Source organism: Diadema setosum, chromosome 2 (assembly GCF_964275005.1).
Source record: "Diadema setosum chromosome 2, eeDiaSeto1, whole genome shotgun sequence".
Taxonomy (NCBI): Eukaryota; Metazoa; Echinodermata; class Echinoidea; order Diadematoida; family Diadematidae; genus Diadema; species Diadema setosum.
The window spans coordinates 22,186,182-22,307,365 of NC_092686.1; the positions used below are offsets into that span (position 1 = coordinate 22,186,182).

The 121,184-nt window shown below is 39.3% G+C and overlaps 1 protein-coding gene across 1 annotated transcript; it reads right to left on the reverse strand.

The window, feature by feature from the left end:
* Nucleotides 1-5,904: 5,904 nt before the first annotated feature.
* Nucleotides 5,905-113,244, reverse strand: LOC140243261 (uncharacterized). Its single transcript, XM_072322933.1, has 20 exons — nucleotides 111,529-113,244; nucleotides 96,168-96,346; nucleotides 95,307-95,527; nucleotides 93,572-93,729; nucleotides 88,993-89,081; nucleotides 61,717-61,930; nucleotides 51,204-51,354; nucleotides 49,086-49,387; nucleotides 48,831-48,971; nucleotides 45,972-46,229; nucleotides 38,079-38,165; nucleotides 31,565-31,882; nucleotides 30,954-31,067; nucleotides 30,334-30,561; nucleotides 19,130-19,236; nucleotides 17,860-18,061; nucleotides 16,827-17,066; nucleotides 12,763-15,201; nucleotides 10,888-10,961; nucleotides 5,905-10,156 (listed from the first exon to the last, which is right to left on the reverse strand). Exons 1-20 carry the CDS (start codon nucleotides 112,381-112,383, stop codon nucleotides 8,827-8,829), a joined length of 7,707 nt encoding a protein of 2,568 aa, XP_072179034.1. The 5' UTR covers nucleotides 112,384-113,244; the 3' UTR covers nucleotides 5,905-8,826.
* Nucleotides 113,245-121,184: the final 7,940 nt, after the last annotated feature.

Consider the following 121,184-nt stretch of genomic DNA (forward strand, 5'->3'; position numbering starts at 1 on the left):
GGCTTGTACAGGATTCTAAAGAAACATTGCTACGAAAAAAGGGGTATCTGAATGGTAACGTAACAGCACCTGAAAAACTGGGGTCAGACTGCCATGGGAAGGGTCCCATGTGAGAGAAAGAAGAGAAAAGAGAAGAAAAGAACGAGAATGAGCATCGGAGTGCATAACCAAGATTGTTTGTATTTACATGCCTTTGGGAAGGAGTGATGCAGATTTATATACAGCACCTGGACATTACCATTCTCATACTTGTCTAGCACTACTCAGAGGAATAAACACCTGTGTCACTCTGGGGACGTTTCCATACTGACAGCCAACTTCAAAACGTAAGTTCCTTTGTAATGTTACCACCTCATCTCGCCTTCGCACTTTGTGCGCATGTATTGCTAACAAAATATCACGACAGTTTCAATGTGTACACCACACTCAATTCGTCATGTGCTTTCATACTTGTGGTATAAAAGGAGTACATGTATAGCCCACCTACTGATCAGTGACTCCACCCGTCCAAGTCTCTTCAGATTCCACCACTTCCCCTCCTAAAACCCATCGATCCCCTGCAGTGCTTCAGACTACCCCGTCAATCCTGGCTCTCCCATAGCTAACTACCTGACATACAGCTGCTACCATAAGATTTTATTCCACATAGAATTCCCAACTGGTACCCGGAAGGGCTAACTGGTAATTACAAAGCTCTTCCCATACGGGCTTATAAAAGTAACTGAACTGCAATGTAATTTTATTAAAGTTGCATGAGAAATTTATGCATGGTTTACCAAAATACTGATGGTTTGCAATGAACCAGGAATCATCTTTAAAGGCTTCAATATAATTTGACTTCGATGTATCAACTCACATGAGGCTCAAAATGAATAAAAACAAAACAATGCACTCAATTAGCATTTAAAAAACCCAAAAAACTCCATTGTGATGAAGTGCAAAATATCTTAGTGGGATTGATATAGCTCAGAAATACCTCCTCTTCCATTAACTTCAAGACCAACTCCATTTGATTTCATGTACACCTTGCAAAGAATATCCAGGATGATTCTAATCAATATGAAATTTGAATACTTGGTGCACCACGGCATTAACATTTCCCACACTTCAGATGACAATGTAGACATAATGTTCATCAAGATTATTGAGCCAGTCGAGTACATATAGATTATGTGTATGTATTACGCGAGTACAATATACTAATAGTCAGGAGTATGCTTACTTGAACCCTTGTTTACTTTTTTTTTTTTTTGCATTACATCACTTCTGTTTCTTAATGTATATTAAGCACTGCATTTCACCAAGTGAAAAAAATGAATAAAAAGATCAATGGCAGCAGCTATTCACAAGCATGTGCTCATAACTAGATGAATGAAACTAGCATCACAAGGTGGAAAGTAGTTTCCTAACCATCCAGTTCAAATCATATTTGAAAATCTTTCATTTGTGTCTGTAGCTCTGTTATATTTTTAAATCTGATGATCAAGCCAATACACAGCAATCCTCAAATGATTCCTTACACCCATGATTCCTTGATTTTGTTTAGTTAGGGCTGAGCAGTATCCACACCCGTCTTGAATCATCCCACTGTTTCCAGAATACTGCACTTTTCAATCATCACCAAAATTATTTCTCAAATGCAAGGTGAATGGTGAGGTCAAGTAAGATCTTTCGTCACTCAGAAACTCACATTGTAGGGTACGAGTGTGACTGATCAACACCCCTGGAATATCTGCCAAAGCCAAACTGGAAGAAAATGTTCTTCAAGCCGCTTGGTACATTGTAGTTATTTGCTATGGCAGAAATGGTAATTGTGATGGTGCATTGCGACCAAGAGATATGCTTCCGACTTTCAAGACCTGTTGATTTGCTAACGTAAGACTGGTCGACACGTCACCACAGGTTATAAAGACCTCACCTAGGTACATATACATGTGTATGCTCTGATTTACTCTATTTTAAGCCACTAGGAACAAAACGTTAGCTCATCTGTTACAAGCTGAGTGAAGAGTTAAAGATATATACCACTGTTTTTGAGCTCGTTACACACATTTTGCCAAGAATGGCCAAACACTAACAAGAGGCTTGAACACTGCCTAAATTGAACATGATGCATCTCTTATTCTCTCACAAGATTTCGAGCATCCACAGAATGTCTGTATTATTCTATTCTCTTTGTTTTGATGCAAAATATGGCTTAAGAGTATCAATATTTTCAATAAAATGTCATACAAGGAGAAAGGTAGGGACTGATTCTTTCTACTGTCATAATTATGTTGTTTACACGTTCACACTGTATCTGGAGATTAAGACATGGTATTAACACTGCATGAAGAGCCATTCCAATGAGATTCTTAGTTAAATGTATGCCACTCTACTATCATACTGTTGGATTATGTGTGTTACGCACTACACTCTTATCATAGAGGGATAACTGCCATGTTACACATTACAGTAATGATGGAAACAAGATAAATACAAACGCATTATGTACATCCCACTTACATCAACAACGAGAGCCTGGGAAGGTACACCACAGAAGGGACTGTAGTACTGCACAAAAAAATAATCTTGTTTTCCTTCTCTTGCAGTAGGCAGATAAAAGAAATCAAACAAACTAGCAACAAGGTACTCATGTACTTGATAATGACAAATGCATTATACAATAATTATCATGTAGCAGAAAATATATCATCAGTAAATTGCAATGTCAAGAAACAACACAATCAGATTTGTCATCAATTTATACTCTATGAACTGTGTTATTTTTACAATGAAAAAAATATATGCCCATAAATACATGTACATGTGTGTAAAGGAAACATAAACATGGTAAATCATAAATAAATACAAGTAGTGCAGGAGGTACGCAAGATAACATAAAAATAAGGAATTGACATATGTAAACTAAGTGATCAGCATAAAGTAGAAAGCGCCTGTGAACTCTTCTCCCCTATGACAGCACTTACATATTGTGACTATTGACTGCTTTTTATTCATACTATTTACTAGCTACACTGCAGTCAAGACGGGTTTCTACGAAAACATGAATACCAGTGATTCCTAAGCAGGGCATTCCTACTGCGCAGCAATCCATAGACAGTAGGCACGTGTGAATGTCAAAACAGAGACTATGCTATACACAGGTGAGGGTAATTCTCAGTTGAAGGAAAGCGGATCCCAATCCATTCCAGAATGGAAAGAAAAGCACGCTCTATGCCGAGGCAAGCTTCACTGTAGAAGTCACACTCTCTGCCAACAACAGTATAATTCTGGGAGAGCAAGTAACCCTCACAGAGTTTTGGTTCTATGATTGTGGTAATGCAGCATCTAAAGTTCAGAATAGGCATCTCACAGCTGATGCGTGTTCCAAACAGGTTCAATTTGCCTGAAACTTGCATCATTTTCCATCTGTGCTCGTCTGTACAAAAAACAGATCTCAGAGTTTTACTTTATGTATCTATTTATTCATCTGAAATGCAATAAATATGGTAAGTGTGCACGTCTCTGCGTCAGGGGAGAAAGATGATCAACAAACGCAATTCAAGCATTGGCATGAGACATGGTTTCCAAGGTTTCATCTCTTTTTCTTCACAAACATCTGACCTGTTAACAATTTGTAAAAATTTGCTTTCATATTCACTGGCATAAGCTTGAGCGAAAGTATTTTTTAAACCGCAATAAAGAGGAAAGAAGACAAAAATATGTTTTAGCTGCATGAAAAGTGGCAAGATACTTCAGTTATTTCCCACATTTTCTTTTCTACTGTGTGATAATGGTAATGGATTGCCACAGAAAAAAAAAACAAGATGACATCAATTTATGCCCTCAACATTATTTCTGTGTGGTGACTGACATTGAACAAATAAACTCCTAAACCCAAGATTGTCTTAAGTAAATGATCACAATGAAATCAAGAATAAATCTATGGGTAGGTTGCTCACGGCAGGATTTCCATTTCAGTCAAAATTTTCTCATGGGGGGGGGGGGGGGGGGTGACCAACACACATTACTTGCTCAGTAGCTAGTTTCAATCTTTCTAAACATGCATAATGCTTTGTCATAATTTTTGAAAGTGAAATAAGTTTCTCACAGCACAAGCATATAAGTCAATGTTGCACACGCTGTATCTATGCAAAACTGTAACCCAAACTCAGCTGCAATGTACTGTCCTGTAAATACTCCTTGAATATAGACTTAGAGGCTCATACTTCATCCTAAAACAAGGGCAAAATATTTTTGATGGGGTTATTCAGCAAAATTTAAGTCGTCGCATAACACAACGGGTTGACTGCAACTTCTTTATGATCGGTGAATGCATATTTTGATGACATCTGACGGAGGGATGACATGACCCTACTAAATTCAAAGTGAAACAACCTAGTACCTGGTTTGGAACCAAACTTTAGCCAGCCTCCCACTGGTCCTGTCCCTTACCAACAAAGTCACAGCTGTATGAAAGGTTGTCTTGTAATGAAGGGTTTCTGTTTGTATTTTTCTTCTCCTCACTCCCTTACCAGTAGACAGAAAGTCATGGTCGCTATCATGCGGGTAGAGCTTTCTGATGATAGTAGCCTATTCACACAGTATCCCACCCTGCAATTATGTCTGATTCCATTGTCTCAAAGTTGACTTCAGTGGCAGAAATCCATTTTCTTTGTCATGCCTGCTGCTGGTTTTGAATCAACCCCCCCCCCCCCCAAAAAAAAAAGGAAAAAAAAAAAGAAGAAAAACTTCAACCTGCATAACATCATCTCGTTTGTGGAAAACTTTGGCAATGCCTTTGGGCCTAAAAAATTAAAAATTAGAATAGTGCAAGGACACCACTCATTTTGCCAGCAGTGATTAGAAACACAATGCTTGGAACAGGGTTGCTGCAACATTACGGTACATCTTTCACGTTGATGGGATTTTCTTTGATTACATTCCGAGTGTACTTAACATTTTTTTCATCTTCTTCTTCTTCTTTTCACATGGACGGGTCAAAGGAAATATAATAACAACAACAGTGATTAAAAATTGTAACTGTCATTGAACAAGTGTATTCCAACAATAAAACCTTTGAAGTATGTTTTTGATACAACACTGTACACCAAGAGAACATCACATGCTTACCATTCGGTATGTGCATTAATGGGTGTGAAAAGATACTGTAAAAATAAATAATGATAACAACAACAGCAGGCACCTTTTACTTTTCTTTATCAATAACAAGGCGTATCATGGAAAATATGAAAAAAAAAAGACGACTTGAAGGATGGTAAAGTATGTGATGTCTGGACACTTGCTGCATGCATAAAATGTAGGCAGAAAAAATGAACAGGTATCGACCATATGCAAGTGTGCATTGGGAAAAGATGTTCTGACATTAAAGCAGACATTTGTGAGCATAATGTGGTGAACAAGCCATTATACACTCACTCCAATCTTAAACGATTGCGTAAAGACCGACTGGAATTACCCCAGACTCGTGTCTTACTTATTTCCAATATACATGCTTTATCTGCATATGGTATGTGCCTTTATCTCATACCGATATTCCTGGTAAAATATATACATAATTGGTGGAAGCGAAGAGAGGAAAAAAAAACAACAACAACAACAACACACACACACACACACAGCATTGCATTACAATATTTGTGAGATTTGTTTGTATTTTCTTTATGCCGGTAATTTGTGTTTCCTACTTGAGTTGGTGACATCCGAGTGCAGGCTACACCTATCCTACTATTCCTTCGACAAGAAACAACCTTTTGGACATATTTTGGACGTATTTGCTGAATATAAACACCTCCTTTACATAAAAATTCTAAATGTTAGAATATTATGAAGGACAGGCAAACAAAACACAAAGCATCTGGCCACTTATCAATGTACCAAGCAGTTACTCAGTTACACACACACACACACACACACACGCACACACACTCTCTCTCTTTCTATATATATCTCTCACTCTCTCTCAAGTCACATAACTTGGACATGCGCAAAGCACACTCGCCAACAGCTGCAAGGCAGCATTTATTCTGCAATTTCCCCTTCCTCACGATAATTGATTTCTTAAGTTGCTAATATCAAGTCTCATCAAACATCACAAAACTATATATAATATGGGTCATACAATTGTTACTATTTACAGAAATGTACAATTGATATTTTGTATCCCCTATGCAAGATGGCTACAGCAAAAAGCATATATTACATGACCGTGACCAGTTTCTTACTGGTCGTGCCAGGGAAGTGGAATGACAGAATCCTACATGGACACATGAATGAAAGGGTATTTTAAACACTTGTCATAGATTCAAGAGATATTTTTTTTTTGTGTGTGTATCATTTTGTTTGCTTCCTAACTGCATTTTGCACACCATGAGTCATATAGAGTACAGTGGACTGGATTATCAATCATGAAATGTGGGAGATAAGTTGACTGTCTAGGACCTAGAGGTATAGAGAAAATGGTAGCTGGTTCTTTCACATTTCAGCTTTAGATTGCAACAGACATGTGGCAATGCCCAGGAACTAGAAGAAAAATCACCTGTATGCTTGAAAAGCTGGTTCATAACCACTACTTGATAGAAATGATTCAAAATATCCTGCTTGTCAACATTATATGCAAGTGCATCATCAGATATGCATGTGTAGAAATATTTGTTGATTTCATAGTTCAATTGAATGTTTTAATCACTGGTCATCCTGACATGTACTGGGTTTTCTAGTGCTTTTCAAAATGAAATCTGCCAGTAGCTGTTTCATATTGTTCTGATATTCGAGTTTTGAAGAAAAGAAAATTTTAGGATATCAATAACCATTAAATATATCTTTATCACATGTCCCATGTTATAAAAGTCCATGCAGGAACAACCAGGGTAGCGGTGTACCACAAAGGGAAGTGAACCTTACAGAGTTTACTGCTTGTGGGGCCAGCAATGAGCTGTGTATCCATAGAATCTCACTTGCCAACCCTACACTATTAAATCCCACTAGCTGGGTTCATGCTCTCCTTAACTGCAACACTACATCAGAGCTTATTGTAGAGTGCCAGTGTGCTAGCGATTACACGTCAGTATGGCAATGACCAACCTTTCAAGAATATAGGCGTATCTAAGAAGTATGTATGAAATCACAGCGATTCATGACAAGTGTAATTCAACTGCAGATAATTTGATTTGACAGTGCCAGAATACATTTCATGTCATATCAAAATGTTTTCCTGTATGATTTTTCATTGTTTTTATGACTAATATGAAAAATGATATGCAAACTTTAATGATTCTTGTGTTTGTTTGTTTTTTTTTCTTTTAAACAACTAGTAACAGAGTACAGCTTTTCTTCTTTCCATTTTTTTTTTCGTTGTTGGGACAATGGGCACATTACGATTGAACACCACGCTTAAATCTAGCTGCAAAATACACTCCAAAGACACTTGCATTCAAAATATTTACAAATCTTGGGGATAGGTGGAACACATTTCTATGCCTGTACTTTTGATTTTCTTCTCGCACTACAACTGTCACAGAGGTGCCAGTGAAGACTCAACTCATCAAATCCGATGCTTGCTGAAAACAGAAGCACCTCGGAAGGTTGTACAGAACAATGGAAGCTACATCCATTTCCTTTTCTCTTCCTCAGTTGCATGCTCTTCCGAATGCGCGATGTTGCAGTCCCCCAAATAAGGCAGTTTCTTTGTTTCAAAATCAAACACACAAACAAAAACGAACAACACCACTCATCTACTGAGTTCTCTTCCAACTCGGCCTAACTCATGCAGCACTAGAACCCTTCGCTATCTGTAGAGAAACTTAGCTACTCACACACATAAGCAGTTCATGTAAATTAGTTCCAACAACACACCTGCACATTTTAGCTTCAAGGAATGCAAAAGAAACTGTGACATAATTCCAGCGGGACACTGCAATTTCCTGCATGGCAGAAAACAACATCTTATAATTACAACAGTAATATAATTCTTTGTTATACTAAGCCATGGGCATCATGTAATAATAATTATGTGCTGCTCCTATAATACCAACAACCACAGAGCAGATTTCTATTAGACCTTCCTCCCAACCAATATTTTTTAAATTGACTTTGCAATTACAGAATTGAGATTACCCTTATATTTCTCCTAAATTACTCCATATGCTGTGCATGTTATTATCATAACTGGCTATGTGTATTCATGCACTGCATCTGCATGCTTTCCTTGCAAGGCATAATAACGCCATTACACTGGTCATTAGCTGGAGAATTCCTAATATGGCCTGCCAAATATTGCCTGTTTCAAGTTCATGAAAACGTGTGTTGCCAAACATATACCAAAGTAACTTGCCATGCTCTTACCTGCATGCTCTATGCAGCAATATACAACCCTGTTAAGGAGATGCTATTCTTTTTGCCGCTCCCATTAGCATATTATACTCATGTGAGGCAGCAGCTCTCACGTTGTGTTCCAAATACTGGCCTTACACACAAAGACCAATAAAGCCCTTTGCTATGCAGCGACACGTGAAAGCACTATGCAGTAATTGATATCAATATTACATTTTCCTTTTACAACAGTACGTTGTCATCACCACAGAAAAGTGAGTAAATTTTTTTTTTTTTTTTCTGACTGACTTCTGCACGATCAGTAATTACATTACCCAGACATGCCACTTGGATGTCACAATTTCTGATGCATATTATCAATCTGCTTTCAAGAATTCGTTGTTTTTTGTTGCTGTTGTTGTTGTTGTTGTTGTTTTTTTCCATTTGTCTTCTGTTGTTTTCCATCACAGCAAGTTCCAACAGCCCCCAACTTTCTATGCACCATCTGACGGACTACTGGGTCCCTAGCCCCTGCAGATCTTGCTGCTGCTTGGCACGCTTCAAGTCATTCAGGCTGACCTTCTTCTCCTCCAAGCCTGGCCTTACAGGCGCCTTCTTGCTCAGGTCCGCGAGGTTCTTGAACTTGTCGTCAGCAAAGGTGCCCTTGCGCTTGGCGACTGGTTGGCCCACGGCGATGTGCGGGTGCTGCTGGGTCATTTGGTCTGCCGACATCATATAAACACTGCTGTCAGGTCCTTTGGCTTCACTTACAATCTGCTGGGCATCTACCATACCCCTACTGTCTCTCTGTACATACATTTCTGCGGGCTCAGTCGGTAGAGCACCTTGGTTTAGACCACCTGGTCTAGCTTCTTCCAGTCTCCTCTCGACAAGTCCTGTGTCCATCTGGGCCTGATAACCTTTTGATGCTATACTCTCAGCAACACGGTCATCCACACCCATATGTACAGGAGTCTTTGAGTAATCGATTTTCTCTGTCCCTGACCGTGTCCTCACGTGTGATGGCTGCCAGGGCTGCTGCTGCTGCTGTGCAGGGAACTGCACTCCCGTCTTGTCGATCCCTGACGGCAGCTGCTCGGGGGACCTGTTCATGCTGACCATGACTGGCTGATCCACGGCTTCTGTGGGTATCATGGTAGATATTGGGTTCATCCTTGCTGTGCTGACTACCGGCGTTGCCATCGGCTGGCTGGATGGGGGGTAGAAAGTTGGCTGTGCGCTAGGTTGAATGGGATACATTCCTCCTGTAGACTGGGGCATCACAGACTGGTAGCTCACGCTCCGCTTCAATCCCTGCCCAGAAACATAAGCTTGTTGGGTGATCATGTCGCTGCTGCTAGAGTAATGGGGGTGCATGGAGGTAGGCACTTGATACTGGGGAGCACTCATTGCAGGTGCCCCCGAGACCGGCCCTTGGCTGGGCAAGTCCGATGAAGCCATCTCCAAGTTGACGTGTCGGTACGCTACCATACCCCCATGACCTGGGACAGGAACCATGGATCCAATGGAAGACATGCCTTGTACGGTAGGTGGGCTGGCCCTCCGAAAACCTCCAAAGGCAGAGCCTGGTCCATGGGTGAACGTTGGCACCCCTTGCTGGTAGTGATTGAAGGGAAGCGGAAGGCCACCCGCATGCCACATGCCTTGGGCAGGAAAGTTCTCTTGCACTGGGTAGCCCATCATGCCGTACATGTTTGGCTGATATAGCAGATTTATATGGGGGCTTTGGGGCGGTGTTGTCTGGGGATGTTTCCGAGCAGCTAGGAACTCTCGAACTTCATTCTTATGTTTCTGAAGCATCTTATGCCTCTCCTCCTCATGCCTGATGATAAAGAAAACAAATAAAATCAATCGGACTTCAACCACACGGTTATAAAACAAAACAGTTCTATTAAACATTATAGACAAGACAATTGCTAACTTAGGATCCACAATATTCGACATGAAAATGTGATCAATCTTCTAAAATGCTTCTCTAGACAAACCTCAGCTTTCGTGCTTGGGAGCTTTGACTGTACCAATATTCATATTGACTTCCACATGTACACCGAGCAACACCATTAGGAGCACAGTTGACTAAAATGCTCACACCTTCAACGTTATACATTTGATACAATCATTTTTTTTTTTTTTTGGACATATGACTCACATCTGCCAAATACACACAAAGATAAAGAAGATAATTTCCAAACAGCTACTGAGTACAGAGTGCAATGATTTTGACCTCAAAGGAATGTCTCCCTCTTGTCACTTCACCTTTTATTCAGCATTATACTTTATCAAATTCAGCAAAGGCATCAGCTGAACCTGACCCATGTGGCCACTAGACATTCACTAAAGACCAAGTTATGGATTAATGGAAGTGCAACAACGTAATATCTAATACCAGGCATCGTAAAATCTTTGACTCTCAAACTTCCTGTCACGACACGAATGCCAACTGAGTCATATTCACTCTTTGTACGACACTATTCTACTAACATTTAGAGATTCGAATACTAACTTTTATGATCAAGACTGTATGTATATATTAAATGATGGATGATCAATTACCTTTGTAGAAGTTCAAGTAACTCCATATCCTTGCCAGAAGCGTACAGCTGAAATTGTGCCATTTCATTTTGATACTGCAGAAACAAATGTGATGATTGGAGACAAATATTATCTGATAGAACACATCAATATTCAGGAGTATCCAAGAGATCCAAGGACATACATTTGCTAGCATTTCCACTTTTCATTTTTCCTTGTTTTTATCTTCTGCTCTTTGCACTGTGCAAAGATAATAACGATAATCCCATTTCAGACTTTTTCAGGATTATTATGAAGAGCACAGAGAGGATCACTTGAACACTTTTGTTTATGTCATACCTGTAAAATTAGACTAAAAAGAGAATAGTTGTGTGACATAAGTTGAAGACTAGCTCCTGCATGATCACGACATGCAAATAGTTTTCAATAGAAACTAGAATTATCAATGAAGGTGATTAATACCCCCGCCCCTAGTGTTGCTTTATAGTATGTGATGTCATGAGGGCAATGACATTAATACCAAGTTTGTGCACTTGTCAAATTGGAAACAGAATAATTTTAGTTTACTGTACAATTACAGAGCTGACACTGAGTTCCACAAGGTTTGGGTAAAAAGTGTGGTTACCATGGCAATGCATTGTCTGATACAAACACAAGGGACATTTTGCATAACTACACTTAAAGACCATCATACACACCAAATTTGACCTTCATAGCTTGAATGGTTTATTTTGATACAAAAATGAGTGGTTACCATGGCAATACATTTTCCTCAAACTAACACATTGGTGTCTTGCAAAACTACACTTCTAGATCATGATACATACTAAATTTGACTTTAATTGCTTGAATGATGGAAAAGTTATTCGATCTGCAAGGTTTTGGTAAAATTGTGGTTACCATGGCAACGGTTTGTGTGACATACACAAAAATTATGTGTTCCACATCTATTCCTCAGGGCCATAATGCCTACCAAATTTGGTTTCAATTGCTTGAAAACAGTGGAAGAAGTTCACTCCACAGGATTAAAAAATACAAAAACATGCGGTTACCATGGCAAAGCATTGTCCGATACTAATACAAAGGACATTTTGCAAAACTACACTTAAAGAGCATCATAAACTGTACACACCAAATTTCACCTTCATAGATTAAATGGTTCAATTTGATACAAAAATGAGTGGTTACCATGGCAACACATTTTTCTTATATTAACACATTGGTGTCTTGCATAACTACACCTCCCAACCATCATACATACTAAATTTGACCGTAATTGCTTGAATGATGAGGAAGTTATTCAATCCACAAGGTTTTGGTAAAATTATGGTTACCATGGCAACGCTTTGTCCAACACAAAAATTATGTGTTCCACATCTATGCCTCAAGGCCATAATGCCTACCAAATTTGATTTCAATTGCTTCAAAACCGTGGAAGTTGTTCACTCCACAAGATTTCGAAGAAAACATGCGATTACCATTGCAACGCTTTGTCAAGTACAAACACAAAGAGTGTCTTGCATAACTACACCTATAGATTATCATAGATACCAATTTTGAAATTGATTGCTTAAATACTATGGAAGTTATTCAATTCACAAGGTTTTGGTAAAATTATTGTTACCATGGCAACGCATTGTCCGACAAACACAAAAAACATGTCTTGCACATCTATACCTCTATATCATCATTTACCCTAAGTTTCATTTAAATTGCTTCAAAACTGTAGGAGGAGTTCGCGACGCAAGATTTTGCAACAGATCGACCGACCGCCCGACCAACATCACGGTGATTCCTATATACCCCCTTCACACTACGTGTGGCAGGGGTATAATTACACACAGATACCTCACACATCACTCAGACCAAAGCACTTCAACCATACAATGTACTTACATTGGCAGAGGGCCCAGGAGATCCTGACCCAACGTCTGACAGTGGTGGTGTACTGTGTGCCTCAGGCTGCGTAAACGCATTGTGACTTGCTCCGGAATGAAAGGCTGCACCGCTCTCAGGTGGCGGAAGAGCGGGTCCGTCGGGCGGCAGTGAGTAGTGAGAGCTTCCATCCGATGCGATGCTGTCGGGTGTTCCCCTCCCACTGCCACTTACCATGCTGCTCTTTCGCTCTGGCTTGACCACCTGTCCAACCGACTGCCAGTCTGTCCGCTGAGGAGGTGGCATTTCTCGCTCGGCCGCTTCCTTGTGCGCCAAGGACATTGTCGCAGAATATGTCTGCTTCTGCCTGTCCATCTTGTCGATGGCAGCCCTTGTTTGATCCTCCCAGCTTGGTAGCCTCGGTGACATATCTGGCTCAGGTGGTGGAGTGTCGATGACTGGCTCGGCTTGATCTACAACCTTGTCGACATGGAAACGTCCTCGCATTGCGGGGGAAGGTTTGACGGGCTCTGGTGCCTCGTGACTACCGCGGCCAACATTCTTTTCGGTTTGTGTGACCAACTCTGAAATCACATCCTTAACATCCTGTGCCTGCGAAGACTGGCTGACCTGCATATTGTCTCTGGTGGAACTTTCTTTTACAGTTGCTGATGCAGGTGCAATGGTAAAACGTCCTTGCTTTTTCTCTGCCTGTTGCTGAGGCTGCTGATCTACACTAGAATTCACACTAGGCTGACTGGAAGACTTTTCTGTTAGGACTTGACTACCTTCTACATTCTCTATCTCAGGTCCTATTGCTTTCACCGCCTCCTCCATCTTCTTCTGTGTTGCACTATCACTTGTACTTCCTTCTTTCTGTATGGCTTTTTCAGGCACTGGGTTCACATTGAAGCGTGACTTCTTTACAGGACTCAAGGTGGCCTTTGGTGAGTGAGGTGGGATGGGCTGTTCTGTCTGTAATTGCTTTTCCTCCATCTTCTCTCCACTGGCCTTTGTGAAGGGATCATCAACAGGCTCCACACTAGGGGTAGAGGGCTGCAAGCCAGGGGTGGCAGAGCCCGGTATGTGTACTTCCGGGGCAGGCTCACTTAGCGGACGGGGCAGGTAGTTGTTGATAGGGAAATTTTGAACGTCCATTGATAATTTTCTCTCATCCTGAATGGGGACAAAGTCTGGTGCCAGCATTCCACCAGATGGGTGTGCTGCAGTGACTATGGTGGCAGATGAACTCTGGGCATTCACAGACATCGTTGGAGCAATGCTCACACTGACTTGGCTATGAAGTGGCACCGGTGCAGCCGATGACCCAGGGAAGCTTGCATTTGATGCTGCCTGCCCCAAATGCTGAGTTGTTTGGACTGTCTGGTGAAGGGATCCTTGTTGTTGGGCAGGAGGCACCTTGGTTGGCACTTGCTGCTGGTGGGGGGTAGGCTGTTTCTTGTGAAGCTGTGATAATTTTGCATCAAGATCTGCCAAGCGGGCTACTCCAGATGTGGCCTGGTTTGACTTAGCTGAAGGCTGCTGCCCCTGTGTGGATGGTGGGGCAGTTGGGTTTTGCCCAGAGGCAGCGGACACTTGAGGCGGCTGTGCTTGCACTGCTTGCACTGGTTGTGGCTGCTGAGGTGGCAGCTGTTTCTGCTGCACTGATTGTTGAGTTGACACAGGAGGTGGCTGCTGTTGAGATAAAACTTGCTGAGGCTGCTGCTGCTGCTGGGGCTGCTGCGGAGGCTGCTGCTGTGACTGTGACTGGGGGATTTGCTGCTGTGTTGGAGCTTGAGTCTGCAACTGCTGAATCTGTGCTGGAGATGGCCCCTGAGTATGGACCTGTACAGGGGGCTGTGATTGAGGGAGTTGGTTCTGAGGATGCCTCATCTGAGACTGGGCCTGCTGCAGCTGCTGCTGGCTGATTTGCTCCTGCATCTGCTGATGGGGCTGGTTTGCAACGTGCTGGATACCGTACAGCTGAGTGGCTTGCTGGTTCAGGTAAACTTGGGGTGCACCTGCCTGCGAGACAACGGGCATGTAGTAAACATTGCCTGGGGGATAAATGGGCATGGGCAGATAAGTGGGAGCACTCATCACTGGCACACCAGGCATGACCCCATGGACTGCATCTCCCACTTGACTTGGGTACACAGGCTGGGGCGTCACCACATCCATTGGCATGGGCTGGCTGGATGGGACCAGGGCCGGATTGGGTAAGCTATCGGCCATCACAGGAGGGGACTGCATAGGCTTGGGATACCCCTGCTCCACGTACAGTCCATCTGCAGACGACATCTGAATCTGGCCGCCGCCTCCGCCTCCTCCTCCTCCTCCTCCCACTGTCAGTGGGCTGCTGGCTTTCCTGGATAGAGGCTGATGCTGGTTCTCCTGAGGCCGCAACTGCTGGTCAGCTTGAGATGCAACAGCCATCTCAAAGCTCTGTCTCGGGGCATTCTGCAAGACATAATGATGCACAATATAATCACAAAGCCGATCGGCAAATGTCTTGAGTCACCATATAAGAAATCAATGAACATTCATGGCAAAGTTCATGCAGTTACCACAAATCATCATTAATGGCACTGTATCTACTCAAAGGCATCTGAGAAAGAAACTCTTCACACACGCAGCTATCCAATTATTCAGCTGCAAAAACACTTCAAACAACCATCACACTCAAAAGAATATACACAATCATGCTATTAGTCAAATTCACTACATTATCATTTCTAATCCATTCTATGTTGTCTCAAGGGAAAACTGATTGCAAGCATTTTGTCATCCTTCTAAAAAATCATACTAAATCAAAGTTGCTCTAAATAAATCAAGGTGTGATGGTTGGTTTAATCTTCATGACAAAGCATTATCCGGCATTCAGTCTTCTGAAGGATCATCACAACAATGGAAATGTCATCAACAAAGTCTAACTGAGATGAAAAGTCTTATGATAGAAGTGGGAGAGAAAGAACTAAGATATGAGTATTCATGATTTACAGCGTCAAGTGATAAGTCACTCAATTTTCTCTCAAATATATCAGATTAGGAAGCAGAGGAGCAAGTATTTAGGATTAGTCAGTTTAAAGCAAATTAGTACTGAGATGGGAGAATTTCCAAAACTGACCATTACATCAGATATGCACACATTTTTTTAATAAAGACCACAAAAAAGGAAGAAAACCACATATCACTTTATCATATTCATATAAGGGGTAAATACAAAGGGGAGAATAAATCTTCTCAAGTGAATAAATTGCATGTGTTGTTAATGAGAACCAATTTGGATGCTGCAAACAAATGATTATACCTGTAAAAGATACCCGAAAAGGCTTCTATCCCCCTCCCCCACCACCACTCTAAACATTTCATTCATTCAGGCTTCTATCCCCCTCCCCCATCACCACTCTAAACATTTCATTCATTCATTCATTTCTCTATCAGTCTACTTTCATGTCTTCGTGGATTTTTTTGATTTTTTTTTTTTTTTTGTGGTGGCTATACAACACACGGGGAAGTGCTCTTTTGGAAGGATAAGTGTATTGCCCACTCATCCAATTGCAGCAAGCAGTTAACACTTTATCATACAAAGCACAATGGCAAGACTATGTGTGAGCCCTGCCTCATGAGCATGCACCATGAAATGTCATGGAAAGACCACGGACAGGTTATCAACCCATGGAAACAAGGTGCATTTTGGTATAAAGTGAGTTTGGGACCAGGATTGTGACTGGCTGCATGTAAGAATGGCCTGAGGCCACCAAACACTCTACTGCACACAGAGGAAACAGAGGTTGGGTGGGATGGCTTTACAGTGAGGTTTAGAAGGGAATAATCAAGCCACAGACTTCAGGCTAGCGAGTCATTCCATCACAACATATGGATATTAAAAAGTATATGTGGGATATGAGCCACACCAAGGCTTGATTCACGGCAGTCTGTTTTGCAAAATCTAGCAAATAAAGAGAGTAAGGAGAGCGGGCCAGTCCCAACCAACCCACCACAGAGGGCCAATAAAGGGGGCTGAGCCTTGGGCTTGTAGGTTCAGAGATGGGTGAGACAGGTGAGTTCAGAGGGGACCATACCAATTGCTGCTGGGATTCGTCCCCACTCGGCGGGGAGGCGTCCGACGAGGGGGCCGTCTTGGTGGGGCTGGACAGCATGTCGTCCCGCAGCTGAGGGCCGGGGGCTCCGCCCTCGCCAGCCGCTGTTTGCATCTGCTCTGGGCCGGAGACCGGACCGCGGCGCCTGGCCTCCTCTGTCACCCGCAGCAACTGCTCCTTGAAGAGAGCAGCATGCTGCTCCGGCAGATGCTTGGTTTCCACCTGGTCAGAGAAATGAAAATCAATTCACTCTTTCACAATTCCACGGGCAGACTTACCTTTCCCTTGTTACGAGAATTTTGCACCCAGCAAATAAGATGAAAATGGCAATGCTACTAAGCAATGGAATCAATGAAAATTTTGAAAACTTTTAAACTCACAATATTGTACCTGTCCCTTCAATGCACAACTGCATAAGAAATTTACCTCAGTGGTTGATTCTCATTTTCAAATTTTGGCACAAGCAATGTTTCCAACAAAAAGGAAAAATATTGCTCTACTTGGAATTTAGAAGATGGATGATTCATGTAACCTAGAAAAATGTAATGGAGGAGTTCTCTCCAGGGTATAAGTCTTCTTTAGAAATTCTGATTTTGCATGCATCAAGCACAGCACATGTCTGCGTTTAATCATGGAGCGGGACACTGAAGGAAGATTTTAACCTACAGACAAGCAATGCACAGGGTGAACTAGAATGTATGAAACCTTTTTCATAGAGGTTATCTTGATATTGCATAGTTGCATTACATTGGCTTTGGTTCTCATATTTCATAAATCAAGTTGGTATAATGCTATGCTGTTAATACTGCAGGGTAAATGGAGGTAACTATGTCCCATTCACATGTAGATTCCTTCATGTGCTTTCATTCATTGCAGAGAATTTATTTGCTTGAAAATTGTCGGGTCTGTGTGTCTGTAGCCATGTCCAAGTTTGACAAGAAAATCTATTGCTACACATCCCTCTGGCACGCAGGCCACAGCATGCAGATTCAAACAAGCTCAGTGTGTCACTCACAAATTTGGCCACAATGCCCTCATGCTGGTCATCTTCGCTGAACTTGAAGATGACCGTGTCACCCCGGTGAGTCTCCAGCGAGCACTCGATCACTTGATCCTCGCTCACGGACAGCATGCTCAGCTTGGGCCGCTTCTTGCCGGACTTGCTGGACTTCTTCTTCTCGCGCCGCCTCTCCACATTCTGGCTCCCCTCCGTCCCACTGCAGGAACAAAAAGCCAGCCCCATGATAAAAATCTAAACTACTAGGCTCCCCCTGTCACGCATCTCTAAGAGACTTACAAAATCGTGTCTCTTGAATTACATGAGCTGAAAGTATGGGTAAATACATCTGACAAGCATAAAAAGCATAAAGGTCCACAGAACCTTTGAACAATATTGACACCTGAATGAAAAAAGTGTTTATTTGGCAGTCTATCCTTTTCCCTTCAAGTCTTCCTTACTGAATTGAAACAAAAATATAAAATGATAAATGAGAGTCATGCATCCAGTTTTCTAGAAGCTGGCAGCATTTGAATTTCCTTCCTTTTTTCTTTCTTTCTTTCTTTCATTCTTCCCTGAGAATGGCTACAATTACTGGGTCACATTCATTGGCAGAGAAATAAGGGGAGAAACTAATGCAATGGGTTCATCATTGCATAAAGGATTTAGTGACTTTTTTTTTTTCATGTACTTATAAGAAGTTGAATCACTTGCCCCTTATCTTTTCTGAACATTCCAATAGATTCCTGTGTGAGGAAGTGTTGTGTGTACTATTCAGAACAGGACCAGGAACATACGCACAATTTTTGCAATCTTTGGAGCTCTCAGTTTTGTTTTGTTTTTTTCTGAAACAAGGAAGCATTGCAACATCCGATACAGTGGAAACCTAGCCACAATATTACGGAGGTTAGGAAATAAAACAATGTCAATCAATTGCTCCTCAAAACTGTTCAATCAGAATGAATTAAGAGGTTTTCACAGGATAAATAGAGATGATCAGCCCCCACCTGCTAAGTTTTACATTGTATGTTACATTCTTTGTGATATTTGCCTTGATTCATTGTTTTTAACCCTTTGAGGACAAGTCCTCAGTATCCTCAGGCAAGTGTCTGTGGGAAATGCATGTTGTAGCAAAATCAAACCGTCTTCAACGGGTTAAGAAATGTTTACATCTACTGCTATGGAAGAAGAAGGAGAAGAAGAAGGAGGAGGAGGAGGAGGAGAAGGAGGAGGAGAAAAAAGGTGAAAGGAGGTTGATGTTCTCTTCATGTTTATCCTACAAATGTACCTCTCCTCTCCAGTGCCAGCTGTCCCAGACACGGAGTCCCCTCCTGTAGCATCCTTCCTTTCCAGGGCTGGAGATCCCCGGGACTTGGACGACCCTTCGCCTGTTGCCTATTAGAGGGTAAGGGAGAGATCATTTGGGTACACGTTAGACACAAACAGAGCATGAATGCTCCAAACAATTCTCTAACCATCTAAAGAGACAAAAATAATAATGATAATGATGATACTTGTAAGGGTAGGAAGAAGTGGGAATGCACATATGAAGCAGGAGATGCTCGGACAAGATATTTTATCCTGCAGGCAATTCAGTTTTCAGGAGTAATGTCATGTTCTTGATTGTCCACAAGCATGCACTACCTTTCATCTTGTGTGTGTGTGTGTGTGTGTGTGTGTGTTTTACTTTGTATTTTTATTCAATTGATGAAAGAGACCATGAAACTTTTACTGTATGCCCCAAGCATATCTTGTCTGCAACAACATCTAAATGAGTTCTTATTTTTCCTTGATTTGTTTTGCTCTTGATTTGTGATATTTCAGAGGTTAGGGTTAGGTCAAATGCATACGTACAGACGATTGGTTGATTACAATAATTCACTTTGTTTTACACAAATCTGATAGGATGCACAGCTTGGTACACATGCTAGGGGCAGAATGGGAGGGGGTGGATTTTCCCTTCCCGCCTCTTTACACTTTCAGTGTAAATATGGTCTGAGGAATGATCGATATAACCTTGTTCTTACTTTCTCATCCAGAGCAAGTCAAATTTACAACACCTGACAGGGGTAACACATCTGGTAACTGGGATACTACAGAGCTACAAACAGATATAGAGATGGAAAAGAGAGACAAGAGAGGAGGGACAGAAGGAAGGAAAGACAGAAAGGAAAACACAGGGAAGCAAAGTTGGTTGCTTATACATGCATGTCATTTGAGTGTCCAAATAAAAAAACAAAATATACATCGGTATTATGTGTACAGCACACACTCTCATCTGAGACCATTTCATACTTCACAGCCGTAAGTCAATCAATCATTTAAAAAAAAAAAGAGGAACATTCTAACATGGTCTTTTCTTTGTCAATGCTACACTCATAGGCACTTTGAGCTTTACTGGTAACTTCGTAATCACTTTTTTGTGTTTTTAAATCCTAAATACAATTTAATCTGACGGGACACTGGAATGACAGGGCTTCAGAAGGAAGCAATGACATATTATGGCTAGGTGGAAAGCATTTCAGTCACAGGAGAAACAGAAGAATGCAGATGGATGGTGACATATAAAAAGAGGGAAAACTAACCAAAAGTTGAGCAGGTGACTGCACACCTGATTTGGCATACAAGGTAATGTAAACAGAATGAGTCATCCAGCATTCCACAGATGTCTATTAACTTCAATGCACATGTGACCACTTCGCAGAAAGTCAGATTATTTGAAGGCTGCACCATGAAACTTTCCGGCTTAATACTGAGTAATAAATGACAGGTGCCCTTGAGGGCCCATAACAGAGGAACCACATCACACTTGAGAGGCCAATGGTCATTGGCTTAAAAAAAAACAGCATTTGGTTTTTTAATGTGTGGATTCTTTAACAACATATGACATGTGTTCAATGGGTTTATCTCACCCCCCTGCACAATGGTTTGACTTATCAGCACCATTTATCTCTATATGACATAATAACTAGATGCAATTTGAGTCATCGATAGCAAGCTATCCCTAGAACTGAAATGACTATCACAGTTCCCAATTCCAATTTGAATGTTATCGGTTGTTTTGGTTGTTTGTTTGGTTGATTCTTTTTCTTTTTTTCTTTTTTTTTTTTGGGGGGGGGGGTGGGTTAAATCAGGTGTACTGAGTAATACATTAATGCCTGTAGCAATCTAGCACATTTGGCCACAGAAGAGGCAGCTGTGAATTCCACAACCACAAAGTCTTGATTCTGAAAAGGGCAATGATTATCAGGTGTATGGGCTGCGGCACCCCATTGACGATTCTTGGAAACACGGCATGTAGGACTGTCTACTACTAACAAAGTTTGGAGAAGGGGCATCTGTTGCGGTTCATTTGCAGGTGTGAAAGAGTAAGACTGTGCGACAACTTCCTAGAAACATTTCACTGAGAATTGACTACATCCCATGGCATCTCATGCATGATGGCTCCCAACGTGGTTTCTAACAATGAGAACTGGCAGCATTGCATCGCACATGGAAAGACCTACACTAACTTTGTCATGTATCAAAGAAATGGACATGATATTCATAATGATTATAACCCATTGAGAAAATTGAAGTAATTTGTGATCAAGATCTCAACTATGCATACAGAGAGAAAAAAAAAAGAGGGAAAAAAAAGAAAGGATGCCAGGATTATTTGTAAGCACTGCCTCTACTGTTGAATGCTCCAAGCACTGCGCAGCACTCAACATTGTATGGAAAAATTTCTATTACCCGGGAGAACTCTCAAAGAACACTCATACCTCACCTCTGGACAAAGCAGCGTGAAAATAGCCACTGAATTATTAATAGCAAAATGTTCACGCTGCGAAGCTGTCATTAAAGACACTCTTACACATACTGATGCACAGTACAGACCACTTTGAAAGCTGAAACCATATCACTGTCAATAGATTGCACATTCTTAGCATATTACATCATATTTACACAATATATTGCACTTCAGAAAGATATGTAGCTTAAATTTCTGATGAAGGGAACACACAGGAAATGGCAGCTCTGTGTCAAATATTGTGTTGCTTCAAGTTTAAATGCTACCACAAATTGCTGAGTTGTGAAGTGATGTGAACAGGATGAAGAAACACTCAAGCATACGAAAAATTACATTGTCACTATCAGAATGTACAGAGAAACATCATCATTCTAGTAAACTCTTTCCATATTTTGACAACTATTGCCCACTACTATCTATGGGAGAAAACTGATCATGGTATAAATAATGTTGCTCACAGATTTTCATTACTCATCTTAAGGCCTTTAGCAATCATTTTCAACTGCAAGGTTTTCATACCATCATTTTTACACAACATCAGAGACAAGAGTGGCCATGGAGGACCATATGCCCTGTTTTGCTTTGTTTTCTTTTTTGTTTTTCAAAGTACAATTATTGTCAGACAATGCGTGTAAAATGGGGCAGGAGGAGGGGCGAAAAGACAGAAATATTTCACGGGCAGGCAAATTTCTGCTTCAATGCCTTGACACTGCAGCACTTCTGCCCACCCGTAACCCCCCACCCCTCCCTCCCCCATCCCTGTATATCTGCCTCTGAATCATTAGAGGAGAGATCCCATGTGGGACAAGGACCATTGTTGACAAATTCTCTCACACTTTGTATATCCACAGCTCCCTACCTGTGACGGCACAGAGGGAAGCTGCTACGCGCTAGAGACCGCTTTAGGGGCAAGGGGCTAGGCGGGATTTACAACAGGAAAATTAGAATTAATTAAACTGCTGGGTGTTTGTAACCTTACTTCCTATACCTCTCCTTCCTTGATATCCCCCCTCCCCCCTCCCCCTCCCCCCCCCCCCCCTCTCTCTCTTCTCTCTCTGACACAGGAGGTATGTGCTTAATGCTGCAATAAGATACACCCATAGTTCCTAAGGGTGTATCCTACTATAAACAAAAGATGAATATTGTGCATCCTCCACAAATATCCAAAAGAAGAGATACACAGGACAGTTTTTGAAACCATTCTAGGGTTCAAACGTACCAATCATTGTAATTGATAGTCTCATACATGGCCTGCATGAGATCCGCTTGCCACTATATTCAAACACAAACACCACTGACTGCAAGCTCTTAATGCAATCCACTAATTAGTGAATATGACACAGGATATTCCGCATGGGACGAATTGCAATTGGCAAAAATCCAAGGACAAATATTGTCACATCCTTCTGCATGCACTTACGTTGAGACGACAACGAATGCCTACCAGTAAGAATGGCACCTAACGAATCTGGTCAGGGTTAGTTTGTTAGTCTATACGGCTGTAATTTGATAATGCCATGACAAATACGTTTCTGTCAGCAAACGCCTGACACTTAACAAATGAAGGGGGGTTGGGAAAACAGCCATGTGCATTTTGACGTTTTGACACACATAAACTAATGAACAACGATTGCTACAAAGTGCAGCTCTGGTCCGTGAAACAATGTAAAATGACTTTGATATTTCTCTTAAAAGACAATTTCTATCTTGCTCTTACATTTGAAACAGAGGAGATGTGAAAAGAGACAATCAAGGAAAGAAAACATTAACTCTCTGACATCATCCCATAAAATTTTTAGTACAAAGATATATATTTAGTCTCCAGATATCCACCCATTCCTTGAATTATCAAGGGATAGCATTTCATCAAATTTGCAGCATTGAGGGGCAGGTGAAAACACCAAGCAATACACACTAGCCTTTCTTCTGAATTCAAAGAGTTTTATAAACTGGTCAGAAAGACAAATACTGGAGCTTGGATAATACATGAGAAATATATTAATTCTCTCCCATGATGAGCGGGGATTAAAAGGTCACCATATTTTATGCATTCAACCCGGTGAGTCTCAGAAAACAACATTTCTTTCGTTTGATGCTACAAATGTTTCAAACTATTTTATCATTCATTGCTATTACTCCAAAAGGGAGAAAAACAAATTCTCTATTTCATCTGCACCTTACTTTGGTTATATACTCTTGTGTTCATTTCAGTGACAAAACTATCAATAGCCTTTAAATGCCTAAATCTGTTTCTGGTTCCTAAATTGGCAACATATTGTCAAAAATTAAAATCAATATCTGTCTGAAATTGGCAAATTTTGTCATCTCTTATAGTGATTCTATGCAGCTACCTTATGAATTGAACAGTGCCAGCTAATCTTTCTGTAAAATATGAAATATATAAAATTCAGAGTTGCCAATTCAATAAGTACTAAATGCATATTTCTGCAGAAATATTACCCCAGTGCATAACAGTGTAAAACAGTCATGATGGGTATGACTTATAATCTTGAAGCCCCTTCCTTTCTAATGGATTGTGTCTTTCTGAATGCCACAGAATTGCTTTGTACACTTCACTGGCAAAGGCACACACAGATTCTGGGCCGTTTCTGACTCTTTGAACCCAACAAAAATCTCACTGGTAAATCCTCACTATTTTAGGGATCTTACTGCCAAAAAACAGTTAACGATGCAAAATATGATTATTTTTGCTGTGTCATCAATGATTCAGTCATCCCACTCCTCCCTGCAATAAATGTGTCTTGAAGCCTTTTCAGTTGAGATTTATGTAATGCATGTTTAACAAAGATAACGGGAGATCAGAGCGAGAATTTACTGAAGCTGCCTCACTAGTAGCATGAGCTTTAAAAATTTACTTCTCACACTCCTTACCTTTTGTTTCTTTTGTTTGGGGGGGTTTATTAATCTCATTTTCTCAACAGCTCTTTCACATCGGTGTTTCCAATGTTCTATTGAAATCCCAACCCATCCCGCTGCCTTCACCGGTGCATGATCATCAGATTATCGAGGCTTCACGGCCAGACAGTCTTCTCTAATCATTCAATTGACAGGATGGCTTGGCTGGTGTGTAGCTGGCCTCTAGTACTGATGTCTACACTCTCTGATCACCACTTCTTTGGGAAGCTAGAGCAATGCAACCGCAGCCTGCAAGTCAACTGGGATGCCGCTGCCTTCACACGCAATCACTATTAAAGGCCCCCTTCATTTAAAATTTGATAAAATCATATATCTTGAACATTAACTGTTGGTATGAACCTTTATCACTGATACTGGGTATGACATGCGAAAGTCAGGGCCAGAAATAACTTTTCTGGCTATTTTATACCTGCGAGCATGACCTTTTACTTGATATAACAAGCAAAGGTTATGGCCAGAAAATGACTTTTCTTGCTAATTTTTGGATACTTTTTGAGCATGACCTCAAACATTCAGCTGCTTTTCTTCTAATATTTTTTATTCTTTTTAGCGAGAAATATTACCACTGGACATTCCTAGTGTGAACTGATAACTGGAAAATGGCGATTCATCCAAATACAGCCAACCTTTGACCTTTGTTGATTCACAGCTATCATTCCGAGCAATCGACTGTCTTATCCCCATCCTTGCTATCAGTATACTACCACTGCACATTTACAGCTAAAGTTAGACCTAAGCAAATGACATTTGTAGTCCTGGCAACCTTGACTTTGACCTTTACCAGTCATTCACACGAACAATTTGCTGCATATATCCAACCGTTCTCCTAAATTACATACATCATCACTGGACATTCTGAGCTGAAGTCAGAAAATCAAGATTCCAACCAGTCCCCAAACCCTTGGGACTTTGCCCAAAAGATATTCCATGTTGTATACGAAGTTCTCTAACATTGTCACTGTGCCTATGCATTTCTACTTGGCTACTGGATACATTTTTTTCTACATGAAAAACTGATTAACATAAACTCTTTTCAAGTAATGAATAGGATCACCCATAACTGCTTATTTTCACAATATTTTGTTCCTTTTATGCATGAAAACATGAACTTCACCTAATGGCTTCAACTGTCTGTACTAATATCTATTAGATTTTTTTCCTTCACTTTTTTTTTTTTTTGGGGGGGGGGGGAGGGAATTCTTCCTTTAATTGGAAGACAGCTATTGTGGTGATGATTGCAGGAAATGATACAGTTATAAAAGTCCTTATGTTTTTCTCTTCCACTTCGACTGAATGTGATTCATAACCCAATGTGATATTTAAAGAACTCCGTAATACCTGCTGCTAAATAGACATGTGCTATGTATGTTTAAAAAACAAAACAAAACCTGAAAGCATTACTGGCCCACGAATTGGCTATGAAGTCCAATCACTTGCTTGTCACTTTCTTGTCTCCCTGAAATTTTGGAAATACATCTTTTTAGAGCCAAGTTTCCCTAAACTACACCTTTAGCGATGTTTTAGTGTCTCACCAGCAAACTATAAATCCAGGGTGAGCGTATGACTCATTCACGAGAGCCCAGATCTAGTCTCCAAAGAAAAGTCCTAGTTCATACTTTCCTGCCCGCGCACACCATAAACACGAGGAAATACAGCAAATGAAATCTGGTCACGCTATCCTGCCAGCCAAATCCCTTTTCGCAGCATTCATAACATTCCCTTGCAGCCTTGCAAGTCTCCTATCACATCTCTCCTCTGATGATAATCTCTGCAAACCATTCCTCAATTAAACAACATGTCAAACAAAAAAAAATATGTATTTTTTTTTTCATTTTTAACTTAATCACAACCAGTCACCGCAACCCAAACTAATATTTCTTTCATTTCTTCCTTTTTCTTTCAGGGGGTTGGGGGGAGAGGAGAGGAATAATGTCTTTTTCAATTTTGCATGTTTCTTTGAGGCGGGCTCATTAAACATGACATTGTGTACTTAGGCCGAGAGGGAAGACATGAGATTGTGGGTAATGTCAGGCTTCCTTCCCGACCGCTGCGGAGCGCTCAAGCCCCTAACAAGGTCAAGGAGAGGGCAGCTAGGGGGTCCAAACGGCTCTCAGATGTTGGCAAGTTGTTGCCGGCGGAATTACTCGCATAATTGGACGTAGCACATGGAACACTGGTGAGCAAACATGCTAACGAACGTGGCCACACCTGTCTGAGCCCCACATGTGGCCTGCTGGCAATCCCTTGCTGCCACTTTGTTGACTGCTTGCACACAGGAGATATACCTACCACCCCTCCCCACCCTGATCCCCCACCCAAAATGTTGTCCAAACATGTTGGTTTTCACTCCCAGCATTAAATAATCATTTTTTTTTTTTTTTTTTCGGCACGGAAATCACGAGCGAGTGCAACTCTGCTGGGCGTGACTGCCGGAGAGATAAGGGGACAACCATCAAGAACATCGAAAACCAGAACGGGGCTGTCTGGCACCTCTATTACACTTTGCATTCACTTTGGAGAGAAAACAAGAAAAGAACAAAAAGCTTCCATAACAAGAGGGAAACACTTGCAGTAATATGCTACATGCATCGAGCATAAAAGAAGTCACATTACAGTGTAGTTTACCTCTGCGAGACATGAACACAAGCTACAGCAAAATTTGCCACATCCTGTTCTTGACATTGATATCATTTTGGCACGAAAGACTATCTGGTGAGAACGACGCGATTTCGCACCCATTTTTTTTTTTCTTTCAAATAATGGTTGATATAAATGTGCGATCTTCTCATCTCTCCACGTCTGTGTATTTGGCGGATCACCATAAGTGATATGAAGATGGGGACATTGACCAGTGTGGGCTGACAGTGGTGCAAACACATTTTTGGCTGCCTGTCTACGATGTCACATTGCCATGATTCACGCTTCCTGCCTGAGGCGGGGGGCAAAACTATCCCCTATCCCAATGGAAGTTTCCATTCTGGTTTGCCTTGCTCCTACGATTCGAGCGTCGCCCCGCATTACCTCACCGCATTAGCTGGCAGAACAAGACAAGAAACTTCATATACGACCTTCTGCCCATCACACTTAGTGTATGTTGGCACATTTCTTTGAAAACATAAATGTACAGATTAAGACCGTGTCCCCGAGGAATTCATTTAGGGAAGATGAAAGGGTTGCACAGCACAAATCTTGGCAGCTTATGTTTCCTTTTCACTAACAGCTTGGGTTATCATTAATTCTCACTGTCACATCAGATCAAACAAATATCTCAATGAAGGATTGGAGACAGATGCATTAAGTTATAGGGAGAGGGTGTGAAATACAAATTTGGATGTTCCCTGAAGCAATTTCCTTCTAGAAATACACTTAGAGAGAGTTGTTCATGGTAATGAACTTGCTGTCTCCAGACTCCCGCTGATTTTAAGCTCGTATGAATTACATGTCCCCGCATATACAGACTCCATATGTAGATGGAATCAGGATCTGCATGCAATCTTCAAAATATTGTAGGCATCAATGATTACATTGTACACAACCACTTCACAGCAGCCCAATGCCAGAGTTACTCACACAAGCTATAAAGACATGGGTAAAAGTGAGTTTGACTTTTTGACATGCAAGAGGGTTACAGTTCTAATGTGAACAGGGAATAAGACTGAAGTGTTCAAGCCAGGCACAATGCTGTTTGTGTGCTTGCTTTTATTGCCAGTGACAACCACTAGATGGGGAGATCTCTTTTTTTAGGAGGCCTCGTGTTTGTCCCACATCCCACAGGAAAACAAAAAAGCACACGCAAAGGGCGACACCGTGACGAGATATTGAGTCCAATGGCAGTCTAATCTACTGACATGCACCGGCATATGCAGGACCGGGTCTACACCATAGTCAACATCTATAAATAGAGCTTGGAAAATATCGCAACAAGAGATGAGTTGTCCTGGGACAAAGAGAGGTCATGCTATGAACATGACTGATGCTTGCCATCGACTCCCAAAAGAACATATTCTGATACTTGTCAGAACAAAAGATGTCTAGCTAGTATGTTGCTGGATCTTCACAGGATATTTTACTTTCTCTTCATTGTTAACCATTTTTGTTTAATGTTTCAGATACTGCAGAATATGGCTAAAACTGCCATTATTTTTTTTTTCTTTTCTGGGTCAGAAAAATGATTGCATTTGGGGTAATTAGTGGTTTTATAAGTATCACAGGGAAATTCTCACTGCTATGAGACAATTCCATTCCACCCATTCATTTTTTGTGACAATGTGTGATATGATAAAAGACTAGAGATAAGTAACTGAAGCTATGTTCAGACCTTACACTAGTATCTGCTCCCTACTAACCTCAAGTTTAAAGTTTTCATGACAACAGCAAAAAAAAAAAAAAAAAAAATGTACACTTCTAGCCTTGGTGAAGGGATAAAACTGTCTTCATCTTCCATGCACTGTGTGAATACTGACATGCTGCACTGTAACTGGTGTCGCTGCACTGTCATTAGTGTAGCTGCACTTACAGCTGGGCCTCTGAGGCAAGAGTCTCTCACCCCACACTGGTGCAATATGCTAGCATTTGTTTCAAGATTGTTGTAATCATACCATTCACTTACAAATGTAGTCTGGATTTCCAGTAACTCAAAAGTTGACTATATGAACAATTATAAGGATGGCCTCTGTCAATCCAAATTCCCCATCTCAAATTGCCAAGAAACTGTGACTGTCATGCCTATTTAACATGCTTGAATTCATATACGTACACTTGAACTATATCGCAGGCAACTGTGAAACTGAAAATCGGAGGTTACATAGTTAAGTGCTAGAAAGTGAAACAAAGAAATCAATCAATGTACAGTAAAATAAAGGGTAGAAAATCTATTTCATTTTCTGCTTTTTGTTTTTGTAGTCAGAACATTGATGGCTCTTGTTTCTTCTACCACTTGGTACACATACACACTGCTTCATTACTGTCAGTCTGCTTACGGTGCCAGTATATTCCAAAGACAGAATTGCTTCATAAAGGGTTTGAGATGGGGCTCAAAACATGGTATTGAGGAATGGATAAGTGTGGAATCATACTGAATTATTGCCACAGTGCTTTGGTAGAGAGGAGTTTAGGAATTCGTCCAGGCTCTCTTACGACTTATACACAGTTTGTTTTGTTTGTTTACTTTCAGTCTATATATGGGACTTTATTACACTATTTGCCTTCTAATCCTGTGCTATGAGTTACTTCATGGTCACTTACCGTATCTTGTGGAGGCTACAATATCACACAATGACAACTCATGCATGACATGCATATTAATCTAATGCACTAAATCAGTTGAAGGAGATGAAACAAGCTGCAGATGAAGAAGTGTTTGATCTTATGTCACCCTTTGGGAGAAAAAAAAATAAACAAAATCAGGATGCAGTTTTGATGGGCTTTATATATAGCTCATCATACATAGACCCAATAGATGTGGCTTCACTGATATCACTACCCATGCTACAGGGCACTACGCATGCAGGGAAGAGTTACGGTCTCACATCCCAGCTTGAGCGGGTCGAGAATCATTTATCAGGCCAGCTAGGCAGGCCGGTGTACAGTACATGTATTGCTAACTAGCTAGAGGCTAGGCGCTTTGCACACGTTTTGCTTGTACCTCTTGGGCAGCATGTTGGGTGATGTCACAGAACCTAGTCTACAACGAGACCATTTCAGATATTATTCGACAGAGACTAATCTAACAATGACATTAGTGTTCTCGTATGACCAAGTACCTTGGCGGCATCAGTAGGTTGGGGCCTGCCCTCTTGGCTGAGCTGCTGCGTTATGGGGACGGACGGGGTCGGGGTGGAGGAAGGACCTGGCACAAGGGGCTGCTGCTGGACTGGACCTGTTCCCACTGCTGCCGATGCCGGTGTTGCAACGGGTGCTGCCTGGGATTGTATCAAGGGCTGGCTGGGAGCTGCTGACTGTTGTACTGGTGGCTGTTGGGGTGGGGGCATCTGAGAGTGGAGAGAGATATGTTTTGGGGGAAAAGAAAAGAAAGAAAGAACTTTTTTTTTTCTTTAAAGATAAAATGAAACACATCTGATATCATTTTGAAGTCTTCTCTACTCTTTTAATGATCTACTGGTCCAGAATTGGTCATCATTGCATGTTCATCAAAGTGTCCATTAAGTAGTAGAGCTATAATGTTCTCAAGCTCATGAGACTGGAAAACACAAGACAGTAGTATTAGATTCCGAATCTTGTAAGAAAAGCAGTTTTTGAACTTTCAACATAGAAATTTCAGCAACCACCAAACTTCTGAGGTAAAATATCTTGTGTACAACTGGTCATCCACCACAGATATTATCCACTGCATTTGTCATGCCACGACTAAAGTCAAACCCACCTGGTGAGTCTGTTGTTGAGAAAGGGCCTGGTTTGCTTGCTGGGCTGCAACAGACTGTTGCGACGTTGGCTGCTGGGTTGCAGCTTGGCTAATCTGCTGCTGTGAGGTTGAAGACTGCAGGGAACACATAACAATGGGAAGGCGTCTCTGTCAGTACATTTACTGTGCCATTTACAGTACTTCATACACAACATATTTAGCTAGTCTAGTGTTCTGCAAATAGAGACTTCCTGACGATTTTGCGAGCAGTTAAATTCGCGATCGTGGAGTACAGCAATGGACAGAAAAATTGGTATCATTCGCTCCTTTCCAACATTTTCGAAAAAAAACAAGCCACTCGAGAAGATAAATACATGGCAACTTGTGACAAGAAACAAACACAACTTAATGCCTGCTGAGATATGGGGTTGTGATTACACATAGATCATATTTCATATATGAAATTGCAGACAACAGTTTCAGAATTACAACTTTTCAGTTGACCTTAATAGTAAGTTAAAAGAAAAAGGTAATCATAACAATGATAATACTTCATAAAAATCAAATGGATATCACTTGGACTAACACACAGCATGGGAAAAAAATGTTTGTGAGCAAAAATTCTCTCTCACCTGTAGGCTCCCTGCAACACTCTGTTGTGGGATGGCGGAGGGTTGTGACACCGGCATCTGTTGTTGCTGTGGAGGCTGTTGCTGTGGTGGTTGCTGCTGCTGAGGGACCGGCGGTTGCGGCTGTTGCGGGCCACCTGAGATGGTCCTGTGGAGCGCCTGCTTGGCCTGCTGGTCCGGCACCGTCCGCAGGGGAGTTCCCGGGCATTGTTGCTGCTGCTGCTGCTGCTGCGGCTGTTGTTGCTGGAGTTGCGGCGGAGCTGGTTGCTGGAAGGTCTGTCCTTGGGAAAACTGGGCGTAGGTACTCGCCTGTGGCATGTACTACGGGAGAAATAGAGATCATTTGTAATGTCAGTACCTCTTATGGCAAATCAACTTGGTAAAAAAAAAAAAAGTTGTAATAGCGTAAGGTCGGCAATGCACACTGCTTCAGGGTCCAAATATATGAGCCCACATAGCAGTCCTAAGATATGAAAATGCTTCTTTGGCACATTTCTCATTTTTCCACTTTGTTTCACCCTTTATCTGAGAAACAAATAACTTACACTTCTGCGCTACTGAGTGAATTTCATATTCACTACCTATAATAAACTTTTTGGCAGTTCCACTGACATGCTAGCACTGTTTGTAGAATTCACATTGCATACATACATGTATCATCACAAAGAAATATGACCATGCATTATTTATTTCTTTTTTTTCTTTTTTGCTGCACTAACTGCAAAGTACACAAGCAAGCCCACAAATTGTACTCTTTTTTTTTCGAAATGGGGCAAGTCACGGACACAAAACACCTACTGAAGAACATTTTGTGTACACATGTCTTAAAATATCAAGGACATTTTGCACTTGAGATATTAAACATGACACACATCAATGTTAATGTGCCCCTTGAAGGTGCAAGAGTGGTCACGTCACAACTGTGTGATGGCCCCTAGTCTATACATAGGGACATTTCAGGAGAGGCAGATGTCTTTAGGGGAATTCACTTAAAAAAAAAAAAAAAAAAAAAAAAAAAAAAAATGTTTGGAATGAACTCAGTGAAACAAAGCAACAGATCTGGCACACATTCCGTTGAAATTTGATACATATTACATATTGATGTTTTCTGAATGTCTCTAAAGTCATCTAATGAACATGGTATCATCTCCATCCCCTGAATGGCTGCACTCATCAAGTGACTGTGTTGTCACTTGTATTGCACATCTGCATCTATCCATACAGCAAATGATCAAAATATGATTATCTTGCATGACCATGCACTCATCAGCACAGAAAATATGTGCAATTTGCAATTTTTTCATGCACAAAACTGAACGGACAATAGTCACATACATGACACCACAGTCAATTGACCGACAAACTAGCTGGAAAACAACAACTGAATATTTTGAATTGTAAGTCACTGACATTAACATGACCATTTCTGTAACTGAGTCAGTATTTGTCCAATTTTGATCAAATTTGAGATGATCTGTTGCCTTAAAATCACTGTATTTACAGGTCTTTCTTTTTCCTTTTAAATGGTAAATTCTCTAGCAAATAATGATACAATATGTCAGAATCTCAACTGAAGCATATCACAGCATATGTATGAAAACTGCATAATGATCTTAAAGCACAATTTCACTTACTTAAACATGAACTGAGATCGGGTGAAATGACTCTATGTATTATGTATAGGGTTAATTTGTACACCATGTTGCATACAGTGTAGGTAAGTGCGAAATGTATCATGCCCCTGGATAACCGAGTGTTAAATATATCACAGATTGCCCGGTATCTATTTTCTGTTCATCTATCCAAGCACTATCATACTGAGTATATGGGTAATAGCAAAATCAGTACAGAATACTGTATATCTTAATCCTCAACGCACTGTAGCCCTGTGAAATCAGCCAATCAGAATGTTATGAGTACACTCTGTGCTATAAATGGTTACGAGTCAGGTCATGACACAAAACCTGAGACAGTTTACCAGCAGTATGGGTGTTTACATGTACATGTAAGTGCATTACAAATAAGGCTAATTATCATAGAGCAGGCCTCAGTGCACATATTTGAAATGCACAGATATATGATTAACATTAATGTGACATGTACAGTGAATAGTTTCAACATGAAATGTTAGTTTATACATGGAATGAAGTTGTAAAACAGATTGATTACATTATTCCCTTGAAGTTGCTGTATTTAATAATATCCATTAATGCTTCCAAGCACTCTTTAAAATTTTGGAAAAGCGTGTTTTAATAACAGCATTAAATGTACATAACTGTAGAAAAGATGTTACAAATATGACTTTTCAAACAAAATAAACAAATTGCATAGGATGCCTCTAGAGGTGATTCCCAGTGGCAGGGTCCTCCTGCTGCTTGATACAGCCCTGGATAACTCAAAGACTTCAAAATCAAGAAGGAGGTGAGCGTTCTGTTTCCTTTCAAGCTCTGGCTGTGCCAGTTTCATGACTTGAGGAACAAGAAACCTTGGCTGCACCTCATTCATTCTCATCTTACTGGTCTCCCCCCCCCCCCCCCATCCCCATTCTACCCCCAACTTTCCATTGTTATTGTTTTTGTTTTGAATCTTTTAAACGAACTAGGGTTACCTGGCCTGTGACTCTCACTTCTGTCTGCACAGAATAAAGGGGAAGAGAGGGTGGGGGTGGGGGGTTAAACAAGCATCTAATCACCCACCTATCTGGTGCAGCGATGATGAACTTAACCCCCCCTAAAAATCACTTTCCTGATTCAAAGCTTGGCATCTGTCATCTCCCCCTCCAGTGACAAACCAAGCACGTGGCTGTGGGTTGGCCCAACACCTCCAGGGGCTTTGTCATGTTTCACCAGTCATCACAGACCCCCCAAAAATAAAAGAACTACATGATGACATTAGTCAGAAGATACGTAAGGAGTAGAATGATGTTGCACTGTTAATGTCTTTGCATAAATGTTGTTGTTGTTTTTCCCCCCTATTGCTGTTTTTAACATGATATGCAATCTAAAACACTTTGAGAACTCAGAGTGGTAAGGAGTATTACAAATACAAATTGTTACTATAATTATTATCATCATCATCATCACCATTATCATTATCATTATAATTACTATTATCATTATTATCATTATGTAAATACAATCGATGACTTTGTCAAAGGTCTGTTTTTTGATGAGGGCACGATATCAAGTAAAGTAAGTATCAACTTTGAAGACAGAAATTATTCAGTTGGAATACTGAATGTTCATTACTCATCATTTTCATATACAGCTGTGTAAAAATCAATTTGCTTATGCTATATAACATTCCACTACATACTACACTACTTTTGAATCAGCCCTTTCCAAAAATCAAAACAGTATTACATTTAATACTATATATATCAGTTGTAAAGAAAAATGCTAAAACCTTAATAATTGTGTCTATGCCAGAAAGTTTATTCTAGACTTGTTTGCTGTCACATAATAGCTAACATCAGTTTGAAGAACTGATTCTTAGGGGGAGAAATAAAAATCACTTTTCCAATGTCTATGCCAGAAAGTTTATACTAGACTTGTTTGCTGTCACATAATAGTTAACATCAGTTTGAAGAACTGATTCTTAGGGGGAGAAATAAAAATCACTTTTCCAATGTCTATGCCAGAAAGTTTATACTAGACTTGTTTGCTGTCACATAATAGTTAACATCAGTTTGAAGAACTGATTCTTAGGGGGAGAAATAAAAATCACTTTTCCAATGTCTATGCCAGAAAGTTTATACTAGACTTGTTTGCTGTCACATAATAGTTAACATCAGTTTGAAGAACTGATTCTTAGGGGGAGAAATAAAAATCACTTTTCCAATGTCTATGCCAGAAAGTTTATACTAGACTTGTTTGCTGTCACATAATAGTTAACATCAGTTTGAAGAACTGATTCTTAGGGGGAGAAATAAAAATCACTTTTCCAATGTCTATGCCAGAAAGTTTATACTAGACTTGTTTGCTGTCACATAATAGTTAACATCAGTTTGAAGAACTGATTCTTAGGGGGAGAAATAAAAATCACTTTTCCAATGTCTATGCCAGAAAGTTTATACTAGACTTGTTTGCTGTCACATAATAGTTAACATCAGTTTGAAGAACTGATTCTTAGGGGGAGAAATAAAAATCACTTTTCCAATGTCTATGCCAGAAAGTTTATACTAGACTTGTTTGCTGTCACATAATAGTTAACATCAGTTTGAAGAACTGATTCTCAGGGGGAGAAATAAAAATCACTTTTCCTCCTGAATGAAATTTGCTTCTTCCTGTCTAAGCAGCCATAGAAAACCAACATGACTACTGTCTCAGTGGAAAAACAAGAAATATGCCAGTTTTCTATTTTAGGAAACATTTGTAAGGGGGTATCTTGCTCTTTCTTGTTGCCCCCTCCCCCATAACCCCTTATCTCTTTAGCCTTTCCTTCACTGCCCACACAAAATCTGCAAAGGTGTGCCAGAGCAGCAGCATTCTAAATGCCAAACCACAGGACAGCATGCAAACTGCATGTTAACTCATGTGCATGCATTATTGAGCAAATAATCATGTCGAGAGGGGGGCTGGGGGGTGGCAGGGGGGGCCATATCGTCCACAGACTCGAGACTGAAATGCTTCGGCTCAGACTCAGTCAACACTTGTCCATGTTGAGCGCAAGGAGGCGCTATGTGTCGTTCAGTCCTGTGTGAGTGGGAGGAAAACCTTCATCATTCTGCACAAACAGGGGTCCCTGGATACATGTCATGTCACCCTACATGTACAGCATACAGCCAATTGTGTCCTATTTCTCAACTGTTCTGTGCCCCTCCCCAATTACGACCCCCCCCCCCCCACGTCAGTCCTTGCAACACCTTCTACAACCCACTGAGAAACCATGATTGAGGTTCAAGAATATTTTGCTAATACAGACAGAAAGATTGTTCTATCACACTGCCATAACCACTAATAGCCAAATGTTCTGTTTGTTGTGTTCTGCTTAAATGACTCTTTACATTGTATGTTTAATCCTCTTAGAAAACATTCCCCACCTCTTTCTCACTCTTTGCATTTTATTCACGGCATAAGTAATTACATCTATTATATCCTAAGAAGACGAAAGCTGTATTTGACTTAAAATGGCGGAATACAAATCACTGAGCAAGATGGTAGAGTTTTAACACAAAAGTTTAAGAGTTAAAGAATGAATGAAAGTGTTTGATAGATTTTCAAGCAAGCAGAACTTCACTCAGATGCTAGTTACTGAAACGGAATTGCTCTTATTATACCTAAACATCATCAGAACAGAGTCAAAGCAAGATATCAGGCACCTGGCATAGGGCATGCACAATGAAGGGTTACATGCGATGCAAAGAGTAGGCTCGCATTCACTACTCAGAAAATGCCACAGTTGCCAATAAGACATTCCTGTTAAGAAGACTAACACATCCCTTCACACATGCGAAGGAAGAAACTTTATTTGTAGTTAGTCTCCGATTTAAAAAAAAAAAAAAAATCATCTTCTATACATTTAAATTCTTTCTGAAGGCTGAAATCACACAATTTTGTTGAGGAGTAATCATGGGGGGGGGGGGGGGAACCATCTAGATTACTCAATTCTGGAGCAACAGTTGCTCAAAGTGTATGAAATTGGCAATTCAATTCAATTTAAAAATCACTTTGCGTCTCAACCAGCCATCAGATCAAGTGATAGAATATCCAGATGAGCCCCCTTCTTTGTCATCAAAATCATTTGGTAAAAAAAAGAAAAGGAAATATATCTTCCCACTAATACAAGTTTGTAATTCTGTATGTTCGGTTTTTCTTTTCTTTTTAATCTGTTCTATAGTTTTGTAGGAACAATAGGCATATGGCATGATAAAATGTTACTATAATGTTGCATGAACAGGAGTTAGTAAAGTGATCTTATAATTCGTTCATGCACAGACATAACCCGTTGTCAACAATACACTTTTGGCATGCATTTCATCCAAATGTAGACATGAAAGGTATCTTAAGTCCAGTAAAAATGATGTGCTGTAACAATTGTACTGACTGACAAATATGTCCTGAAATTGGCATGACATGGAAGTATAGTAAATGATTCTAACATGAACATGTTAAGCTATTAATTTCAAAGCTACAATGTTTACAATTGTATATATGTAGAAAAAGTTACTGAAATAAATAAAGGGGTAGAATTTGCATTAAATCATATTCATGAAACAGAAAAATCGTGAACTTTGCATCTTAAGACAAAGTTCTAATTTGGGGTGGGGCTTTTTTTCCTGTTTGAAAAAAAAAAAAATATCATTGGAATGGATTACGAAAAATAATAATTGTTCAACTTCTGGCTAAGATTAATTGAAACCAAAGGAAGAGTATGAGGTGTGCAACATCTAGAGCTTGCTTCACCAGATTAGGGTTTAATGATTGATTAGTCTGGCTACTACAGAGGGGATATAGGCATGTTGTGAAGAATGTCTCTTGGCTCTTGTTTAATACAAAGACTTTAAAGAGAGCAAAACCTGTGGTCGATGATAAATCACAGGAGGTGACATCGGAATAAACCACGACATGGGAACATGGTGACCATTCATGGAGTTGGTTGGACTCTGAAAATACATACAAACATTGACAGGTCTTAAGCAACATCAACTTTGGTACAGAAATTCCTGTAAATAATGTATATATGCCTATGAGATAAAACAAATAAAGACAAGCAACTACAAACAGTCTTACAAAACACTAAGATTACCATGCAGGCTGTCACATTTGACAGATTTCTATGTTAGTATCCAATAAATTGTGACAATCATACAGGCATCTAAACCAACACTACATCAACGAAAAAATCAGTCTAGTGTATCTGTACATGTCATGCACACTCTGCACAGGGCACAAAACACAACAACTTATGAACATCAAAGAGGTATCATGATTATAAATGGATCCCTCCCCCATGTTGAAAAAAAGAAAAAGAAAGATTGGACACAGAATGGGAGAATGACTTCTTATCAAAATATTTTTCTATATGATGAGACTTAAAACATGCCGTGTAACCTTTGGGATGTTAAAAAAAAATAGGAACAAAATATCAGTTTTAAAGAAAGTGTACTGACTGTCTTGTTTGGGCACAGAACTGATTTAGATTTTTTCTTGTCTTTCTAAAGTGCATGTCATAACACGGATTGTCACTTGCTCAGAGCCAGTGGGCAACAAGACAATATCGAAAGCTTTATGACCCTCCGGGGAAACTAATTCATATTCCTTCGCTACCTTTGCCTAGGTTCTAAGTGGGCTTGAGTGTCTCTCCACCTCATCCAAGTGTCTGTTGCCGCACATTGCATTACCATAAACCACCAAGCGAGCATTCTGTCTACGGATTGAGTGGCATCCAAGAGTCAAGATTGTGACGGCATATTTTTTCAGAGTAGAAATATGGATCAGAAAAACGATACTTACGTAGAGCTACAACTTGTAGCTGTTTCTTTGCCTGACTACGGCTAGTGCCCTACCCATACTGATTGGCAAAGGTGCAGTGAGCTAAAATGTTGCAAATGGTGCGTAGAGTCACAATCCTCTGGATGTCTTTTATGATAACAGCAGCAACGCCAGGTTGCCCACTACTACACCTATGACCTCTGTCAGTATTCAAGTGAACAACTCCAGCGTAAAACAGAAATCACTCCATAATTGTGATTGCTCACAAATTTGTCGCTGCTCTTTGGCAGTCTGCAGATCTACACAGTAGGCCTATACCATTTATATGGTATAGTTTTAGCATGTAAAGTATTCAAGTAATTAACACTACAATATGACCTACATGTATGCTTGTTGTTTTTCAAAAAGGAGTTTTCCCCCCAGTCTATGAGCAGTACCATTTGGTCAGAAACTGAAAGCATTCTAATCTTAATACTGTAAAAGTGGATATTTTCGCGCGACTAATTTTTTGCACTTGCCGGATAAGAAGAGTTTCACATGTTTTTAATCAAGACATCCAACACAGGAACATATGGCAAGCAAAATATTTGTGTGCTTTTATTTTTGCGCTAGTTTCTGGTTGTGTGAAATGCGCGAAAATTTCAGCACCGCGAAAATTTCCACTACTGACAAAGTGTCACATACAGAACTTTTGTAGTGCTACTTAAAATAAACAAAAAACAATAAAGACAAAAGAAAAAAAAATGATTTTGCACAGCACTATCATTGCCAACCTCCTGGCTCTGTGGCGAACTACCATTAGCAATAACAGAGCTAATTAGTCACAGCAAAGTTGGCATTGGCCAGGTATGCAAAACTGTCATTTTGGTACCCCCTTTTGCCAATCCAGCAAAATGGTTGACCCACTTTTGGGGGCACCTACTGCATGATGTGCATGTCTCCTACAAACAGGGCATAAAGACTTATGCCCACAAATATCTAAAGAAATAAATACTGTACGGGTTGCCAGAGCATTCATTTTCATCATCGAAACTAGTCTTTAAAAACATAGAAATCTAGTTGATTGGGCTCTTTATTCCCTCTGGTAAACATAACATGGAAGGTAAAATTCATTCCACTGCACATTCAGGTGAGGACATGTCAATACAACAGCTGTTCAAGAATGGGCAAATGTGTCTCATTAAAAAAAAAAGGAATAGAATTCAAAGATATGACTGAATATATTTTTCCTCCTATAATTCTGTGTTTGTGTCTTTGCCATATCATCACTGCATGTGCAAAATAACAAAAAAACAAACAAACAAAGAAACAAAGAAAGCAATGTCTGCGGAAAAAGGCAACATTGAACCATAATCACTCTGTTTTCCAAAGACCTAATTGGTGCCACCTCTAGCTATGTGCCCTCGCTGATGAGGGACAGAACCCACTGAAAAGTAAGAGCACCCAAACTTTTGTGTGCGTCATTCCAATTAGCCAACATGGATGCTTGCCAGCTGAGGTGCAGCGCAGAATTATTTCCTTTCCATCTCAAGTGAGAAGCCTTTCAAGTTTTGTCTCGCACACGTACATATATTTCTACAAATTACTGCTGATGTGCACCGATACTCTTCTTTTCTCTAACGATGCACAGTGGCAAGAAGTAGGAGATTACACTCTGGCTGTGCAAGGTATTCAAATGTGGATATGATCTCTTCCAAACATACGGGACAGAGTCTAGACAGTGATGCAAAGACATTTTTCTCCACTTATTTCAAGTCGCCTATGGTTTCCAGTACTGAGAGTGTGATCTAGAAGCCAACTGCTCAAATTTGACTTTAAAGCACTACTTTAGTTTCCAAGCATCAAAGCACAAAACCCAAACCACATAGCATTCCTGATAATGTCTATGGACAGAATATTGTATTTGAAAAGGCAGGGGCGTCCCAGACAGAGCTGAACAACTGAATGAATGGCAATGTTTTGCACAAGTTAATGATTAATTACTATTTCACTTTGAGCATACCAGAATGATCATATCATCATAACTGATGCATGCACAATACACTTAACCTCATGGAGGATGAATAAATCAGGAATTGGAGGGGCACCAGTGGGTGAAAACTGTGAGGTATATGGAAATGATTACTGAAGATGTCCTCAACCATAACCACAAGTCTGCGTGACCTTCTCGTTCTCATCTTGCAAGTTTGAGTACACAAACTTATTGACTTTAAATCCTTTGTCTGCATTGTATGCCAAGATTTCACACTCTCATCCTAAGTTGACATTTCTAGATACAAAGTGTCAGACATGTGACCTGAAACAAGGGATTCTGACTTTAGGGGACTGTACACCACCACAACTATGAATTCCACTTCAATTCATATTTACAGTGAGAGTCAATTCTTTCTGTTACCACAATGTGGGGAAAAAATGACATGACACAGCATGAATATAATTGTTCAGGAAAATGAAACAATTCTCCACACCTCAAAAGTGTTCCCGAGTCTAGAAAGTTTGCCTAAATCACTTTCAGACATCAAAGTCATCTAATGATCTAAGAGCACGTAGTAGTCAAGACCTACTTCATGTTTACACTCCTTTAAATTTCTGTTTGCTGATATTTTACTTCAATGACAGTACGGGACACTTGTGAAAGCTTACAAGAGTGAAATGCAATTTGTTTTGGTTTTTGGTTTGCTTTAAAAGTTTCAAATGCCACTTTCCAACCCTGCAGAGAACATTAATACTGAAAAAAAAAAAAAAAACCAACCCACCAACAACCCAAATCTGAGATTTCTGTCACCTCTACATGTATAACTACAGAACTGCAGAAAGCATAGTGAACCCAAATTTTCATCCTGCCACACAGCCCCTTTCATTGTTGTTTCTTCAGGGGTCATTTCACGATAAGTTATGCCAACTACCCTTTTGAGTCAGAGCTGTAAAAGTGGCAGGAGGAATGGGCAAAATTCCAGCAATAGCCATTAAAACTCTGCAATTCAATTGGGGACTGTTTGTTTGTGTCTGAGTGTCCCTTCAACAAAATTAGGTGCCTACACAACAAAGCTACACTCACCTTCCATGGGTCACTACACACAACACAGGTGTACAATTCCATGAAATAGAACATCATGTCTATAAATCCACCATGACCATCATTCAAATCCAAGTTTTGCGGAGCAGTACTAACTCCCCTTTTCTTGACTGGAAGACGGGGAGGTTACCCCAGGTGTGCACTGGCCCACATGGTGAAGGATAGCTTAATTCTAAGTGTCCCAATACGTCTAGTTTGAGCACTGGGGCCCCAGGTGACCTATCCCAACTTTGATTAAAAAACAAGATCTGTTAAAACTATCATAGCGTCATCACTTCCACCAGAGAAAATCTGTCCTGGCTGATATGGTGGTGAGGTGTGCAGGGGCAACCAGTACCTTTTTTGTTCCTTTTTTTTTAATTCTGACAGATAACATCCGAAGGGGTTTCCACTTCACTTCTGTTTATCAATGGAACAGGGATTGTGGAGGACACTACACAATCTGGATTCAACCATTGGAAGAAATATTTGGAAAGGGATGTACGGCCCAGCCTTGGCTTCTCTTGATAACTGTTTCACCATTTCCTCCCGGCATCCGTCATTACAGAGCTAAAGTTCTTGGGCTGGTTCAATACGTCTATGCTTTAAACTTGGAGGTTGCTAACTCCTAATATGGAAGATTTAACAGTGACACTTTTTATCGCTTTGTTGTTGTTGTTTTTCTTGGCAAGAATCTCACCGCTGTATCCTTAATTGCTTGATGCAAAATCATGCTGCTTCACTTTCATCTTACTGACATTTGCAATAATTATCCATTTGTTTACAAAATTACAGACTTTTCTCACATGTTTCCTTTTTAGACCTGTCTTATTTTAGAAATATCAAGTCCTCTGCTAGCATATACTGTATATGCCATATACAAGTATATAGCAAGTCTAATTTTTCATGAATCTGGACTTTTCAACATTTTAGAAAGTGGTTAAATTTGGCAGAACAGCAATGGACAAAGAAATAAACAGTGAGCACATTCAATTCACGTTGGGAACAAAGTTAGAATATTTGCCTGTATCAACTACATTCGCCGATAGCACCAACTTGTGAAATTTGTAAAAATAAAAACCTCAAAAAATGAATGATGCAAACAGTAAACTGGAATGAACGACTTTGCAAGGATCATAGGTATTCACAGCCACTCCAACAAAATCTTGTTTTATGACCTGAATAAGTGAATAATGCAGAACAAGCTTGTACTTTTTTTTTTGTAGCATGCAAATCCACGCATAACAACCAGATTCAATGAAGGGTGTGTGTATCTATTCAATTGAACTAACAGCGAAATGCAAGCTTGTACCACAAACATTCACATTACTTATGCCTTCCAGGTTGAAATGGACCCCTCTCCTTTGCCAAGTCTACTAGATCACAAAAGAACCAGCAAGGCCAATGGACCTGAAATTTTGATACTGGATAGCTGAAGAAAACATAACTGGCAGTGTATTCCAGACTGCCTATCAACGTTCCTCACAAAAGTACACCAACCTCCCCGCCCCCCTGGGTTCACAAAAAGGTTTCACACGGGGGACTACACAGTGTAGTTGGATGATGTAATAGAATTCATGGACATTCCTGGCCTTGTTGCATTGTAAAAAGAAATGATACTGACAATGTTAAGCTGAAACTCTTCAGATGTTCTAATTTATTTCATGAAGAAAGCAAATTGCATCATCCGTAGGCATAGCAGTCAAATGGGTGAGGAAACAGTAAGGGCAATCCTTCATGACTGATGTAATGAGTATAATTTTGACTCTAATAATGACAGTCCCATTATGCATTGGTGGCTCCTCTGAATTTTGAATGTTCCCCATTCTGCCTTTCCATCACAATAGCTAACTTTTATATGTGTCATTAATCCCTCCCATCCTTGATTCCTTATCTCCCAAATCCGCAACTTAAAAAAAAAAAAAGAAGAAAAAAAAATCCAATCACATGATCATTAGAAAATCATTTTATTCTATTTCAGTTTTCTGCATTTCCTTGACTGTCTTAACAGGAGTTATCCATTTACGTAAGAACTTTGCAAAATCAGCCAGAATAGAGTTTATGTAGAGTTTATCATCCAAGCAAGACAAACAAGATTTGCATCATGCTAACGTACTTTTTCTCTCAAACGTGTAATCATGCGATAGCATGAATGAGTTCCCTGGACATCCGCTTTGGCAGTGGCATTGTGCTCCATATTTTATCTGCTATGACAAGTTAAAATATCACCATAAAGTTCACACTTTCAACCCAAATGACAGGAACCCATCTGTGATGACAGCGTATCCCTTTTACATTACAACCACAGTTCAAACCATTCAAAGCACTAATTACAACAACAACCAAAAAGTGCGAGTCAAGTCGTCCTCACGTGGCTGCCCTTCTGTCCTCTGGATTTTAGAATTTTTATAAGCAATCTAGAAACAGTGATATCACTTTCTGACACTTTTTGCTTCTCCTCCCTCTCCCCCCCCCCCCACATCTGTCTGTCTGTCTGTCTGTTTCTCTCTCTCTCTCTCTCTCTCCTCTTTCCTAGCTACTTATCAATCTAGCTAGCCATATTCTCATGTCTTTAAACTTGTCATTGATGAAAAAGATACTTTCCTATCTCGTTTCATATGCTTCTATGTACTGCCTACCATCACAAATTGAAAAATAAATATAAAAAATTTTATCGTTTCTGCAGGTAATTTAAAGTTACAGGTGAGAGGTACCTGCCACTCTGTTTTGATATTCCTTTCATGGAGAGGCCTGAATCAGTTGTAAGTTTAATGAATTACACCAAATTCACAAATTTCTTCCATACTGTATATGTGACCGCCCAGCTCAAAACCCATAGATTGTGGGCCAAAATGAATTTCTACTTTTCCACACTGTTTAAAAAGGTAAGCTCTAAGCTTTAAAATGATCTGTAACTTGTTAGAATTAGACCATCCTAGCCTATTTAAAAGTGATAGAAATAAGAGAGAGGTGGGATGTGCCGTTTCATAGAAAAAGGGAGAAAAGAGGATTTAAAGATTAGGGTCACTTAAGCATGCTGTGCACAGGTTTCAATTTCCCAGTGAAGCAGAGCCTGTCCCCCAAAATATGGTCCAGAAAAACTGTCAATATCTCAATTTCAGCTTTGTTCTAAGTCGCCAAATTTTGATACTACGTAGAGAAAAGATCACTTTCCCAGGTAAGATTGACTTCAAAAATCTAAGTCCGTCAACCCAAATTACATACTTGGTCCATTACATAGAATCCTCATCTGTGACTGTGGGTTTTGAGCTGGGCAGTCACATAAGTCCTTCTACCCTTATTCTTTACCACAGCACTAAAACTGCAAGCGTGACTGTTCGTCTTGTTGGCAGACTAGACTTAAATGACAAATCATGACACAAAAATAGTACCCAGAGTACCCAGAAAAAAAAATAATAATACAAGCATTGACTATCTTTCCCAATTGGATCAAAGCTAACAAATATAATTTCAGATATTTTCAACAAAACAATCATACATTAATCGATGAGTTTTCTACTGATATCCCACCAAAAGGACCATTTCGGCCCATTAATAGGGATATCTGATCTGAGAAACAATAAGCTGATTCTGAGCACTCAAAACATCTAACTTTGAGCCCTTCAATGGGGCTCAGCTATTTTGTGATAATTTATACCAGCTCAACTATTGTGCTCAGAAAAAATGCTCTGATAGGTGATATGTGTACAATTCCATATTCAGGTATACATCAAATAGCTCAGGAGCTGACTGTTCCATACTCACACTACAGCAATGATAACGTGAAAGAAATGTGAAGAGAGAGGAGGATCTATGTGTGCTTGGGTTTTGTTTTTTGTCTGTTTGTCTTTGAAATGCTTTTAATGGGCATAGGGGGTCATTGGGAGGAAGACAAGTTAACTCTTTTTTTTTCAAGGCATACCTGTTGTGTCTGATTCTGTTGTTGCTGTTGCTGCTGGGGAGGTGGTAATGAGAGTGGAAGCTGGGGTGCTTGCTGGCCCTGCACTTGTGTCTGTGCGGCCGACGTTGGTTGTTGGGGCTGTTGCTGCTGTTGCTGGTGTGGTTGGAGTTGTTGCTGGGGTGGTACATGGGATGGCTGCTGCTGCTGTTGCGGCTGCTGTTGCTGTGGTTGCTGCTGTGGTGGCTGCTGTTGCTGCTGAAGTTGGGTGGATGACTGGGTCTATTTGACGAGATGAGAATTGAATTGGCTACATTACAAGATATGCTATGTTTTTCTTATATTCCATGACTTAATTTTTTTTTTTTTTTTTTTTTTGGTACTGTACTGTTTGGCAGATATTACAACTACAAAAGCAGATCAAATGAGAAATATCAACACATCAAACTCACATCAGAGCATAAATACAGCCAAGTATGGAGCTATGCTATGTGAACATTTCTTGAGTCTTGCAAAAGTACATATTGTACTTAACACATGGAAAAATTGCCTCATTAATACAAAATTGGCTCTAAGTATCATGACCTATTGGCATAAACCCAGGAATTCATTTCCTTCTTTGGTTTACCATGATATGTTTCAATAAATGATTGACAGTATTAACATTGTTGCAGATCATATTGACCTAGACTGTATAAAATATTCTGAAGGACCACATTCCTTTCCCTTTTCATTTCTTTTTCCTTTTGTCTGTTGACAAAAAAACAAAAAACAAATAGACAAATTGGGATTAGTACCTTTAAAAAGCAGGTACAATATAAGTGTGTACAGTGTCAATGTAGTATCATAATGTGCAGACATTGTGGAAAATATTGAAACATGTACACATAATTTGGATGTCAGAGATCTAAGCCCATGAATTTGGGTAGGTACTGGCCTTACTCAAGATACTTGGTAAAAGAGAAATTAATGACAAAGAAACACACATGAAAATCCGTACATACAAACAAGTGCATCTCCTTATTTTAAATGGAAGTTATGACACTTCTTATCAACATGGCGAGTTACAGAAGTGGTTTACGCTTAACTTTGGCTTCCACCATACTTACATCATCATGCAGAAGTAAGTACAAATTTGGATAAAAGGCAATGTTGTCTTAGTATGCCCTGTCACGCCGAACAATATATGGAGATCCTGCACATGTTCATGAGAGGCATGTTTTATTGGCACATGTAAATTTGTTTTTAGACCTTCCAGACAGAGTTCCATCACGAACACTGGGAACGCTGGCCCCCCATTGGATCGAGGGTGGCTGATCTCCCCTTTGGCAAACGTGTCATGTGATCACATTTAGGGGATGTAAAAGCTATCATGTTCCCCTCCTAGGGGAAGTCAATGTTACATCTACGAATATTAATCATCTGAACCACATCCCAAACAAATTATACAGAGATAAGTGACTTAGGGGATCAACATGGCTTCCTCTTTAGACCAATGATCCGGAGTTCTGCCAGGAAATGCTGATTTACCAAAACCAAACTCCCCCCACCCCACCCATTCCACAGAACACACATGCACAGAGAGAGAGGGAGAGAGAGAGAGAGAGAGAGAAGGGGGGAGGAGAGAACACACACATGTTCACACAAACCAATTTAGCACAGTTGAAGGCTGCACTATCAATTTCTTTTCATTACATATTCAACTTTGAACAAACATCTTTGAAACTGCATGCGAAATCAAGCTCATATTTTTTTTTTCTCATTCTGCACACTTCGCAACCCAACACTTTTTGATTGACCAAATTGTTAAGTAGACGATGAAATTGGGTTCTAAATTACTTTGTCGCAGTGACAGTCGGGAGAAAACGCATTTTTCTGTGTGAAACCTGCACACTGAAGCCGTTATATTTGTAGCCCTAACTGGATGAGTCACTGTGCAAATATGCACGACACAAACATGCACAGACATCACTGTCTTGTGTGTATACATTGTGCAGCTAGATGCAGTCTTAACTCTGCTTGGGAGCAGCTGTTTGTAAGCTGCATGTCTACCAATTATTCACAATAGAATAAGAGGAAAACTGAAATCATTTAGCAGGGATGCTGCTGCTCTCCCTGAACTGCACACCTACAATGCACCCACTTCGCTTGCCACTCGCAGCAAACATGCCCCGTCCTCCCACACACGTAGCAGCCCACAAGACAATTTGGATGTGCCACGATTTGCTCTTCAGGGCATATTCCTGCCAGCGTGCAATATCGTAGACAATACAGGTAAAAGACTGTTTACCCAAGTGAATTCTGAAAGTGGGTCAGAGCTGGGGAGAGCATACAATAGGCGCGCAGACACGCGCCCATTTCAGTGCTGATTAATGATATGGGCATAATGAATGCAAGTAGGTGGGGATGTGTTCAGGCATGGTGGCAAAATGGAAAAACATTTATTACATGTTTTGATGCATCCATTATTTTTGGAAAACAAATCAACATAATTGTATCGGTTGCCTTGCCCATTGTTATGCTGATGATATCCAGGTATACATATTTTTATATTTCATAATTCACTTTTCCTACTGCGCCTTGAGCACATTAGTCATGTGGAATTGGCTCATTATAAGTACCCTGCATTATTATTATTACAATTATTATTATTATTATTACACTACTACTACTATTACTATTATTATTATCATTATTATTATTATCATCATCATCGTTATAATTATTATGTTCGTGTTACCAGTAATCTGATAATTTCTGCATTTCTCTTGCAACAAATCTGGTGTTTGCTTGACAACAACAACAACACATACACGCACACACACACACACACACACACACACACACACACATGCACACACATGCACACACAAATTTAATTACCTGTTGAGATGGAGGGATAGTGGGCTGTGGCTGCTGCCCTGCCACGTGGGCTTGTTGCTGCAGTATGGACTGTTGAGGTTGTTGCTGCGACTGATCTCGTTGTGGCAACGTGTCAGCTACTGGTTGTTGGTTCTCCTGTGACTGCATCACAGTTTGAGATGATGGCATGACTGGCTGTGGCTGGACTTGTTGTTGCTGCTGCTGCTGCTGCTGTTGCTGCGGCTGTTGCTGTTGCTGCTGCTGTTGCTGCTGAGCTGGAGCTTGCTGCATCTGGGGCTGCTGGCCCTGCGTGGTGGGTGCAGACTGCTGGGAGGTGGGTGCATGGCCCTGCTGGGGCAGCTGGGAGACAGCAGAGAGGACCTGTTGAACCTGGGCTTGGCTCTGTGATGGAGCTTGAGGTTGTTGCTGCTGTTGGCCCATTGATGGCTGCGACATAGGCCCTGTACTCTGCACCTGACTAGAAGCGGTTTTTATCGTGGCATCTGATTGGTACGATGCACCTGACATCCCAACTCCACTGTCTGCAGTCATGGTCATGGTCATGGTCCCAGGATCTCCTTCACAAAAAAAGAAGAAGAAGAAGAAGAAGAACGAATAAGAATCAATCTTTTCAACATTAAAATCTTTCACTGCATAACACCTACCTCTTGGACTATCCATCAACATATCATATTCTTCAGACATTTAAAGCTCTCACTTTCTACAAAGGAATTGGCTCTACAAGTACTGAATTGAAGGAAGCAGTAAAGTGACTGGCATGGAATATATTTTCTCTTCAAAAATATGATTAATCAAAAGTATAGTTCAAAGTTACCTTTAATCAACAACACAAGGAAGGGGGGGGGGGGGGCAGGCAATACCACTACATGGACTCAATTTTTGATAGCTTGGGTAAATTGTGATTATTTGTTTTTTGTAGGGCTTTCATTTAGATGAGAGTTAGAACTGTGAAAGCAATAACTCCTGCTCCATGCTACCTATACAGGTCAGTTGAGAAGGGCTGCCACTCAGAAACTGAAATAAGTTTACACTCAATGTCTTTCAAAAACGTATCAACTTTGCTTTGACAAACACTTATCTTGTATGAATATTCATTCATGCATACAATTCGTACACCGTCTTCATCATAAGGAAGGTGCACTGTTGAAATGAAACGCAATCATCTTTGCGATTACTTCATATCAAGAAATAATAATGCCTCTGGCCTCCTTCAGGACACAGCCATACAAATAGGCAATTTGCTCAATTGACCTACAAATCACTGTTAACAATACCAAGACATGAGCAACTGAATAAATAATTCATTCAATACTGCTGGAGGCCCTTGGAGTATTGCACAAGGTTTAATCATCATGTCTACAAAGAAAATGCATAATTCATAAATTTCCTATCATGAAATTGCTATCATTTCATTGGCTAAAAAAAACATAAATACAATCGGAGCACACATAGACTATAACAACACGGCATGATGTATGTGTTTCCATATGCATGTCTCTGAAAGTGCATGGGTGGTTGTAATTTCATACATGTATAAACGGGTGGTGTTGTGCATTGTGTATGACTCTGACAAAATACAGGTAAGAAAAGTTCATATCACGTTCCTTGTTCTATGAAGAGGGGATTGCACTATTGAAGAGCTATTTTAGGTGAAATCTGGTATCACTACATTAAAAATACACTCTAGTATCACTAGTCTAGATAGTAGGACAGGTTGCGGGCCTACAGAATATTATCATACCCTTTTGCCATGCCTAAAGTCCTTCCTTCTCATTTTTTTTTTTTTTTTTTTTTGGGGGGGGGGTGTATAGTTTAGAAATTACTACAGAATAATTATTTTCATCAGGGAATCAAGCTGCTGCAATGCACAGAATTATTTATCATACTGCAATGGAAGCACTTATCATACTGCAATGTGTATCAATGGGAAGATACAGAATGTGTCAGCACAAAAGGAAAAAAAAAAAAAAAAGAGGGGTGGCAGCCCCTTACCAATGACAGAGACATGGGCTGTTGTCTGGGGAAATATGGGTTGAACCTTTCAGGGGAGAGTCAGGAAGCCTAAACACTAATCCGTACAATCACGAAGGGGTGACACCTAGGAGTGCTACAACATCGCCACCGACATCAACCTCAAAGAAGATCCAGAAAAACAACTATTTACCAGCCCCTACCCTCAAAGTCATTTTTTCTTAATCCAGAAAACAAAGAGATGGATCAAAACAGAGATTAAGACTGTTTTCATTTCAGTGGCAGGACAACTTTCTGAGATGTTTCACTCAAAAAAGAAAGAAAGAAAGAAAACAGAAGAAGAAATAAAAGAAAGAGACTCACAGCAGAGACGGAGACAAAAGGTTGAGTGATCATGCTTACCTTTGTCCTCCTCCTGTTTGCCTTCCTGTTTCTCCTTCTCCTGCCTCTCCTTCATCCGCTTCTCCCGGTTCTTCACCACGGCAGCCATGCGGTCCCTGATCACCTTGGTAACAGCCTTCAGGTCCTCTTCGTTCACAAAGCCCATCCGTACCTGGGATGAGGTGGTGGAGACAAAAAAAAAAAAAGGCGAAATGAAGAAAACGTAATGAAACCTGCGTAATGCCACTGCCGAAGGCAAGATACATTTGTCCTTTTTTCTTCTAAACACTTTATTGTGTGGAGAAAGGTGCTTATTTTCGTCTGTTTCAAAAGGTTTTTTTTTGTCTGCTTTTAACTAAAGAACTGGGAGAAATAAAGCTTTGAGTTTGATGAAGTTTGATGTAATATTTTTCTGACAACCTCATAGCAAAAGTTCCATATTACATGTATCAGTCTTTTCACTTCACTTTACTATGCATATAAGCATTGTTTTTTAAATTCCTGTTACTCCTTTTCATTGATTTATTCCATATCTATCAATCTATCTATCTTTTCATTCATTCACCATTACCCTTCTTTATTCATCAATTTATCTGTTGTTGTTTTTTTCAACAGTATTGTAATCACCAACACAAGCGTAAAACAGTTACTTAGGCACTGTGATTACTCACTGAAGAAATGCACACCCCAGCCTATCTCAACAATGTGTTAGTCAATAGTTTGACAACAAAAAGAAACAAGACAGCACTGATGTTTGCACTGATTCAAAAGTGGGTGAACCAAATTTGCCAACTTAAATGCACATGTTCTGCTTCACATCTTAGTCTTGCTTAGCAAAGAATAAATGAAGATTTTACTGCCCATACTGAAACTAATTATATGAACTGATGATATAAGACACAACATGAATGTTCCATCAGTCATGTTTAGTACCTGCACTGGTATATTGATTGGCTTTTGTTCCTAATCAAATACATGTACATTGTAAATCTTGACAACTGATTTTCTCTACAAAACATTGCTCTCATCTTTTTAATCAACAAAGGTCTATATAATAGAGAGGAGACATTTGATAAAATAGTCAAATGCCAAAGGATTTGTCTCCATTATGACCATCACTGTACTATAAAACTGAAAAAAAAATAAAAAAACAACAACAACAAAACAGAATTAGGAAGACAGGACTCTCTTTCCCAACATTTATTCAATGTGCTGTACAGCTGTAAATCATTACTATTACTTTTTTTATTAATTGGGTGAGGAAATTCTGCAAGCAGTCTGACATTCTCCTGTTTACATGCAGACTGTTTCTTCATTCTTTTGCTGTTGAGTTAATAACGTCAACAAAAACTATTGCAGAATCACAGAATTGTCTGTGATAACAATACTTTTTTTTCTGAAATAAGTGTAGTTGTGTGAGATATTTCCGACACTGAGTGACTACAGTGAAATATTGAAAACAATGTTGAAGAAATATTTATAGTGCTAAGTATATGTATCACTCCTGGTAGTATATCAAACAAATAACCCTACAATACACTTGCTACATTTGAAAGAAAAAAACAAACAAACACAATTGATGATTTGGGAGGAACAGAGATGCCAAGTTCAAAAAACTTTTATGAGTGAGATTTTCATGACTCGGCGTTTCGGCGCTCGCGCGCATGCGCGCGCGAACGAGGAGGGTGTCACCCCTCCAATGGTAGGGAGTTTTTTTTTAAATTATTAGCTCTTAATGATGCGATCTGGTGCATACTTAATTGACTTATTTTGAAAGACAAAAGGGAAATATACTTTCAATTGCAACTATCACTTGAATCCTTTGAGCTATACTCCTTATTTTTGGCACAAATTGCAGACTTCACCCGATGCGTGAGAAAAATGGGTGCCCTGCGTGAGATCGTGAGACAGACCCTAAATGCTTGAGTCTCACGCAGAATGCGTGAGACTTGGTAGCTCTGGAGGAACTGCTTGATAATTACAGATGATTTCAAAGGACATATGATGAGAGCATTACTGATGATATACATCTTTGCAAGGGGTGGGGAGGAATACATGTACATATTGCACATTGGCACACTGCAATCTGTGAGATCTCTAATATCTGTGTAAAGTTTATAGCTATTCCTCTTTCGGGACAAACCAAGACTGACATCATGTTAGGCATGGCGTAATCTATGCGATCATGTCTCAAATGTTAGCCTTCACTCCATTCTCCACCTCTCCAATACCCCTGACATTAGCATGGAAGATAGTCTCCCTTGCAGAGAAAATTATCAAAGTGTGCCCCCCCCCCCCCAAAAAAAAAAAAAAAAAGAAAAAAAAGAAAAAGAAAAAGAAATCTTTCTGAGGTTTGATTTTACAATTTTGAGAGTCAGGTTCCCATAGTTTGCCCTAATACTTCCAGTAATGTTGATATTAAGTTTTGAGAAATCTATTTTAAGCAAATGATGCTCACTGAAACATTTCTATAAATTCTTGAGGAGGTAGCTGATTCTTACATGCTGCATAGTGATGACAAAGCATCACTGTAACTACATTAATAGTAGACTTACTGTTTGTTTGCTTGTTTGTTTGTTTGTTTGTTTGCTTGCTTTTTCATACAGTATAGAACAGGAGAAATCACTCATTTGGGTTTGGTTTTTTTATTTGGGGGAGATGGCTAGCATGACTTAAAAGCAAGGTAGTATCAGGACATTTGTACGTAGGTGTAAATCAGAATTCAGATCTACAATTATGAGGGACATGGCTTTGGCATGTAATTCTGAAGTGTGCAAATTCTTATTCACATCCAACACTTGTACTATTCTTCCTCATTCAAATCTCTTTATGTTACCAATGCCTTACGAAAAAGGGGGAAAAAAAGAAACCATACGATATCATGTTTCAGAAATTTAATTATACTACATCCAACTTAAAACATCCTTGACATATGAAGGCTGGCTTAATACCAGTCATCCATGCTCAGCACAAAATATAGTACATCAAACAAGTAGCAGTCATCATTACACATCAAATCAGAATGAACAGCTGGATAGGAGACTACGTCACTAAGTAATAAAGACTGCACATGCAGTAGAGAGGGTACAAAAAAGGGGAACAGATTTTATGTCCACACTGCACGCTCTTGTTTAGAGCCTGGCACTTCGCAAGTTATTTTCAGATTATTCGCTCAGTCATTACACAGCACTTAATACTGTTTTCGAGGTGCACTGCCTACAAGATCAGAAGGGATGCATAAATAACTCTCACACTGCAAAAGAATGAACTTTACGAATCTAAATTCCAAAGGGGAGAAAAGCACAAAAAAAGTCATTCACTTTTAATAATTTCCTCTAAACACTACAAAATAATGCTGATCAGACAGTAAGGACACTAAAGTGAAAATGCCTGCTCATCGCTGGACTTCAGCATACATAATATACAATTTCAACAAAGAGCCTGCCCTGCTGGACACCATTTAAATGAAGACACTATCACAAAAGAAAGAAGGAGGACATACGCAACTTTGATGGCTTGAAGAAAACTGAACGAGTACACCAATGCATGGAGACGGGATGAAAACAAACTCTTCAACGAGGCATCTGGCATTCATATTTTGTCCTGTATATTCTTACTTCCTCTGGTATACAGCATCTAGCATCAAAGACTGTGAATACTTTTTTTTTGTGAGGTCTCGCGCTCATCAAACGCTCACCTTCAGAGCAAAGTGATAATAGGCACTTCTCTGCAGGCATGTATGTGAAGGGTCTGCTGCCCTGTTTGCTGTACTCCTCCGTACATTTTAGGAAATTAGAATCGAAGTTGGGAGATTAACCGCTGAAATTTGAGCTGTAGGCAATGTTTCCCCACTAATTCACTTTTCTCAGTACTCCCCTCTCCGCTGATCATTTACGTGATGTGGTTCATCAAACTAAGTTGCTTTTTCTAAAGCTCCTTTGCAAACCACAAAAAAAGAAAGAAATGATGCAAGAAATGACTCAAAAGTGTATACTTTGTCAAATCAACATGAAAGGAATGACTGTGATAGAATGTAGAACGATTTAGTAATGAGAGAGAAGAGCTACAACAAGTATTGATATTAAAAAAAAAAAAAATCAGCTGCATGAAGTTCACTATACATTTATTTAAAAAAAGAAAGAAAGACACTCAGCATGAAGAGATGTGTTAATGCTGATTTACAAAATATTCCTTTGGTTCCAGTAACAATTTCTCTGTCATTCCATTTTGTGTTTGGTGCCCAATGTACAAAGAGTAATTGAAATTTGATACAAGTCAAAAGATGAGTAGCTACTGTCGGTAATATTAAGTTGATATGACCAATTTTCTTCTCCACAGTGCAAAGTTCTGCACTTTTTTTCTGTTCTGTTGTTCTTTCTCTATTAAACGACCATACAAGCACTCACATCCAGCCCATTGAAAACTCAACAGCATCTACAGAATGGCAAAACCATACAAGCATGTAAAGAAGGGACCGTCATGACTAGACAAGCAGAATAACAAGCTTGTTTGACAGCTATGGGAAATGAAAACACAAACATCGTGAACAACATAAACACCTCGTGACCATGATTTGATATACCGACCTGCAATTAACCCTGCCCCAAACTGATATCCACCCTGTCTGCCTGCTGAGGTTTTACCAGGGAACTACAACTGCACTTATCACATCTCCCTGCATTCTTCCCCTCCTCTTGAGTGTTACATCAAAATGTATCCCTGGATTTATGGCCGGGATATCCTTACATGGACCATAGAGCTGAGATCAAATTCATGCATCCCCCTTCTTTTTTTCTCCCTTTCCTGTAAACAAAATCTAGCCGGCACTGTGATATCAAATCCCCACATAAACTATACCTTCACATTTCTGCAAATCCATCATATCAACTATGCTATAAATACAAAATGCCGAATGCTTCAGTGTCATGAAAGACTCTTTACCTCTTTGAAAATCTACTTTAATCATAGACACTCTAGGCTTTTCAATGAGATCTACCCAATACAGAACATATTTCTGATCAAATTAGTAAGCTACAAGTCAGTGAAAACTTGATAATATGCAAGAAATCATCCGTGTGTCATACATGTATGAGCACCTGAAGAAACCTGCTGTTGGTAAAACTTCTGTACATATTTTTTTTTTTTTTTTTCACTGCAGTGGGATAGTTTACCTATCTTAAAAATACAGAAGCTTCTGGCAGGACACAAAGTGTTTCATGGAAATGTAATGCATTGATAGGTTTTGTGCAAAAACTACCACTCAAGTTCCATCAAATTCAAATGATGAATGCAAAGTTCCGCGATACAATGGTAGGATGCTGAATAATATATCCTGACAGTCAAAAGTAAGCATCTGAAACAGTCTCATTATTTGTCTACTTTGCCTCTGAAATACTTTCAGTGGCCCACTGTTACATCTCTACTGTTTTCACCCAATACCATTGCCCACTGGAGAACCAGTTTTCCATAAACGCAACATGAAACAGGAAGACTCGAGGGCAATGTGGATCATTGCATCAGGCCCAGCTATGACTTGCTCCCATCTGGAGTATTGTGTTTGGCAAAGGGTGCTTCAGTCACTTTCAGTCTCTAAAGTTCATTCAAAATCTGATGGTGTGTCACTGCTTAGTTTCTCATTCCAGTTCTAAGGAGACATGAAGTGTATCTGGAGTTGTCCTGCCTAGTCTTATCTCTAAACATGGATGTTTCAATCTCATCACTGAAACCTGTGGTGCCCACATGTATCATGTCACAAATGGAAGTCTTGGGAGATAAAATGTAGTGGGAATGGTTCCAGGACAATTATCCCCTGGACAACTACCCCAGACCCTTCCCTTGACCTGAACTCCAACCTTAATCCAAATCCTGAACCTAACCCTAACCCACCTCTTTACTCTTACCCTATCACTAACCAATACTGAGTATAGGGGTAATTGTCTTGATATGAGTGGGACTGTATGGGCCACCTCCTATACATGGGCATATGGGAAAGAGATTTAATAGACTTTATGACGTGATTTTGGATGGCATTATCTTTTTTCCCTAATATGAGTCACCAAATTGGCAGTGATTTGAACTAATACTTGCATGATGTCTGATCTGAACTGAAGCTGCAGAAAATGGCAACCATGTAAGAAAAAACTAAAACCTTTGTTTGTTTGTTTTTGTATAAAAAAAATTCATGGCACGTTTGTCTCTGGCAAAGACGGCACATTTTTAATATAAAACTTGGCTTTGCTCTGGAACCCAACCAAACGCGTATCTTTAATAGTCATCATATGGCTGTATATATCACATGAGCAGTGTATGTGGACAAAGGCCCCTATAAAGGCCAAGGTGACTTAGAATGTTCCTACATGTTTACCAGTACACTACTATGTATCTATGTCTACACTCGTGTCAGCAGAATGAGCCTTGTGCAATCATATCTGAAGTGTGTAAGTGTGTGTAGAGCTGTACAATGATATAACCAGGCACACCCTGTGCAGCGGTTGGCTTGGACAAGCCCATTGATGTGATAGATGTTCGTTCGGCTGTCGCAAAAAAAAAAAAATATGAGAATGGCTTAAACTCCCGGCAGAAATTCTATTTCGGGGAGTGTAATAAATCACTCAGCCGCATCTCAGGACTTGGGAGCATCCTTCATCAACATTCCAAACCCTTCAGCATGAACATTCTCTTGACATTCCCTCCCCTGAAAGTCAGCACGCACCTGGCTGCTGATACCCCCACCCCCCCTTCCTTCCTTCCCCCTCCTTCCATCACTTTAATCTTCTCATTGGAAATGCACTCTACAGACAAGCCCCTGTAATTTGAAACAGCTCTACAAATCTAGCTTGACATTCATGTACCAGCAAACTGCATGTTCCTCCACCAGGCCAACTAAAGCGCAATGTGCGTGATTATTCCCCATGAAATCATTTCCCATATTTAGATTTAGCCGAGGTAACAGATTTCCCTTACTTCCACCACTATCTTCCCCTCCCCCTCATTTCTTTGCCACTTTTTTTTTTTTTTAAATCTTTGAGACTCTATGAAAATACTGTAAGGGTGACGAAAGCTACCTCATCATAGTCCAGGAAGTGACACAAGGATGCTGTTATTCCTTACTTGAAAGAGCGAGAGAGGCGAGGGAGGAGGGTTGTCTCCAGCTCATCAGTCGTCGCTATTGGCAGCAGGATCTAAATTGGGCTATTGTCCTCTTCCTACAGCGCATTAATTGAACACCTTAGCAGATGCTACCCACGGAATTCGTGCCGGGGAGGGGAAGGATTTCTCGTGCATGCATGCGTGGGGGCTGTCGAGCAACGGACATTTCCAGCTCGTGATCAAAACTGATCTGTGAAACTGATTTCAGAAGAACAACCATTTGCTACACATGAACATGCCATGGGTGTGCGACTTTAAGAATCAGACACAGCACTTGACCTACATGTGTAGCCCAAGAGTATTGACCGAAAAGTGACCTCGGTCCGGAGGACAAACACACTCCTGCCCTCCTTCTCTTCTCCATCCCTCCAGCCAACATTTCACTTGCAAATCAGGTCACCTTTAGACCAGAAGGTCTCTTTCAGACCCCTAATACCCCCATTCCTCTGCAGGTGTTTATCCATGATGCCCTGTGCAATGGATGGAAGTTGTCAATACAATCTATGAGATTCCAATTTAGGAGTGCCTAGTGTAGGTCATATACACGAAGTTTTGGGGAATTATAATCACAGTCTTCCTAAGTTGTTGGTTTTTTTTTGTGGCTTTAATACATAATTCAATGAAAGGCGAAAAGGTACATCAGATCGTGTGAAAGGACGGAGATGCAAACTGCAAGTCAGGTGTGCTTCAGGCGACTCCTGTTATAACGAAGTCCTCAAGACCAGCAGTTTTCTATCAAAAGTTACCTTGCTAGCCTGATGTAGTACGTATACTGATAACAGAGAGAGTATAGCATTATTTTTCCGCTGAAACAAACACTTGATCTACTGTGATACAGCATTCTCACAATATTGTTTGTGTTTATTATACTAAAATCTTATAAAAAAACTGCTTTTCTAGAGCATTTTGTACCATTACACTGCCCCACACCATAGAATTAAAAAAGAGAGGAATATTCATTTGACTTTGATGAATACCACGAATGTATGCTGCGCTTTTGCTGAAGAACTAAACCATTCAACATGAAACCAATATGGCTGGCTAATCTTGCTATACCCCATACTGAAGTACATTTGTAAGCAATGTTTTCTATTTTTACAACACAAGGTTGCAGAGCTTTGAGCAGTGAGTAAGGGCTTGCTCATCAAAACAGATGTCCCTTTACACAAAACAATAAATACACACAGGGACAGTGCATTGTGACCTGAGCAAAGATCACATGACCAAACACACTTTCAGCAGAGCATCTGTCCCGCTATAACAAGATACATGAGTGGAAAAAAAAAAGAGAAATGAAATAAACAAAACAAAAACTGATAGCCAGGATCATGATGCATGATTCTTTTGTCTGGCCCGAGGATTAGCTGTAGTGCCTATTCCCTTCCACACACTCATGGCCATCAGTCAATCAGGGGACTTTCAATTAGAAGATTGATTCGGTAATCTATAGCTTCGCACTACCCCCCTCTCTTAATTAGAGGAAATCCAGAGACTGGGTGCATACACGGCGATCAGATCTCGAGTTTGATGCTCCTATTTGCCATATATCACTTTCACCACAGTGCTGCTGCGAAAATATCAATGAGGAAGAGTGTCTGTGTCCATATAGTTTGAATTGACACTAATCAGTTATTTTTAAACATATCCAGATAAACACATGACACTCTGATATCTGACTGCAAAAATGAAAAAGTTTGAAAGCCGGCAGAAATGTTTTCCGCAAGGTTTGCCTGGCCCACATCTGCACCCACTGATCCAAGGAAATATTTCCAAAGTGATGAAAGGCAGCCAATATTTCAAACTCAAACATTAAATGATGAACTAAAATGCTGAAATGTCAATTTTTGGCATGGCACTTGCTTCTTGATGGGGGGGGGGGGGGCATATGATAATGGTGTATGCTTGCTCGCATTAGCTGGTATGGGTCTGGATTCAAGACTACAGACTGCATTGAGCAGTTAGGCATCAGTTTAGTAAGGGTATTACAGTCTGGCTATACCTTCACTCGGCCAAAAACTCTCCCAGGAACGCTTAAATGGGTCAGATTGCTTTTAACACCACAGTCCCTGTGATTTCGTAAAGGCTCTGTCGGGGGTCCAAATTGTTCTTGCATCCCCTAGCTTCCCAAATAGGAAGGCTGTGTCATTCAGGAGCTATACCAGAGCTCACTCTCACACATCACAGCCTCTCCACATGGTTTCAGGTTGCTCCAGCTCTTGCACCTATAGTAAAGCCCCAGAGCCTGGCATCTCTTTTTTCCAGAGTGTGCGGCATACATTCCGTGACACATCCAAGCCCCCAACAACGTTGCACTTTGGTGGCATGATGTCTAGAAATGTATACACACACTTCTCCCACATCATCTTGCAGCCTCCATAAATCATGTTTTACACCCAGAATTCGGATTCCTGCCATTCCTAGGGTTTCATCCATTCTTGACCTTTCCATACCCACTGCATTTCACATTCCCTCCCTTTCTCTCAAAACTCTGCATTCTCACTCACCCTTCAATCACTGTAATCTTCAGTACTCTACTTCTACTCTCACTACTATTCAATGTCAGAATCAACTTCATGATCATCATCACTATGTTCATAGCAAATACATTTTCATTTATACCAATTTTTACAATTTCTACAACTTAAAAAGAAAAAAAAAATCTTACATAGTTGAGCTATGATTTCTCTTCAATGGCCACTAGTGAGGTAGGCCTAATCTAATGCTCATTAGCAAGGGACTGGACACAGCAGCTTTAGTCCTCTGCAGAGGACCAGGCAATGAAAGTTATCATAGGGTGCAATGCCAAAACAGGAAACTAATGTCACTATTTGTGTGAATAACAATGCAACTTTAAATCTAATAATTTTTTTAGGCTTGATTATGCTGTAACCTCCACCATTTTGTTTATTTGAATTTACTCCATTCATTAAAGACAACTTGATCATGATGCAGAAATGCTCCCTCTTACATTCATGAGTAATCAGTCCATCAACCCATGATGCATCTTTGATTAACATGTACTGCATTCCCATTCAAACAGCTTTTTGTACGGGCTGGTGTTCTAAAGTGGCAACTCTTCAAAAATTGATCTCTATTTACTCCATCTCTATCTCCGTTTTATTACGACAGACAAGGTTTCTCATCAGCACCACGACTGCCGTGGCCAATTTTTGGACAGTTTAAAAATCTGACAGGGCATCCACAGCAATCATGGCCTGTCACTTTGCCCGTATTGTCTCACATTCATCCCGTTTTGTCCACAGCGGTCTGAAAAGTGACTGCTGTGGGCACGGAGAACATGGTATTAACGTAGCAAAAGGTGGCCAAGACCACACAAATGTGAACACTTGGACAGCAAAGCATACAATTTGACAACAATACGTACTATCTCCTTGGCCACTTGCTCCGGGTCATCCTTCTGCAAGTCGATGTCAAACTGCAGCGCCTCATTGTCTCGATGCTTGTCCCTCCTCTTTTTGGGGTCCTCCACACGCATGATGAATTGGATTTGGTCTGTGCCATCGTCATCGTGTACGATCTCCACCCGAAAGGCGGTGTCTTCGAAGAACTCATGCTTCAGCAGCTCCTGGATCAAATACCTACAGAAAAGATAGAAAGATGACAAGAGTAAGATTTTGGCATGTTTCCAGGAATAGGCACACTTCAAGGCTTTTTCAGAAAGATTTCAAGTCTTCATTTAGTGTTTACAACAATGTTTTCATTTTATCTATTCTGTAAAATGGAAGCCAGACAAAACTGGCATATCCAAGCAACAGCAAACAGTTTCAAAAGCAAAAATAATGCTGTTAATTGATTTACTTGGATTGCTTGATATTTGCATTTACGTGTGTGTTGTGTAAGTGTGTGTGCTTGTGTTGAGGAATATTGGACAAACTTTTCAAAATTTTTCAAACATTTCAAATCTGTAAAGCTTTGGTGCCGCAATCGCTGTATGAGAAGACTATGACATTTCATGGCATCACACATGGGAAACAATATAAAGAAAATACAAAGAGAATTCCAACACAATTTCCTTTTCTAGGAAAAGTACCAGCACACATTACCATAACTTGTTACTGACAGATGCTAAGGGTAATCTTATTCCCCCTGCCTTCTGAAAGGGGAGGTAAAGTACTCTTCAATTGTGCTAGGAAAAGAAAATATGTTGAATTTTCTTCATATTTTCTTTTTATCATTTTCCGTATGTGATGTCACAAACTGCAGTGGTCTTCTCATCCAGGGATGGGGTTACCAACACTTTAAAAATGCATAACTTTTGATGGGATCGGCCAATTTTCCTCGAACTTTCTCTAATGTGTTTTACTAATAATACTGCTGCATTCACCCAATCCACATGTATATTTGGGTTTCATTTCCCTTGCATTGGGAAGCTTGCATTGGAAAGCCATGCATGGGGAATTACAGAACTACTCTGATGATTATGGAGCTTCACGACTTCGATCCACAGAACTGCAATGACGAGAAATGAGCTTCAAGACTACGATTCACACCCACTTAACTGAGCCATACTTTAGTACTCTATCAGGGCCCTACATCATGCAATACACTTGGACCATTACATTCACCCATACATGTGAGCTTGCCCTGGGGCACTTGTGTCTAATGTTGGTGCCTCCACCTCCCACTTTCCCACATTTAAAGGCTGTATCCCACGTAGCAGCATCGACAAACACTTGCTGCTTGTCATCACAGATTCCAACAGAAAAATGACGAGGGATGAAATAGCAGTGAAACATGGCAGAGATAATATAAATGCTTGTAGTTTGTTTTGTTTTGTGTTTTGTTTTGTGTTTTGTTTTGTTTTGTTTTTGCTTTGTTGCACTTTTTAGGTGGGATATTTATTTGCTTGATTTGTTTTGAGTTAATAGTAACTTATAATGGATAATATCTGTTGCCATCAGTCCAACTTGGGGTTCACCTGAAATGAGTTAACACTTACAAACTGTAAGTTGGGAAAAGGTCATTCATGTGTAGGAGGTACGCTGTATTAACCCCTTCCACATCCCCTTCCCAAATACTCTCATATTACGAGAGGATGCAGCACTGGAGGGTGATGGAAAAGTTCAAACATGCTGTGCCGGCGTCGGGAATTAGTTTATCAGGATTTTCCACCGGCTTTCCACAGCAGCAAATAATGAGCCAAAGATCCTCATTCTGCAACTTTTCACTGCACTATTTCTGGTGCACCAGAAGTTATCAGGAGTGGGCTATGTGCACACAGGAAAAGGGGGAAAAATCCAGGGGATTGCCGCTCACTTCCTGAAAGTGAGCACACACTCCATCAGTGGCTACAGGCCAATGTTGCCTCGTTCCTGAAATCTCTCCCAACATCAGTGCACTCATGGGTACTAATAACTGCAACTTATAAATGAGGCGAATGATACAAATCATGTCTCATTCTGGACAGGCAACATTCGAAAAAGGAATGACAAATTTAATTTCACGTAATTGGTGCCATATTAGCATTTGTCAGGTCCAATACAGCAATTATGTTTAAGATTACATCGTCTTTATTTCAAACTTGCACAGACAAGATAAAAAAAGAAAGCACTGTTAGTGAGTACCAGTCACATCATTAACGAACCCTACAGACGTGTAATGTGATATCAATACCAGATCAAAACTTCAAGGGCAACTCATAACCGAAACTGAGGGAAAGATATTAATCTCTATCAATTATGTCTGACCGAGTCCTACAGTGTCATCAAAAGTTTGTCTGAACTGGTAACTGCACTATTCTGGCACAACTTTCAAATCTACAGTCTACCAATCTACTGCAAAACCAGAAACTATTGCATGCATGAAACTTCTGTGAATTCGCAAGGAGCCAAGATTCGCAATAGGGAAATGCAGGCAAAAGTTTTCATCTACACAATCCAGTAAATGCAATATATTCGTACTGTTTTTCACAATATTGGCAATTTGTGAAAGTTTCATGTCGCAAATGTTTCTGGTTTTACAGTATATCACGGTGTAAGACAACCACTCAGGGAGATAAAAAAAAAAAGCTGAGGGTGAGGCCTCTGCAGGCAGGTGGCCACTGTTGACAGATGCTAACAAAAAGAATGTAAAACGCTTACAACATGTTACAGATCATGTCTATCTCAAGAAAAAAAAAGAAAGAAAAGAAAAATATGTGGAAACAAAATGATTCGTTCTTGTTTTTGTTTTTTTAACTGGAGTCATGACAGCCTTCAAAAAACTGTATATTAATGTGTGATAAGTAGATAAATGAGAGAAATAATAGAATCTGCATACTGGACAGATATGGTTCACCCTGGAACCTCAAGCGACTGCCAGCATTTCAGACCAGTGGGCAATGTACACAAGGTCTGTACGTTTTCAGCAAGGAGTTTGCAGCAGCCTCACATGGCCACTAGACACAGGTGGCCACTAATACAAGATTGACTCTACATGATTCTTAGAGTGTCATCACATTTCCCAGCTGTCCAAAGGCAAACTACAGTGTGGACAACTACATGTCTACTCTTTCTGTTTGTTCAGGATGCAGACTGCATACAGTGTTACAGTCAGGCTTGATACGAACTCCATAGCTATGTCATATTTGTCTGACAGGGTATTAATTTGCTTGACAGAGGAATGCATGCCACCTCTGGTGCCTGGATAATTGCTGATGGTAGGCAGGAGAAAAAATGAAAAGAACAAAGATCATATTACCAAATTATGATGAACACTAAAAATGAAAATAGCATGAAGATAAACCGTGGGAAGTCAATCAATGCAGAAGAAAAGCATTCTCCTCACATTCAGATTTCAGGCCTTTCTGCCAATTATACAGTGTACACGTAGGCATGTTTCTGACCAATCTTACATGCTATAAATTAAATGTGCAAATAATACCTGACGGATAACAACATACAGTGATGACATTAGTCCTACTTATTCATAACCTTAAGCCTCATGTGGCCAGCTACAATTACAACCATCAAATACAGTGTGCAGGTCATGATTTTATTTCATTACACTGTAGCGCCATTTCCATGGCACTAAAATCTCACTTGCTTTTCCTCTAAAAACTAGCGCACACAGCAGGTACAGTATTATTACAATGTACTTCTTTGTTTTCTTGGGGGAGGGTATTGTAAAATAGATATTCAGTCATCAAGGTAAAGCCCAAGGTTGAGGATAATACAAATTAAATATCACACATACCACAAATAATTCACAAATTCATATTAGTGCAGTTGCCGTGCTAAATGCTGCAAAAAAGTGCTCAAAGATTTCTTTCCAGATATCCACTGCTTGTATCAATCTCTGCAAGTCAAAACTCTTCAGTAAAATTTCTGCAAGAAATGGCGACAAGCATGGTTACATAACAATAATAAATTCTAGTGTGACTGTCTTTTACAAAAATCTGGAACACCTTCATAGAAAAATGTTTCTTATCAAAAAAGTTTTTTTTTTTTTTTAAATGAATCAATGCAAGAAATGTTTTCCCAATGAACATTTTACTCCACACCTTTAACTATCAAAATGCATCATGCATGCATGTAAGCCATCCTGACTAAGAACTTTTCACAGAGCTGGTCTTTGACAGAGCATTTAGTTGTAATTTATTCAACTGGTGCCCTTTATAAAATGGCCTCATGCTGTGACATTATGTGTAGGGAAAGAGCTCTTGCACGCACCAATTTCAGCTACAGACCGATCATCGTAATGATAACAGCGGCGGAGGAGTAAAAAAAAAAAAATTCCAAGGCATCAGGGATAACCTTGTTCTCCTTATGAATATATAGTATGTGCATCACTGATTACCATGGTGATGTGATCATTTTCGGCTTCATTGCCATTTCTCTCCACATTCGCTTTTGGGTTCTGTTTTTCTGCTGTCTTCAATGAAACGATTATGGCATCCAAATAGCTTCTCACAAGGAGCAACATTGCACTTCAGAATTAGTCATGTGAAAGAATGGCTAGAACATTTTTGGCTGATTTCCTTCTTTTTTAATTCTATATCATGCATTTGTAATTGAATGTGCTAAGATTTCTTCTTTTTTTTTCCACAAACTGCTTTCATACATCAGCAATGAGCACTGTTAATAGTAATCAAATGGAATCGTTGAATCAAATTAATTCTGGAAAATGTACGTCGTCACATGAGAAATTCACAGCCGATTGCCAAATCAGGGAGTAATTATCTCCATCCTCAAGTATATTCATCATCTACAGGCATTAATGAGATAACCTTCCCTCCCTTGAGAATACTATGTGGACTGGGTAATACATTATCAAGACACATTCCATCAACATGCAGGTTAGGAAGTAATGAGGCACAGCAGACTGTGTCTGTAAAGACAGCTGAGTGGCTGAGCGTGGCAAGAGCAGTTGAGAAAAATCAGCAATCTAAAAAACACAAAGTGTTAGAGTAGAGGCTCATCTGTATTGGAAATATGCAACTAAAATTGGAGGTAAATATTTTGTATTGAGATCCAAAGTTTAGCTTCAATTTCAACACAAAGTGTGTTTCTTTCCACTGGTTGCCATCAGTCATTACAGTGACGGCTTACTGTTCTACAAATAAAATCCACCCAGCAAATGTTCAGTGGCATATGTAAACTTGAATATCGTCACACAAGGCAATTGCTACAAACAAAAAACAAACCAGGCCTGCATATCAAGGAATCATAATAATTTTGCCTCAACTGTGTTCAAGTGTTCAACTCTTTCTGTGCTTAGAGTCAAATGTGCACAAATTTAACAGACAAACCTACGGACAGGGAATTACTATGGCGCACAGTGTTTCTTTTGCACAGTTTTTGTTAGACGATGCTCTCCCAGATCCCTCCTTTCTCTCTCTCTCCTTTGTTATTTTAAACATCATTTCAATAACTTAATCTGCCTTTTCACCCAATACTTTCTCATGTGTGTATACACACACATGTATGGTCATCACTCCCAACACCTGACGGGGATAAAAAATACACACTTTGGACCAAAATAGTGGAAACGTAATATCTTAATCCCTGTCCACTGTATAGCTTTGACTAATATCCTGCCCGGGCTGGCTTGTTTGAGTGTGCATGACGGCCCGGTGCACAGGAGCCGTGTGGCCTGGACTGAATACGAGAAGTGAGGAATGTGCGCAAGACATACAAGCCTTCATGCATTTGCAACAGAGTTGGCAGGGTGAGAAGATAGGGAGGTTTGCCTCTTGGGGGCGGCCATGAGTGCTCTGGGGGGCAGGCGGGAGAAAACCAACGAGGAGGGGAATTGGATCTGGCATCTGATGGAGAGGGGCTAACAGGACCCCAAATTTGCAACCAGTCCGTGCTGCCAGCGCCACAAGCTTGCATTTGATGTGCGAGAGCGCACAGAGCGCAGCAAAAGGCATTATGCAGGAGGAAGGCTGCCTCGACAGTGGAGCATTTGGCCGAGACAGTCTGCTGATGACACTGGGCCCGCGCACAATTTCAAGGCCACGAGTATGACGAAAGCAACCACCCTGGACTGAAAAATTTGATTCTGATAAGAGCTATATATCCAATTGAAGTATAATAAATCACCTTGACTTTGCTGTATACCTAAAATGGTAACACGCTCACTCACCCCCCCCCCCCCCCACTCCTATACTGGCATGCTCTCTTGCTAGACAATACAGTAGCATGGTGATGATAACTGTATTGTCTGACACTGAATACCTACATACAATTCGCTGGGGGAGGGGGATATGTCATATAAAATACACATATTACATGGGGCCAATGTATCAGAAAGACTGCGCAAAAGTGTGATTTGTTATTAATGTCTGAACATATAAAGGCCTACGTCACAATCATGGGCATTGATTGCGAAGCGGTTTCAACTCTTTTCAAAACAATGTCTTTAATATGGGAATTGTTACCTACACTGTAGCCCTCTGAAACAAACGCATGAAAGGTATGATGGTGATTATAGTCATACATGCAACAAACAGATAGTGTCCAAACATATTTTTACATTAACACACACATACTTGTGTACCCAAACACATGTACATGTACCACATCTGTATCCAGACTAGAATCTGCTCGGGTGTCATGTTATTGTTTTTTAGACATGCTTTCCCAGAAGAGAGTAGCCCTAAAGGTCTGTGATGGAATGGGGACACACTGAAAGTAAAATTACATAATCTCATATTCTATACACAGTGGATAAATATCTCATCAGCTGACTTCACTGTTTTTCCTCAGTGGAGACAGCCACAGAGTCTGCACCTGGAGGCTAAAGAGACTAACGCAGGGGACAGACTTATTGCAGTGGGAGCTGTATAATGATGAGCACAGGACGGCCGCACATCCCCACACAGAAATAATGAACAGACTGCCAGACTGCATTGATTGCCTAAATGTATGTGACCTGCATCCCCAAAAATACAACGCTGCATCAATACCCTAGCCAACGCCCCCACCCCTTCCCCTCCCCCCCCCCCTCACCCCATCCACCTCTGTCTTGATTTGCCCAATGCCAGCTGCTTATTGAATACACTCTGCCCGCACTGAAATCATGTATAACCCACTCTAAAGCTGTCGGACAATTCTATTTTCACCATTCTCACAACCACTGAATTTGCCAAAGAGCAAAAGGACATCGACATGACTAGCAAGATGAGGAAAACCTACAAAGAAAAAGGCCTTCAAATGTAGAAATGACTGGAATGCTGGTTTTGAATTCTTTGGCATGCTTACTGACACACACATGGATTGATCAGTATTCTAGCATGTCCTCATGTGTGACCTAAGCTGTAGGCATCCATGTCGTTTGCTTTTTTTTTTTTCTTCTTCTTCTTCTTGAGGCCGCACTGAAGCAGGCTGAGCTGGTGATTTATTCAGTACCTTCTTCGATGAAACCATAGATATTCCTTCCTGTGCACACAAACGAAGCACAGTACGCTGACAGACATCTAGCATTCCTTTCATACACCCTTTAATCTAAAATGACTCATCATTGTAATTTCTACAGAGTACACAATTCCTACATGAATGAAAGATTATTCAAGTAGTAGTCCACAGAGCTATCACTATACTCACAGCATAAAGATTTTCAGATGCTCACTCATTAGGATAACACCTATACATCTGAGAATAGGTAAATGATATAATTTTACATAAAGCTTTCAAATATGACACTAAATGAAAACTTTACAAGCTACATTGTATTAGCACATAGCCAACAGCCATCAATAAAGCTTTGTATCATATAAAGGCAGATACGGCCGACCCATTCCACAAATCCAAGTGGTTGCAATGTTGGGAGACTGGAGAATTCATTATGCAAAAAAAAAAAAAGGGGGAAAAATTCCATTAAAATTTCACAAGCAGACCCATGTGATAAATCAAAAACAAGCACAGCATCCCTCCTGTCCCTCCCCTCCTCATCTCAAATGCTCCTCCATCCCCCCCCCCCCCCCTCCCCAACCAATCTTCTTGGAACTGTAGGGCTCATCATGCCAACAGTACTGTCAGTGGTGTTTCAGGTCATGGCACACCCCTTCACTCAACGGCTTTGGAATTGGCTTCTCAGTTGTGCTCATCCTCCACTGGAGTGATACACAGAGCCTGGCTCCTGAGGGGAGAGAGAGGGGATGATATACAGCGAACGAGCAGCAGCGGCTTTTAAAGCTCCACTGCATGTATTAGCTGTGTGGGTATTTTAATCAATGAAGGGCAAATCATTTTGGTAAAACTAATGTACGTTATTAGCTTCCAACACCAGCAAAAGAAGGCTCCGGAAACAGCACTCTGAGATGGTTTGGAGTATAGTTTAAATCATTGGGGCATTCTAGAATGTGGACCATGTGTTCAGTTTATCAAGTAAACCCAAACTGATTCAGTGCAAGAACAATGCTACACAAATTTCATGTAAGATTATTTGCTTGATTACATGGGGTAAAATTGATGCCGACAGTAGTGGAAACTTGAGCAAAATCTTTCGTGTTAAAAAATGTACAGGATATGTACCTATGAGTATTATGAGATATAAAACTGCCAGCTCTGTCCACTAAATATCACTTCGTTTTGCATTCACATAGAATGCATGATTAAGATGGGGGTTTCTTAGTGCATTTATACATTATCATAACATTATAAAACTCCTTATATGCATATAGCTGATATCTTGAATGATCATTAAAATTAGGTATTTTGCTTTTTCAAAAGGCTTTTGGAAATCGATGTCAAACCTTTTTCAGATCAAAAAATTCTTCCTGTGGGACAAGTTGGACTACAGATAATTTTATTATTTGTTTTTCTACGTCATACAGTACATGATTTTAAACGTTTGTTGAAAACATATCTCTTTAACATGTCCGTGGACCAGGTTTAAAACTAAGCAATGTTTATCACAGCTCTGTCACTTTTCATCTTGTTTTGCCTCCTCTCTCTCTCACACATGTCTATTTTCCTTATTTCTATTTATTAGTTCCTTTTTCCTTCAATGCGCATAGAGACATTAATCTATTTTTGTGATATGCGCCATATAAATATGGTTTATTATTATTATTATTATACCCACTTCACAGAGCTCCATTTACTTACTGCACTGAACTATATACGGGGGTGGGATAAGATGGGTCAGGATTACTTTACAAACCAAGGTGACAACACGGACTATTCAAATATCAAAGTGGTCCAGTGGGTATTAGTTGACCCATGAAAAGAATACCAACAGCACACAGAGGATGGGTCTTTGAGATCATCGGGGAGTCTTTTACACATCATGCGGTTGACCTACCAATCCAAATCTGATAGCTCTCTCCTGGACCAGGGGAAGAGCAGGACAATAGTCTTTCACTTTTCACGCTCCACATAAACCACTGATCCTGCAAACTGATGATGTACTCAGCCGCACAGACAAAGGGACCCTCTCCAGTATGTATGCATCACACCTAGCGGTGAGACGCAACTGGAATGTTCATGGATGGCTTGCTTACGACCACAAGGGGTGACAGACAATGTGAATCAGACACTGCCTGTGAATCTCGCTTGTCCCGCACTGTTGTCCAGTTGTGTGTGCAGTCCACGAAAACTCCCCCTCTTCTTCCCCTCCGTCCGCACGCTCCAGTGGAAGGGTTAATAATGGACCAATTACTACTGCCCTATGTCATCTGCAGTAGGGAGGGAGATCTATTAAATATGATCTAATCAGTAGCCATTGGCAATAACCTTCATTAACTGCAGAGAGATGCCAACCCATCCCATCCTATCCCAACTTCCACTAAATAGGAGAAAAGGAAACCTCTATCTATTATCTCAATTGCCTGCTTCCACATCAACGTGCTGGACTTATCAAACTTCTTTTATTAAAATGTTATCAAAGCAGCATAATGGATTCATATACTAATGATTAACTCCTCTATAAGACTAAATTGGTCCTTAAATCTTGCAGTGACAGTGATAGCATTTGTACCTTTCTAAACACTACACAGTCAGACAAATGCCCAAAATCAGTGCTCAGTAATTAGTCCAGCAATGTTGCAAGATATCACCACAGACATGATGTGAAATTTAGATTTTACTTCATGTGAAATTTGCCTCCACAATTAATCTCCATTTTTTTTTTTTTTTTTTTTTGGGTCTAAATGTTAGATTTTCCGGCGTTATTATACCCTTGCACTGAAATCATATAAACATTCAGTGGAAAATCTGAACAAATACTGGAGTAAAGCTGACTGACACCTAAAACTTGCAGGACTTGTAGAATAAAGTGTATAAAAATAATTCAAAGGAGGGCATTACAGTATTGGCAAGTAATGATTTTATCTACTGAAATTGCAAAGTAAACAGGAGTGGCTTTTCTTTCATAAAAAAATTATATTATCCTCACACAGATACTGTACTCACAACCCTCCCCCCCCCCCCCAAAAAAAAAAGGTCACCTGTATCATTTGTGTACGATCATCACAGCCTTGCAGGCAATTAGCAAATAATCTATGAGCAAATGAGTCTCTTAACCATGCAATATATCACAAATTAAAAAGAGGGGAGCACACAGCAGACCGGAAGACCTCAAGTACTTATACTCTCAGGCAATATATCTTACCCAAACGGCCAACCAAAGAATGGCCATTTACTGTTGAGACCAGGTGATATCTAACTAGATGGACCAACTTCGGTGTGATAAGGAACTTTAATATTCCATATGAGTGGGTGGCAGCTAGATTATGAGAGAGATTATTTTGTAAGTGGACAGTTCTACATGTATCCATGATGAACATCCATGGGTCCGGGTTCTGGCTAAACCTCTCATACTAACAACCTGACCTACTGGCTAAAAACATACTTTAATCTGATTTTCTGTTGGCCTGCTTTACGGCCAGCTATGTGTCAATCAGCATTCAAATATTCTTCCCTGTCCAGTTATTCTATGTCTGGACAGAACACTGACAGAAACAAATATTCAGTCATGATAAAACATGTAACAATTTGCTGAAATGAATGTTTTACCACTTTCATAATCCATGATGAAACAGAAAACCACCATCTTTGTTGTGAACATGGGGGGGGGGGAGTGTAAACACACACATTCTACTCTTCATACTGCCTTGGAAAGTGAGTGACAATTTTGTCCATTGCTTTGTTGAGACATCATTGAAGATTCCATAAAAAAAAATTAAAGATGATAACAATCTTGGACAGTCCTACTTGAAGTTTCATTTACCAACATTTCAATTGGCATATGATGGAGCTAAAGCCCTCTCATAACAGCACATCTCCTTTCATTACCTTTACACAAATCTGCCCACTTATAGAGTTATAACAATAAATGAAAAAAAAAATACATATATGTATATGTATATGTATATATTTCTTTATTGGCTATTTAATGTTCATATCTTTTCATGTATCCACGTACGCATGACTACTTTGGCTTACATGCCAAAGTGAAATGCCTCAAAGGTTCTCTAAATATCTGAGGCATTTTAGTTGTGTGTCTACATACATATTGTAGTTCATACAGTTCTGAGAGGACAAAAGAAAAAATGACCTCATTATTGTTTGACAAGGATAGTTTGTCAAGGATACTATTTACACATAATTGCAAAATATAATTCCTTATTGCCTTTGTATTGTAAGAAGCAAGGTAAGCAAAGCTCTTCAGGGAGAGGACATATCAATGGGAAAATAGCAATTCTACAAAAACTGGGGAATATACATCATGAGGCTGTCAAAATCAAACAGGCAAGAATAGATTATTTTTCATAACATATTTTATCATCGGTTTGTTCTGTCTTGGCAGCCATGGCCTGCTCACACTTGTGTCATCCAAGTAATCAAGACTTGCTGAATACACTCATTCTTGATAATTAAACACAGTTCTAGTATGGTTATGAGACCACAGTTTAAGCCACAATAAATTCCTTCATCTCTCTTTCTCTATCACATCCCCAAATTCCTTTCATTCCCATAAACTTTCATGATCCATTATCATTGTTTTATCACTGCATACTCTTGCATTTATCAAATTCCCATTCTCAGGGCTTTGTACTTCCCTGCCAGCAATAGAAATTAAATACAAAACAAAACAAAACAAAACAAATGCAAGCAGCAAAACATGAAAACATGATGTGGCACCTTCATGTGGGCATCTAGCTTTATTTGTTCGGGGGGGGGGGGGGGGGGTCTTTCCCATGCTTTGTTTTGATGATGGCAGCCCGTGAGACAATGACTCGGCCCCTTCCCTACAGGAGACTATTCTCGGCAAACAAGACACTCTTGCCGCAATCCATGCTCTGATTTTTGACAGGAAGAGAACTGCTGGCTTTCAGCGCCTATTTGGGAGCAATATCCCTTGACGGAAATTCTGGTAGAAGCTGGACAGGAAGGCTAAGTAAGATGGGGTAGTACAGAGAGGGGAAAAATAGATTTGGCTCATCGGCACTGCCTGCCAGTGCAAACAAGTTGCCTTAGTTCATGTATACAACCCCCTCCCCCCCCCCCACACACACACGTACACATACACACACACACACACACACACACACACACACACACACACACACACATCAAGGCAAATTACTGCAGACAGTTTATTAGGACATTTCCTAATTAGTTGGGTCTTTCCTGTTTAGGTTTCGTGCTACTGGAATGTTTTACAAGTGGGGCCCCGTGGAGAAAAGTTGTGCCAGCACACACATTGAAACAAAGTCTGTCTGTGCCAGCCAAGTCATGGCCATGTAATACTCACAGGGGAGATTTAGTAAAGGTCTCCTAATAGAGCAAGTTCCTGATTGTTAACAAAGTCACTTTCAATGGCTGAAAAGCACAAGTAATTTGCGATGTTTACATTTTCGTGATTAGGGTACAAGCTAGGTCACATAGGAGTGAAAAGGGTATAGCTTTGTACTTAATGGCTGAGACATTGGGGGCCAAGTCAGTCATTATCATCATCACCGATACATTCCTTTATGATTAGATAGGGTCATAAACAAATAATTTCAAAGTTGCATTCATCCTTGACTAGTCAATCACCATGACAGTCATATCATATTCACATTCATTCAAAAATATTTGTATTTTATCTGAAAGTATCTGCCAATTTGTCAGCACTTCTTTACAGAATTTACGAATGCTGCAATGTATGATGAATTTTCAGCCCCAAAAATATGTTACAACCAAACAAAAGGTAATCTTAAGAAGCATACAGCCAGTCATCACCTATTTAAAAGAACAACTAGAAATGTCGCTATGGCGACTGATGCCTCCGCCATAATGCATGATTCTCCCAATAGGCGTATAGTACAATGTCTTCGCAATGTGTGATCCATGACAGTTTCAAATAACTGGCAAAATATTGAAATGACAGGTTTGTCAGAAATGTCTTGAACTGGGTTTGCTATAATTTTCTAAGAGTGCAGGTACACATATTTGGGGAATTTTGGGAAAGTTTATGTAATGAGTAATTTCTAAGGTACGAGGAAAGAGTGTGATTACGGTACAAAATAGTTTTTTTTTTTGGGGGGAGGGGCATTGAAACCTGGCCTTTGACCCTTAACCTTTGACCTTCTGGCTGGAAATTTCCCGGAGAATCTCCATTAGGTAATGCATGTATTAAGTTTTGAAACTAATAATGCAAGCATTGCATATAGAAGTATATGAGGGAAATAGTAAAATTTTGAGGAGTTGACCTTGACCTTTGACCCCTGATTATTGACCCATGACCCCTAAATTCCCTAGATAATCCCTGCCAGACAGTACATGCATATGTACCAAGTTCCACGAAGATACATTGAAGCATCTGAGAGAAAAGTAATATTGCAACATTTTCACCTAACCTTTGACCTTTTGACCTTTGACCTTATGACATGAAACTCTATCTGGAGAATCTTTACGCAGTAGTACATGTCCACACCAAGTTTCAAGAAAATACCTTCGGGCATTGCATAGATATGGGGGAAATTGCAACATTTGTAGCATTTGACCTTGACCTTTTGACCTTTGACCTCTTCCCAATGTCACTAAAATCTACTCAACTAATTGTCCCATCATACATCATGCTTGGACCAAGTTTGGTGAAAGCTGCTTTATCCAGTTTTGAGTTATCACGTAAACAGATAAATTTTAGGATTTGACCTTGATCTTTGACCTTTGACCTCTGTCCGATTTCACTGAAAAACTAATCAAGTAATTGTCCCATCATACATCATCCTCCAACAAAGTTTGGTGAAATTTGCTCCATCCAGTCTTGAGTTATCGCGTAAACGGATACAATTTCATGATTTGTCCTTGACCTTTGACCTTCAGCCGATTTCACCCAAAATCTAATCAAACAATTGCCCCATCATACTTCATACTTGGACCAAGTTTGGTAAAATTCCAGTAACTATTACTCAAGTTATCGCGCAAACGAAAGCGGACGGACGTACGTACGGACGGACGGACGGAAGGACAACCCGAAAACATAATGCCTCCGGCACCACTTTGTGGCAGAGGCATAAAAACAAAACCCAATGCTGACCTTGTGATGAGTTAAACTGCTCCTGGGGGTCAGATGACACCATCAAACATACTCTGCAACTACATATTACGGTCACAGGCAGTGACAACTTATCAACTCCCTGCATCTAACCACACAGGGAAGATGACGATGTATCACAAGGTAAGGCTACCCTTAACCCTTTCCCACGCATTCTGTCATTTTATCTGTCCTGGCTTCATGTCATTTCTCATTGCCATAACATAATTTCAGCAGAAATGTTGGCATGGATTCTTGTTTATGGGGCTACTCTCAAATTTATCAGGACAGAGAGTTTCAGGCAAAACTAGCGATCCAAGAGGATAGCTGTAACAGTCGCTTGTTGTTGTGGTTCTGACTTCGTTTCTGGAAAAATACAAATCGACTGGGGAATGGCACACAAAACCTTTCTTGAATGAGGACATGACGTGATTGCTGAATACTGATACATCTAAGGAGCCTCCCACACAACCACAGTTTTGCGCAGTGCTGATGACCCCACCCATGATTGGTTTGATAAAAAACAACAAAAATCCCTCACATCTGACATGGAGAAGGAGCTGCACATATGTTTATGTGTGTGTGTGTGGGGGGGGGGGGGTATACTAGGAATAGGGGCATGGATAGTTTGTTGTCGATTATGTCATTTAATTTCATTTTATTGCTTCTGCATGGTACAAGTAATCAACTAAATCACTTTCAGAAATTTACACAAGAAAATCAGCAGGATACTTGAATTTATAGTCATTCTTCTGCACTTTTTTTTTTTTCCGTCACATTAGGGCTGATATCAAACATGATTCTCCTCCATTATCATATACCACTGTAATGACTGAGTCACTCCGGTCAACTTCAGGAAGAGAATACTTCCAGCAACCACAATGTGCACAGCGGCTAAACAACTGCATCAAACCACATTGAAAGTCATACTCTTTGTATCCCCCCAGTAATTTATCAGTTAACACAAATTTGTAAATAATGAATTACAGCAAAACATGACAAGAACCACATATAGACAAGCAGTGAAACAGAAATAAAATTGCCCACAACCTAACACAATGAACATTTTTTTTTTCATGACGTATCTCATATCCCCAACCAAAAACACACGAGCATTATAACCATGATCAGTATTATCATCAGCAGTCGAAGTAGTAGAAACAATAATAGTAATAGAAGTAGCAGCAGTAAAAGTTATAATTTCATTGTTGTTATCATATCAACAACTAAAGCAATGCAGTTGCAAAAGTTAGTGAGGGGCACCATGACATGATCATGCACCATATTGATACATTTTACTTTAAATTGATAAATAAGATGCTACAATCTACTAATATTGTGAAAAGCAATGCTCTCTTTAAAAAGAAAAAAAAAAATGTTTTCTTACACACAAAAAAAATAGACTTAACCCTTTCAAAGATATCATGATGTGTAAAATTATGGTAATACAAAGACAAAAGCTAAACATCTCCCAAGCACCAGTGGTAATCAAAATAGACAGATTCTGTATCATGTATTAGCATTTTAACATAAGAATCTTGGGGAATAGATAGCTTTTACCATGAATACCTGGTACTTGAATAGGTGCCATAAGCTCTAGTTCAGATGTTGTGGCTCTGCACATTGTGAAGAATAGTTGCGATGTGAACAGAACACCAGCTCAGAGGAGAGAAAAAGGCTTGCAGCTATAATTCATAGTCAAAGAAAGATTTTGAACTTCTCTTTGGTAAACAGGCATGGCTCAATATTGGTCATGGATTTGGTGTCATCCCATGAGAAGTCAATTGTTCTGAGGAACACAGTACAAAGTACTCATTACTTTTTTCCACAAGTTCACTTAAATTTCAATTTCAAGTGACACCCTTTTCAGTATGATTTGATGATCAGTATCTCACATCCCATCCAAAATGCCTAGTTTCCCTTAGATCTACAACAAAACAGGCTTACATCCACACAAGGGACTTTCAAGAACTGGTGGTCACTCTTCCTTGCTATTTTCATTTTTTTTTTATTATTATTATCTAAAACACTGCTAGGCTTGTATTTCGAAACACAAGCTAATCCTACTGAAGAAAGGTGAGTGTATTGTACATGTACATCTCTTCAAAAATCTGTGTACAAATGTGCTATCATGATCTACATGACATGTACTGTATACGCTGTTATTTCGCGTACAGATATTTTCGCGAATGACGAAGTCACAGACATTTTCGCGAGATGTTGTTTTCGCGAATTGACGCCAACACTTACGTTAATGCTCTATCAACAAAGCGCATGGAGGCATTTTCGCGTGTTGTTAAATTCGCGATCCAACTGTGATTCGTGAAATTTGCGAAAATTAAACCCTCGCGAAAATAACATATACAGTATACCTCCCATGAAACGCAACTACTGAATATCAAACTTTCAAGTCACCTCATTACAAGAGGATCTAATCCACATCCAGGATTAAGCCAAAGCTCTTGCTTGCACTAATCTCACTCACTCCTTTGATATTCCATTTGCACCCCAAGACCTACTACAATCTCTGCCGTGGAATCGCTGGCAGCGAGACCCACAAATACGACTGTGGTGGGACTAGGGGACTAGGAATGCACGTCAGAACCATCTCAAGTAGCATTGTTAGCTTTCTCCCATCTGAAACCAGACACTTGAATAAATCTATGTTAACTCCTCTGCTACTCTACCACATGCCTCTAAAACCTAGTTATTTCCATAATACTGCTGCTAAAAGAAAAAGTTGCCAATGCTCTCTGTTTGCATGCCTGAAGGGGGAATACATTATAACCATTGATATAAGGTATAAATATTAACAAGAAATGATAAAAAACAAAATCTGACAAGGATCCATAAATGAATTCTATGTCGAGGTGTAAAACTAAATGTTACATACACATCTATAGGCCATTACAACAAATATGGTACTCGGTCAGCGTCAAGAAACTTGGTTCTCTTGAAATTGAAGATCCCATTACCAATACTTAACAAACATTTCATTTAATGAATGGAAGCAAAACCCAAACTGTATCAGGCTGTCATCATGATGAAACATGAATAGATCTGAATTTCCTTCCACTTTCACAGACTTATAGTCTCAGTTTCCTTGAGCGACTAGGGTATACCACTTATTATACAAAAAAAAAAAAAATCAATAACAGAAATTTTAATTTAATAGATTTCCATGAACTATCACTGCAGCCACATAAAGCCTTTTTCTTGGAGCCCCAGCCCTACCTTATCCACAACTTTTTTTGTTGTTGTTGTTGTTGAAGTACTAGAAAGTAACATTTATATTCCTACTTGGAAGGCAGACTGACATAAATATATATGTTTCGTCAGAAAAATTCTTTTTAGCAGCTCTGAGCTCATTTGTATAAAGGCAAGGATGTATATTTACACTGTATGTAGAAACTAAATTATTAAGGTACCCAATAAATTATTGAATGTTCACAGCCGACTGGTTATAACCGATTAGCCGTCATTTGTTACTGTGAGTGCTTAGTGAAACGAGGCCCAGGTGAGAGGGAAAACTGGAACTGACATTCAAGATCCAAGCACCTAAAATATACCAAACACTGGAAACATGGAGAGATCCATTTTGACATTCTTTTTCATAGCAATCCCTGCTTAATATACACTTCCTCATTTCAAGCGAAGTCAAAGACACAGATTGAAATGATAATTCATTCAGTCTAAATGCTGAGCTGCTATACACTGTATGTAAATGTTTGTGCTGTTTCTAAACCCCCTCCCCTCCCCCCCCCCAAAAAAAAAAATATATGCACAGCTGTACTGTAGCTTATCCTGACATAATTTGAAAGGAAAAAATAAAAACAACAAACTCAAAATATCATGTACAATGCCAATAATAATGACTGAGAGAGATTTGTGGAAGAGATCAGAGGATAAAGCTTGCAGCTGCGATAAGCATACTCATGCATAAACAGACTGGAGGCATCGAATACTGAAAACTGCTTTGTGTGCACAACTTGTGCATTATCATTATTTCAGCTCTATATCATAATACATGTACATTAGTGTAGAGTAGAGATGTTCCTACCCCTCCCTCCTTCTCTCCTTTCCCCCCCCCCCCCACTTTCTCCTCTATCATTTATTTGCATTTAACTGTCCATTTCTTTTGTCCTTCTGTCTACTTACTTTCAAGTTTGTTTTCAGGTTTTCTTGTGTGTTTTTGTAAGGGAGTAGAAAATCATACATGATAGAATATTGAGTGATATATGCTGTAGTGTGCGTAACCTTTAACAGTAAGAGGAGTCGGGCCAACATTTAAAATAGAAGAATGACATACCTGTAGCAAGTTTATTTGAGAGAGCTTACTGCATAATTATAGCATTCATGACCAATCAAGCAAATTATTGAACTTGATCTTTTGCCAGGATTAAATACAAACCACTGCAATACATTTTTGGATATTTCAGCGCAACCGAGACACACACATGATAGCAGTGAACTTTATGCCCAAAAATATACCAATAAGAATAGAATATGATGTGTACGAAAGTAATGGTAAATTAGGGACTGCTGTAACATGGTTGCTTTGGCATATTCATCATACCGTCACATTTTGAGGAAGTTGCATGGAAATCTACCCACATTCTTGTAAAACTCCATTGAAGCCCCACATACATAGGATGGGTAAATGTCGTAATCCTGAAGGGACATATTGTCAGGATAAAGTCCGGAACATGAATATTCTGTCAGCTAGCTGGCAAGCCCTGGCCTCACTACATAAAAAACTAATGTTTACAGCTCCAGCTAAGGATTACATTGTGGTTCATCTCTTTTTCATGGACTTAAGGGGCGTTCATACAGGTCATCTATAGTTACATAGTGTGGCATACCAAATACACATTGCTTGCGCTGCTCGAAGCTGTGCCTATGCTTGGCCTTGGAGGCAATATGGTGGGGGATACAAAGGGGTGCAGAAGATGGACACAGAAAAATTAAACATGTTTAATTTTGTCACATATTTTTCATGTAGACCACTGGACGCAATAAGCATGCAGTTTTCTGCAGGTAAGCAGGAGAGGATTCAGAAACAGAAAACTAAGTTTATATACATGCAGCAGCAAAGGGCTACATATACATGATTCTTAGTGTTTGTAAGCATTTATTACACTTTTGATCGGCACTTGCGCACACAAAGCAAGCAATGGTACACAACTGTATGCAAGCACCAGACATTTGTATACATACCACACGCAACCTGACGCCTCCTATATACTGCAATGCTACTTGAAGGTACACCAATTGCATATGAAAATGATGCAATTTACACGGTGGTCATAGTGTACATACAGGGTACGCAACCATACCTGTTGTACGCCAGCCTATACACTGGTTTATCTCTAACAATTTCATTCTACTAATTTTCAGCTATCTATCTTGTTGCACTGAATCTTCTCGTGAGCAAGTGATGCATTGTTGGAACTGTTCTTCTTGACTCTTGCTCTCTGGTCTTCTGACACCTGGCCTCAGACCTAATTTGGACAAGAATGTACCACTTTGCATGGCATAACTTGAGAAAACGGACTAACAGAACAACTAAGAATCTCTGCTCTGCCATCATATAAAATGATATGTCACAAATGACAAACTCTATTCTTATTTTTTTTTTTTTTTTTTAGGGGGGAGTTATAATTGCACTTGCAGGATTTAGAATCATGAATCCTAGTGCTTTTAGATATAAAAAATAAAGAAAAGAAAAGAAAAGAAAGCTTCTTGTGGAATTTAGTGTATGTGTGATAATCATACATCAGCATAACACAGGATGTTCCTTTTTATAACCCAACAAGTATCCAAACACGTTTCTGTACAAATGTACTTGCATATAATGTATGATGTACCACATTTCTTATTAAAGTGGTCACCGTCAAGTAAGAGAAGTTGTTATCAATTCTAAGAAGTTGCAATCTACATCCTTAATCTTGTGTCAGAAACCATTGTCACCAAAAACACATATCCGCATTGCTTTCAGGAAGAGAAAAAGAAACTGCAAAGTGGACTTGCAAAGTGTGCAGACCATTTCAATTGTCATTCCAACCCAGTTCAAAATAGCCTCTTTAGATGCAGTCACACGAACCGAAACTACCCGTATGCATAGTTTCAATTCCCGATACTTTGCTTCACATAGTTTGGGAAGTGTGACCGCAAACTTCTTGAGAATATAGATACCAGCGAAACTTCCTGCAAAACTTCTTGCATGCACTTGGGAAGTTCCTCACTTCTCGCAACACTATGTATAGTTTTGTCGAGTGTGACCAGGAATGGCCAAAACTTCCGAGAAGTTTGCGACGTAATAATAGATTCATTCAGGTTATTTATGCACATCGTGCATTCTTCAGTATGCTGTTTGTATTTTGTTTTCCTGCAAGAGACCAAAAGTAGGGGTAGTTTCCTTTCACTGTGTCTGTAGTGTGACAGCATGCTCAAACTTCTGGGAAGTTATCAGGAAGTAAACTACAAGTAGTTTTGCGTAGTGTGACCGTGGCTATACAGATTGTAACTAATGCTAATGCTGTATACCAATCACAGCAGAAGTCAAATACAGTAAAAGTGGATATTTTTGCCTTGTCATTTTTTTTTTTTTTTTTTTTGGCATTGTCAATTTTTTGTGCATTTCGTGTGGCCAGAAAACCAGCGCGAAAATAAAAGCATGCAAATATTTTTGCTTGCATTATGTGTCACAATGCAATGTCTTGATTCTGTAGAATTAAAAACACGCGAAATTCATCTAACTCAGCAGAATGTGTAAAATTACTCACACGAAAATATCCACTTTTACAGTATCAAGAATTACAAGTAGCTAGCTCTTGCAATGTTTGTGCTGGGCAAAAAATTTCATCCTCCAAACTGAATTACAGCCATCTAATGAATAGTACTATTATACAGAAGTATTAGATAGTCTAAATTGTTATCATGAGATACATAGATATAGTTCCTCTGTCAGATAACTTTGCATTTGTTGAAATATTAGGTAACATATAAGTTTGTGTATGCTACTGTTGGCACGTCTTGCCCTCATATCAAGTGGAGATTAATACGACTAGACAGTGTCAATTAGTTTTCCTGTAAGCCAGGCAAACAATCCAACTTGCTTTCTGTCGCATGAATACATAGTAATGTTATCTCAATTCTGTCTAAACCTGCTAATGCACTAATCAGCTAGTTCCTGGCGAACAAGCAATATCTCTCTTCTCCTTCAACGAAAAGTACAATGGTGTCATGTTTATCGGGATCAAAGAGTCGAGGGGGGAAACACATTGCAGTTCGGCATCATGAGGGAAGAGAAGTCAGCAGATAATCATTGCTTCCTTTCAATGATAATTCCACCAAGGATTACAGCCACCGCAAGCTGAAACCCCAGGTCCCAACATTCACTTCAACATTCAACCAAGAACAAACTAGCACACAAACTAAGTTGATACCACAATCTCATTTTCACATGTACTCGGTTTGATTATATGAATGCATCTGGGGCGTAATACTGAGCTGACAGAAAAGTTATCACTCTGAAGCTTTTTGTCCCTATCCTGTTCCTTTTGATTATATGAATGCATCTGGGGCGTAATACTGAGCTGACAGAAAAGTTATCACTCTGAAGCTTTTTGTCCCTATCCTGTTCCTGTCAAATTCATGTTGCGCTGTCTCTTCTTTCTAAAAAAATAAAAAACAAATAAATAAAAAAAAATAAAAAGTAAACATACCTAAAGACACAAGTTGACTTGCAACCAAACCTACATTCATATAACTGTCCAAAAATTATTAAAAATTTATCATCTTCCCTGCTCAACTGGTTAATTTCTATATACAATTTGTGATCATTTCATTTTCAGGAAAAATGCATCCTGACTTGCATGACAATGCACTGACAAAGCTAATGTACAACTTGTTTCAGCCATTTACATGCAAACAATTTGACCCAAATTCGAAATCATCCCCTAGATTTAGTCCATGGATTAAGTGCATCATTTGACATCATCTAGTCAATGGTCTAATATTTTGCATTTCCTAAAAGAAGTTTAGATTTAGTCCACGGTCTAAATGCATCATGTATGTCACAGATTTTGTCGGTTCCAGTGTCAGTACATCTTTTTTTCCCAGTACCATTTTTAATAGAAGCAAACTACGACAAACAAGCATGGTTTACGGAGACACAGAAGAAATCCACTGTGACTCAACACTACAAATCAACTTCAATCCACTATTCGCATTGTTTTACAGACGAGGTTATTTTATCATAAAACAGATCAACAACAGTTATGCTGATAATGACGACAATCATCATCATTATCATCATCATGTGAGTCATCAACATCATCTTGCTACTGCCGCTCCCGATAAGATACCTGTATGTACATTAATTATAGTGTGAATCAAATTTGATTCTATGTGGAAGCACATTATTCACATTATAACTGTCAATTTTACAGATGAATAGCAACAAATAATTTGTCCCAAGAGCCTACAACACTGAAAAGATTCAATTTCTGCAGGAGGATATTATATGAAAAATTATCAACTCCTTGATAAGCTTGGAATACTGGGTTTGATATGAAATCAAGAAAATGTTCCACTTCTTGTAGAACAATGACCCTTACAACTGCCTTGTTTGCTTCTCTTTAGTTCTTGCTGCTTTTCTGCTGCTGTCACTGTACTCTGCTGTTAGGAGGAACTAGGGCTATCTTTGCAGTACAAACAGCATTGTAAACAATCGGTACTGCAAGCGTGAGTATGGACGATCAATTACCTTTAAAATCACTGATGCATTCAGACTTGTGACTCAGCCAAATACTTCTGACACATGCACATACAAAGGTTTTTTTTTTTTGTTTTTTTTTTTTTTTTTCAGCAAGCCACTGAAACATGCTGTGTACACATTCCATGTCTAATCAGCTGTGAAACTTTAATGTGGCTAACGTTAGAAAAAGGTGTTTTCCTGTACTGTTAATTGAGATCTCCCATTCCATGCAAATGAAATTTGGAAATGGTGGCAACCACCTTGTAACTGAGGGGATGATATCTGGGTTGTGTTTACCTGAATGATTTTGCTGTTTTGTTTGGGATGATTTTTTTTTCCTTAGCCAGGCCAGTATGCCATATAATTATGGCTATACACTGTATGGTATATTTTTGCACAATGATATCTAGAAGAACAAAATGCATTAATCCATACAGTCTGCACAATTCAAATGATCATTAAAAAATATGGAAAAAAAACAACAACTCTGCACACACTTCTAAAATTTAAATTTCTTATGTTATTCTTAACAGTCTCTGACACCTTGCTTCCAATTGTAAGCAATATGGAAATTATGCTACCAAACATAAGATTAGGCATCACAGTAAAAATTAATATGTAGTGATATGGTGATGCCTGATTTAACAGTGCATGGATGCTTCCCATATGTTTGTTGAGGGGTTCTTTGTTATCAATAATGGAATAAAATTCTATGCTAGTATGCATAACAACATATTCCTCTTTGTAAAAGGTAGCATGTACACCATATTCCAGAACCACTAGATCTAGGAGCCTACAACTCGCGCCAGAAATTAGTCCCATACTTGCACATTGCCAATTCACTGGGAAAACAAACCATTTAAAAAAAAAAAAAAAATAGAAAGCTTCTCTGGTCTGAAGAACACATCTAACTTTCATTTTTGATGCTGGCCAAATTAGAAGTGACAAAGGATGATTACATGGAGAGCAACATGCAATCCCCTGTGTCACTGTCTCTCAGGGCTTCTAGGCAATGTGAATTGTGACTAATGACGTGTCCAGAAGGCATTAATTACCAAACCATACGCGCGAGGGACAAGCCTAGTCTTAACTACAGGAAGATCATAGGAAAGGCGTACTCCAGCACTCATAGCACAGGCTGGTGGCTACTGTTCAAACCTAGCGTACGGACACTGGTTTACGGCAGATGATGCCTTCATCTCACATCTTCAGCCTACTGCTACAGATGATGTAAGAGGAAAGACGGCGTATCATGGATATCATGAACATAACCCGCATTCAGAACAAAGGACGCTATGTGGAGATTAACACACTCAATCAGCAAACAGTGACAGTCAGTGTAGTCATTAGCGCCACCACAGGTATCATGTGCGGCTATTGATTGAACAATCCTGGCCGGCTTCCAACACTCTGAACAAACCCGAGGCGATGGAGGGGGGCAGGGGAAGAGGAAACTACACTAGGCATAGATTGGGGGAAATGAGCGCAGCAACAACAGCACAGAGCAAAACAAAACGCAAGGGGACTTGAGGGGGAGACGCAACGAGCTCTGGGATGATTGCACTAGACACATGGCACGCAGAACAGTGCAGTCCATGCAACTGGTTAAATTCAAATCTTGTGGCTGCGTGAGATGGCATGTGATGAAATGCCTTGTTTAATAATGTTTCCGTTTTGAAAGATTAGGGGGTTAGGTTTATGAGCAACCACAGTCTCTGCTACAGTACGAAAACAAAGCAATAAAAAAAACCTGGGGCTAAAATCTGAACGTTGATTGCTTTAAAAAGTAAAAATTAGTGAGCAATCAGATTTATCGTACTCAATTTCTCATAGACACTACTCTTAGAGTAAATGGCTTCTCAAACAGTCTACTACACCGTGGGATATTTTTGTAGACAGTTTGATAGCGTCAGCATAACAAAACTGTTGTATTCTTGAATGTTTCTTTATCAATTTGAACACCATTAGCCACTGTACAGTTCAGTTTAGCAATTTTAGTCCGACCATTTTCAAAGTTGAGCAACTACAATGTATGTAATTATAAAGTGAAACAGTGTCTTCAAGACTTATACTACACTCTGTACTTTCTCATTTCTTGTGATGAAATAAAAGTTAAAAAATTGAAACACACTGCCAGTTTACAGTGTCCACACTAGAAGTGTGAAGAAAAATATATGGCAGTTGAATGTAGTTCTGAGTGGTTATCATTGCGCGTAACCACGGGCTTAATGCAAAATCAATCTGAGTCTTGCACAGAAATTTCCTCACTCTCACAAGGGTGATCAGAATAGCACATTCTTTGACTTCCACTATACTTCCCTCATATCAGGAAATCATGTGCAAAAAGCATTCACAGTATCTCGGTTTACTTTCTAAATAAAGAGCAACTGCTGCAATGAAGAGCAGAGGGAGAAGATTTATGTCTACTTTGTGTTCCACTGATCCAGCATTTAAAATGCTTCTTTCAAAAAAGTAAAAAAAAAAAAAAAAAAAATGATTGATTGGGTAGCTGAAGGGGGATCACACTACCAAAGCCAATCTATTAAGTAGAAGCAATATTTTTTTTTTCCAGGAAGGTCAAGTGTACCCATTTCCATTACAGACCACAAATACAAACAAGCTGGCTCCACAGCTAGTCAGTGCAAAAATTAACGAAAGCAATCCTGTGTACGCAACCTGCATGTAAAAGTGTGTGTCCCTAGCCTAGCATAAAAGATAATTCAAGCAGGCCCAGCACAACTTCTGAAATGAAATCCAAGATAATTTTTAGCACAAAATCCGTCATTAATCATCCAATCAAGCAGGCCCCGTACAACTTCTGACATGAAATCCAAAGTAATTTTCAGCACAAAACCCCTCAATAATCTAATCATTTTAAACACATAACATCTAGCATAAATGCATGCTGTCAAAAAAAAAAAAAAAAAAAAAAAAAACTGACAAAGAACAAAAATTACCATTATTTTTTCTTCCTTTTAATGGCTACCTGCTTTCTCAAAACTTTTCTTTTTCAGGTACTGTCATATTAATGCTATAAATGCAAAATACTCTATGCGTGACTTTGTGTTCACGTGTATGTCCTTGAAATGCAGAAAGTACACTGACGTATTAAGGCAATTTGGCATCCTGTAAATTCATAATCTGGTTTACTCAATGCTGTTTTAGGAGACGAAATTTCCCTATGATGACATGGTACAAGTTCAGATTTTATCCCTGCAATAAAATCTCTAATCTAAACCAGAATAGATGTCTTACCCAGACAGAATACCCATGTGTGGCACTGCACTTCAATGAGTTCCCTTACAACGTTTAATCACACACCTTTATCAGATAAAGGTCAAGCATTTCACACCACATGATATTGATAATTAACTTGAATGAGGCAACGTCCTACCTCTGCAATCTTTCCCTCGCGAGGAGCAAGATTCAGCAAATTTTATTTGTCATAACCTGTAATTCCAGATCCACGCATAAAGTGTGGTGAGCAGAAGCCAAAGTACAAGAGGAGAGCAGGGCACACAGAGGTACGGGTACAGGTGCACACATGGATTCTTTTAAAGGGCATCTTAGGTTATGGGAGAAAGATAACAGCCAGTAGGAAGTTGAAATAGCCAGCCAGAACTGGACAGGATTACGGCAAAACGGCAAATTGGATTTACAATGATTACACTCTCTTTGAGAATGTACAAACCACACAGGAGCTAAAGACCTGCATTCTGGACTCTGACATCTTGGCTGTAGAAGCACAAGAACCTGCTCATGTGGGTTAACACCATGAATGAATGAGGTGCCTTTCAAAAAACAAAACAAAACAAAACAAAAAAGGGAAAGAGTGGAGTAGACATCAACTTATTATACCAGCAAGACATAACTGAATCCTCTTCTTATCACTCCTGTAAGAACTTGCATATTTTAATTAATAAAACATACCTCTCTTCTTTGTTTCTTTTGGTACAACCGTCGATGATTTCTTTAACCTTTGGGTCAGTGACTTTGTCAAAGCTGGCAGGCTTCACTCCCTGATGGTAACATGAAAAGAGAAGAAAACATAAAAATGAGCAGGGTCACTCCTATATTCAACACTTCCTCAAATGCAGACAAGACATATCTTGTTTGCTCATTTCTTAAATATCAATTTCTGTCCCCAAGGAACTGGTAATTATCATTATCATCCTGAATGGAAAATGCGTGAAGTTGTTTTTGTCTTTCATCTTTAATTTCTGTATTTTTCTCTGTACACCTAGTCATAATCTGCTCCAGGGGTCACACACACACACACACACACACACACACACACACACACACATACACACTAAGTGACAGTAGGACCTTAAGATGCCAATCTTCCACTCACACCAAGCACTTGACTATCTGTCTGGTTTCACTGTAATGCCTTGATGACATACAGCAGTCCTGGGCCCCCGTTTCATAAAAGATGTTAGGATGTCAACTCTTGTTGAAATGACAACTTACCATAGCAACAGCCAATCAGGCAGCTGGATTCTTATGGTTACCATGACAATTGTCATTCCAGCAGGAGTTGCTATCATATCGACTCTTTATGAAATGGGGCCCTGGTCCCATGACAAACATACAGCTGTAGGCTATAAACCCGTTGAGGATGAGCTGATTTTGCTACAACACACATTTCCTATAGACACTTGCCCGAGTATACTCGGGACTCGTCGGGACTCAACGGGTTAAAGAATGTGCACAGTTATTCTATTGAGTGCACCTTCAAGGCTGCAAATTTCTTGCACTTTCAAGTATCATATAAGATTATGTGTTATAGCATTCACAGCATATATCATTATACTAAATCATACAGGTATTACTAGTCATTCTTAATGTTCATGTCATGATTGCATAGAGTAAAACAATAATTTGGGACAAGGAAATGTCTTATTCTGTACTAATTGTATGTAACAAGAGCAACGCCAGCAATCCCATCAACACCTTTCGCCATGCCAGAATATGCTGCACTGTTTCATTGAACGGGAAACATAAATGTTAATAACTTTGAACGAGACAAAACAGCAAACCATATAATAGTTAATAGACATGAATTTTGCCGCATCAAAGTGTTGATCTACCTTGCATTTAAACATGTTATTAACAACACATTGATTACTCTTTGCACTAGTGAAAGCCACTGCACATATTTCAAATAATTATATGCACAGGAATTCAGACACCTAGAGCGAGAGAACATGCACCTACAGTATGGTTGTAATTCCCGATAGTGCTTGAACCGGTACGAGACAGATTCTAACAATGAAATAATTCATGTGGAACAGTCATCACTTGCTAAGAATAACTGGTTAGAAATGCATTACAAATGCATTGAAGCACACCAGACAATTAGATTAGTGTCTGCAGTCTCAGGGCACAGCCAATGACAACCCTTCCACGGTATGCCGTTCAATTTCAGTTTATTAGATCCGGGAGGAAATGTGAGCAGACAGGCTGCCTCCCTCAAGCCCCAGGTTTCCACAACTGACCATCGCACTCACATTTGCCATTCCAACCCTTCCCCCTTAAACTTTTCCTTCCTTCAAAGCATTCACTACTAGCCTGTCCCTACGCACAGACTTGCCAAACACTGGTATAGTCTAGATTCTTTCATTACATCTGTACCCCTATCTGCAAATTTAGCCTCTCGTTTCATTCATATATGCAGATAGCCCTTTAATTTGTCAGTCTCCATTTCCTAGCAATGCCATCATTTTTTACTGCACTTAATAAAATGTCCAACATGAACTTGGGTACGGGATATTAAGAGGTTATAAAACAATATGATACATACATTGTATTTACTACTCATACACTGACTGATCTCCATGCTGTTTGCAGAAGTTATATTGGAAAGCCTGCGTAGGGTAACAATTAAAACAGCTTCTATTGTGTTTTACATTATAATGCTTGAATGTACTCATAGATAGCTTTACTGGTTTCACTGTACTTCATATTTTTGCAAAGGAAACTGAGAACATTCACAGCCACTAAATTCTAATTACTGGGTACACTTTTAATTTCCATATGTTCCCCCATCCCTACACACACAATTGACATTGTTACAAGAAGATTAATTTCTTTAAAACAAACACATAAACAAAACATGAGTTAATTATACTGTCACCAGTCAAGAGTAGCATCATACATAAAAGGCAGGGTGAAGACAAACAAACAAATCTCCTCAGGCTGGCATGTGGAGATTGATAACATCCTGGCCATTGCTCAGAGACAAGAATCATACACTGTGCAACAAACACCCATTTCTTTCTGGCTACTTAACGGGAAATGTCGGACCAGTTAAGAGTTAGTCTGAAAAGAAAGACTTATATTTTTGTAAGCACAACAGTGGGAATTTGATCAGAATTGAATAAAAATTAGGGAAGTTATCAAATTCTGAGGATTTGCTACTTTTTGCAAAACATTTCTTGAATATTTGATATGAATATGACAATGACTGAGCTGATGATATTATCATTTACAGCAAGTTAAATGTCATGGGATGAGAACGTGCAACAATTTCAGGGATGGTCTCTACCTTTACAGAATTCTCTGCTCCCCCTCCCCAAAAAACAAAAACAAAAACAAAAACAAAAACAAAAACAACAACAACAACAAACAGATATCACATATCCTTGTCATGCATGACACTTTTAATAGCAAAATCAGAATATATCATCTTCCAACTCACACATACAAATAATAACAAATTCTCCTAATATTCTACCATCTTGAACCTTCAATGCATACATCTGTAAATTCAAAGCAAACAAGAAGCATGCCAGATATAAAACTTATATACTATAATGTCTGAGAGTTTTATAAAGGGAGTATGAGAGATACACAAGTCATTGTCTTCTCAAGAACTGCCGATCCATTCCCCCCTCCCCCCCCCCCCACACACACACACACACGGAGCCCACACACAAAGTATAAAGGATTCTACAAGCATTACAATTGGGGCTCATGTTGCATTATTTAGACAGAAGACGTCATATGTTGTGCACCTGCTGAGGGAATGACTCGTCTTGCTGGCATAACTCCTTGTGTAAAAATCATCTACACAGTAGTGTATGAGTAAATTTCGAAGAAATGAAGGGCGTTTACACGTGTGAGAAAACACACACTTGTATCCACATATCTGCCCACACACACACACACACACACACACAGAATCATACTCAGGAACATATGTACACAAATGACAGTTTACGTAATTTCCCATTGGCATGACAGGTGAGTTGTGATGTCATAGACTCATCCCATCCCCACCCCATCCGACTCGTACATCAAGGTTTGTATATATTTCACTAAAATCAAAACAATTTCACAAGGGCAATGAGACCAAAGCAATCTCCTCTGCCCTTTGTTAGAGCATGTTTGGAGATTCAGTCACACACACAGATTCAGTCAAACGACGGTCAAGAAAGAAATTTGAGCCGATCAACGGTAGTTGTCAGCGATAGAGTTCACGTTGAACAGGAACATAGCCCTTGTCACAAAAGAGTCTATTACGACAAGGCTCTTAATCCAACTTCCTGTGACCAGACAGACCCAAGACCGCAGCCGGAACCCGGCATGATGATGTGACAGTTGATGAAATCTCTAGGCAATGATGAGGCACACAAACCTACATCCACATTCCTCCAGAACAACAAATGGAGATGATTCAACACACAACATTCCTACACACACACACACACACACACTTTTACAGCCACTCTTAACAAGTGAAATTACATTTGTTCTATTTCAGGCAGTATCCTTCAGTCCTCTTCTGCCTCCTCTAATTTCCTTCTCTTTTTACAATTGGCATTTGAATAAAAAATGAAATATTATCAGTCTGCATTGCCAACTAAATCCAACTGCATAATATTTGCAATGACTGCACGTTCCAAGTGCTACTGCTTTTAGCTGATTGGTCGACACCTCGTTGCTGCTATGGCAACTGCAACTACTGCAGGTGGTATTTGTTGTGAAGGCCTTGATCAGATGGGGGCCCTGGTTTGCCTCAATTGGCAAACAAAAAGGAGAACTTTTGCAATGCCTTCTCCTTTCTCGCTATGCCTCCCCCAGCGGTCTTGAGTTAAATATATCTTATTTCTCTCATAGAGGAGGCCATACATAAATAGAAGGGTGAGTCACCCTCTGAAGTTTTAAAGAGGCTATTTCTGTTGGAGGACCCCCTCCCTCCAACATGATGATTTGTAGGTGAGGCTTAGGCAGGAAGGTTGATGTTCTCACGATTCATTCAACCACTAGTCTAAGAAGGAAACACTGTCTTGCACTGTCAAAGGTGAGACTCAACAAATTCATCTGCACCACATATGCCCACTCCATAACATTTATTAACACTCACAGCTGTTAACAGTATTAGATAATTTTATAATTTAGAGTTAGACAAGACGATCATTTTTTCGTAACAATGCACAGACAAACATTTCACACAGGCATAGCAAAGGTAATAAATAGTATGGTTGCTCTCTGCAAGTCTTACCGATGTAACTCGCCGATAGATCTGGGCGGCGTTGGAGCACTCTATGTAGGGGTATTCTGAGGTGGCCATCTCCAGCATACACATGCCAAAGGCATACACATCCACCGCTTCATCGTAGTGCTCCTCGTACATTTCGGGCGCCATGAACTCTGGCGTACCTTGAATGCAAACAGGAGGGAGGAGGGAGTGGAATGTTTGAGAACTTTCAAACCTGTTTCGAGAGAGCAAAGGAGGGAAGAGAAATGCCACAGCAAATGAGGGAGAGAAAAATTGATTAGTGACGTTCTCGCCTGGAACACGTCCTCGTCAACTCTTACAAAGTTGTCTGCAACAAAAGCAGAGATTATCAAAAGAATATAGTGAGGATCCCTTTATGGTAGTAAACAAGTATGGCAATGGTAGTTAACATATTAACTGCATCACAACGTATCATAAGACAACAAGCATAGCGTAGATTAGTCACTACTGACTGCAATAGAGCAAAAATGCTAAACAATGTAATACTTCCATACATCACACTCATACCAACCATCAAATTCAACAATTCTAAGTGATGACAAAAGCTTCAAAACGAACTCTAGAGCCCTATGTATATAACACGTTAGTAGATATTTTCCTTATAGATAAATAACAAGTGTGTCAATACATACCATTCCCCTACCAATAGTCCTTAATGAAAGTAAAACATTTGAATCATAATTAGAGACGAATATTTCACCTTAATACAATATGGATAGGTCACTATTTGACCATCATGAATAAATCATAAATATAATTTCTGAAGTACAGATCTCACCTCCACAGAGCTGCAATCATGAAACCTGAATAAAATAAACTGAGGTCAGAATCAGGATTACAAACCTAAACTATATATAACATCCACTCTCATCTAAAAATAAAAAGAGTTATAACAGTTCAAACATACTGCATTTAAAAACAACACATCAGCTGCTCACATATGACCCCCTGTATCATCAGATACAACATGAACAATCCTTTTTAGGTTACCACCAATGAATAATCAGTTTGCTTTCAAACACTACATAATTATCAGGAAGGTACTGCATCAAGTGATATTCAATATTCAATTTCATAAGCTTTGTTTTTTCCCCAGAATAAATGGGCTTCATAACTTTATTATTATTATTATTATTATTATCATTTATTCGCTAATTCAATATACAATACAAGTTGACATAAAATACAAACAGACAATCGTATTACATGATATGAAAATTGTGGTGGTTCCAGGTGCATGCTGCCGGTTGCCAGGGGAGGAAAAGGCAAACTTAATCACCGAGGCTTTATTTCTTTTCCACCTCATATCATAACCAAATGATCAGTTTTGCTTTTCATTCAAAGTATTAATGTTTCATAACAGGACAAAATACAGTCATCATACAAATGTCTATTTTCCAGGTAATGCTGCTCACTTAAACATCAATAAGATTTCATTACCTTCACAAGGAGTGCTAAAGACAAGAAAATTAATCCATGAAAGCAGTTGAACAGACATATTTCCTATACCACAGAATTCAAATGTCAAAACGTAAATGTCAAACATTTATTCATCCAGTCAGGATTTCCATATTGCCACAAAACATACCAAAAGTTATCAGGCAGCCATCAACCCATGCACCTGAACGCAATCCATCAGGTTTGATATCTGAACAATCCCTTAAAACACCAAAAGATAAAAACAAACTAAAGAAGAAACAGATATCCAATCTCTTACCTATGACACTTTTGGCAAATGAACTCTTTTTGAGGGTGGCGAGGCCTAGATCCCCGATCTTGACAGCGCCAGATGTGCCCGTGATGAAGATGTTGTCACACTTGAGGTCACGGTGGATGATAGGCGGTTGTCGTGTGTGCAAAAAGTGGAGCCCTTTCAGGATCTGGCGGCACCAGTTACGGAGCACACGGTTCTTCACACCTTTGAAACGCTTCAGGTATCTGCAGTGATCACACAGTACAGAAAAGACCCACAACAGGAGTGGGATGAGATACACAAGAATGAAACTTATTCTCATGCTAAAACTCCTCTGAAAGTACAAATGTATATGAATTTATAAGCATTTAGATAGTAACAAAGGAAGCACCTGCTAAATGCAATTATTTAACCCTGTACACAACTAGACGATATGTCATTAACATCAGCATGTACAGTACATATGCAACATTAGTATAAAATTTAAGATATAATGTAAGTCATAAAGGCAAGGCTAAATTTCAAAACATTATCCTGAACAAGACATGAGTCTTTCCCATCAATTGAATGAAACCGATTCATACAGTATGTCCAAAATGGTCAAAGTAATGTCAATATCAGTTTATGTGGAATGTGAACGAATGTGAAAGAATCGTGGACTATTGAAGCTGTCGAAAAGACAGCACATGCAATACACGTCCACTGTCCACTTTGATTGGTGGTTAACTAGCTTTACACTAGCTTGTCACTAGCCATGATTATCACGCCATCCACCAGCGCCATCTTGAATGCTAAATCTGTATGCCTTGAACCCTACAACCCACTGCAAAAGATATCACACAGGTTGATATGATTGCTGTCCCTTTTTGGAAGAAGGGTTCTTACGTTTTCAAGGTTCCAGACGTCATGAGTTCAGTAACAAGTACTATGTGCTTCTTGCGCTGAGAACTGCTGACTTCTTCCCAGTAGTCATAGAAGCTGACGATGTTGGGATGACTGAGTCCTTTCAACATCTCTGCCTCCTCTTTGAATCTCTGACGTTCTGTTCGACTCAGCTTTCGCTCCTGGTTTTACAAAAGAAAGCAAAGATGGAAATGTTTACCCCATTGTCAACGTAAGGTACTTATGTTCACTGTGTAATTCACAAATGATTATGACAGTGAATACTCTGCAGAAGAATAGGCAAAAACATGCATGTGTACATATAACCAACATAATGTACTTGTATGTAAACATGTGGAGGTGGAGGTACTTTTTTGTATGTACATTGTATGTATCCATGTAAGTACACTTCTGAATACTTTAAAAGCATGCACTCTGATAAGGACACATCATTTACACTATCACAGCATACTCAATGTGTATAATTGCATTTAACCATCTAAGCATATACATTATACAATGTATCCATTTTTAATATGGATTTCATACAAGTTGTATTCCCACAAATATTAAAACCATACAAGATGTACATTAACCATCTAAGCATATCCACTTTTAATATGGATTTCATATTCCCACAAATATCAAAACCATACAAGATGTACAATTGTACATGGTAGTACATTGTACATTTCACATTTCATCCACTTAACTGTAGAAACTGAGTGCTTCTCCCAATATGAGTATAACACAACTTCTCTTTACAAGGTAGACAGGGACAATGAATTAGAACAGAACAAAACAAAATATTGCCCACATTAATGCACTGTACAACTGTAAGTATGTACAATAATTTTGTATGTCACTTCCCCATACCCATAAAGGAGTAGGCTGTGGCTACATTTTAAAATCAAACTCTGTGACCACAGCTCTTGCAGCACAGCTCAAAATGTACAGACTCTGTCAATACTATCTGTCAATACTATCGCAGTTGCTTCATTGGATATTCATTGCCAACAGTAATCTAACTTTGATTCCTAAGTACAAATGTGTAGCACACACACTGTACACTTTGTGCAATGTTTTCAAGTACCCAGGTACATTGTACTCTAACTTTCTGTATACCCCCACACACAACTACAACTACATCATGTACATTGTATCATTATTTGGGGCATTTGCTATACATGTACTGTATGCACAGGCTACAGGACATACATGTACTTGTATACACACTTAGCGTCACTTCAGTTACACAAGTATATTGTATGTGATAATAACAAGTCGAGAATGTAGTGTGTTCAGTGTATCTTGGACAGGTCTGTTTGATATACACCTGTACACTATACAATGTATGTCATACACACTGTACTGTACATGGGTGTATTATATGTACTGTAAGTTCAACATACAATGTACAAGGACACAACACAAAATTTACCACAGCCACCATCACTAAAGTTTGCATTTATAAGGAAATGTGCGACTACAACCTGTGTACATGTACCTCAATTTGCTAAATTTACCGGTATGCAAAGCATTATTTCATCAACAAAGAAGGTTGTATCTTATCATGCATGAAGACAATTCATCCTTGTCTGCACATTGAAAACAACACAATATTATTTTCAGTCTAATCATCAATTTTTTTTTCATTATTATTATTATCTTTTTCTCTTTTTTTTTTTTGGGGGGGGGGGGGTTCTGAGCTGCATTTTCACCATCACTTGATTATACTGTACAGCATATTACAATTGTACATTTTCTGCATTTAACTTGCACTAAAATTGTTACAATATTCTTCCTGATTGTCACCTAACTTTTTAAACATCAAAATCAGTTTCCCAGCAGTAGGCCTACAGGGTAATAGCACAAATACACCTACAGGGTCTAAAACAAAAAACACCTGTCCAAATCTTAAAATGACTCTTTAGTATCAAAATACTACTATACATGTATATACAGTACATATCTGAAAGTTTTCCATTCATATGAAGAAAACAGAAAATACTTGGAGAATCAATGAAGAATTAATTTTTCTTTGTTAAAGCTCTGCATACGGTAGTTGATGCTACAATTGCGACATCTACAAGGGTGTACATGTACGATGTAATGCTGTATCAACTAACAGAATGATCAACTTTGGTTGATTTGTCAGAAGTTCAGTAGAAAAGACAGTCACTACCCTCTCAGGGTCAATATTGCCATGAGAGTTGATTTAGGTAAATTCAATTCTGCTTAAAGTCACTTATTACGGGTATTCAAGTACATGTCAATATACATACAGACTGTACAACGGTACTGTACATGGCTGCACACGTACAATAAGTGTACAGTGTCCAATGTGTAAATGCAAGCAATAAGAATGGTGTAAACACTGGCATCTTGTCAGTATGCAAAGATGACTGTACAGCTGATAACTATAACATACAGCTGTACATGTACATTGTACCTTCATGTACATGTATATTGTACATTGTACCAGTTCTTTGTGTTTAAAATCCCCTGGTACATCCACTGACTTCACATAATCCCATTAAATCAGTGATTCAATATAATTGGACCGCGAGTGCATGTCTTCTACACTAATTCTCTGCTGTCTCGCTTGGGCTGGTCTGTTATGTACACCTGTCTGTGTCTGTATTGTACACCCGTAAATTGTAAATGCACAAGCATGTACATACAACATTCTATGTAAACTTTACTCTTAAAGCACATAAATTTTAATGAGGACATTCCATTGCATGATATCATATAAAATACATAGGCATGACAGCAATGAAATCCAAAATACAGTGTCCATTTGTACACTGTATGCACTTGTACATTCTAAACAGTTCATGGACATTTGTATGACATCAACAGTGCTGATGAATCTGTTGCCCAGTACAATGTACTACATTGGCACTCCAAGGGTGTGGAGTCCATGGAGGCACAAATGGAATATGCACATGCCCCACATAGTCGTGGTGTCTCCAGTGACGCAAAAACTTTCTTGAAAGTGGTGTCCACCTCCCTCTCATGGCAATGCCTTCCCTTTAGTTTACTCATGAATACTGACAGTGTCATTAATATTATGTGAGCATGAAGGAAGGAGAAATCTGTGTACATATGATGTACAGTACAGTATGGTAAATGTACACAGTGAATGAAATGGCTGATATTACTGGTACATTTAAGAAAAGGCCTACAGTATGAGTTGCATACCAAAATACACACAAAAAAAGTTAATACATTTGTACCTTCTACATGTGACTATCAAAGTATGCTGTACAGTGTAGGCATAACTTGTGATTTTGTACAGACGTTTCACTCATGTTGTCACATTAACTTGTGCCAGTGGGAGAACTACACCATGAAGGCCTATGGTGTACAGTGTCCATGCTTCCTTGAGGAAACTACAATGTACATGTAAAAAACAACAACAGACCAAGTATTTCATTTACAGTATGTTGCCAAGTAATTTCTGGGGAGAACTAGAGTGTGTACATGTTGCATAGCTCAAGGCAATTGAAGGAAACAAGAGCTGTAGTATAGAAAAACACAATACTATCGCAACACATCCAAGGTACATAATGTACACGTTATGTACACTGTTTGTACTTGTAAGGTACAAATGTACGTGCATGTACATGTACACTACAGTATTTATACCTCAGTTTCTTGGTGCTAAAATATGAGATATAAAGCTGAACTTTGATAAATGCTCTCTACACGATGTAATGTAGAATGCCAGTTTTTTTATTTAAAACAGCAAATGGAATCTAAAAATACAAAACATAATTTTGAAATCTAAAAAGGGGACTGAGGTCTTTAGATCAGTTCTTGGGTTTTGTTTTCTTTCTTTTTGGTGTAATATGTGCATGTACATGTGTACAGGTTGATCAACTACAGTCTGTACAAGTATACAAGATTTTGTACTACAAGTACACAGAATGACATTCCCAAGTTCTGTCATAACATTAACAAAAATGTTTACAGTGGCATGAAAATTTATTGCTCGCTGAGCTGAAACATACAAGTTCATGGTGTTTGTAGATGCAGTACACAATTTAAAAAACTTTCTCAGGACTGAAAAGCTGTTTATGATTGTACTTTTTTTTTTTTATATACGGCGACCTACAGTAAATGGTAGCCTCTTAACAAGTGAAGGACAGTACAAGGGGCATACCAGAATCAGTGCTGTAAGTACATACAACTGCACAAGTAACAAAAACGTGAGCCTCCGCTCACTGTTTTTTGTCAATACATTGGAAACAACCATGCCCTCAAATCTAGTCGTATCTGTCTTCCGCCACACTCTGTCGGCCAGAACGGCAAAGAGTTGTTTACCACCAGGACCGCAGCTGTACATGGGTATGGGTCAGCTCCGGGTCGAAATTGGCAGAAACTGGCTGATGGATTCTCAATATGACCACTGTCAGACAGGAACAAGTCCTGAAACATGTACTGCACTGCCTCATCTGCCAGGATGCGGTGTGTAACATTCTCTGCCCCAGATGGCTGGGGTATTCCACCACAATTCTGCCTTTCCAGCAGAAACTTGACATTGAGAGAAAAGCGGAATGACTTTCCCACATGGCCAGCAAATCTCATCAGTGATTGAAGTAGAAGAAAATGAGAGAATATACATGTATACAATCCCTCATGCACTTGTGCGGTACAGTGCAGTAATCTTATGGGAAGCGCAGTTGTAAAATTACACTTGTACATTACTCTGAATGTACAACCTACAATGTACAAATGAAAAACATTTTATGATGAACTTATATTGAACAGTTCAGGGGACCGTTTCATGAAACTTTTTGTCAGTGATTAACACGGACAACTGTTAAAAGCTACTGAAATCCTTGCGTCTGATTGGCTGATAGCAAATTTGTCGGTGAAATCTCTGACGAACTCGTTGATGAAACGCCCCCCAGGTTTATGTTGTAGGCTATATAGTGTTTTGTATATGGCATACACCATAACATGTCCATTTAATTAACAACTATCTGGAAATTTTATCAACATGATCACATTCACTACACTTCTGTAGTATACAACATGCAAGCTGCAATCTTCTTCTAGCCATTATCTATAAAGCTGCAATCTTCTTCTAGCCATTATCTATATAAATCAAACAATGTGTCTCAAACCTTGCTTCATGAGTTTACACAATGTACAATGTATGATACATTTGTACAATTGTCTAAGTACAACATGTGTACAAATGTATGTCAACATTCCTTGTCTACTTGTACGTGTATATTGTACCATCATCTGTCTGGTATCGCAATGAACCTTCACACATTTACTCTACATTTACAGTTGTGGATGTGTACATGTATGTCCAGCCTTGACCTGTTGTACAACCTGTGTACATGCAGTGTATCAAAATGATGCTGAGAAGAAGAAGAAAAAAAATCTATCTGTGAAAACATGAATGTACAAAGACCAGTCAACAAATGGATGCATCGAGAAGCCAAATCAAATGCCTCCTACTGTACATGTACAGTGTACAGTACCATGGACCATAGTGTGCAACAAATAAGTAGGTCCAGGCTCCTACAGTTTGCATAAGCCACACAGAACAGTGAGGGAGGGAGAAATGGATTTCAGGGTTACCCCTTTATTCCCCTCAGAAAAACAGCGCTGCGTCAAACCCACTCTGCAATTATTCATGCAAGAGTGCAGTCAGTACACAGAGGGGTTCAGCCCTGATGAACATACTCAGAAAAAAAAAAAAACCACACACATTAATATAACACAGATCGAATAAAGGGGATACACTTCATAGACTACATTGTATCATTCCAGAGTTATGATGATTTACTGTACATGCAGGATTTACAATTTAAGCAAAGATTTTCCATGAGGGAGAACCTACAGTACTACACCAACTACATTACGTGTATGCCTACATGTACAATGTAATTCATTATCAATTTTTTAAAGTACTGTATACAGGTGTACGCCAAATATTTCCCGAGGTTTTTATTTTTGCGACTTTCGCCAGTCAGGTGCTATTCGCAAAATTAAAGACAAGTACAAATATTGACTCTGATCCCGGTGTGAATATGACGTACATATGTTGTACGCGTGTACACCTTTACATTCAGAACAGGACTCCATGATCACGAATTCAACCACCCGCGAAACCATCGGGAATCCCCGATTCGCGAAAATTTAGACTCGCGAAATATATGGCGTATACAGTACTGTACATATTGCTTAGTATTTGTACAGTATACAAAATGTATCTCTAATTTCATATCACTGCAACCCATACTGTACAGCTGTGTCATAAAAAAGAAAGATTTGCTAATATAATGTACTATACAGTACTTCATTAATTTCTCAATTTTTCAATCTGATTTCAATGACGCTTTAATTGCTGAGGTGACTTTCCTTATCATATAAGTACCTACAGTACACATATGTAATAGTAAATCAGGCCTTGAAATAGGATTTTGGAGGGGCAAGGCCATTTAGAAAAGGGCACTTTTTCCAAGAGGCCACCCATGAAAGGGCACTTAGGTCAGTCAGAGGGGCACCAAGGCCACATTGAAAAGGGCATGTTGGGTGTTTTTTTTTTAAGGGTGATTTTTGTGACGTTGCAAGAATTTTATGTTTTTTTTTTTCATATTCTAACAACAACCCCCCCCCCCCAATACATAATATATATACAGTCAACCTCGCGTACTGTAAGTCGACATAATCGGGACTGAGCAAAACACGTCGACTTACGCGAATGTCGACTTACGCGTAAGTCGACATTTTGTCGACTTATAAATGAAAATTAATTTCCTCTGTACAGAGTAAGATTTGGATCACGATGCGGATCGCTACCCATATATCTTACTCCTTTTGCCGCCAAAACATGCCTACTGACATGAGCAACAATAATGTTTTAGTTCATGCATAAATCTTGCGCGGGTTAGTAACGACAACGCACAATTCCCAAATCTCTAGAGAGATTTTGAGAGAGCGGGATTGGAAACCTAGGCCCGTTTCTAGACACTTAACGTTTTAAACTTGATTTGAAATATCAAAGGCAAATTCCCCAAAATTGAATTAAACTTTGCGATTTAAATTCAAGTGCGTTGCTGGGAAGATATGCGTGTGATTTCGCATGATTCTGTCGAGATTATTTTTCAGTGCCGACTGAGTTGAAATAATTTATGTGTGATTTTCCTTCCCTAAGTCGCCATATTTGTTCTGCTTCAATTTGTATTGCCATACTCTGAAAATGAATTGTTCTCGCGCTCCGATTCGCAACATTATAACTACCGCTCTGTACGGCGCGGGCCTGTCTGAAATAAGAAGAAGAAAAGTTTGTTCATCCGAAAACGACATCTTTCGGACTACTATAACCTTCGTAGAAACAAACCTCTTACCATTGTCGGACTAATTTAACTTTGGACTGAGATTTAAAACTTCGGCATAGCGAACTTTAACAATAATTTGTTATCATTTTTTTCATTGACATTTTGTGAAGCAGCATGCGTTTCGGTAGTTTGAAACGTGTAAATGTTGCGATGTCTTTCCCCTGCAAGTGCAGACTAAGTTCGGTCACGGCAAAAGTTCCGTTACGAAATAAAAAATAATGCGAGCCTTTTCAACAATAACGCACTTCCGTACATTTTTATGCGTTTAAAGGCAGTTTCTAGTTTCAGACAAGAACCGCAAGTCTTTTCTGCAACTCTCTTGCGTTTTAAAAACAGATTTGCATTTGATTTTTAGACTTGCGTTTAAATTTCATACAATTTTCTAGTTTTGTGTTATTATCAAACGCAAGTCTTTTCAGCGTTCCGTGTGATTTGATGGACTTGTATTTGATTTTCAGAATTGCGTTTAATTTTTAATTTTGCTTACGATAAGTCTTTTAAACAATAAGACACTTCCGTAGATGTTTAGAGATGCGTTTAAACGCAATTTCTTATAGTTTCGTACAAAAACCGCAAGTCTTCTCTGCAACGCTCTTACGTTTGAATACAGCGTTACGTGATTTGATGGACTTGCATTTGATTTTTAGAGTTGCGTTTAAACGCAATTGAGTTAAAAAAAAGTTCCCTTCAATTTTCTAGTATCGTGTGATTATCAAACGCAAGTCTTTCAGCGTTCTGTGTGATTTGATGGACTTGCATTTGATTTTTAGTGTTGCGTTTAAACGCAATTGAGTTTAAGTTTCCTACAATTTTCTAGTTTCGTCTGATTATCAAACGCAAGTCTTTTCAGCGTGCCATGTGTTTTGATGGACTTGCATTTGATTTTCAGAGTTGCGTTTAAACGCGAGTTAAAAAAAAAGTTCCCTACAATTTGCATACAGTTGCATTTAATTTGTAATTTTGTTTACGAAATAAAAAATAATGCAAGTCTTTTAAACAATAACACACTTCCGTAGATGTTTAGAGATGCGTTTAAACACAGTTTCTTATAGTTTCGTACAAAAACCGCAAGTCTTCTCTGCAACGCACTTGCGTTTAAATACAGCGTTACGTGTGATATGATGGACTTGCATTTGATTTTTAGAGTTGCGTTTAAACGCAATTGAGTTAAAACAAAGTTCTCTACAATTTTCTAGTTTCGTATGATTATCAAACGCAAGTCTTTCAGCGTTCCGTGCGATTTGATGGACTTGCATTTGATTTTTAGTGTTGCGTTTAAACGCAGTTGAGTTTAAGTTTCCTACAATTTTCTAGTTTCGTGTGATTATCAAACGCAAGTCTTTTTAGCGTGCCATGTGTTTTGATGGACTTGCATTTGATTTTCAGAGTTGCGTTTAATTTTTAATTTTGCTTACGAAATGAAAAAAAATAATGCAAGTCTTTTCAACAATAACGCACTTCCGTCATTTCCGTAGATGTATAGAGATTTATTTAAACGCAGTTTCTAGTTTCGTACAAAAACCGCAAGTCTTCTCTGCAACGCTCTTGCATTTAAATACATCGTTGCGTGTGATTTGATGGACTTGCATTTGATTTTTAGAGTTGCGTTTAAACGCAATTGAGTTTCAAGTTCGTTACAATTATTTTCTAGTTTCATATGATTATCAAACGCAAGTCTTTTCAGCAACGCAATTGCGTTTAAATGCAAAAGTTGCGTGTGATTTGACATCACCTGCATTTGATTTTTTAGTTGCATCATTAGTTGCATTGTAATAAATCTTTTTAGAAAGGGCCCTGGTTTTAATACCGCTTCGGAATAATCAACATTAGAATATTCGGATTTACAAAAACAGGTGCAGGGGGCACATACCCCCCCCCCCCCAATACTTTTTTGGGCACCATAAAAATGTGCCCCCTTTTCTGGAATATGCCCCTTTTTAGGAGAATGGGACCGATTTGCACTAGAAAGGGCAACTGAAAGTACAAAAAGGGCCTGGAAGGAGCACAGGGGCAGCTCTCGGGGGTGGGGGGTGAGGGGGGGGGGGTACACAGTGCCCCTCCACCTATTGGAGGATCAACTAAATGTGCCCTTTTTTCTTTGAAGGTGCCCCTTTTTTCCTGTAAAGGGGGGCACACTTTTTCCTAAGGGGCAGTTTTAAGAACAAAAAGGGCACTTTGAGGAACAAAAAGGGCACTTTGAGGAACAAAAAGGGCACTTTGAGGAACAAAAAGGGCACTTTGAGGAACGAAAAGGGCACTTTGAGGAACAAAAAGGGCACTTTGAGGAACGAAAATGGCACTTTGAGGAACAAAAAGGGCACTTTGAGGAACGAAAAGGGCACTTTGAGGAACAAAAAGGGCACTTTGAGGAACGAAAATGGCACTTTGAGGAACAAAAAGGGCACTTTGAGGAACAAAAAGGGCACTTTGAGGAACAAAAAGGGCACTTTGAGGAACAAAAGGGCACTTTGAGGAACAAAAAGGGCACTTTGAGGAACAAAAAGGGCACTTTGAGGAACAAAGGGGCACTTTGAGGAACAAAAAGGGCACTCTGAGGAACAAAAAGCGCACTTTGAGGAACACTTTCAACGAACCAGCCAACCCGTGTTCACATACAGTGTTACGGGGGTGGGGGATCTGCACAATTTTTTTTACATTTCATTTCACTTTTTTTCGCATGCGTGCCCTCGATCACATTTACTTTGAGCACGCGGGCATGAATGCAGAGCGAGAGAGATGGCAATTCTCGTAGCCGTCCGACATGCCTGGCACATGGCTTGCGACCACTTTTGCTCCAGACAATAGCCGCATTCCCCACAGTAACACACGCATGCACATACTGCACCCACCAAACGCGCTCAACCGCTGATTGCGACACTCGACGTACAGACACCATCAACGTACTTCCGTACGTACGCGCGGGCACACTACGAATACACTACCTAGCTAGTAACTCTATGGCCGCTGCGCTGCGGACTCGGAGGCAGTCTGAACGGTCAAAGCCGGTCGGCCGTACCGTACGTACATAAGTACAAGTGTACGTACACGTTGTCTCGTTGAGTTTGAATCAGATATAGTGGGACGCGAGTGAACTGCACAGAAGGTATGATATTTGAGATGAGGAAATTTGTTCAAGCTTATTGAAGTGTAGACTTTGAGAAAGGGCATATTATACGTCATAAACAAGAACTTTCATTCTAAAAGGGCATCACGGCCACAAGAAAAAGGGCAAATTTTTTTTGGCCGTAACTTTGATCACGGAAGAAAGGGCATTGCGGCCAACGAGAGGGGCACCGACGGCCATGGCCGTCGGTGGCCGTCGGTTAATTCGAGGCCTGGTAAATGATGTACTGTGCTATACAGTACAATGTCCATACATGTATACATTGTACATTCTGATGATTAATGCATTACAAGTTGTACATGTACACTGCATGTTGCAAAAATATCAGAGCTTCTGATACATAATGTACCAATCATTCTAAATATCAAATGATACCAAAACTGTATAGACAAAAGTTGTTTCCCAAAGATTGCTATGGCATATAATGTAGATAACTTCTAAAATATCAGTAGCAATTTGCCCAAGACATGCAGCATAAGAAAATGTGATCCCAGTAAATCAATTCCCTTATCACAGTGAAAGCAAAATTGTACCCAAACAATACCAGGATATGCATTGTATCAAACCATAATGTAAGTCTGCAAACCCCATGTACACTGTACACTGTATGCACAGAATGTAGTATACCCTGCAGGAAGACTGGATCGAATTTCAGCGCATATCTCATGTCAGCATCCAAGACTATCAGGAAGGATATTTCTTGCATGGTCTCCATGTTAAAATCTACATGTGTAAATTGCACCAAAAAAAAAAAAAAAAACTGTACTTCGGCATCATCAAAACAAACTCTGTGACATTAAACTCGTCTATACTATTTACAGTTGTTTACTGTATGACCAGATTAGTCATTGATCAGCAGTAATTATTTCTTTCTTCATACTTTTAAGTCTCTCATGCTTTACCATGTCATGACGGAAAAATGTTCTTGAGAAAACAGGACATACAAATGTACACTGTGATGTACACATAATGCACACCTACACTTTATGCCATATTGCCTCACAATACAATTTGGCAACTGAAACAGCAGCCCATGTACAATGTTGTACATGTATATTTACAAATGTACACTGAACATGTTCAATACATGTAAGGCGTACATGTACCATGTACTACACAACAATGTACAGTACATGTATGTAATCTCCTAAAATTTGTATAGTGTACTTAAAAATGAAAATCATAGGCTTGAAAATTTCTTTGACACATGTGTGTACTTCAAACTGCCACCACCTTTATTACTCTGTACAAGTACCGAGGTACTGAAGTACTGTACATACCTGCGTAACACACCAAACATGCACATATTGTACAATGTACGATGTACACCATACACTGTACATTCATTTCACTTCAGTTCCAAATCTACTGTACTGGGTTGTACTGTATGTACTGCACATTGTACAATCTGTGCATCAGGGAGTGACATGCATCATTCTGCACTGTAATATTTTTTTAAAACTTTCTCTTCATTCTCATTCTCCTTCCTATGAAAAGTTGCCATATTAAGTCACATTTCTTATTTGGTTTAGTGTACTGTACATATATTTACAGTACTTGGCAACATGAACACACAGCCATGCAGTGTACAATTACAGTATACTGTACATTTGGTGTGTTTTTTTTTTTGTAAGATTCAGCAAACTGCCTGACTTCATCATCTTTGCACGAGCATTTGAAGATACAAATGTATTTCAGCAGAGATTGGATTTTACAATTGTAGGTGTTTTAAACTGTTGTACACTGTACTCCCTATGTATGTCTACAGAGGAAGGTGTCATGGAGCAACAACCACTACCTACAGTGTACATGTATTCTGTCTGAGATTCCTAATGTGCTTGAGAAAAAGGAACTGACTTCAAGTTGTAACAGTGTACACTGTGTACACAAATACAGCTGAAGGTCCAGCTTGGTTTAGGAAAACAGCACAGAACAACTGGCATAGCTTTTTTTTTTTCCTTCTTTTTTTTTTGTACATCAATTACCCTTAAAATACAGTTGTACTGTACAGTACATGGGTATGAATCTTCACGAATAATTTTGCAATTGTGCTACCTACTGTATAAGAGAAACTAAAAGACAAAAACATTACAATAAGTACTAGAGTACATTGTATTCCCCATGATACAATCACACAGGTTTGTACATCTCTCTTAATCCTCTGAACACCCAGTGGAATGTGTGCTATTCATTCCAGACTTCAAAGGCTTCTTTAAATAGAGAATGAACAATTACATAATAGCAGAGTTTAAAACTCTCTGTTTGGGATACAGTGCATGTTGCAAAGATAGTGTATACTACAACAGATTTGTGACTTCACTCTTCTCTATTGAAGGATATTTTACTGTATATCATTCCACTATTAAAATGACAGTTCTAGGGAAATGTGATCTTCCATGTTTAAGTCTCCTAAGGCCAGAGGAAGTCTACAGTCTTCATGCACAATTACAAAAATTACATTTTATGCACTTGACATGTATATCACTGTGCATTTAATGCAGGCTGGTCCATAGGGAGTTTTAGCAATAAGCCTATAGTGCAACATAACATGTTTGCACAAAAATATGCCATGATATTCCAAATATTACTGACATGCTAAAAAAGAAACAACAAACAAACAAACAAAAATTGCTGAGTCAAATGTGTCTGTACATTTGTATAAATATGTTGTATCTGGCCAAAAATGTGTACAGTATCCATAGATTACAGCCCATTCACTGGATATAAAAATGGTCAAAATAGGGCTTACATGTGTACACCAGAGAGTATCTAAGTACATACAATGTAAACTCTAGACCCTGGCTCCTGATCACAGAGAATTTCAAGTTTCATACCAATGATGATTTTTTTTTTCCATATGTACAAAGTAACATGCAAAAGTTCAATCTATGGACTACCCTGTTCCACATCAAGAGGAACAACGATAATGTCCTAGACAACACACTAGCCTTAAAGTGAAAACTAAGTTCTGGTAAGGGCTTGAGAACCCGTCTGGCACCATTTCATATTTGCTTGCAATATATCGAAAGAGTCTGCAAAGAAACTTACCTGGCTGACGCGGTTTGCCGGAATGATGAGTCGTTTTGGAGTATTTTGAGAAAAATAATAAAAGTCGGTAAACCGACTTTTATTCCAGAAGGCTCCAGACTAACTCGGTCTCAGGGAAAACTCGACCCTATTTCAGACAATTTACACAGAGTTCGTGATCGCCATGTTCATCAGTACTCTATAATACTACGGGCACCGGCCAAACGAGGCCTTACTGAGCAGACAGGAAAGTGCGTGCTAATCCTGTACAAAACAAATGGACAGCGCGCGGTCCTCAAGCCTACTAGCAAAGACGCTTTATAATACGCACATCGCCTCAGTTGCTGAGACGCGCGGTCTTTGAAGTTTTTGTTGTTGTTTATCAATTGTCTTTGATTGTTTTTAGAGGTGCTTGAGAGGCGCACACTAATTTTGCATGCGCGCCAAAGAGGTTTTTGATGCGCGTGTTGTAACAACTCGGACCATTTAGCACTGCGAGTAGCCAGAACGCTACAATGTAGTTTATACAGGCCGCTCCCGTATGCATAGTACTGTACAATCCAGAGGGAAAACCAGTAGCAGTACAACTCATCCCGCCGTCAAGCAAAGCGAGGCCGAGTTATCCCCGAGTCCGAGTCTAGCCTGACCCCGTTCGGGTAAGTTCCGAGACTGAATGTTTTTGGTTAATATATCCCATTTTCGTCCTTTCCCATCGAATATCTTGTTATTACAGCGTTATTCTGCACATTTCCTAGGCATACGTTCACATTTTGGAGCAAAATTTGACAACTTTTGCAGGCATACCAGAACTTTGTTTGGGCTTTAATGCTATTTTGAACAGACAATGAGATACGATGGTGGATGCATACAAAGTCCAGCTACATTGTATAAGTACATGTACATTTCCCTATTGGTTTTATAGACTGGATGAGGCACATAATGTGTATCATGACTATAAGCACAGTATTTCGTATAATATTCTTTGAGTAGGGGGATGTTGCCCCTTTCTTCCAGCACAATACATTTCATACTTCACTGCTACAATGTAATCTTTGTTTTCTTCAACAAACAACCTGACTTTAATACTAACAGATGAGAGAAAAGTATGAAAATACACTTAGTTTGGGGTTTATTTTTATTCAACAACATCTCACAAAGCATAATACCAGTTCGTATTCAATGCATGCTCCTCACTCTTAACATCCATGAATTCATTTTACACAATCTCTTGTGGAAAATTGACATCCAAAGAATGTGGAAAACACACACAAGTACTTGAAATTCATATTCGCAATATACAACGTACATGTACTAGATAGGATTAATAACACACTATTCTTGTAAATTCATGATCACTAACTGCAATGCTTTGAAATCCATGCAGCAAATCATGTTATTCCCGAAAAACTGAATAAGACATGTCAATGGAAATGTACAAACTGAATTAAATGTTAAAATAATTGGTATAATGTGGCCAACACAGCATCCGTACATGGAAATCATCACGAAAATTTAAGCATAATCACTTTCAGTATTTTTCTATACACTGTCCCTGTAATCATCATCACCAATTATAAAATTGGGCTCCTGTATGTGCAATTTAAATAACAATAACTCAAAAGACATATACTTGTTAAAATTCAAGCTTTGGTAAAAGTGGGTAGTTTAAAACAGCACAATTCCTTCTCACAATGCTTACTTGCAACACAAGAAGACTATCGTGCAGGTAAATTCTGAATAGACATGTGTCAATAATCATACTTACACGTAAATACAGATGTATTACAATGACAATGAAAAATGTCACGGACAGGCCTTTGTGCAAATTGAAAGTTTTACTAACCTGCAATTCACACCATGCCACTGCTACTCCAGTCTCAGTATCCAGACCCCTGAAGACTGTCTTGAAGGACCCCCGTCCAACCTCCACATTAAATTTCATGAAACGCCCATCAGCCGACCTAGCAATGGCCTTTTCTTCCACTGCTTCTTGCTCTACTTCACTTTCGGCTGGCAGTCGTTTCTCTGCATCTGACACAGGTATCCCTTCCACATCCACACCAAGGCGCTCCCCCTTTTCTTCTTTGTGCACTTCAATATGACCATTTTCTGTGAAATTCTTTTCAGGTGCCATGAAAGCAACTGATTTCTGCTGTTTCCCAATGTTCCCTGTCCCATTCCCACCGGTGGAGATCCTGCTCCTGTCTGGTTTCATGTTACTTAGCTCTTTTCTTACACTTATTAGAGTGGTACCATTTGGCTGTGTACTCGCTAAGTGAACAGAAGTATCAGGCACTTTTTCCTTTATAGGTTCTTTGTCTTCAATGCTATCTAATCTACTGCTAGATCCAGTGGCATTATCATCATCACTGATTCCTGTGTGTTTTGCTACAGCTGCACTTTCCGGGTTCTCTGTAACCTGGGGGTGGAAGGATTCAACGCTTACATTGGTACCGTCAAAATTCTGTGATCCACGATCAGACATCCCCGGACTGTTTCCCATACTGGATTCCCCATTCACATGCTTGTCGGGAGCGGCAGCCTCCTCTGCCTGTGTGTCACCAGACTTCTCTTTGCTGCCCTGCTTAGTCACACTCCCACTGCTATGAGTCTCATGCGGGACGTCCGCGTCTCTTTCCTCCAACGACACAACTCCGTTTGACAGCGAGCTGCCGTGGTGTCTCTCTGGCTTACTCATTGTGATTCGTAACTCAGTTCACCTCAACGCATCAGTTAAGGCAGTCCCGGGGGAGGGAAGTTACTAACTTAAAGATACAATGGTGTGCCTACAAGTATACACCTATGTACACATATCAATTGCACTGGATAAAAATCCAGTTCTGTGGACTACCTAGACACAATAGGGTCCCAAGTGAAATGCCTTTCACTTGCCAGCGCTAACTTGCAAAATGGTTCATCACCACCTGCAAGACTCGACAGTTTGTTTGATACATAGATATCCTCCATGATGACAGTTGCCGAAAAACCACATTCCTTGCATTAGCAGATCTGTGGTTAAACAAACAAATCGGGATATATGCAATCCCAACTTTAGTTTTAAAAGCAGATTTACTGGTGTGCTGTTCAAAATTTCTTAGCAGCAGGAGGCTGCAAATGAGATATTAGTTGTAGGTTGCCAGAAACTTAACTTTGAAGGTTCAGCTAAAATTGCTGCAGTAAAGATTTAGAAAATATCTTTCAGTATTTATAAGAGAATATGAGGGGAAATATCAGATCAATAATATTGGTTGAGATACAGCTGCAGAGATTACAGCAGCATGCTCAACAGGAGGCCCAACTTTTGATACATTTTGTTTTTGTGTCTCTTCATCAATTTGAGGGGGAGGGGGGATGACTACAATAATGGGTTGACAATAGCAATATTCAGAAACAGGGGCAGGGTATGAAAATGATCAATCAGCTAGAGAACCTAGCTGGTCAGACCCTGTCCATTCCAGAGTTTAAGGATGTTGTTTCTCAGTTGCTGGCAGTGGTTGTGTGATGGTACAATAATGCAATCCAAATTGTGTGAGAATGAACGTCAGTAGATGTTGAACTAACTGAACCACTGTCTACACTGCACTGCACTGTACTTAAGTCTTTACTAGATTTCTACACTGCACTGCAGTCTGCACAACTGGCACTACTGACGTGCTTATGTGATTTATACAGGCTGGCAACTGCATCAGTGTTGATGTTCATTCACTGACTGTGTGCTGCAGATCTGAGTGCCTCAGTTGAAGTCCTGTCGTCCCTTGATGTGTTTTAATGAAACTAAGAACTGCAGACAGGCAGGGGAAGTAACAGGAACTAATATGTTTCACACACTGACAAATAAACAGCAGTGGTTTCTAGAAATTATGCAGATCACACTGTACGAGAGTAGACCTTTGATAATCCATATCAGGATTCACCTCGCCGTACGTTTCACACACAAGACTTGCACGACGAGAAGAGCTGAAATGGACGAAGTCTCCTGCGCTTCCTTGCATGTATTTATGCTTCATAACTTACAGTTTTTGTTGAACTCTCCGTTCCCATAGGATGACACCTTCCATGACTCTATCCAATTGTTATTTTGTACAGGGACACTAAAAATCTTGTTTCCAACCCCTCCTCGTTGATGGTGTTCAGTCGCAGGACACTACCCCTCCATGATTTCGATTGCACACACATACACCATGTTTACCCTTCCCTAACTTAACCGTCGTGCGTACGTACGTACGTAGTAGGTTCATTCCAGGCCTATTCATTTACGAGTGTTGCTCGTAGTAGGACTGTTTACCCCCACGGATGAATCGTTTCCAACCAAGTTTTCTTCTGTTTCATACGATTTTTAAAAAAATGCTTTTTAATCTGATTTACGAGTTAAATGCAATACATATGATATCCATAGCCTCCAAATACAGTAAAAGGTAACATCAACATTACGTCAGTTTACATCATTGGATCTATTTTCCATACGCGTAGTAATTTCAGCGACTACTGAGCTGTACAAACCAAAGGCATGGCAGGTGTCGTATGAACTGACGCAGATTCATGGGTCGTCCGCAAATGAGTGAGGCCGGTGAGGCCGCTACACAGTTTGGGGGAAAAGTTTATTGCTTGTATTTGCAACTTTCACTCTTCTTTCTTCCTTTTATATCATCCAAACAGTGTTTGGAAATTTAATGTACCCGATTCTGACTAGAAAAAAAAAGAAAGCACCCATTAAAGATGTTTACAATGCAGAGCTGGTGTTAGGCATGGGTGTGCCATAAGACAGGTGTCACTAATGAAGACGCGGTCAAGAAACTTAGAGGAGAAAGAATAAGAAATGAGACAATAGCAGGAGAAGAAGAAGGTGAAGAAAAATAACAAGGGGGATATTCATGGGATTTTTTATAGGTATAAATATATTACAATAATCTAACATGAAATTCTTCTCGATAGTTTCCACTTCGTTGTTCCTTGATGTACAACGTACTGCAATAATCCTTTAATCAATTCAATGAAAAAAAAAAGTGTCATGATGCACGTAGAATATCCTGAGAGAAATCAAGACACATGTCTATATATAAGAATGACGATGCAACTGAATTTTTACAAAATAGATCAAAATAAAATTCTTTGTAAGTATAACAATTTAGTAGGGAAACACTTGAAACAAACACAGGGCGCCAACAGTTAACTTTCTTTTCTAGTCATTGAAAGTGACATGGAAAACAATAGGCCTACAGCTCTAGTCGGAAACCAACTTTCCTGATAATCATGTATTGAATTTTTTTCTAATAGGGAATTCCGATGAAATATATTCCTAGACCACCAATCAATGTAGACCGAGTGGGTTGCATCTAGGCGTAAACTTTGTAAAATCGCAGTGCTTCTCTCTCAATGCTCTCATCACTTCTGCGCAGGTACACCTACTACCTTGCGTTGGACAGTGCTATTTACGACGAGTGACGTCATTGTAGATGGCGCTGTAACGACTGAAAGCGGCTTTTGCGCGCCATGAATAGCATCGCAAGTTCGTGACTGTCAACATTCCGTTCTTCACCTTTGCATGCGGTATTTAGGGATAACGTTAAACTGATATTTGTGGAGGTTTCTTTTGAATGAAACAAAAAAATCAATTATTGCAATTAAATAAACAGCGATTCTCTGGTGTAGGAACTTGAAGATAATTAATTCCAGCAGGATCATCCTATACCCACAGACTATAAGCCCAAGTCATCCCAATGATAATTTTCTGTTTCTGTTTTCACAACACGCACTGAATTCAATGAGCAGAGCGCTTTTGTTCAGTTTTCATAATACAGTTATCACACAAGCAGCGTATAAACCGAGACATGAACCCAAGTGATGAATGGGGTATTTAGGGCAAATAATGAATGAATACGACACATGAATATCACATGCCTTTTTAATGGTAAATATTTGAAATACTGAACAAACAAAAAAATAAATAACGGCGGAGATCATTCAAATTTTTCACAAATAAATAAAGACTCATTATTATTTGTTGTTAGAACAATCATATCATGTATATACAAGTATCAATAAATGTGATAGTACCTCCACGGGAGTCGTATGGCGAGAATGTTGTCCACTGGCTCGTGATGAAAGCAAGAGAACAAGTGCAGATACCGTTAAACAAAATAAATATTCATGATTATAATTTATGTAACGAAGAATCAAGAAATAAACTATAGTAATGCATTATTTCGCCAGTTGAAAGAATGAGTTTATTGTACTCAAATTTTCGGTGGCCTCCACCTTCTTCAGGAGTTTCTTCCCCGTCGAGACTCCCATGAAGAAGGTGGAGGCCACCGAAAATTTGAGTACAATAAACTCATTCTTTATTGGCGAAATAATGTATTACTAGTTTATTTCTTGATTCTTCGTTATATTGGAGCCAATACGTGAATTCGCAACATATATAATTTATATATATATATATATATATATATATATATATATATATAAATTAACCAATTATTTACAGTCTGTATAGGTCCTTTTTGCATACGGTGGCAATCGATAATTTTTCTTGTATACATGATATAATCGAAATGCTTTTGCAATATATCACATGCAGTGCATTTATTCTTTATTTCAATCTTCAGGATATTTGAAGATATTGAAATTATCAATTTTTTATTTCATACATAAACAATAACAGAGACAGAGAAACAGAGATGAAGAGCGTATCTGATGTGTGAGCTGGAGGGAGCAGGTATAGCAAAGGTAGAAAGCAGACGAAAATTAGATGGCGAGAGAGAGAGAAAGGGTGGAGAGAGATGCTGAGGGAAGGGAAAGGGAGGGAGGGGAAGAAGAAAACAGAAGATTGAGGGAAAATTGTATAAGGACAAAAATGTATGTTTAGAATCAAATAAAACAAACTTTATTTTGTTTATGTACGAAATTTTGATCTTTTGTGGCATGTATTGTTGCCCGGTATATGCAAGGTATGTATTCAGATAGCTTTTTAACATCTCTTCGAACCTATCCGGTTTTGTGCACATTTTTGTCTGTGCCTTGAATTGTGTCTCCTGCTTATTCCAGGTGACAACTAGGCTTTGCCTATTACATTGTTCATTGACATAATATTATGATAAAGAATGCTGAACAAAGAAAAATGTATATGCATCACTTTTTTCTTATTCTTTTTTTTCCTTTGTTTTTGTTTTGTTTTTGTCGTGGCAATATAATGACTGCATGGCTTGCATCTAGCCCTTTATAGGTATGAAAATAGGAGGCATCAAATCAAAACGCACTGGCACTATATGCGTTGCATAATCAAACATACAAAACATACTTCTTTGGTATACAGGCGCACTCTCGATTTCGACATCATCAAACAGCTTCTCGCCCATGTTGCAATCGTGACATAATGACGCGATGAAAGTCCCAATGCGGACATGGCAGTATAGGCACCAATACTGTAATTATTCTATTTTAGTCTCTAAAATGTTTTGTTACGCTTTGTCTGTATAATGGCTGTTTAAAATAAATGTTTCGTCGGAAGCATTTTTAAAATGTTGACTATGCACTGAATCCTATACATCTATACATTTATGATCAACTTCATGATTTAATTTTCATATTTCACATGTGAAAAACATTTGCAATGATAAGTATTAGTATAAAAAATGCATAAACAACCATATTTTTTTTTTTAATTACTCAACAAAGTGGTACATAAACATGTCGACAACGACTGAAACGGAAGCACGGGACAGTGATGATGGCGGAACCTGATACACGAAAGCGAATGTGAAAATTATGTAAAATAAGCAAAACTGAGAGAACTGTCAACTGCTGGAGCATCCAAGTGTGTGTGTGTGTGTGTGTGTGTGTGTGTGTGTGTGTGTGTGTGTGTGTGTGTGTGTGTGTGTGTGAGTGTGTGTTGGGGGGGATGGTTGCCGTTGGCTGACCGGTATGAGGTCCCCCCCCCCTCCCGCCCTCAGAAATCTGCGGCAGAACCCCCGGAAAATCCGGAGGGAGGGGTACAGTGGGTTTGGTAACTAAGTTTGTCGGTGCAGGGAGTACAAAATCATTTTGACACAGAATGAGCCATTATTGTAGAGAGAGACTGGGAATTCATCGTCTTCTTTTTTTTTTTCGGGGGGGGGGGGGGGAATCACAGAGCAACCACGCACTGAACGCCCGCGGTTAAGCAAACCCTTAAATGATGTGAGGCAACAAGACCACCATAATTATAATTGGAAGAACCGCAAAAAAGAAACGATCTGAACAGAAAGAAAACAACTATATACCGATATAATAATGTTCGGGCAATTCCAGAAGTCTCTTTCGTGGGCGATTATTATTCGTCATTGTGTCTCTGAACACAGACAAAAAAAATAAATTACACACGGAATAGCTTCAGTCTGATCTAATTTGAATTAAGGACTCGTTGCACTGATTGGAAATTTGCCTGCATTTTCATTTTGTTCATATTATTTTTTCAGACAGAAAATACACATTACGTTATCATGAAGCCATCACTGCATTAATATATTCGTAAGTGATAGCATTTAGCTGCCATAAAATGAACGGTCAGTTTTCAAAACAGTTTGCTGGTTGAGTGGTGTCGTCATTCCAGGAAGTGATGGGGATGCGACGCCCAACGTGTTCTGCGCTTCCCATAGTGAGAGCCCCTGAAGTATATACCAGCACAAAAATACATCATAGACGAACTCCTTCCACAAAAGCAAAGTATTGCCATAAAAAAGTATCAAGAAACCTTCCAGGAAAGAAAGACAGAAAAGAAAGACATGATGTTCAGTCAGTGACCACATTATTCGCTTTAGAATCCTGTCAATAGCTTTACAATGTTGGCTATATATTTACCAAGCTTGCGAAGATATAATGCAGCTGCATCAACATCATTTTTATAGCATGTATGGATATGGCGAGACAAAACGATTCCTTTCATCTCTCTCCTTACGGACTGTATAACTGTCCTAGAAATATATGATAGCTACCACATAGACCTAATTTTAAGAATGTTTGGACAAAGAAATAATCCAGTGCACCATCTCTATAATTCATTAAAGCATAAACACAGATGCATTCTTCTAAATAGCGATGGGCCCCTTATCTTCCAAGCTGGGTTTTCTATGTTCATTATAGTTTGCATTTCTGTCGTTACATGCATGGGTTTGCTCCTTTTTCAGGTGATCATGCCTCTCTCTTGTTTATAGCTGCATGTAATCTTCATTTCTTTTTACTTTTTGTTTACTCCATAGTGTGTTCTTCGACATATGAATATTCCCTCTTTACACTTTTGATTCTTTACAATTGTAGATTTAATGCAAGAATCATCTTTAAACATGCAGCTTCCGGAAATCTACACACTACAATATACAAACAATGATGTAGATTCCTAATTATGTAGGCTATTAACTCTCTTTCTTGTTTAGTATAGTACATGTAATTGCATTCGACATCACAGATTCGTATTCCTGTTATGTTTAGGTTTATTTGTAAAAACGTGGAATATGAAGCAATATATATATATATATATATATATATATATATATATATATATATATATATATATATATATATATATATAGATAGAGAGAGAGAGAGAGAGAGAGAGAGATAATTATATATAATATATGTATCATATACACATATATACTCACACAGACACACATAGGCCTACATACATACTTACATACATACGTACATGCCGTACATACATAATCGTTCCAGGTTGTAATGCATTACGAAAAAGCGGCGGGTGATTTATTTTGTATACAATGATGCACATTCATTTACCATATATCACTGCGACAAGGGCCCTCAAAATTTATGAATAGAAAATAGAGAGACTAGAGGATAGTGAAACGAATGCAAAATTTGAATCAAATATATCTCACAATCGATGGCTTCTCTACTCAAGTAATCTGAGAGATATCCCCTTTAATTCTTGTCAATGAAATACATATTTTAATCCACTTCCTGCTCTCTTTGGGGTCAGTCCTTCTCTAGATATTAGACCTATTTCTGCTAGGCCTGTACTCCCATATTAATCGTAAATACGAATGATGTTAGGTCTACGTTTCTGTATAGGCCTATACCCGCCTCTGCACTGACTATATCAATAGGAACGTGAAGTTCAGTGCAGTACAATTATGTTCATGTTTAAGTTGATAATTACAGTTTCAAAGAGTTAGTCAAAAGAACAGATTTTTACAGTTTCATTACAGATGAGACCTGAGTTATTGACCTGAATTATGATATTAATTATTTTTTTCTTTCTCTTTGGCAGTTATGTTCATATATTGTGACAGCTTGGTTATATTGATACAGGGATACACTGTAAAAAGAGCGGTGTTGGCTTTAACACCATAGGTGTTAAATCTAATACTGATCAAGTGTCAATAGAGGACCACACAGACAGGTGTAGAAAGTATGTTGTGATGGTGTTAAAAATGTTCACCTGGCACTTCGTGGTGTGACACTGTAGCTGGTGATATTTTTGACACTGCGCTGGTGTTAATTCAACAATGACACTACATGGTGTTGATTTTATAATGCTGGTGTTAATGTCAATAACATAACACCCGCCCAGTGTCAACAGGAGACCACACCAACTGGTGTTACTGTGGTGTAAATGTGTCTACTTAGTATAAATTTCAAAAATAAAGTACTTTATCGGAACTTCTTTTGTTCGTCTTGCTGAAGTTCAAAATCAACAAATTTTCCTCTTTTTCCTTTACTGTGTTTTGTTTTTTTCTCTCTATCTTTCTCTTTACAAGAGAGGTTGCTTGTGTTTGTTTGTCCGTCTGTTTGTTTGTTTGTTTGTTTATATGTATAGGTCTGTATGTGTTGTACACCGATATATTATGTCTAGCTAATTGCTTTTTGATGTTATTTAGTCTTTTTGTCCACGAGGAGACTGCAAAATACAAGCTTAGCTTTTTAGCATGTCTCCTCCATTTCCTGCAACTTTAGTTTCAATTTTCATTGTTTACTTTGCTTTTGTGATGCGTAGTATTGTCAACTTCACGTATTTTTCTTTGTTACCACATTGCATTGATGTTGTGTTATTTTGTGTATGAAAATGTTGTTGGAAATGAAATAAATGAAATGAAATGAATGAAATGAAATGAAGAACAGTAACAAATTACCTATCTTTAAAAAAAAAAAAAACAATGAATTTTGAAGCGACACCCGGAGTTGTTAATTTAACACCACAAAATTGAGCACCGGGAATTTAACACCAGCTCGGTGTTTCATATAACACCGTGAGTTAAGCCAAACAAAGGAATGATTGGATTTTCACATAGGACTTGAGACACAATTATGGGGTGTTGCAACAAAGTTGTAAATATCTATTGCAACTTTGCAATATAGATAGATCTATTGCAACTTGCAATCAATCGCAAGTTGCAGTTGCAAGAAGGGAGAGGGGATTGCAACTTGCAATTTATTGCAAATTTGCAATGAATTGCAGGAATTTGCAATATATATTAGGGACTTGCAATTAATTGCAAGTTTCTT

Excerpts from the sequence above, each read along its gene's own strand:
- LOC140243261 (XM_072322933.1), bottom strand. The coding sequence starts at position 112,383 with ATGAGTAAGCCAGAGAGACACCACGGCAGCTCGCTGTCAAACGGAGTT. Across the intron at positions 89,082-93,571 it reads TCTATCGGCGAGTTACATCG|GGAGTGAAGCCTGCCAGCTT; the intron begins GTAAGACTTGCA and ends TGTTACCATCAG. Across the intron at positions 61,931-88,992 it reads AAAAGAAACAAAGAAGAGAG|GTATTTGATCCAGGAGCTGC; the intron begins GTATGTTTTATT and ends TCTTTTCTGTAG.